Raw genomic sequence first — 139,602 nt, forward strand, 5'->3', positions numbered from 1 at the left:
GTTTCTCCTCCTTATGGGAACGTGATAAGATTGCATTTTCCTTTGCAGTTAGACGTGGCCATGTGATTCCCTTTGCCCAATGAACTATAAGTGAAACCAATGTGTGTCAACTTCAGCACAAGATGAGAGCCAGCAAGCGGTTCACCACTTTCCATCCAGGCTGTTCTGTGCGTGGGAATCTGTTGGGTGAAGTGAAGTTTCCATCAGCCTGAATTCCAGAGTATGTACCTACAGTGACCAGAACCTGATTCTCATCTTCCTTGGATATATAGCATTTAAAATTATCATTTGTTTGATTAAAGCCACTGAGCTTTGGGGTTGTTTGTTACTGCAGCAGAACCTATTGCATCTTGACTGATAAACCTAGGGAGTCTTTTTTCTTCTTCTTTTTCTTTTTTCTTTTGGCTGCATTGGGTCTTTGTTGCTGCAGGTGGGCTTTCTCTAGTTGCATCCAGCGTGGGCTACTCTTCGTTGATGTGCGCAGGCTTCTCATTGTGGTGGCTTCTCTTGTTGTGGAGCACAGGCTCTAGGCGCGAGGGCTCCGTAGTTGTGGTGCGTGAGCTCAGTATTTGTAGCGCATGGGCTTAGTTGCTCAGCGGCATGTGGGATCTTGCCGGACCAGGGATTGAACATGTGTCCCCTGCATTGGCAGGTGGATTCTTAACCACTGTGCCACCAGGGAAGTCCTAGGGAGTCTTTTCTTAATTTTATTTTGAACCATTTCTGTATACAAAAATTATTTGGAATCATATAAATGGCTCCCTATCCTCACTAATAAACTTAGAAGACTATACAACTTTACAGACGCAGTCTAAGCCCTCTGTGTACCCTCCATCCATTTTCCTCCCTCCCTCCCCTAAGGTTATTAGATTTTGCATTTTCTGTTTATCATTCCCACACATGTCTTCCTATTTTGCTACATATCTGATACAATGTGATGCCATAGTACATTTTTTCATTCTCCTGTTGAAGGACATTGGGTTGGTTCCAATTTTTTTCCTTTTTATTGAAGTATAGTTGATTTACAATATTGTGCTAGTTTCAGGTGTACAGCAAAGTGATTCTGATATATATATATATGCATATATACATATATATTGTTTTTTGGATAGAAATATTCCTTTAAACATTTTTTCCATTATAATTTATTACAAGATATTGAATATAGTACCCTGTGCTATACAGTAGGTCCTTGTTGGTTATCTTTTTTTTTTTTTTTTTTTTCGCTGCAGAAAGCTTTCCTGTTTCCCTTTGGCCCAAGGCTTGGAGAGGGCTCCAGGGTGGTTAACAAGCTGCCCAGCGGCTGCAGAGAGAGGCTTCAGGGAGGAGCCCTGACCCCAGAGGGGCTCCTCACAGCCCGCTGGGCTCCGGGGGCTCCTAGTGGTGCTTGAGGCGGAGCCTTTGGGAGAGACGCTCGCCCAGCGCAGCCTGGGGGCCGGGCAGCCTGCGGAGGTTGGGCAGGTGGTCGCCCATCTCCTGGATGAGTTTCACCTGCTCTTCCAGGAAGTCCAGAGGTGGGGTCTGCGCGGGGAGAAGCCCGGGCCTGCGGAGCCGCAGGGCCTGGTGCGGGTTCTTCTCCGTCCGCCGGGCGGCTTCCGTGGCGTCCTGGGCTTCACCCACGGCTGCTGGGACGGCTTCGGCACGTCCTGGAAGCGGGCGCGGCCACTGCGCTGCTTCTGCCTTTCCCGGTGAGCTCGGGCCCTCCGGCTTCTCCTCGGCCAGTTCGCGGAACGCTGTCTCACGCCCTCGCGAGCCGCTGCGTCGGGTGGAAAGAGAAGCGCAGAGACGGGTAGGTGTGGGAGAGCGGCAGATGCTTGGTACCAGGCGGGTGACGGCGGCCTCCACCCGGCGGAGTAATGGTGACGAATGTGGGAGCTCATGCTTGGTCGGCAGTACGGAGCTAAGCTCAGAAAATGGTGTGGGCTGGTCCCGGAGGCCGAGGAGAGCTGGGTGGGTGATTCCAAGGTTGTGACTGGAGAGGAGCTTGGAGGGTGGTCAGAGTCTGGAGGAAGGGGCGCCCCTGGGTCTGTTCCGTCCAAGCGCCGTGGAAGCGAGAGACACATGCGTGGCAGCGCCCAGCGCACTGCTTGGTTCCAGTTCTCATTCTGCTTTTCATAGAACCTGTGTGACCTTGGAGAATCCCGTTCCCTTTCCCGAGACGCTGAAAATGCAAAATGTGTTCCTTCCTTCCAATGTTTATTGAGCAGTTACTATATCCAGACATGAGATTCATTGGTGAAGGTGACCGATTCTTGCCCTGGACTCATGGAGCTCTGATGATGACAGCAGACGATACACATATTTAGACAATAAATAATTTGGGTCTAGTTTCGTTCAGTTGTACAGAAGGAGAAAAACAGTGAGGCACAGTGACAGGTGGAAGCCCAGCAGCCTTGTGATGGGAGCGTGGGGACCTTCTGGCGAAGGAGAGACCCGGGCTGATAGAGGTTAGCGCAGGAGTGGTGAGGGACCGGCACCCTGGGCCGGGAAGAGGGGGAGCTATTCCGAGCCCTGGAGTTCAGGGGGTGCTGGGCCCTGCTCACACAGCGTCTAGTGCACCCTGCAAGCGTGCCTGGGTTTTATCCTTAAGACAAGAGGGTAACTTTCAGGAAAGGAAGGTATGAACACACAGCCGTGCTGAGATGGTCGCCACTCCGCAGGGACTGGACTGTAGCAGGGCTGTGACGGTGATAAATAGTGATGCAGCTCCCGCACCAGTGTGACCACTAGGTGAGGAGTGGATCAGCACCTCCGTGGTTTATGAGGTTTCCTCATGTAACCCTTCCACAACTCCTACAACAGAATACCTTCGCAGTTGAGTGGGATGAATCAGGAAGACTTCTAGGTGGTTTGGAAAGGGGTCTCTGGTTTTCATAATCGGCTCAAAGATGACCCCTTGAGGAGACACAAGTGTGGTGATAACGCAGGTGTGTGTGTCTGGGGAGGGGCGGTGGTTAAGTGGGCTGAGCTTGCTTTGAGGTAGGAGTTAGCTTTGCTGGTCCTGAGAGGTCAGCTCCTTCTGCATCAGCCTCAGGGAGTGTCAGCTGGAGATGCTTGGAATTTACTTGAAGGCAGGTGGAGGCCCCAGAAGAATTATTTTCAGGGGAGGGTCCTGCAGTAGATCAGGTTGGGGCCATGAGAATCGAATTCCTCAGCTGGGAGTGAGGCCCTGGGATGGAAGAGCCGGGAAGGAGGTGCTGGGTTGCACTAGCCAGTCCTCCTGAGTCTGCCGCCGAGCTTGACTGTGGTGCTGGACCGGGGTCCTGGATTTGCGGGGCTCGGGGCCGGGGCTGTGGGATGGGTTCATTGTATGTGAGGTGGAAGCGGGTGAAGCACTGAGGGCTCCTCCACCGTCTGCCTTGCTTGTCTAGCGGAGCCGGTGGGGCTGTCACAGAACGGATGACGCCAGGGGAGAAGGAGGCTCGGGGAGATGCTTCTAATCCTGTCCACTGACACACAGAGAAACCACCACCTCCCCCCTGCACTGGGAATGCGGTTTTGTTTCTCCCAAACCCTTCCTCTCTCTGACTTCCTTGTTTCTATCCACAGCAGCACCTCTGGTCATGCCTCTGCATCCAGACCTCTGAGTCGTTTCCGCTCCTCCCCACCTCTTGTCCCCCAGACAGTAAGCCTCATCTGATGCTGTGGACGGTGTCTCTGTGCTTTGGGTAAAACCCCATTTGGAGACAATAAACAGTTTGTTGTTGTTGTTGTTTATCCGTTTATCAGTGATGGACTTTTGGATTGTTGTCACTTTGTGTCTACTTTGAATAATTCTGTGAACACACTTGCGTAGAAGTTTCTTTGCATACCTTTTTTGCAATTATTTTTCTTTTCTTGTTTTCATCGTGGTAAGAGCACTTAACATGAGATATACACTCCTTACCCATTTCCCTGCACAGTATGATATTGTAAGTGATAGGCGCATAGTGGTACAGCAGATCTTCAGAATTTATTAACCTTGAATAATTGAAACTCCACCTAGAAGTAGAATTTCTGGTTTGACTTTTTAAGGAACTTCCAGTTGCTTTCCACAGTGGCAGAACCATTTCACATTCCATCAGCAATGTATGTTGGTTCAGATTTCTCCACATCCTCAACACCACTTGATTTTTTTTCAAATTTTGGCCAATCTAGATGGTATCGAGTGGTATCTCATTGTGGTTTTGTTTTCATTTTCCTAATGACTAATGAATTGAACATCTTTTCATGTGCTAGCTGTCTATTTGGATCTCTTCTTTGTGTAGAAACGTCTATGCACGCCTTTGACAATTTTTTTAAAATATGGTCATTTCTTGTTGTCGAGTTAAAGGTATCTTTACAGATCAGGAGACTGTCCTCTGATTAGATAGATGATGTGCAAATATTTCTTCAAATTTTGTAGGTTGTCTTTTACACTCTTGATAGTGGTTTTTGATGCACACACTTTAAATTTTGATGAAATTCTCTTCATCTATTTTTTTCTTTTGTTCGGGTCCATTCAGTGTCATATCAAAGGAACTATTGTCAAGTTCGAAATTAAGATGATTTGCTTCATGTTTTTCTCTAAGGGATTTATAATTTTAACTCTTCAACTGATCCATTTTGAGCTAAGTTTTGTATATGGTGTGTGTAAGGGTCCAGCTTCATTCTTCTGCATGTGGATATCCAGCTTTCCCAAGTCCATTTGTTGAAGAGACTGTTCCTTCCCCATTGAATAGTCGTGGCACCCTTGTGAGAAATCAGCTGATCCTATATATGGGTTTATATGTTGGCCTTCACCTTTATTCCAAGCATCGATATATCTGTTCTCATGCCAGCACCACAGTTTTGATGACTGGAACTTTGTAGTAAGTGTTGAAATCAGGAAGTGTGTGGTGTCCAAACTTGTTCTTGTTTTTCAAGATTTCTTAGCTATTGTGGGTCTTTTGCAGTTACCTTGAGTTCAGAGAAATGGCTTTTTTCCTGCAGAAATAGACTTTGGGATTCTGATAGGGGTTGCCTTGAGAGTATTGTCATCTTTACAACATTAATCTTCCAAGCCGTGGTCCTGGGATGTCTTGCCATTAATTTAGGTCTTTTCAAATTTTCCTCATCAGATTAAAAACAACTACAGTGTATAACTATTGCGCCTCCTTTGATAAATTCATTCCTATCTATATTTTTCTTTCGGATGCTGTTATTTTTCACCTCAGTTGCTGTGTTGAAATCACCAGCCCCAGATCCTGTGACTGTGACTTTCTGGAAATGGTCTTTGCCGAGTCATCAAGTGAAGAGAAGATCGTACTGAGATGGGGGGTGGGGGCTTCTCACCCAGTGATTTTGGCATTCTGATCTGATGAAGAGAAGAGGCACATGGAGAGGAATGCCAGGTGACGACAGAGATACGCAAGGAGATGTCAGCCCTGTGGAGCTGGGGGAGAGCGTGGAGTTGTACTGCCACAAACGAGGAGGCACCTTGGCCAGCAGTCACTAGGAAGAGGCAGGAAGGATTCTCCCCCAGAACCTTCAAAGGAACACCCTCATTGTGGAGTTCTCGTCCAGCATTGAAAGACAACACGTGTCTGTTGTTTTAGTCTCCTCATATTGTGGAAATGTTACGACAGGCCTAGGAAACTAATACAAGGAGGAAACACGTAGTATTTGCAAGATGGGGCTCTGCTGTCAGCAGGCTGGGCTCATGTCTGGCTCTTCTCCCCTCTGTAACTCGGAGCCTGCGGCCTGGTCTCTGAACTTACCTTTCTCAAGTGGACACATGGATGATAGTAGTAATGTCTTCCTGAGGCTTATGAGGGGAGCAAATCATCCATTGCCTTTAAAACTCCACACAACTGCATGTCCCCTTGGTATGTGAAGGATGGAACATTGCTATGGGGACACTTCTGTGGGGACACGTGAGACTCAGCAGCAGGGTGACCCAGTGCTGGTCCCTACCGTCCCTTTAGGGGACCTGGTATGGATGGGGTCCCTGGGGGGACACAGGCCCATGTCCAGCCTGAGGACAGGAGCGGAGAGTGGGGGAGTGGGCTATGGACGCCCCTGCCCTGGCCGCGTCCCCTCCAGTGATACTTTCCCTTGGGGGCACTTGCAGTGCCCTCGGTCACTGTACGCCTGCAGCCGTCCTCTGCGGGGATGTCAGGGTGCCTGTTTCTGCTGGAGCTCAGAGCGTCCCTCTTCGCCCAGGCCTGGATGGTCACATGCTCAGGGCTGCATTGCATGTCGTCTGGAGTTGGGCCAAGTGTTCAGAGGCCCAGCTTCTCACCTGGGCAGCAGCTGGTCATGTTGTGTGGAAAACACAAGGCTAGTGTGTAAAGTGTTTGCTGTGACTGATCAACGGCCATTTTGTTATAAATTCGGTCCCTAGTGTAGGGTGTGGCTTTCCCCACCCTGCTTCATCCCCACCTCACTAAATTGTATGCAAATAACGACAGGTCACAGAGCAAAGTGCACCACTTACCAATAATGAGGAGTAGACGTGAGTCGCTACGGGAGAGCCAAGAAGGACGTGGCCCGTGTTCTAGCCCCTGCGCTTTCCACCTGACAGCACGGCCCACCGCACCTGGTGCGTAACGACCGCAGGGATCACATGGGAGTTTTCCTTCCTCTCTTTATAAGACTAAAGTTTTGCCTCCCTAAATAATACATGTTGTCTCCCTTCTAATTAAAGTACAGTTGATTTACAATGTCGTGTTAGGCGTACAGCAAAGTGATTCAGCTATACATATATATATATATTCTTTTTCAGATGCTTTCCATTATAGGTTACTACAAAATATTAATATAGTTCCCTGTGCTATACAGTAGGTCCTTGTTGTTTATTTTATATATAGTAGTGTGTATATGTTAACTCCAAGCTCCTAATTTATCCCTCCCCCTTCTTCCACTTTGTGGAAGTTTGTTTTCTGTGTCTGTCAGTCTCTTTCTGTTTTGTGAATAAGTTCATTTGTATCGTATTTTAGCTTCCACATGTAAGTGATATCATAAGATATTTGTCTGTCTCTTAGTATGATAATCTCTAGGTCCGACCATGTTGCTGCAAATGGTATTATTTCATTTTTTATGGGTAATACTCCATTGTATATGTACACCACAGCTTCTTTATCCATTCCTCTGTCACTGGACATTTAGGCTGCTTCCATGTCTTGGCCATTGTGAATACTGCTGCTCTGAACATTGAGGTGCATGTATCTTTTTTCATAAGAGTTTTCTCCAGATATATACCCTGGAGTGGGGTTGCAGGGTCATATGGTAGCTCTATTTTTAGTTTTTAAAAGAATCTCCATGCTGTTCTCCATAGTGGCTGCACCAATTTACATTCCCACCAGCAGTGTAGGCGGGTTCCCTTCTCTCCACACCCTCTCCAGCATGTATTAATCGTAGACCCTTTGGTGGCCGTTCTGAATGGAGCGAGCTGGTGCCTCACTGTGGTTTTGATTTGTATTTCTCTAACGTTAGTGACGTTGAGCATCTTTTCGTGTGCCTGGTGGCCATCTGTATGTCTTCTTTGGAGAAATGTCTATTTAGGTTTTCTGTCCATTTTTTGACTGGGTAGTTTTTTTGTTTTTGTGTTTTGTTTTTGATATTGAGCTCCATGAGCTGTTTTTTATATTTTGGAAATGAGTCCCTTGTTGATTCCATCGTTTGCAGATATTTTCTCTCAGTTGTAGGTTGTCTTTTCATTTTGTTTATAGTTTCCTTTGCTGTGCAAAAGCTTTTAAGTTTAATTAGACCCCATTTGTTTATTTCTGTTTTTATTTCCATTACTCTAGGAGACGGATCCAAAAAAAAAATATTGCTGCAATTTATGTCAAAGAGTATTCTGCCTATGTTTTCCTCTAGGAGTTTTATCGTATCCAGTCTTACATTTAGGTGTTTAATCAATTTTGAGTTTATCTTTGTATATGGTGTTAGAGAATGTTCTATTTCATTCTTTTATATGGAGCTGTCCGGTTTGCCCAGCACAACTTATTGAAGAGACTGTCTTTTCTCCATTGAATATTCTTGCCTCCTTTGTTGGAGATTAATGGACCATAGGTGTGTGGGTTTATTTCTGGGCTCTCTGTTCTGTTCCATTGATCCATATGTCTGTTTTTGTGGCAGTATCATTCTGTTTTGATTACTGTAGCTTTGTAGTATAGTCTGAAGTCTGGGAGGGTTATGCCCCCAGCTTTTGTTTTTTTCCCTCAGGATTGCTTTGGCCATTCTGGGTCTTTTGTGGTTCCATATAAATTTTTAGGATTTTTTATTCTATTTCTGTGAAAAATGTCATGGGTAGTTTGACATGGGATCACATTAAATCTGTAGGCTGCTTTGGGTAGTATGGCCATTTTAACTATATTAATTCTTCCAATCCAAGAGCATGGGATATCTTTCCATTTCTTTGTATCATCTTCAATTTCCTTTATCAGTGTTTCATAGTTCTCAGTGTATAAGTTTTTCACCTCCTTCATCAGGTTTACTCCTAGGTAGTTTATTTTTGATGCAATTTTAAGAAATTGATTTTATATTTTCTTTTTGGTATTTCATTGTTAGTGTAAAGAAATGCAACAGATTTCCCTGTGTTAATCTTGTATCCTGCTACCTTGCTGAATTCGTTTATCAGTTCTAATAGTTGTTGTGTGGAGTCTTCAGTGTTTTCTCTATGGAGTATCATGTCATCTGCATACAATGACAATTTTACCTCTTCCCTTCCGACTTGAATACTCTTTTTTTTTTTTCTTGTCTGATTGCTGTGGCTAGGACTTCCAATACTATGTCGAACAGAAGTGGTGAGAGTGGGCATCCTTGTCTTGTTCCAGAATTTAGCGGGAAGACTTTCAGCTTTTCACCATTGAGTATTATGTTGGCTGTGGGTTTGTCATAAATAGCATTTATTACGTTGAGATATGTTCCCTCTGTACTCACTTTGGTGAGAGTTTTTATCATGATTGGGTGTTGACTTTTATCAGATGCTGTTTCTGCATCTGTTGAGATGGTCATGTGGTTTTGTCTTTTCTTTTGTTGATGTGGTGTATCACACTGATCGATCTGTGTATGTTGAGCCATCCTTGTGACCCTGGCATGAATCCAACTTGCTTATGGTGTATGGTCTTTTTGATGTGTTGTTGGATTCGGTTTGCTAATATTTTGTGGACCATTTTTGCATCTATATTCATCAACAGTATTGGCCTGTGATTTTCTTTTTTGGTGGTGTATGTGTCTGGTTTTGGGTATCAGAGTGATGGTGGCTTCATACAACGACTTTGGGACTGTTTCCTCCTCTTTAACCTTTTGGACACATTTGAGAAGGATCGGTCTAAGTCCTTCTTTGTATGTTTGGCAGAATTCTCCCGTGAAGTCATCTGCTCCTGGACGTTTGTTTGCAGGGAGTTTTTTTGTTTTTTTAAATTACAGATTCTATTTCACGTCTAGTGATCAGTATGTTCAAAGTTATCTATTTCTTCTTGATTCCATTTTGGTGGACTGTATGTTCCTAAAACGTGTCCATTTCTTCTAGGTTGTCCAATATGTAGGAATAGAATTGTTTATAGTATTAGCTTATGATTTTTTTGTATTTCTTTGGGGTAGATTGTTATTTTTCCTCTTGCATATTCTTATTTGGTTTAGTCGGGTCCCACATTATGTGCTTTTGAATTTGATGTAATGAAATACACTGTTATAGTTTTTCTTCACTTATTCACTGTCATGCTTGAAAATTGATCCATATTATTGTATCAGTTTAACTTTGTGTATTTTTCTGTCATATAAAATTCAGTTGCATACATGAGTATATACACCAAACCATTAATTTTTGGTGAGATTTGTTTCTATCATTTTGTCTGACATGAACGACCCCTCTGTCAAAGTTCTCCTGAATGTATACTCATGGTTATGTACACATGTTCCTCTAGGTTATATAACTGTGGGTCAGAGCTGCGTGTCTCTTCCTTTTAACCGATGATTCTTATTTACTCTCCAAATTGACTGAGGCAAGTAGTACACCTACCAATAATGTACTGGGATTCAAAGTGCTCAGTGTTTCTCCCACAGCTGAGATTTCCATTGTTTTCTCTTTTGCCTCTCATGTGGATGGACTAGGAGTTTGGCATCATAATTTCATGGAAACCAGGGCATAAAACTGATGTGGAAATGATCTAATCATGATGCTCTATATAAAGGACTCATCTGTGTGCATCGGGGCCAACATTGAGCTGTGTTCCAGCTGGATCAGACTCAGTTCTCTGGGAAAGAGAATTCTACTCATTACTTCCCCACTCTGCCTTCAGCACATTCATACAGGTACCATGAGGTTGGCCGCGAAGAGAGTATTTACGCTAAAGAAAGACATGTCATGAATCTGGGCTTTTTACAAAGTGGTATATTCCTAAGCCTGTTTGATATCACAGCAGCTGGCTGTCACTTCAAACGACAGCTTGTTCCTTCACACTGATGGTGTTTCTGGAGAAACTATACCAGGTGTCATCTGACGAGGAGAGAAGGGCTTGAAGGGTCAAGAGAGGGTTTTAGGGAAGACTTTTTGATTTACCTGTTCCAAATTTGGCCCCAATTTCACCCATTCATTCAGCTTTTAAACGATATTCTGTTTCTTTCTTTAAAAATTAATTTAGTTTTATTTATTTATTTTTGGCTGTGTTGGGTCTTCGTTGCTGCACGCGGGCTTTCTCTAGTTGCGACGAGCGGGGTCTGCTCAGTGTTGCGGTGCGTGGGCTTCTCATTGCAGTGGCTTCTCTTGTTGTGGAGCACGGGCTCTAGGCATGTGGGCTTCAGTAGTTGCCGCTCGCGGGCTCTAGAGCGCAGGCTCAGTAGTTGTGGCGCATGGGCTTAGCTGCTCCGTGGCATGTGGGATCTTCCCAGACCAGGGCTCGAACCCATGTCCCCTGCATTGGCAGGCGGATTCTTAACCACTGAGCCACCAGGGAAGTCCGATATTCTGTTTCTGAGTGAAGGGATGGAGGTCAGTAGCACACACCAGCGAAGGTGGAATTTAAAAATAAACAAATGTATTACATGAAAGTGGGCCAGAGCAAGAACGTGCGTAAGGTGTGGACGCAGACCTGCCATGTGGGATGCACCTCACGGCACAGGGGTGAGAGGGGATGGGGCACTCAGCGAGAGTCACCACTGGCGGGGAGGGAAGGCACCACGGTTAACCGAGGCCCAGGCCTCCACAGGGACTCCCAGACCTTCTCCTGCACCCACACCGTGTCTCTCCCTCCCCGGTCAGACAGTTCACACAACACGTGCTGCAGATTCTCTTCCAGAACGTCCTGGGCACAGAAGGTCATGTCCAGGGCTCCACCACTCGGGACGGTGCATGGTTCCCTCTTGTGTTCAGCTCCTGGCTGCATCTTGGGCTCCTCCATGGCCGTGTGGAGCCTGAAAGAGCAGAATCCCGAGGCCCAGCAGGATCAAGCCAGCCACGCCCATCCGGATGAGATTCTCCACTGTGTAGTCTTGGGGGTGTGAGGCTAGGATTTGTGGACAAAGAGGTCACAGAGGTCAGAGCAGATCAGAATCACCCCAGAATCCAGGGTGTCCCAGAATCCAGGGTGTCCACCCAGGGAACGCGCCTCCCCTTGACAGGACATGACCCTCGGAGCCCAGCCCCATATCTGAGTGATTTCGCCTCTCGTGGGATCTGACGTGTTTTGTGATGGGTGGATGGCGTCAGCTGCTCCTGAGAAGCATAAAGTGAGGGTGTGAGTGAGGAACTGGGGAGACACGAGCCCTTCTCCCGGGTTCTGTGTGCTCAATGCCCCCAGTTCTCATATTACAGCTCCTACGCAGTTCCTTAATGAACCCTTCCTCTAATGTGCCAGGTCCCCTCTGCCCTCCTCATTGCATTCTCTCAGCCTCCCTGTGTGCTTTGAACTCAGAACCTGCTTTTGAATCACTTTGGAACCGAGTTGGCTGTGCCCCCGGTGCTCAGGATTAGTGAGAAAAGTGGTCTCTTAATGCAGAAATAATTGAGTGCTGTGTGTCCTGTGTTCGGTCTGAGATTGAAGACCCTGTAATCTTATTCTCCTACTTCTGGGAGTTCCCACTGATTCAACAGCTGAGGACCCAGGATCCAGTGATGAGAGTTTGGAGTCAGGGGCATTGAGTGTCCTCCTCTCTGGAGCCCCCCTGTGTCCCCTCATTCATTACTACCTCAGACATTTCTGGGGACAGCGCCCTGAGCTGACTGAGTCAGCAGGGACAGGGTCAGGGTCCCTCACCTGAGACCGCGAGCTCCAGGGGGGCACTGGCGTGTGACAGCAGGTAGGGGTCACTGCTGAGTGAGCTGTAGCACCTGTAGGTCCCACTGTGGGCTGAGGTCACAGGACTCATGGAGAATTCGGCCTGGATATGCTGACGTCGGTACTTTGATCTAAGACGCAGTGGGGGACGGGCCGCCCCCTCCTTGGACAGAAGGAAAGTTTCCGTCCTGCTCCCTGACTGACACAGCAGGGTCACGTTCTCTCCTGAGGCCACCACGGGGCCCGGCTGCACCGAGAGGGAGGGCGTGTCAGGGAACCATCCTAGAGAGAGGAAGGGGGGTGAGGGGCTGCCCGCCCCCCTGGTTCTGAACTGCGACTCAGCAGGGCCTCCCTGAGGCCCCTCATCGCTGTCTGTCTCTGTTTTCTCTGAGTCTCCCCCTCTCCCTGCCCACCCCCGCCTCTCTCTGTCTCTCTCCCTCCCTGGGGACCCCGCACGCCTGGTCCCAGCATCACCACCTGGGGCCCCCCCGGCAGGGCCTGTGCAGAGTCGGGGTCCCTGACCAACCCGCTGGCTCCTCACCTGCCACCAGGACGTCCAGGGGGTCACTGGGGGCCGACCACTCGGAGGAGAGGTTGTGCCCACCGTAGCATCTGTACCGGCCCCCGTGGGTGCTGGTCACCGGGCCCAGGGGGAAGTCGGCCTGCGAGAGCCCAGCCTGGGGCTGCCGGCCAGGGCGCTGGGGGAGGGCCTGTCCCCCCTCCTGGGACAGAGCGAATCTGTCGTAGCCGACGTCAGAGCGACACTGGAGGGTCAGGCTCTGTCCAGAGGCCACGACAGGGCCCTGCGGGGTCAGGAGGGAGGGCTTCCCAGACACACCTGGGGGAAGACCAGCCCTGGGCTGTAGGGGCTGGTTCCTCCCGTGAAGCCCCTTCTTCCGTCCTGGTCCCCAGGCCTCACTGTCGCTCACACTCTGTGTCTCTGTCCTGTGCGCCCCACTCCCCCCTCACCCCACCCTCTCATCTGGGACAATCCTGGGAGAAAAGCATCTAATAATCTGTCTCGTGCCTCAAAAGTGTGTGAGGCCAGGGTGGGACTTCCTCACCTGGGACCAGGAGCTCCACGGGGTCACTGGGGGCCGACCACACGTGGGGGGTGTCCCTGTTAAAGCCGTGGCATCTGAATGTCCACCTGTGGCTGGGGGTCACGGGACCCACGGGGTGCAGGGCCTGGGTCTGCCCATAGGGGCGTCGCTGTGCATCCAGGGTCCAGGAGGACTTGGGTTCTCCTTCCTTAGTCAGAATGAACCCGTCCCATCCCTGCCATGAGCTACACTGGAGGGTCACGTTCCCTCCCGAGGTCACCACAGGGCTCGGCAGGGCTGAGAAGGTGGGTTTGCTGTGGGCCACTAGGAGAGAAGGAAGGAGCTTGTGAAATGGGGCTCACACCCCTCTTCCCTCCCCCAGGGCTGGGCTGTGAGAGGGACACACCCCTGAGAGCAGACCCCCTTCCTGAGGGCAGAGCCTGAGGCCGGGACCCCCGAGTGTCCTCTCACCTGTCACCACCAGCTCCAGGGGGTCACTGCGCTCTGACCAGCCAGTGGGGCTGAGATAGTAACAGTGGTATCTCCCTGCGTCGGGCTGTGTCATGTGTGGGATGGAGAACTTGCCCTTGTCCCTGGGCTCCAGTGGGGGCTGTCTGTCCCGGGGAGCTGAGCTTCCCTCTTTATCCAAACGGAACTCCCGGGCCCCCAGGGTCCCCTGACAGCAGATGGTCACGGGGCTCCCCCAGGGGATCACAGAGCCTGGCTCAGCCCAGATGGTGGGTTTGGGGAGGGTCCCTGGAAGGACGTCAGAGGCTGGGTCACAAGGCATCCTCACCCCCAGGTCCCCAGCTCTCAGCCCCAAACCTCCCAGACTCCCCCTCCTTCAGCCCAGAACCGCTGTTCCCCATCCCCATTGCCTGGGGGTGGCCCCTTGTCCCCCTGAGCAGGAGGGAGCTGGGACACCTGGGGACAGACTCACCTGCCTGCACGTGGGTCCTCAGGCCCACACGCAGCCCTGGAAGAGAGACCCCTGTGAGAGATTTGCCCTGAGTCCTGAGCAGCGCCTCTCCTCCCCGTGAGCCTCCTGAGTCCTGGGGTCTCCTGACAGAGCAGCCTGGCTGTGGGGGGGGGGTCCCTCCGTGCCTAGGGCTTCCCCTCCCCCTCCTCCATCTCACCGAGGCAGAGCAGGGCCGTGAGGCTGGGGGTCATGGCGTCTCGTCCCTGTGGTCCAGGCGGTGCAGATGGAGGAGACCACGGTGCCCTCAGGACGGAGACCCGAGGGTGTGTCCACTGGGAGGCTGGTCCTCCCCGTCACGGGGCTGTCACGTCAGCAGCCCCACAGGAAGGGGAACTGCCCCTGCTTGACAGCCTGGCTCTCATTCCCATGACAGACCCGGTGTCTTCCTGAGACGCCCCTTCCAGGTGAGGGTGACCCGGGCGCGTCCTTCCCTCTCAGAGCCTCGCCGTGGGGTCTCCTTCATCCTCAGCCCGTCCATCAGCACGTCCCTGTGGGGGCCTCACCATGGACAGGGGTCACCGAGGCCCTGGAGATGCTTCAGGGAGGATGCAGGTTCCTGCTGCCCCGCAGAGCTCAGATCAGCAGAGACGCACGTTTAACATCTACCTACAGCTCTGTGGAGGTCAACGTGGCAATGAGCACAGAGGAGAAGTTCAGGGAAATAAGGAAGGAAACATGCCTTCTCCCCTGGCCCCGCGGTGTGGGTTTGCTTTCTACCTCAGCCCCCTTCAGGGACTTCTCCCTTTTTCTTGAAACAGCGTCCGCCCCACCTTCCTGGGAACAAGCCCCTGAGTCGTTCCTGCCTGCTTGGTGGCCCTTGATCCTTGGACAGGGCTCTCCTCCCCGTCCTGTCATCCTGCCTGGAAGCTTGGGGGACGTTGAGTTGAGTTAGAGGTCTCACTTTGAAGGAAGACATCTCTATTTCAGTCTGTCCCCACTGCTCTTGTAACCTTGAGGGCAGTGCCCTTTCTGAGCCTGAGTTTCCTCCTCTGCATGTTGTCACGAGCCCCACTCCTCGGAGTGGCTGTGAGCTCAGTGTGTCAGGTTCATTGCAGGATCGTCATTGTTAATTTCCAGAGCAGGTGACAACAGGAGTGGGTGGGACAGGAAAGGACCCTGGGCTCAGACTCCACGGCAAAGTGGGTGATTGTGGTGCCCACCCAAGAGCCCTCCTTGCTCCTACCACTGAGAAATGCTATTTTGAATATTTCTGAAACACGTACCTACAGACACATGCAGAAAAAGAGAAAGAAAGTTTCCCAAATGGAGAGAGAACCAGAGCAAAGACGAGGGAACTAGGCTGAGTGGCCCCCGCTGGCCGGGATCATCAGGGGGTCATAGGGAGGAGGTTCCCACCTGTGTGGACAGAGAGAGGGACCCAGGGCCTCACAGGCGGGGAGGGGTCAGGGCTCCAGGTGAAGGCTGAAGCTGCGGCCCCCCTTCCCCGCGTTTCTGGACGGGCACTGGGTTGGCTCTGCTCCCTGCCCCAGGCCCGTGGTCAGCATTGAGCCACCTCCCCTGTGTGGCATGAAACAGACTCAGTCCATGATTGTCAGCCATGGGCGTCCCCTCGTGGGAGTGTGAGGGTCCCATTGGACCATCCCCGAGGGCACGGCCGTGAGCAGGTGCTAAGTCTGAGACGGTGGAGAGCCCGGGGCAGGAGCGGCTGCAGAAGTCTCCCCTGGTCGCCTGACGCCCAGCACAGCCCTGGGAGAAGCCTTCTAGGAAAGATCGGGGGTGTGAGGGGAGCGCCTTTAACAGGAATGGACATCACAGTGACCCAGTAATGATGACAGTGCTACGGACAGCCGTCTGCTGACACGTGGGGGTGTCCTAGGCAAGGAAATAGAGTCAGTAGGAAACCAATAAAGAGGTGAAAAAAAATATAGAACATACTTGATGTGAATATCTTGATTGTATAACAACACAATGAGTGACTTTGCTGAAATAAAAATACGAAAAAAAAAGAATCAGTAGGAAAATACAGCAGTCGATTTAAATTAAGCGTGTTTAAATATCTGAAAAAGAAAGGGAGGCAGCCATATGGATTATTTTATAGAAGAACTGGCAGTTATTGAAAAGAGTTAGAAAAGGTAGAGATGAAAAATCCAGTAGAATCAACACATTAAAAAATGTCATCCCATCAAGGACAAGACAGCTGAGGGACCCATTATGAAACTGAATACAATATTGAGGAAATGTTCCAGAATGAAGGTTAGAGAGACCAGAAATGGAAATTCAAGATACTTGGGAAATAGAATGAGGGCCAACGTCATATCTGTTGTAAGTGTCAGAAGGAAAGGTCATGACATACAACAACAGCCAAAGAAATAAAGAATTGAACATTTTTCAGAGATGAGGACAGGCCAGCTAAGTGCTAGGACGCATGTATTTAAAAGTGACATCTGTATCTTGACCCTTCATGGTCAATTAAGAAAATGAAGGTTCAATTAAAAATAAAAGTATCTCAGACTGAATTGTACACTTCGAAACGGTTAATTCTATTTTGTGTAAATTTCAACTGAAAAAAATCAAGGACGACTGTCCTGGGGCCCTACAAATGTCCTGAAACTACTTCCTGTAGAAAATGCAAATTACCATTAAGAGAATGACACGCTCATTGGGACCAGACTACCCCCTACCAAAAGGCGATGCCAGAAGATATTGGAGAAATCCCTTCAGGGAATTAATTGGGAAGAATTTTACACTGAGCCAAATTATTTTTAAGGGACAAAAGTGAAAGGCTCATCAGAGGGTAAATCCCTAAATGCGAGGAGATTCCAGGCACCACGTCTGACCTGTGGGAGCTGCGTCCATTCCGCTAAGCCCACCACATCAGGCTGCGTCTTCCTGAGAGAGAAGGAGGGTTCTGGGGGGATGGATCCCTTACCCATCACACGTATGTTCCTCTCCTAGTAGTTGAGTCACACACTTAGTTTGCAATAAGAAATGTTTTCAAGTAACTTGATAAAGAGAGAATGAGAGTGAAAGAAGGCATTTCCAGAGACGCAAGTTCTTAGATATTTTACTATTTTCGCACTCAGTGAAAGGAATACTAAGAGATGTAATGGAGAAAGTGAGATGTAACATGAGAAAAAAAGCACCGAAAAATTAACAAACACAACTTGTACACACACCCACAGATGCATCCACACGTGTGCACACAGACACACAGATGTGCACACGCACATACACGTATTGAGAGCACCTATATTTCAGGTAAAGCATAATGAGAACATTGTCTTCTCTAATGGAGGAGGAGAATACATAGTTGTTTAGAAATAAAAATGTAAATACATATGTTAACATGGGAGTAACTGCCTAAAATTAGAAATGGAATAACTACCAATGTGCTTGGTGTAATTAAATGAAAGAAAAAATTTTCGGCTTTATTGAGATATAAGTAACAAAAATTGTATATATTTAAGATGTACAACTTAATGTTTTTATTTTTTTAAAAAACATTCATTCATTTATTTATTTATTTATTTGGCTGCGTTGGGTCTTAGTTGTGGCATGCAGGATCTTCGCTGTGGCAGGCGGGATCTTTCGTTGCGGAGCACAGGCTCCAGAGTGCACGGACTCAGTAGTTGCAGCTCGTGGGCTTAGTTGCCCCGTGGCACGTGGGATCTTAGTTCCCTGACCAGGGATCCAACCTGCGTCCCAAGCATTGGAAGGTGGATTCTTAACCACCGGACCACCAGAGAAGTCCCACTTGATGTTTTTATATACACTTACCTTGTGAAATAATCACCACAATTAAGCTAATTAACATATCCATGACCTCACATACTGAACATTTGTGTGTGAGTGTGTGTGTGGTGAGAACACTTAAGGTCTATCCTGTAAGCAAATTTCAAGTCTACAATGGAATACTGTGAACTCTAGTCACATCACTGTACATCACATCTCCAGAAGTTACTCGACTGCGTAACTGAAACGTTCCCCGTGACCAGCATCTCCCCATTGACCCCTTTCCCAGCCTCTGGCAACTACCATTCTCCTGTGTTTCTATGAGTCTGACTATTTTAGATCCCCCAGGGAAGTGAGCTCGGGCTGTATTTGTCTTTCTGTGTCTGGCCTATTTTACTTCACATAATGTCCTCCAGTTTCATCCACGTTTCCCAAACGGAAGGATTCCCTTCTTTTTAAAGACTGAATAACATTCCAGTGTGTGTGTGTGCGCGCGTGCATGTATCTCACATTTTCTTTATCTCTTCATCTTTCAACAGGCCTTGAGGTTGTATCCATATCCTGGCTAATGTGAATAATGCTGCAGTGAACATAGGAGTGCAGATATCTCTCTGAGGTCCTGGTTTCATCTGCTTTGGATATATACCCGGAAGTGGAATTGCTGGATGTTATGGTAGGTAGTTCTATTTTTAATTTTTTGAGGAAACTGCATACTGTTTTCCACAGTGGCTGCAGCGATTTGCGTTCCCACCAACAATGCATAGGGTTCTCTTTTCTCCACAGTTTTGCCAACACCTGTTATCATTTTTTAAATTAACTTATTTAATTTATTTATTTTTGGCTATGCTGGGTCTTCATTGCTGTGCGCGGGCTTTCTCTAGTTGCGGTGAGCAGGGGCTACTCTTCATTGTGGTGCACGGGCTTCTCATTGCAGTGGCTTCTCTTGTTGTGGAGCACAGGCTCTAGGTGCGTGGGCTTAAGTAGTTGTGGCTCGTGAGCTCAGTAGTTGTGGCTTGCGGGCTCTAGAGCATGGGCTCAGTAGTTGTGGTGAACGGGCTTAGTTGCGCCACGGCATGTGGGATCTTCCCAGACCAGGGCTCGAACCCGTGTCCCCTGTGTTGGCAGGCAGATTCTTAACCACTGCACCACCAGGGAAGCCCTATAGTGTCATGTCTTACATTTAGGTCTTTAAACCATTTTGAGTCTTTTTTGTATATGGTGTGAGGGAGTGTTCTAATTTGATGACTTACATGTAGCTGTCCAGTGAATCCCACCACCTCCTTGACGTGAAAATGAGAGGCCACCTTCACTCTGCCCTTCATATCGTGGGGCTGATTCCATAGGTGCCGTGGTGACTCTAAGGGCTCCTAGAAATCAGCACCCAGACAGAGGCGAGGAGGGCACCTGCTCTTTCCCCCTCTCTCAGCTGGGCATCTTCCCTTCATGCATTTCTCCTCACTATGACCACCCAATAGGCACCAGTGACCTCAGTTATACTTGAGACGAAGCCCCCTTCCTTCATCTCCACTCCCACCCCCAGGTCCGGTGGGAAGCGACCCTTCTGTAAAGGTTTAGTGGGGAAGGGCTAACAGAAGCTCAGCCCAGGACTGGGGAGACGGTGTCTCCTCTAGGCTAAGAGGACACTGTTACCCAGCAGACACGGCGCTCGTGCCTGTGGGTGAGAGTCTGCAGCCCCAGTGCTGCCTGGAACAAGGACAGAGGGAGGGTGTGGCGTGTCTGCATCTTCATGTTCTCAGCTCCGTGTCTTCCCTCAAAGTCCCGAGCTTCCGCCCTCCCGCCTCCCTTGTGCACACACCTAGCACGGCCTGGACCCTGCGGTGGGGTGAGTGGCGTAGAGGGACAGGGGCTCCCCCTGTACTGTCCGTCCCTCCGTGGGGTGGGGCCACCTGTGGCTGGCGTCCCTGTGTCTCTCTTCTCCTCCTCCAGCTCAGAGCCCTCCTGGGACAGGGCTGTGAGCCGAGGGTCTGGCTCCTCAATGGATGTGGGGAGGGGGCTCCTCACCTGAGAGCAGGGGCTCCAGGGGTCGCTGGGCTGTGACATCAGGGAGGGGGAGGTGCTGAGTGAGCTGTAGCACGTGTAGTCCCACTGCGGGCTGAGGTCACAGCACTCAAGGTGAAGCTGGCCTGAAAGGGTGGAGCCGTGTCCTGCAGACGAAGGTTCTGGCGAGGAGTGAGTGACCCCTCCTTGGACAGATGGAGGGGATCGGACCAGATCTCAGAGCCACGCTGCAGGGTCGTGTTCTCTCCCCATGGCACTGAAGGTCCCGGCTGGGCTCAGAGGGAGGGTTTCCTGTACATTCCTGGGGGCGAGGAAGGTCATGATGTGTAGAGAGCCACCCCCAACACACCCTTGACCCTGAGCTGAGGGACCACCATCCTCTCTCCAGGGACCCTGTCTGTGACCCCCTCTCAGCTGCTCTCAGCCCCCCTGTGTGGGTCTCTCTCATCTCCCGGCACCCGCTCCATTTTTCTCACTCACTCTCCCTGGACCACTGCCCATCTCAGTGTCTGCTCTAGGACCCCCTCCCAGCACCCCATCCCCACCAGGGGTGACTCTGGGCCCAGCACGCTGAGCACACAGTCAGGACGTGGGGCAGGACAGGGGCCCCCACCAGCACCAGGCTGTCTCCACGGAGCACGAGCGAGCCCGGCTGGGCTCAGAGGGAGGCCTCCCTGTACGCGCCTGCAGAGAGGGGCAGTGGCACCGAGGGGGACGCTCACCCCACACTGCTCACTGGGGCTGCAGTCAGAGCTCTCCCGGGTCCTGCCAAGCCTCTCGCTAGTGGTTCTGCCCCAGGAGGGCAGTATCACTGACCCCCATCACCCCAGGGCTCACTGGGCACAAGGCTCAGGTCAGGGGTCCAGGAAACGATGGGGCTGGGGGCCCTCACCTGTGACCTGGCGATGCAGAGGGTCACTGGGGTGTGACCACACATGCGGAGGGAGCTGGGAGAATCATAGCATCCGCAGGTCCCCCCACGGGAGGAGTTCACAGGCCCCACAGGGCACATGGCCTGTCCCCTCCCATGGGTCCTCGATGTCCTGTGTCGGGCGGGTCAGCACCTCCCTCCTTCAGCAGGTGCAAAGTGCCCGCTGCAAACTGTGAGCTGCGTGCCAGGGACACGCTCCCTCCTGAGGCCACCACAGGGCGTGGCTGGGCTGAGGGGGGGGCTCTGTGCACCCGTGAGGGAGGGGGAGGGGCTGGGTTAAAGGGGGAGCGTCACCCCGCTCACCCCAGGTGTGGGCTGCGAGGGGAGACGTCCGTCCCCCGGCGCCCACACTCTGCTCCCTCTGCCTGTGAGGACGCCGCCGCAGTGGGAGGGGACCCGGGTCCTCCCTCCCGCCTGTCTCCACCAGGGGCAGGGGGTCACTCCACTCTACCTGTCTTTCCTGCTGCGAGAGACACACTGATACCGCCCTGCAGGGCTTGAGCTCGAGGATTCAAAGGGGAAACTGGCCTTGTTACTGGAGTCCCGTGGGGCCTTAGCCTCCCAGAGTCCAGAGGGCCTCTCTCTATACAGACGGTAGACATCTGCCCTCAGAGACCCCGGACACCCGATGGTCACAGGGCTTCCCTTGGTGACCATGGGGCCTAGGTCAGCCCAGATGGAGGGTTTCAGGTGGATTCCTGGAAAGGAATCAGACCTGAAGTGTCAGGGGTGCCTTTCTCCCCTCAGTTTCCCCAGCTGTCACCCCCAGACCCCTTCCAGACTGGTCACCATCATCCCAGACCTGCTGTGCTCCCCCCAGATGACCAGGGGCTTGTGGGATTGAAGCAGGTCTTGGGGAGGCTCACCTGCCTGGACCTGGTCCCATGGGTCCGGGCACAGCCCTGGGAGAGAGTTCCCTGTGAGCGCCCATCCCCCAGCACACACAGATGCTCCAGGCCTGGTCTGGGCCCTGAGCGCTGGGGTCAGATCTGGGGCTGAGCACATCCTTCCTCCCCCACCAAGTTCTGCCCCCGCTGAGCCTTCTTAGACCTGGGGTCTCTCAGCTTCAGACCTGGGAGGAGAGGGGCCCCTTCCCCCCTCCCTTCCCCAAAGCCCACCGAGGCAGAGAAGGGCAGTGAGGGTCGGGGTCGTGGCTGTGCCTCCCATGGTCCCCAGCCGTGCTGGTGTCTTACAGAGTCCACAGAGGCAGCAGGACAGACAGATGCACGGGGGGTGACAAGGTGCGGGCTCTGTGTTGCACGTTACCGGTCCCTTCCTAGCAGCCGCTCAGAAAGAGGAACAGCCCCCCAGGGCCTCACGCTGCTCTCCCTGCAGGATGGGGCCCAGGAGACAGCAGGCTCTGGGACCTTCCAGACCACATCTGGGTCTCAGCAGACCCCACGCACTCTGCCTCGCCTCGGGCCAAACCCAAAGACAGAGAGTGACACTCGTGCCAGGACAGAAAGTTGAGGTCGCAGGGCGGGGCCTAGGAACAGCCCAGTTTGGGCTCCGATTCTTTTTTTTTTTTTTTTCGCTGCAGAGATCTTTCCTGTTTCCCTTTGGCCCAAGGCTTGGAGAGGGCTCCAGGGTGGTTAACAAGCTGCCCAGCGGCTGCAGAGAGAGGCTTCAGGGAGGAGCCCTGACCCCAGAGGGGCTCCTCACAGCCCGCTGGGCTCCGGGGGCTCCTAGTGGTGCTTGAGGCGGAGCCTTTGGGAGAGACGCTCGCCCAGCGCAGCCTGGGGGCCGGGCAGCCTGCGGAGGTTGGGCAGGTGGTCGCCCATCTCCTGGATGAGTTTCACCTGCTCTTCCAGGAAGTCCAGAGGTGGGGTCTGCGCGGGGAGAAGCCCGGGCCTGCGGAGCCGCAGGGCCTGGTGCGGGTTCTTCTCCGTCCGCCGGGCGGCTTCCGTGGCGTCCTGGGCTTCACCCACGGCTGCTGGGACGGCTTCGGCACGTCCTGGAGGCGGGCGCGGCCACCGCGCTGCTTCTGCCTTTCCCGGTGAGCTCGGGCCCTCCGGCTTCTCCTCGGCCAGTTCGCGGAACGCTGTCTCACGCCCTCGCGAGCCGCTGCGTCGGGTGGAAAGAGAAGCGCGGAGACGGGTAGGTGTGGGAGAGCGGCAGATGCTTGGTACCAGGCGGGTGACGGCGGCCTCCACCCGGCGGAGTAATGGTGACGAATGTGGGAGCTCATGCTTGGTCGGCAGTACGGAGCTAAGCTCAGAAAATGGTGTGGGCTGGTCCCGGAGGCCGAGGAGAGCTGGGTGGGTGATTCCAAGGTTGTGACTGGAGAGGAGCTTGGAGGGTGGTCAGAGTCTGGAGGAAGGGGCGCCCCTGGGTCTGTTCCATCCAAGCGCCGTGGAAGCGAGAGACACATGCGTGGCCAGCGCACTGCCGGTTATCTATTTTATCTATAGTACTGTGCATCTGCTGACCCCATACTCCCAAGTTATCCCTCCTCCCTTTCCTCTATGGTAACCAGAAGTTTGTTTTCTATGTCTGTGAGTCTGTTCCTCTTTTGTAAATAAGTTCATTTGTACTATTTTTAAGATTCCTCACGTAAGTGATACTGTATAATGTTTGTGTTTCTCTGACTTACTTCACTTAATATGATCATCTCTAGGTCCATCCATGTTGCTGCAAATGGCATTATTTCATTCTTTTTTATGGCTGAACAGTATTGCATCATAGATACATGATGGAATATATGATGGATATATGATGGATATATATGTGATGGAATACTACTCAGCCATAAAAAAGAATGAAATATATATATCTCACAACTTTTTTTTTTAAGTTTTCTTTTTTTAAAAAAATTAATTAATTAATTAATTAATTTTTGGCTGTGTTGGGTCTTCGTTTCTGTGCGAGGGCTTTCTCTAGTTGTGGCAAGCGGGGGCCACTCTTCATCGTGGTGCGCGGGCCTCTCACTATCGCAGCCTCTCTTGTTGCGGAGCACAGGCTCCAGACGCGCAGTCTCAGTAGTTGTGGCTCACGGGCGTAGTTGCTCTGTGGCATGTGGGATCTTCCCAGACTAGGGCTCGAACCCGTGTCCCCTGCATTAGCAGGCAGATCCTCAACCACTGTGCCACCAGGAAAGCCCTCTCACAACTTCTTAATCCCATCATCTGTCGATGGACGTTTAGGTTGCTTCCACATCTTGACTATTGTAAATAGTGCTGCTATGAACATAGGGGTGCATACATCTTTTCGAATTTGAGTTTTCTCTGGATATATGCCCAGGAGTGGGATTGCTGGATCATATGGTAATTCTATTTTTAGTGTTTTGAGGATCCTCCATACTGTTCTCCATAGTGGCTGCACCAATTTACATTCCCACCAATAGTGTAGGAGGGTCCCCTTCTCTCCACACCTTCTTCAGCATTTGTTATTTGTAGATTTTTAAAAATTTACTTATTTACTTATTTTTGGCTGTGTTGGCTCTTCATTGCTGCACATGGGCTTTCTCTAGTTGAGGTGAGTGGGGGCTAGTCTTCGTTGCGGTGCACGGGCTTCTCACTGTGGTAGCTTCTCTTATTGCGGAGCATGGGCTCTAGGTGCGTGGGCTTCAGTAGTTGTGACATGGGGGCTAAGTAGTTGTGGCACACGAGCTTAGTTGCTCCGCGGCATGTGGGATCTTCCCGGACCAGGGCTCGATCCCGTGTCCCCTGCATTGGCAGGAGGGTTCTTAACCACTGTGCCACCAGGGAAGTCCTTATTTGTAGATTTTTAATGATGGTCATTCTGACCAGTGTGAGGTGGTACCTGAATGTGGCCAGTTTTTGATTATTACAAATGATACTGCCATGAACATTCTTGCTTACATCTCCTTGAACCCAGATGGGAGTTTTCTCTAAGTTATATACCTGAGAGTTGAGTTGCTGCATCAAAGAACAGGAACATCTTCAACTTCCATCTTCAATTTGGTAGATATCACCCAACTGCTCATCATAATATCTCCACCACCTACTAGCTGGGAAATCTTGGGTAAGTTCTTTTTTTTTTTTTTTTAAAGGAACATTTATTTATTTATTTATTTATTGGCTGCATTGGGTCTTTTTTTTTTTAACATCTTTATTGGAGTATAATTGCTTTACTATGGTGTGTTAGTTTCTGCTTTATAACAAAGTGAATCAGGTATACATATACATATACCTCCATATCTCTTCCCTCTTGCATCTCCCTCCTTCCCACCCTCCCTATCCCACCCCTCTAGGTGGTCACAAAGCACCGAGCTGATCTCCCTGTGCTATGCGGCTGCTTCCCACTAGCTATCTATTTTACGTTTGGTAGTGTATATATGTCAATGCCACTCTCTCACTTTGTCACAGCTTACCCTTCCCCCTCCCCATGTCCTCAATTCCATTCTCTATTAGGTCTGCATCTTTATTCCTGTCCTGCCCCTAGGTTCTTCATGACCTTTTTTTTTTTTTTAGATTCCATATATATGTGTTAGCATATGGTATTTGTTTTTCTCTTTCTGATCTACTTCACTCTGTGTGACAGACTCTAGGTCCATCCACCTCACTACAAATAACTAAATTTCGTCTCTTTTTATGGCTGAGTAATATTCCATTGTATATATGTGCCACATCTTCTTTATCCATTCATCCGATGATGGACACTTAGGTTGCTTCCATGTCCTGGCTATTGTAAGTAGTGCTGCAATGAACATTTTGGTACATGACTCTTTTTGAATTATGGTTTTCTCAGGGTATATGCCCAGTAGTGGGATTGCTGGGTCGTATGGTAATTCTATTTTTAGTTTTTTAAGGAACCTCCATACTGTTCTCCATAGTGGCTGTATCAATTTACATTCCCACCAACAGTGCAAGAGTTTCCCTTTCCTCCACACCCTCTCCAGCATTTATTGTTTGTAGATTTTTTTGATGATGGCCATTTTGACTGGTGTGAGATGATATCTCATTGTAGTTTTGATTTGCATTTCTCTAATGATTAATGATGTTGAGCATTCTTTCATGTGTTTGTTGGCAATCCGTATATCTTCTTTGGAGAAATGTCTATTTAGGTCTTCTGCCCATTTTTGGATAGGGTTGTTTGTTTTTTTGGTATTGAGCTGCATGAGCTGCTTGTAAATTTTGGAGATTAATCCTTTGTCAGTTGCTTCATTTGCAAATATTTTCTCCCATTCTGAGGGTTGTCTTTTTGTCTTGTTTATGGTTTCTTTTGCTGTGCAAAAGCTTTGAAGTTTCATTAGGTCCCATTTGTTTATTTTTGTTTTTATTTCCATTTCTCTAGGAGGTGGGTCAAAAAGGATCTTGCTGTGATTTATGTCATAGAGTGTTCTGCCCATGTTTTCCAAAAATATGGAACGCTTCACGAATTTGCGTGTCATCCTTGTGCAGGGGCCATGCTAATCTTCTCTGTATCATTCCAATTTTAGTATATGTGCTGCCGAAGCGAGCACTGCGTTGGGTCTTTGTTGCTGCGCACGGGCTTTCCCTAGTTGCATCGAGTGGGGGCTACTGTTCGTTGCGATGCGCAGGCTTCTCATTGCAGTGGCTTCTCTTGTTGCGGAGCACGGGCTCTAGGCGTGCAGGCTTCAGTAGTTGTGGCACATGGGCTCAGTAGTTGTGGCTCTTGGATTCTAGAGCATAAGCTCAGTAGTTGTGGCGCACAGGCTTAGTTGCTCCGCAGCATGTGGGATCTTCCCGGACCAGGGATCAAACCCGTGTCCCCTGCGTTGGCAGGTGGATTCTTAACCACTGTGCCACCAGGGAAGTCCCTCTTGGGTAAGTTCTTTAACCACTCACGGTCTCCAGTGCTTTCCTGGGCCCTGGCATTTGTGCCTTTGTGGGCTCCATCATTCCAAAAAGTATATTTAAACTTGTATGTTATATCTGTGTTGGTATAAAGACAAACATAAGCTAGGCTGGATTATATTCTTTTTTCTTCTGATTTCAAAATTAAAATGTTTTTCCTGGGCTCCTAAGAGTGTACTGGGCCTTAGGCATTGTATGTACCTGCTGTGTCTAATAGAAAGTCAGCCTTCTTCTTTGCCTCATCTGCAGAACAAAAATTATAATAGTATTTACTCAACACAGTTAAGTGTTAGGTGCTATGAGGATGAAATGAGTCATTATACGTGAAGTGTTTTATGACACAAAGTAGGCACCATGTATTAGCTACAATTGTTACCAATTTACACATCCACCACCAATGAATGGGCAATCCCCTTACTTGACATCTTTAACAATACTTGTCAAACTTAAATTTTTGCCAGCCTGACTTGTGTGAAATGGTATTCCACTGAGATTCTCTTTATTAAATGAGATCATTCACGGCACAGGGTTTAGCGCATGAAACTCATCCTCTGTTCTCCCTTCTTTGGGGGCAGAGTCAGTTTCATCTCTGCATCCACAGAGAGGAGGCATATAAATACCTCAGTGAATGTTTGGTGAATGAATGAACAGATGAGTGAATGAATAACTGAATTAATGGATATAGGAGATTGAGATATTGGGAATATTAATACTGAGAATATGAAATATTTGAAGAGGAGGGCATAGTTCAGTGGAATGGCCATAAGCTTTGAAGTCAGATGCACCTGGATCCAGATCCGTCTATCCACTTGCTATACAATTTTGGGCAAGTGATGTCCTTTCTCACTTTGAGAGTGCTACAGTCTAGCGTAATTCTGGGAACCAGATGGTGCTCAGTAAATGTGGATTCCTTGCCTTTTCCCCTCTTGTCTGTTACCCTCAGGGGCTGGCACTACACTAACAGTCTGTTGCAAGACCTGAGGCTACAAGTCTGGCTACATGGAACCACTAAAAAAATGGCAGTAAGGGTCTTGAACTTGGAATCAGAAGATGGGGGATGGGGTGGGTGTTAGCCTTACTTCTTTCTGTCCCTGCCTTGAGCACGTCATCTCTCCTCTCTGGACTTGGATCTCCTGTCTTTGAAATGAATTGACTGATAGAGTTACCATATGACCTAGCAATTCCACTCATAGGTGTGTACCCAAGAGACATGAAAATATATGTCCACACAAAACCTTGTAAACAAATGCTTATAGCAGCATTGTTCTTACCAACCCAAATGTCATCAACTGAGGAATGGATAAACAAAATGTGGTATATATCCATAAAATGAAATATTATTTGGCCACAAAAAGGAATGAAGTACTGATACATGCTACAACATGGATGAACCTTGAAAGTATTATGATCAGTGAAGAAGCCCCTCCCCCCTTCCCTTTCCCCACTGGTAAACACTAGCTTGTTTTCTATATCTCTGAGTCTGTTTGTGTTTTGCTATACACATTCATTTGTTTTATTTTTTATATTCCACATATAAGTGATATCATACAGCATTTGTCTTTCTCTGACTTATTTCACTAAGCATAATATTCTCTAGGTCCAGCCATGTTTCTGCAAATGACAGAATTTCATTTTTTTATGGCTGAGTAGTATTCCATTGTACATATATATACCACATCTTCTTTATCCTTTTGTCTGTTGATGGATGCTTAGGTTGCTTCCATGTCTTGGCTATTGTAAATAGTGTTGCTATGAACATTAGGGTGCATGTATCTTTTAGAATTAGTGCTTTTGTTTATTTTCTGGATATATATCCAATAGTGGAATTGCTGGATCATATGGTAGTTCTATTTTTAGTTTTATGAAGAACCTTGGTACTGTTTTCCATAGTGACTGCACCAGTTTACATTCCCACCAACAATGTAGAACGTTTCCTTTTTCTCCACCATTATTACCATACTCATCATTTGTTATTTGTAGATTTTTTTGGTGATAGCCATTCTGACAGGTGGGAGATGATATCTCATCATTTTGATTTGCATTTCTCTAATAATTAGCCATGTTGAACATCTTTTCATGTGCCTGTTATCCATCTGTACGTCTTCTTTGGAAAAATGTCTATTCAGGTCTTCTGCCCATTTTCTGATTGGGTTGTTTAGTTTTTTGATATTGAGTTGTATAAGCTGTTTATATATTTTGGATATTAATGCCTGTTGGCCAAATCATTTGCAAATATTTTCTCCCATTCTATAGGTTGTCTTTTTGTTTTGTTGATGGTTTCCTTTGCTGTGTAAAAGCTTTTAAGTTTATTAAGAGAGGGGCAAGATAAGGGTGTGGGATTAAGAGATACAAACTATTTATAAAATAGATAAGCAACAAGGATATATTGTACAGCACAGGAAAATATAGCCATTATTGTGTAATAACTTAATGGAGTATAATCTGTAAAAATCCTGAATCACCATGCTATACACCTGAAACTGGCATAACATTGTAAATCAACTGTGCTTCAATTTTTTTAAATAGTGAGTGAAGCTGACACAAATGATCACAGTTTATTATCCCATTCATATGAGGTGTCCAGAACAGGGAAATCTATAGAGACAGAAAGTAGATAAGCGGCTCCTTAGATAAGCAGTGGGAGCCGGAGTGGAATTGAGGGAGTAAGAAAGTGACAGCTGAAGGGCACAGGGTTTCCTTCCGAGGGGACGCAACGTTCTAAGGTTGACTGTGGGGACCCTGCACATACCTGCGACGAATTGTACACTTTAAATGGCTGAATTATATGGCATGTGAGTTAGATCTCAGTAAAGCTGTATTGAAAAAAAGAATCAGCTGAGGGGCTTCGCTGGTGGCACAGTGGATAAGAATCCGCCTGCCAATGCAGGGGACGTGGGTTTGAGCCCTGGTCCGGGAAGATCCCACATGCCGCGGAGCAACTAAGCTCGTGCACCACAACTACTGAGCCTGTGCTCTAGAGCCCGCGCGCCACAACTACTGAGCCCACGCTCCACAACTACTGAGCCCACATGCCACAACTACTGAGCCTGTGCGCCACAGCTACTGAGCCCATGTGCCACAACTACTGAGCCCATGTGCCACAACTACTGAGCCTGCGAGCCACAACTACTGAGCCTGTGCACCACAACTACTGAGCCTGTGCTCTAGAGCCCGTGAGCCACAACTACTGAGCCTGCGCACCACAACTACTGAAGCTGTGCGCCTAGAGCCTGTGCTCCGCAACAAGAGAAGCCCCCGCTCGCCGCAACTAGAGAAAAGCCTATGCACAGCAATGAAGACCTAGTGCAGCCAAAAAATAAATAAAATTAAATCTTAAAAAAATAAAAAGAATCAGCTGAACATGATGATCTTTTAGGATCAACCTCTAAGTGATATTTAAAAGTTATAAGCCTATATAATAGGTGTATGCATGTTCACTATGCGATTCTTTCAACTTTTCTCTGTGGTTGAAAACTTCTGAGACTTCCCTGGTGGTCCAGCAGTTAAGACTCCGCACTGCCAATGCAGGGGGCCCGGGGTTCAATTCCCTGGTCAGGGAACTAAGATCCCACATGCTGTGTGGTGTGGCCAAAAGATTAAGAAAGAAAAAGAAAATTTTCATAATAAAATGTGGGGTGGAGAGAGCTTATAGACGATTTTTTAAATCTGATTTTTGAAAACGTCAAATCAATCCCATGGACAATTCTTATCAGACTGTAAGCTCCCTGAAGGCAGAGACCACGTCTGTATAATTTCCTGTTGCGTCTCCAGCACCCACACTCGTGTCTGGGCATTCAGTACTGAATACAGGTATTCAGTAGCCATGTACTGAATTAATGAATCAATACATAAGTGTGTGGATGAATAAGAAGATGGTGACTATGGCTGTCTGAAGTCCTAAGCCAACAGTCATCCTTAAATTGTGATCATCCTCAAGCCTTCCTATTGGGTCTGCAGATTACAATAATACTGACAATAATAACTAGTGTGTGTTTATTTATTTATTTTAAAATGGTATATGTGTTCACTCATTCAATAAACATTTCTTTTTTAAAAAAATTAATTAATTGATTGATTGATTTTTTTGGCTGTGTTGAGTCTCTGTTGCTGTGCACGATCTTTGTTGTGGCCAGCGGGGGCTATTCTTTGTTGAGGTGCGCAGGCTTCTCATTGCAGTGGCTTCTCTTGTTGTGGAGCACAGGCTCTAGGCATGCGGGCTTCAGTAGTTGTGGCTCGCAGGCTCAGTAGTTGTGGCGCACGGGCTTAGTTGCTCCACGACATGTGGAATCTTCCTGGACCAGGGCTCGAACCCATGTCCCCTGAATTGGCAGGCAGATTCTTAACCACTGTGCCACCAGGGAAGTCCCACTGGTGTTTATTGAGAACACACTGAGTGTCAGAGCAGAGTCAGATCTAGGTTTTGTAGGGTGTGAAGCTTGTACAGCTTAGAAATACAAACTTTAAAATACAAAAAAAAGGTATACAAGAGAACATTTATTTAGCATGAGAAAATAAGTTGCAGCCAATTACAAAATTCAAAAGGTGACAATTACCACGCACAACCCCCAAAATTGAAAAGCACGTATCGTATAGATAGCATTTTAATTAGTTTACTACCTGACTCAGCTCTATAATGCTTTCCTTCTATTTTCTTTGATTGGCTTTTTATATGACAACAATATTATAATATCATTTTCTGTAGAGAGAATAGAAAAATTATCTGATCTATCCTATAATGTGATTGATCAAAACATTTCTTTACTATTAACTTAAGAAACTTTAATTTCAGATTCACAGTTATTTTAGTATTGTTGTCAAGTTTGGGAAAATTCTAAGCAAGTTTCCTTCACCTGTGAATTTAAGGTTGCAGAGTGTTGCAAGTTTATTTTTAATATATTATTTAACCTTTAAAAAACTGTTTAAGTTGAAGCATAATTGATTTACAATGTTGTGTTAGTTTCAGTTGTACAGCACAGTGATTTGGAGAGATATATATATGTATTCTTTTTCAGATTCTTTTCCCTTATAGGTTATTACACAATATTGAGTAGAGTTCCCTGTGCTATACAGTAGGTCCTTGTTGGTTATCTATTTTATATATAGTAGTGTGTATATGTTGATCCCAAGCTCCTAATTTATCCCTCCCCACCACACCTTTCCTCTTTGGTAACCATAAGCTTGTTTTCTATGTCTGTGGGGTCTTTTTCTGTTTTGTATATAAGTTCATATGTATCATATTTTAGATTCCACATATAAGTGATATATGATATTTGTCTTTCTCTGTCTAACTGACTTCATTTAATATGATAATCTCTAGGTCCATCTATGTTGCTGCAAATGGCATTATTTCATTCTTTTTTATGGCTGAGTAATATTCCGTTGTATATACATGGCCCATCTTCTTTAGCCATTCATCTGTCGCTGGACATTTAGGTGCAAGTTTTTTGTGTTTTTTTTAAGCAGTGACTAATCTTAAGTACTCTTTGAATTGTCAACACTCACTACCCAGGGAAAGCCTTGTGCAAGTGAGAAGCCTTGGAAGCTTAAGGTTCATTAGCTTCATGGTGAATCCACCTCTGCAGTTATGCTTAATTACTTTTGAAGGAAAGAATTACATCTGCTTTGCTATGTGTTAAGGAGAATCCTTGTAGATCGGGTTGGGAATCAGACTGAAACCTGGATGTGATGGTCCTGCATGCCTCTTTCAGGAGCCTTGCTGTTACTATCTACTTCACCTATTTTAAAACAGAAAAACCACTGAGGTTCTGGGAACTGGGAACCAGGAGACCCTGGCTTGATTCCCATTTGGTTCCTGGTTGACTAGTTTTGAGCCAGTTGCTTCCCCATTCTTGGACTCATTTTCCGCAGTCTGTGTAAGGAGGTGGGCATTTCCCGATTTCCTTGTCTGTCTCTGACACTGTCGGAACAAAAATGAAAGGAGAGACAGGAAACTCCTATAGAGAGTGATCCTTTTGGGATCCCACTTATTAGAGGTGGGCCCAAGCGCATATTGGATCCTTCCTCTCTGGGCCTCGTGTTTCCAGCCAGAGCATTTTCGCAGAGGGCCTGAAATGGGCCGCTTTAGCGCAGGGTCACCCCTTAGAAGTGCGGGGTCCCTCCTTTGCAGGGCCTTCCCTAAAAGCTCTTCCCCATTGACAGCCGTTTCCGCTCGGCCTGACCAGAGAGGCAGCTCAGAGGACGGATCTGATGGGCGCGGGGTGGGGGCGCTGATGGCCGATATGGTGGAGTTTAGAGGAGGAGCAGATGAGTAGACAACTAGGGAGAAGGGGGACCATAGAGAAGTTGGCGGTGGATAGAGGGGCCAGGGTGGGAGGCAAACGAGAGGCAGCGTGTGGGTAGAGGGGTGGGTGGGGGGGAAACCATAGAGAGGCTGGCCGGGGCTAGAAGGGCCACGGTGGGCGGGGCCTGGGGGAGGAAACGGAGGGAGGTGTGTGGAGGGGAATTGGCCTCCGAAGGTGGGAACTAAAGATGCAAAAGGAAAGATCCTCTGGTCGAGGGTTGGGGGTTTTGGCGCGTGGTGTGGGGTGTCGGGCCTCCGCGTCTCGCTTAGTCGCTACCACCGTGCCCTTGAGCAATGAACTGCCTCTCTGCGCCTCAGTTTTCTCACTGAAAACTGAACGGATTAACCTCTTAGAGAAATTAAATAAAATCACGTATGAAGGTACCTAGCATAATAATGTCTTTGCACGGACAGTATGTAACACGTGGGAAGTAATGCTAGTATTATTTTCGCATGTTGCCTCCTTTCTGCAGCTCTGAAATTCTTGAGAGCATTAAAATCAGGCATTTGAGCCTTAACACCAAGATTTTGGAGGGATTTCTCAATCCGCACCGCCCCTTCCGTAGCTCAAACCTCGTTCTTTCTCATGTAGATTTCAGCACCAGACTGTTCCATAGTCCCCCAGCTTCCACTCTCTAGCCCGCCAACATAAGCAAACAGACCTTTCAAAAATTTGGAACTAATCTTGTTCTTTCCCAGCTCAAAATCCTTCCACGGCAAGAGGGCTTACCGCAAGACAGAAATCCCAACGCCTCTGCCTGGAGTTGGAAGCCTTGCATGTTGTAGTGCCCGCCAAGCTCTCCAGCCTCTTCTCTCATCATTTGAGAGACACAACGGGTGTCTCACCCCCATTGAAACACTCACACTTTCATTTCTCCAGGCGCCAGGTCTTAGGCTGGTCTTGCTGCCCAGAGTAACCTTTCCTGGGGGATCCTGGCCATTTTTTCAGGCCTTATTTCCTCCAGAAAGCAACCTCTGACTCCTGCCTACCTCGGGCTCCCAGGCTGGGTGAGGCACCCCTTCAGGCTGCCAGTTCCACCGGAATCCCTGTGACGCCCTCACATGATAGTTCCCTGACTAGCTGCAGACTCTCCTGTGATGCCTGCAGCACAAACTCCACGTTCTTCAGTCTGGTCCTTGTTGTCTCCAGTCAGCATCGCCCCTGGCTGGGCACATGATGCTTAGTCACTCTGAAAGAAGAATAGTTGGGCTGTTTTCTGTCCTGGCTTTTGCCCCTACTTTTCACTCTGCTTGGAACTGCATTCACTGTTCCCAAGGCCTGGCTAACTCTCTTGTCCTCCAAGACTGAACTCAGATGTCACCTCCAGGAAAACTTTCCAATTATTTTTCTTCTATTTTTTTGGCCTTACTGCGCAACTTGCGGGATCTTAGTTCCCCGACCAGCGATGAGCCCATGCCCCTTGCAGTGGAAGCGTGGAGTCCTAACCACTGGACAGCTAGGGAATTCCCAAACCTGCCAATTCTATACTCCTCCCCCAGTTGGGTCATGAGCCCCTTCTGGCCCCCTGGAGTGCCCTGTCATTGCACTTATGACCTTACGTTGTAGCTGCCTGTTTGTTAGTTGGCCTCCTCTAGATTTGTCTGTCCAGTATGGTAGTCACCGGCCATGCATCGGTATTGAGCGCTTGAAATAGGATTAGGCCAAGTTGAGATGTGCTGTAAGGTGGCAGCTGGCCACTACTAGCAAATACTGTTTTGAGAGTGGCTGGTGGTGGCCTTGAGTTGGATGCAGTTCGGAAGATTCAAGTTCTCAGTGATGCAGGAACATGTCTGAAACCACATCTACAATGGCCACCCAGCTCCATTTTGGATGCCTGAACCATGGTGACTCCATTTTGATTTTTTTTCCCCTTTCACTTATTTATTTTTTAAATTAATTTTTATTGGAGTACAGTTGCTTTACAATGTTGTGTTAGTTTCTTGCTGTACAGCAAAGTGAATCAGTCATATGTATACATATATCCACTCTTTTTTAGAGTCTCTTCCCATCTGGGTCACCACAGAGCATTGAGTAGAGTTCCCTGTGCTATACAGTAGGTTCTCATTAGTTATCTATTTTATACATAGTGGTGTATATATGTCAATCCCAATCTCCCAGTTCACCCCCTCCCGCATTTTGATTTTAAATGTGTTCTTTTCTTCAATGGTTAACGCAGCTGTACAGTGTACATTTGACAGGCCATACGACAGGCTGTTCTGGTTAGCGTAAAGTTCAAGTCAAATCATGTATCAGCCAGAAGGACTTCCCCATACCTCAACATATGAAAATTTCTTCCATCATAACTTACGTCTCGATATAGAAAAATAAAATTAAAAGGAAAAACAAAGAATGGTGGCCTCTCCATGACAGATGGGGAAACTGAGTCACCAAGCAGGGGATGGTGTCACACAGTGTTTTTCAGATTTCCCTGGAGAAGGGACTTCCCTGGTGGACCAGTGGTTAGGACTCGGTGCTTTCACTGCCTTGGACCTGGGTTCAATCCCTGGTCGGGGAGCTAAGATCCCACAAGCCTCTCGACCAGAATTGGAATCCAACTGTTTCTAAGCTGCCTCGTGAACATCTGATGTTTGCCATGAAATCCGCATGGAATGCCTAATCCTTCTAGACAGTCTGTACTGAGGCAAGAAGGGGCTCTTCATGACTTTACCGGGCTCCGTGCGGGTGGGAGCTCGGAAGCCCAGCCTTCTGGTTTTTCCTTGCCAGCATCTACAGCTAGCCTTGAGGGCTGTTTCACACTCAGGCAACTCTTTCCCTAAACTTCTTTTAGCTTCAATCCTGTAACTCTCGAGGGCCATAGAACAATTTCCCCATAATGAAGATATTAGAGTTTTTTTGTTTGTTTGTTAGTTTGCACGGTGCAGCAAGCGGGATCTTAGTCCCCCAACCAGGGATCGAACCTGTGCCCCGTGCAGTGGAAGTTCGGAGTCTTAACCACTGGACCGCCAGGGAAGTCCAAAATGAAGATATTGGGATGAGAAAGTGTAAAGACCTCCCCGCTTTAGGATTTAGGATGTAATCCTGGCTCTGGCACCCCCTTGCTGTGGGGCCATCAACGTCTCAGTAACCTCTCTGGGCCTCAGTTGCCTCATCTGCGAAGCACCAGGACTGAATTTGAGACAGCTTCTTGTTTGAAGTCCTCTTCTCGGGCTATGTAAGATTCTTTAGGGACCCTGTCCGTCGTTGAGTTTGTCTCCTGAATGTCATCCCTACCTGCTTCTCCCAGGTGCTAAGGTGAGGGCAGACATTTCAATATTTTGGTCTCTGTCGCCCCCAGGAGGCTTAGGAGAGTTCCTTGTCGCAGCAGGTGTGCAATACAGATAACATTTGTTGCCTCTAAGGTAGAGAAAGTCAGGGACTACCTCGGTCTGGTTGGCTCATGGTTTTACCCCCGGAAGCTGGCGTATGGGAGACACTAAACAAATATTTGTTGAATGAATGACAGGGATTCAGGCCAGCGGAACAGAAGGCACTTGGAACCCTTCCTTTGAGGGTTTGTGTTTCCGGCCGGAAGGCTTTCTCATGAACCCCATCCCTCTCCTGGATGGTCCGAGCCCTATGGCTCCGCTTAGGGCTCGCGGAAGGTTTAATCTCTTCGCCTCTTGCATCCCGGGATCAGACTCTCGGGAGGCCTCTCCTCATAACGCACGGACGGCAAAGGCCATGCATGCCTGGAGGAGGGGTCCAGGAGCACGAGGACGGGTGGGCAGCCGGGTGTGTGTGTGTGTGTGTGTGTGTGTGGTAAAGACCGGACCCGACTGACCCATTGCGGGGACGATTGGGAAGGATCGAGGAGGTTCGTGTCGGAGGACCCCTCGGGAACAGAGAAAAGGCAGAAACCAGGGAGGCCTTGGTGGGCTTCGGAGAGGGATGGTGGGAAGGTGGTGGAGTGGGTCGAACACAGACTCTGGAGGTGAGAGACTTCTTTCTGGGCGGATGGAAACACTTAATTGGTGTCGCAGGACCAGCATGAAAGGAAGAAATCTTGGATCTGGGCAGAAAAAGAAACTCGGGGAGTTTGGGGGAGGTCCTAGAAGAGAAGAGTGATACCCTGATGGGGAGGAATGGAGACAAGGGAAAAGGACACCCTGCCCACCAGGGGTTTGAAAGAGGAGACGGAGGGCAATATGGTAAAGCATGGGTCCCACAGATTCTGGTGGCGTGTAAGACGACTCTGAGTGCACATCATAGGAATCGATTGATAGATGCAAGAGGCCTGTGCAAATCCCGGGAGCATGGAGACGTGGTAAAGAAAGTCTAGGGTTTGGGCACATGGAGAGAGGCCCATGCAAAGTCCCCCAGCCCCTTGGAGAGATGAGGGGCTTAAGGAGTAGGGGGTGGAGGATGACGTAGGTAAGCAAAGATTGGGGGATGCAGAGAGGTCCTCTGGTCATCTCAGCCCTTAGCTTAGCTTTCTGCACCTTCAGTGCAGTTTTTCCTTCCTTTAGCTGCTCCTCTGATTCAAGGATGACCGTGACTGGGACTTCCCCGGCGGTCCAGTGGTCAAGACTCCGCGCTTCCACTGCAGGGGGCGCAGGTTCGATCCCTGGTCAGGGAACTAAGATCCCGAATGCTGCGCAACGCGGCCAAAAAAAAAGGATGACCATGACTTTATTCTCATCAACTGTGGGTTCCCCGGCCCCAGTCAAGTGCTCCTCCCACAAGTTGGCCCTTCCTCCTCCTCCTTTTTCTCTGGGCCTTCAGCCTCTGAGTGGACGGGCATACAATACACCTACACATACACAGTGCGAGTGGAGAAGCCCAGTGACAAGCAGGAAGTTTTGCCCAGCGTCCAGCTGTCCCGAGTGCCTGCAGGGCTTCCAGAATGCTGTCCGTCTCAAGGCCTGTGGCTTCTCACATCCGGTCATCTGGTGCTTCATCTCGGAGACTTGTGGCAAGGCCTGCAGATGACCCAGCAGTCTTTGCCAGCCTCAGCTCATCCGCCGGGCTCCCTGTACCTGTCCCTTCTGCTCCCGGCGGGTCAGGCTTACCAGGGAGCTGGCGCAGCACGTCCTGGTGTGTTAGGGCAGCTGAGTCTGCTCCTAACATGGGCGCAAAACTGATGCCTTTGCGGAGCCACGTGCTGGGAATCTTTCCCAAGTTGCCAGCGTCCAGCTTGAGAGATGACGGTTGCAGAGCTAGACCCTGGCATCTCTAGTGGACAAGGCAACACCCTTTTCTGGGCTGTTCTGGTTAAGACTGAGTGATCTCCAGCCTTGGGGTGTGCTGCAAGTCTGTGGGTGGCAGGGGAAGCAGGAGAAAGTAGCAAGAAAGATGCCCTCACCTCCCAGGGCCATTACTGGTCTCCTTTTCCCCTTTAGCCTTACCCAAGAAGCAGGGACCCTGGGTTTTAACTGAACCGTGTGGGCTTTGTGACTGGTGGGTTCACTCTCTGGCCTTAATAACCCATTAGAAAACTAGGGATGAATTCTCTCCTCCCTGTCAGCGGCCAGATGGTAGCCAAATCTGCTGAGACATCTGTGTTCTTGTCTGGTTCTTCTTTGTTTCTTCCTCTCAGCTTTAAAACTGGAAATGTCGCGGGATGCATCTCAAACTCAGTCACCTATTTTGTCCTCACCTGTGCCCCCAAGCTCAAGCGGTCACTTATTGATCACCACACACATCCTACTGTGGCTTGAGGAAGCAGCTCAGGGTGATGCAGAAAGAGATGGGCCAGCTCCCATCACACTGCTGCCCCGTGTGCTTACAAACCTGTAAGAGCCTGTTTTACCTCGGGTAGCATCGTGTCCTGCACTCGGAACTCTGCCCCTAAGTGTGTGGCCCCTGTGGGAAGGCATTCAAGTGCTCCAGCAACCGCAGCCAGCACCGGCTAACCCACCTGGGGTGGGGGGGGATGACCACTTTCCAGGGGTTGGCCCAATGCATCCCGGTGTATTCATCAGGGCAGGACTTCCTGGCTGGCTGTGGAGACTGACACCAGGAGTTCAGGTGTCCTCCAGACCTGGATATCACTTCCCTCCACCACTTCAGCCCTGTGGAGGGACTGGCATCGTACAAGCCAGCCCCGACTAGCTGTGTGACCCAGGGCCAGTGACTACCCCTCTCTGGCCTTGGTTTTACCACCAACACGGAGAATGATAGCTGACTCCACTTTCTTGCCATGTAACACATTAAATCACAAGGCCTGGGTTTCCTCAGCTGTCCCCCGGGCTGGATAATTCTGGCTCTTTGTCTTTGCTGTGTAGCAGCCGACCAATCACTAGCCTTTCTGGTTTCGGTTCCTATTTGTAGGTAGACGTTCTATTTTCTTTCCTATTGAAGAAAGTCTTTCTTATTTTAGAACGACTAGTTCCTTCTCCAGCCCAGAAGGATAAAGTGACTTGTTTTTTTAAAATGTGGAACATTTTTTTTTAAAGTCTTTATTGAGTTTGTTACAGTATTGCTTCTGTTGTTTATGTTTTGGTTTTTTGGCTGCCGGGCATGTGGGATCCTAGCTCCCAGACCAGGGATCCAACCCGAACCCGCACCCCCTCCATTGGAAGGCGAAGTCTTAACCACTGGACTGCCAGGGAAACCATAGATAAAGTGACTTTTAAAGAAAAGTCACAACTTTTCGGACAAAAAGCCATCCCTTTTGTCTTCCCTCCCTCTGTATCTACCACGTCGCCAATGACTTTATATTGGCTTCCCCCCCCCCTTATTGCAGAGAAGTGAGGCGGGCAGACACCCGGAACCGTTGTTCGCGGGTGTTTGTTTCCCGCCGGGGCGGATTTCTGGGGCCGCGTCTGGCCGAGACGGAGGCAGGAGCGGGAGCCGGCTCCGGGCTCTCCGAGTCCATGACCCCGCGCGGCGGACATCCTGGGGCCGCCCCTCGAGCCGCTTCCCACCGCGCTCGGACCCGAGAGACCTCCGCACCGCGAGCCGGCGCCGGGAGGTAGGCGCTGAGCTCCGGGCGACCGGAGAGGCCCGAGCGGTGCGTCCGCTGGGTCACTCGCTTAAGACTCGCGGGCGCGGGGTGGAGAGGCTTGGAGCTGGTGAATTCCGGAGAAAGAACTTCATCTAATCGCCCGTCTGTCCTCCCCTCAGCCTCCCAAAGTGTACCTTGACCCTCAATCTCTCTGGAGGCCATGGGCCCCTCCCTCCCTAGGGTGGTCCCCGCCCCTAAGCCGGCCCCCTCCTCTTCCTCCACCCCCGCCATCCCCATCCCGCGGCCTCAGCCCGCCTCTCAGGGACCGTCACCTGCTCAGTGACGGGAATGGTGTTACCTATACGTGCACACGGAGGAGGCCCCCTGGCTGCAGCCCAACCCCCACCCCCACCCCCCCCGCAAGGCTTCAGTTGTCCCCAGTGTTTTCAGGTCTTCAAGAGATGCCGGCACCGCAGAACTACAGCATCTCCCACTCAGAACTCCGGCCCTTGGTCTGTGGCAAGGCCTTCAGGCGCCCCGGCGAGGTATCGCTTCATACGCCAGCTCCGGTTGGGTCGGGCTCACACGTGCCCGCTGTGTTGTGGCGTTTTCAGGATGCCGGGCAGCTGGCGCAGCACGTTCTGGACCACTTGGCTGGAAGGAATTTCCTGGACCGTGGAGAGACTGCAGGGGCTCCACAGAATCTCTTGTTTCTGGTACCGAAGGTAGAGGCTGGGGTTTTGGCCTCACTGTTTACTTGCTGTGTGACCTGAAGCTGCCTCTCTGGGCCTCAGTTTCCTCATCCTGAAATAGGGAATGGCTTGTGGTCCCCAGCCATCCTGGCCAGGGGTGGGAAGCAGGAGTCTCTTGCCGAATCCCGGACGCTGCCACAGCCTCTATTTATAGCCTGAGATAGATCACCATCCCATTCTGGAACTCAGTTTCCCAATCTGTAAGATGGGAGAGAATGAAACATCCTTATCAGGTGAGCTGCAAACTAACCTAATACGAAGGTAGCAGCTACTGCTCCATCACTTCTTTATAGCAGCTCGTGGTGCCTGCTGAGACAGGTGCAGATAACGTTCGTTAGCTTTGATTCTTTTTTAATTGCAGGGGTAGGGCTGGAACACAAGTGAGGTGGGAGCCTTTCCTTTGCGGGTGTGAGTTATTGGCTGGAGTGCTTTCTTAGGGGCGCCTCCCTAGGTCCCATTAGGGGGCCGTAAGATGCCATGTGGGGCTGGGATGAGGTGGATTGGCTAGGCCACCTCACGAAGGGCTTCAAATCCCAGGCTGAGGAACCTGGGGACTTGGTCCTGAGGGTCATGGGGGCCGTGACAAGATTTTGTGCAGAGGTTACATATGAGACAGCTGTGAGAAGAGTGTCAAGGAGGGCGGGGGCAGTACTGGGGACCAAGATACCAGGGAGAAGGCTGGTGCAGGGGCCCTGGGCAGGAAGGAGGGGCCAGAGCTGGGGCTTGGGGAGCAGAGGGGGACATTCAGGATGAGGGAGGGACAGAACTTGGTGCCTTCTGGCTTTGGGGAGTGTAGAAGTGGGGGGGCGGGATGAGGACGTTAGAGGTTCCAGACTGGTTGTGGGGCTTCATCATGATCCTGTCCCAGGAGAGAAGCAAGGCTTTTTGTTTTGGTGGGGGGAGATAATGCTTTACCTTTGGACGGGGTGACTGCATTCATTCATTCAACCAACATTGAACCGAGCCCCTACCCTCTCCCCAGACCTTTGCTAGGTTCTGAAGGTAGAATGTTGCCTAGGACAGAGCGGGAAGAGCAGGCAGTAAAGTAGCAAATCCAGAAACGAGCAAGACCCCTACGGACTGCAGTATGAGATGCAGAGGGAATGGCCTGACCAGACGGAGCAGGGCCTCACCTGCTCACCTACTTGAGCTCTGATACAACCAGCAGCGCTTCAGTGACGAAGGATTACTCGAGTTGAGACCTGAATGGCCAGAAAGGGTGTGTGCTTGTGAGGGGCTGGGAGGAATATTCCAGAGGGCAGAACAGCAAACACAAGGCCCTGGAAGTGGGCCAGGTAGGCTGGGCGGCACTGTGGTGATGGCGGCTTCTGAGTTTTATTCCAAGTGCAGCAAGGAGGGTTTTAGGTCAGGTGATGACATGATTCTGTGGGTTAGCGTAATTATACTGCTGCAGTGTTGCCATAGAGAGAAGGAACTGGGGGGTGGGGAGGCTGTCATGGTGAGCTGGGGCGGTGGCGGCAGTGGGTTGGGGAGAAGCATGAGGTGCTTGCAGACAGTGGCCGTGAGCTCTGACTCAGGGGTCAGTTAGAAGCACGTGCTGTCCAGCGGATGTATGAGCTCAGTCCCAATCACGTGGCCTCTCGGAGCTTCTGTTTCCTCATCTATAAAATAGGCATCCGCGTGGCACCTCCCTCCTGGGTCTGCTCTGAGGATCCAGTGCATTTAGCGATGGCTGGCACCATAGGAAGGGCCCAATAAACGTTGGTCCTTGTCATTCTTTCCGGAGTTGGGTGTGGGGCGGGGCGGGGTGGGGTGGGGTGGGCGTGGCTCTCATGGACAAAGCAAGTTTCATGGGTCTGAAACTCAAGAAAGGGATCTGGGTGGGAGATTCCTGTGGTAGTTGTCTGTGTAGCCCAGGATCTGTGTTGCCCCCTGGGGGACATTTGGCCAAGTCTCTCGTCACAGCTGGGTGGGAGTGAGATTGAGGGGTGAGAGGCGGTGCTCCTGGCATCCGAAGCGTGGAGGCCGGGCATGCTACCCCACATCCTACAATGTACAGGGCCGCCCCCCGTCACAAAGCATGATCCAGCCCCGAAATGTCAGTAGTGCCAAAGCTGAGAAGCCTGGTGTAGACAGAAGGTGTGCTTACCCCTTTAAACCGGGCACACCCTCTCAGTTCACCAGTTTCCACTCTCCCTACTGCCCCCCACCCCATAAAATTACAAAAGAGGAAGAACCTCTAGGACAACAGTTTCCAGTAGTGAGTCATGCTTTAAAAAGTGAAGAGGAACAGCTGAAATTAATTTAATAACATACTTAACCCAGTCAGTATACCCAGAGTATCAACATAAAAGTCATTCATGAGATACTTTACACTCTTTTCATACTCAGTCTTCAGAATCTTTTAGATGTCTTGCATTTATGACACATCTCAGTTCAGACCGGACACATGCCAAACGCTTAAGAGCTATGTGTGGCCAGTGGCTGCCCTTTAGGACAGTACAGTTCTGGAGGATCTTTAATCGAAGCCTAAGATCACAGTTGTTGGGTCACTTGGAGGTTTCTTGAAGGTTTTCTGAGAATGCTTTATCAGTTTCAGTTTACTGTTGCCCCATCTAGAGACTTTTTTCTATAGCTGGCAATTTGTGTGTGCATTTTCTGGCTTTTAAAATATTGCCCAGTAAAACATTAAGACATATCTGTGATCCAAACCAAATATAACTGTGCCCTCTCTGGCCCGCGGGTCTCCAGTTTGCAACTGGTTGAGGGTGGTTTAGGAGCTGTACCGGAAAGTGGGCAGTGGTTAGCCACCTGTGGCTATTTAGATTTAAATTAAGAGACATGAAATACCATTTAAAATTCAGGTCCTCAAGCCCTAGCCACATTTCTAATGAGCAATAGCCTCACGCGGCTGGTGGCTGTCCCAGTGGACAACGCGCAGATGGGAGAACTTTTTCATCATCCTAGAAAGTTCTTTTCGGCAGCTTTCTCGGACGCACCTCTGACCAAGCCGGGGTCCTTGGTCTGGGCGCGACCTTAACGCCGGTTCTCTCCCTTCTGTGCCCCCAGCTGCCTCCCCTCCCCAGCTGCAGCGCCGCCCCCCTCTGGTTCCCCCCGCGCCACGACCTGCTCGTGGACACGCGCAGCATTCGCTACTAGTTCACCGCGCAGCTGGAGGACAAGCTGCGGGCGCCCCCCGGCGCTGCACTCGACGTTCTAACCTTACGCGTGCGCCGCCTGCCCCAGGCCTTCCAGCGCTGCGGCCACCTGGCGCGGCCCGGCGCCGACCGCCGCACTAGGTTCCGGATCTGGCCTGGCTGCCCTGCCCCGCTCTGGTCAACGCGCTCCTGCACCAAGACGCGGCCGCCGGACCTCGGTTTCCTCTCTGCGCGCGGGAGCGTCGGGCCCACCGCGCTTTGTGCCGACATCACCCAGACGCTGTCGCTGCTGCTCCTTGCGCCTCAGTCTCCCCCTTCCTCGATGGGAAGAGCCACTCTTGCCCACCTCTGCATCTGTCAGGGTTCGGCCCTCTCGGGCCCTCGGTCTCCCCACCTGCCCGATGGGAAGAGCCATCCTTGCCCACCTCTGCATCTGGCAAGCTTTGGCCCTGTCTGCACCTCGGTCTCCCCATTTGCCCAGCCGACAGAAACTTCCCTCTTCCCGCCCTCTGCCTCGTTTGGAAGGGGATGCAGGCGGGTCGGCCAGTGGGAAGAGGACGGATTGGGCGCGCCCGTTCCTTGTGGGACTTCGGGCAAAGACAGCCTCACCTAGCCTCGTCTACTAATCAATCTCTGTCCCAGAGAACGAACTGTTCCCGTAGGGGATGGGAAGGGAGCGGGGGGCAGGGGGCGGGCTGTGTGGTTCCCGCGCCCTCGGCCCCTCTTCTCTCTCGCGATCCCTAGATACTCAAAAAAAGCGGGCCGTTAGAGCGGCGGGCTCTGGGGCGGCGGAACCTTCCTTGCGGCGCGCGGGTTTCCGGCCGGCGCCCTTTCCCAGGGACGCCGCCGCCCCTCGCGCCCCCGCGCCCCCCGCGCCCGCGTCCCCGGCGCCGCCGGCCCGGAGCTCCCCCAAGCCTCGGTCCCGCCGCCGCCGTCACTCGCGAGGGGAAGCCCGGGCCGCTCGGGACCTCGGCTTGTTCCTCCGGACCCGAGAGGCCACTGCACCGGGTACGGGGGCCGGGATGGAGGGAGGAGCCTGGCTCCGGGACGGCGTGAGGCCGGGCAGGGCTGGGGGAGGGGGCTGGTGATAACGGGGTTGGGGGTGGGGCTGGGGCACGGCTGGGGGAGGGGGCTGGTAATAACGGGGTTGGGGGTGGGGCTGGGGCACGGCGGGGAAGGAGCCGGGGCGCGGGGGACAGGCAGGAGGGAGTGCGGGAGCGGGGGGTTCCTGGGGGCGTAGCGGAAAGGGGGACACAGGGGCCCTGGGGTTACAGAAGGAAGCGGAGCAGAGAAGTGGGGTGGAGGCGCTGTGCTGGGTACAGCAGGGATAGGAATGGGGACATAAAGATGCCAGATGCATGCAGAAGAGAGGGAGAAGGGGGCTTGGGAGAGGGACTCCGGGGCCCTGGTGTGTGTCACGGGGAGTGAGAGGAGGCCCCGAGGGGTATAGAGAGGAACAGCAGAGATGTCAGTGGCTTATACCTACGGGCTGGGGAGAGAGAGGGACCCTTGGGTGGAGATGTAGCAGGTGGCAAAGTTCATGGGCCGTGGGCTACGTAGAAGGCCGGCAGTTGAGGCGTCGGTAGGCATACCTGAAATTTCGAGGACAGGTTAGGTAATGGGAGAGGAAGTTGAAACCTTAAGGTGCTAAATGTAGGAACAGGATAGAGGAGCCCTGGGTGAAAAGTGGGGAATTGGGTTAGTGGGGCTCCGGGGATGTACCTAGAGAGGAAATTAAGAGAGGCTACAGCCGTATCCAGAGATGGGAGGCCTCCCAGGGAATCTAGTAGGGATGGAGATCTAGGAGGGTCTGGAGGCCAAAGAAAGGCTGCTGCGGTGGTCCTGGGGGGAGAGGATGCAACCTGAGCCGGGGCTGGGAAGAAGAGGAAGCGACCCATTAAAGAAATTCTGGAGGCAAGAGCCCTGGCGTGACATGAAAGAGGCTATGAAGATGTAAAGGGGGAAACAGAGTTGGATATTGATTGGCTTTTGGGGTGAAGGAGGAGGGAAGTGGCTGGGTGAAGCTCTCTGGTCCAGCTGGGGGATGAGAGGAGGACCCGGGAGGAAAGGCAGGTCGGGTCGCTGAGATGCTGAGCTTAGTTGTAGAAGCCCCTGAAGCTGCTTGATGCAAGTAGAGCGATCTGACCTAGAAGCAGTTTCTTTTTGTGTAGGGAAGGTAGGTCAGTGGTACAGAGAGGGTAACAAGCAGTGAGAATTGGTACACTCTCCCCAGGAAGTGGCGATTTTAACTTCTCTCCCCTCCGCCGCTCCCAGCTGCCGCTCCAGATGCTGCTGCTGCCGCCGCGGCCACCCCACCCTCGGTCCTCCTCTCCGGAGACCATGGACCCGCCGCCCCCCAAGGCTCCCCCTTTCCCCAAGACGGAAGGTCCTTCCTCCACTCCTTCCTCGGCGGCGGGGCCCCGACCCCCGCGGCTGGGCCGCCACCTGCTCATCGACGCCAACGGGGTCCCCTACACGTACACGGTGCAGTTGGAGGAGGAGCCCCGGGCCCCGCCACAGCGCGAGGCACCGCCGGGAGAGCCAGGCCCTCGCAAGGGCTACAGCTGCCCTGAGTGCGCCCGGGTCTTTGCCAGCCCTCTGCGGCTGCAGAGCCACCGCGTGTCGCACTCGGACCTCAAGCCCTTCACGTGCGGCGCCTGCGGCAAGGCCTTCAAGCGTTCCAGCCACCTGTCGCGGCACCGTGCCACGCACCGTGCCCGCGCCGGCCCACCGCACACCTGCCCGCTCTGCCCACGCCGTTTCCAGGACGCAGCGGAGCTGGCGCAGCACGTGCGCCTCCACTAAGTTCCAGACCCGGCCTGTGCTGCCCGGCCCCTCTCTGGGCCACCACGTCTGACCCACACAGCGTCACTCCCACACACATTCCCTTACTCCGCTGAGGTTACTGCCTTACCCTGTGCCTCAGTTTCCCCAACTATCTAAAGGGAGAAACATTCCTTCCTTCCCTCCCTCTCTAGCTGTGTGTAGACCAAGTCGTTGCCCCTCCCACTGCCTGGGAGCCAGTCGGAGCCCAGTTTCCGCCCAGCTGTGCTGTGTGAGCCTTTGCAAGCGGCGTAACCTCTCTGAGCCCTGGTTGTCTGCTCCGAAGTGGTGAACGGTTGTTGTCTGCGTGGAAGATTTGACAAAAGAGCACGGGCACGGTCTGGCTTATTTCTGTGTTGCCCCATTTCCACCCACCACCCTCACCCTTTACTCAATAAACATTCCGCACTCCATTTTAGGGCTTTTATTTGCGTATGGGGCGATGGGGGCGGACGGGGTGAAGCAGGCAGCGGGGTTGGGGGATGGAAACCGGACCATAAGCACCTGGGAACCTTCATCTCGGCCTGTGTTTCTGGCCGGAGCCGTTTCCCGAAGGCCCAGGCGCCCCGCCCCCACCGCCCTCCCCTTGACCCTCTTCTCTTTACCCTGGTCTTCTCTCCCCTTACCCGGCGCCGCCAGCTCTTGGGGGACACCCTGAGACCACCGACCCGCCGCCATCTGCAACCACGGGAGTAGCCCGGGGCCGTTCCGGAGTCGCCCGGACCCGAGAGGCTGCTGCACCGGGTACGGGGGCCGGGAGGCGGGAGGGAGCCGGAGCGGGCCGTAGGGAGGGGCGGGGCCGGGTGAGCGGGTACCTGTGCGCTGGGCGGGGAGGGGCTGTTCCGATGGCTCGGAGCGGGCGCTGCCGAGAACTTGCGTAGAGAGGCTTGAAGGCCCGGGCCGCGGGTGGAACCCTAGAGAGCGCTGGGACACTGCCAGGACTGGGGGGTGGATGGGCGCGGACTGGAGAGAACCTGCAGGTAGCCGGGCGAGGGGAGGTGGGCGGGTTAGGACATGGGGTTCCCGACGTGGCAGCCCATTTGAGAAGGCCTGAGTGCATATAGAGGGGGTAGGAAATGCTTCTTGGTGGAATATGTAGGATGGACGGACACCCAGACTGGGATCAGTGGCGTAGACAAGGGAGAGGCCTGGAGGTCTATTAGGTGGGGCCTGCGGGCAACCCGTGACCTGAGGGGAGCACAAAGTGGAAAGATAGAGTAAAGAGAGCCTGTGCGTACAGTCGGTGGTGGAACAGAATTGGAGAGGGTTTTCAAGGAGGGGGTGCCTAGGAGCCTTACAGAGGGTCACAGAGTTCAGCGCCGAAGGACTGGAGAGGAGATGGGGGACGGGGGTTGCAGAATTCCTGAGTAGGTTACATAGAGAGGGGAGAACAGAGCCCGTGGGGCTGAGCTTCCCTCCTCTACTGTAACCTTCTCATCCTCTCTCCCCTCCACCAGGCCTCAGTCACCCCTCCGGATGCTGGTGCTGCCGTCCCCCTGCCCCCAGCCCCTGGCGCTTCCCTCCGCTGAGGCCATGGAGGCGCCTCCCCCTCGGACAGGCGGGTCCCCAGAACCCGGACCTTCCTCCTCCACAGGATGTCCCCAGGCTTCGTCCCCTTCGAGGCCCAACCACTACCTGCTCATAGACACCCAGGGCGTCCCGTACACCGTGCTGGTGGACGAGGAGTCTCAGAGAGAGTCCGGGCCCGATGGGGCTTCGGCTCAGAAAAAGTGCTACAGCTGCCCAGTGTGCTCCCGGGTCTTCGAGTACATGTCTTACCTTCAGCGACACAGCATCACCCACTCGGAGGTCAAGCCCTTTGAGTGTGACACCTGCGGGAAGGCATTCAAGCGGGCCAGCCACCTGGCGCGGCACCATTCCATTCACCGGGCGGGCGGCGGGCGGCCCCACGGCTGCCCGCTCTGCCCTCGCCGCTTCCGAGAGGCGGGCGAGCTGGCCCAGCACAGCCGGGTCCACTCCGGGGAGCGCCCCTACCAGTGCCCGCACTGCCCACGCCGATTTATGGAGCAGAACACGCTGCAGAAGCACGCTCGGTGGAAGCATCCCTGAGCCAGGCTGCGGGGTACCTCAGGTACCATGGGATTCTGGGGGGAGCGTGGACTCCCATCGCCCTCAGACAGCCGGGAGCGCCAGAGGCTGGGCTGCGGGGGCCCTGGACACAAACACAGGACCCCCTCCCCCGTGGGGAGGCTGAGCCCTGCCTTGAGGAGTAATCTTCGGGTCCTCAGTGTTTTGGAGATAAGGATGGGAAAAAGACCTCACATGCACAGAGTGGAGTCCTCTAACCTCAGAGACATCAGCGAGTCCACGGCTGAGCCCTGACCGGAGGGGTAGGGAGCAGAGTGCTGTGTGCTGAAATTCTCGGGCCTGAAAGCCCGTGGTTGGGGGCCATCAGGAATCTGCAGCATCTTGCTGAGGCCCCCCTGCGATGCTGGGGGAAGGGGCCCCAGACCTGCTTCCCACTCCCCAGCCAGGGCCTGAGACTGGACACTCAGTAAACACAGGTTCCACTTTGAGCGTGTGAGGTTTGGGGGCACCGTGTCTCTGCCGACTGCCTAGCACGGAGACTGAGCAAGTGCCTGGCCCACTTGGGCCTTGGCTTGCCTGGGAAGGTTGGCCTGCACTGGGGTTCGTCCTAGCTTGGCTCCTGACCACCTGTGTCATATAGGCCGAGTGTTCTTAAATATTTCTTTTTGTTTTAAACCACGATCCATTGTAAGAAACATTTTATATGGCAACCCCATATAGCTACACAATATATGCAAAACAAAGGTTTAACAGTAGTTACCTCTGCCATGTGCAGATCTCTGTTTTTTTCCATCTACTTTTTTTTTTTTTTTTAAGACTGCCAATTCCAGATTTCATTCTACCTTATTATCTGCGCATGAACCTGTAGTTTGAAAAACACTGATCTAGGGCAGGTGCCTCCCCCTGGACGTTTTGACTGAGGCTGCAATTTATCCGTAGTGTGAAGTGGGTAGGAGGGGAGAGTGGCCAGGACTTTCTAGGTGGCGCAGACATTTAGGTTCTCCCGCTGCAGGGTTAAAGCACTGCTCTCATAAGGGCTGGCAAAAATTCCAGAGCATGGAAGCTACCTGAGAATGGGAGGAGAGGCAGGTGGAGCTGGGCCAGAAGCTGAATAAACATCTGCCTTCTCAATGAATTTTCCTTGCGTGTCGGATTTGTGCCAGGCACTGTGCTGGGCCTCATTTCTTCTTCCGACCTCTTTTTGGGTGGAGGAAAAAATCATCTGTCTCTACTTCCCAGAGAGGGAAAGAGCTTCCCACCATCTGACTTCAGATAACAGTAACAGTGCCCTGTCTTGAGCTCTCACTGCGGTCAGGCGCTGAGTTGAGCGTTCTGCGTGTCATATCCTATGTACCCACAACAAACCTAAAAGGGATTATAATCTCCCCACTTTACAGGTAGAATGAGGCTGTGAAGGGGCGGCCAGGACTGGGATCTAGGTCTGAATGTTCCAGAGCCAGCTCTTAACAACACGGGGGTGATGGTGCCGAGGTGGGGAGTGGTTTCTAGGCCTTTATTTTCGGGGAGGAGTAACTGTCCCTACCCCATGATCCTGGGAACCCTGGGGTCTGGCTGTGCTGAAGCCCAGTGGGAGATGAAGGAGCGGAGCGGGTTGCAGGGGTTCACACCGGCCAGTTCCCAGGGTATCTCTTAAGGGGATCCTCCCTGTGCTTCAACTTTCCCGGCTGTTTCCTACATTTCCCCGCCTGTCCCGGGCCGGACTCGGCGCGTCGTCACCCCCTACTCCCCCACCCCTGGGGACCCCCGGAGCTGCCAGCTCTCCAGGAATTGGGAAATTCGTGACGTTCCCTGCCCAGGCTTCGCCAAGGGCGGGGGAGTGCTGCAAGGGGCCATCGCGCAAGTGCGGCCCCGGTCTCCGCCGCAAACGGCCGGCCTCACCTGGGGCCGGGGACTCCAGGAGGAGGCACGCCAATTGGCGCACCGGGCGGTCCTGGCGTCCCTGCCTTTCCCATCGCCCGGCTGCGAGACTCGCCGCCTCTGCCGCCCCGCCCGCAGGTGTGCGGTCGCTTCCCTCCGCTCCCCGTTATTCTTTGCAGACGCTCCCCGGCGCCGGGCATGGGCGCCGCCGCCGCCGCCGCCGTCGGTCCTCGGGCCGGATTCCGTGCGCGGGTGGGTGAGCGTGGGGCCCCGGCCAGTCCGACCCCGGGCACCTGCGGGCCGTGGGGGTGGTGGTGGCCGCGTCGGCACCTGCGGCCAGGTGCATCCCCCGCTGAGACCACTTGCCACCGTCGCTCCCCCTCCCACCCGCGGGACAAAGGGCGGGGGCGGGGGCGCATCCCCACTCACGACCTTCCCCCGCACTGCGCACGCGCCCAGCTCCCCAACGGGTGCCAGGCCTTGATCGCCCACGCGAGTGCGTGGGGTGCCCGGGGGTGGGGAGGCGCCGCTCGTGGCTTGGGCCCCCACCCTGCGCCTGGAAGTTGGGGCACACTCTCCCCCCCCCGCACCTCTCACTTCTTTGGACCCGAGGCGACCTGTGATGAGGGTCTGTCCTATTTCGGCCAGGATGTGCCGGCTCTGTCGACCCCACTGGTCCTTCTTCTTCCGGCACCCTCGTTCTCTAGAGTCCAGGAGTTTGTAACCCCAGGGGTCCTCCCTCAGTCCTGAAGGGTCTGGGTCCCCTCCTCCATCGGACCCAGGAGTCCTGGCCCTCAGCACGCCCTCCCGCAGTCGTGAGCCCCAGCTCCCCCGGGATGTCCCCGAGGAGTCCCTCTGGGTTCCTTCATCTGTGGCTGCTGTTTCTGTCCAGTGCCCCTGAGGCTCTTAGCTGCTGGGGTCCGCGGGAGGCCGCGCCATGAATGAGCGAAACATTAGCCGGAGGAGGACAGGTGAGGAACTGGACCCCGCTCCACCCTCCGCCCCACAGCCGCTGCCCGCCGTCCCTGCCCTTTCCTCTCCAGGGCTGCGTGGTTGGGGGCTGGTCCGAGGCTCCTTGGGACTTCCCTGGGGTGACCCTGGCCTCTTTTTTCCAGTGAAGAAGGACAATGAGGCCTTCGAGATTTCCATCCCCTTCGACGAGACGCCCCACCTAGACCCACAGATCTTTTACAGTCTGAGCCCCTCTCAGGGAAACTTCGAGGGTGAGTTGGTTGAAGGGGGACTTGAGTCAGGTGGGGGTGCAGGGCCCTGAGGCCTGGGGTCGACCAGTGTCCTCTGCTGTCCCTAGAGCCTCCGGAGGCTGCGTCCCCGACTGTGGCCCTGATGAATGGTGTCAGGGCCCAGCTGCACATGGCGCTGGAGAGGAACTCATGGCTGCAGAAGCGCATTGAGGACCTGGAGGAGGAGAGGGACTTCCTGCGGTGTCAGCTGGACAAGTTCATCTCCTCTGCCCGCATGGATGCAGGTGAGGCCGCCGGTGCCCTCCCCATCCCACTCCTGGGCCCCGGCACCCAGCTCGGCCCTCCTCAGGGACACAGGACCCTTCTCACCCACACTCATCCTGTGGTGGCTCGGGGGACCTGTCATTTTTGCCCCTCCTCGCACCTGTGGCCACCTCTGAGATCCAAGCCCAGCTTCCTTCCTGCTCGAGTCCTTCTGCTGATGGCAGGACACTGTGCCCCGCCTGTCCGTGTATTCTGAACACTGCCCCATTCCCTTCCCTTATAGGGCTTTGCTCTGCCAAATCTTTAGCTGTGTTTTGGTGGATCCAGCCTCTCCTCTCCCCTTCCTGCCGTCCAGCCCCTGGCTGGCTCCCTCAGAAGCCTCCGCTTCCCCCTCTGTGAAGTCAGCTGAAAGTCTGGACAAGGGGCCTGTGTTTTTCCAACACCTACTTTACTGGGGACCCCTCTGCTCTTGAGGCGCCTCTAGCCTGGGTTGCTGGGGCCTCCCGCCATCCACCCACGCTGACGGGGACCTACCAAGGATGGTCAGGCCCGAGGGCTTCTGGATTTACTCGGTGGGAACCCCAACACTGGACCTCCAAACGCACCCTTTGGAGGGCCCTGCATCAGAACCCCCGCTGCTTCCTCTGTCTGGGTCAGGGTGGGCGCCTGCCTTTCCCAGCGCACTAGACCCAGAGACTAAGGTTTCCCTCCGGGTCTGAACTCCCACCCCCACCCAGGCCTTGCCTGCCTCCCCGCTTATAGAGGCCTCACTGGGTCCCCAGAACACCCCTCCTCCACCTTGGGAACCCCACAAAGTCACAGACTCTCCCGAGGTCCCCGGGACTGTCTTGGTCCACTGGGCCCCTCCCCACACCTCTTGCCACCAAGTTGAGGCGTGAGCATCCTCAGCCCACGTCCCACCCCACAGAGATCTGGGATCCCTGTCCCCAAATCCCAGATGCTTGTGGAGCTTCAGCATCTATAGTGCACTTCCTGCCTGCCCCCTTCTTGGGGACCCCTTCCTGGGGACCCCTCCTCCCTCCCTCCTGCTCGTGAAGTTCACGCATGCGCGTGTCTCCTCTCACCTCTCCAGAGGACCACTGCCGGCTGAAGTCTGGGCCCCGGCGGGCTGAGGGGGACGGCAGAGGCGGGGCTGGGGGCGAGGCCTCAGACCCCGAGTCGGCGGCCTCCTCACTCAGCGGAGCGTCTGCACAAGGCAGTAACGGGGAGAGGAAGAGGCAGAAGCAGAAAGGGGGCACTGGCCGGAGGCGCTTCGGGAAGCCCAAGGCCCGGGAGAGGCAGCGGGGTAAGCGAGGCACAGGGTGTGCGGGGTCTCTGGGGCTCTGGGCCGGGGACTTGCTGTGTGACCTCCAAGGAGCTCCCCCTTGTCCTCCCAAGCCTTGGTCTCCCCATCAGCAAACAGACCAGACCTGGTTGTCTGTCCCGGCCTCCACGTGTGGTCCTGGTTTACAATCCTTGAATCTGTGTCCACCCTCACCGCCGCCTGGGGCTTGACCTTCCTGAGCCTCGGGCTCCTGTCAGTAACAGGGGAGGGGGCGATGGCCCAGGTGGGCTGGGAACTCCACCCTTGAACCCACTCCCTCCTTCATTTTTCCTCCTCATCCCCCTCCCTGGGCTTGCCTTCTCTGATTTTCCTCTGGTCCGACTTCTGGCTCCATTTCTTCCGCCTCTTGTAACTCTCACTGCTTTTCCTCGTTCTCTGTTTTGTTCTCCTGATCTTCCGGCTTCCCCTTCCCACTTCCTCTCTCTGCCCCCCACCCCCCAAAATGCCTCTCTCTCGCTCTCTTCCCTCGGCCCTGCAGTGAAGGACGCCGACGGTGTGCTCTGCCGCTACAAGAAGATCCTGGGCACCTTCCAAAAGCTGAAGAGCATGTCTCGGGCCTTCGAGCACCACCGAGTGGACCGCAACACGGTGGCGCTGACCACGCCCATCGCGGAGTTGCTCATCGTGGCCCCCGAGAAGCTGGCGGAGGTGGGCGAGTTCGACCCCTCCAAGGAGCGTCTGCTCGAGTACTCGCGCCGCTGCTTCCTGGCCCTGGACGATGAGACCCTCAAGAAGGTGCAGGCCCTCAAGAAGAGCAAGTTGCTGCTTCCCATCACTTACCGCTTCAAGCGGTGATCCCGCCCCACCTGGCCCGGGACAGGCCCCCGGCCCCTCTTTCCCTCCCCCTCCGCCCTCCCGGCACTGGTCAAGCGTGTGTAGGAGTGGTGGACCCTCACGAGGGCATGGGGCGGGTGGGTGGCCTGTTTCTGCGCGTGCCTCTCTCCCTCCCCTCCTGCGGACCGCCACCCCCTCCCCGGGTCCCCTGTATATAGATCTGCCCCTTTGCCTCTCTCATTCCTAGCATCCTCCCCGTCCTCCGCATTCCCTGGGGTGGGGGCGGTCCAAGAACTACTGTCCAGGGACCGGTTTCTGCCCTTTCCTAAACACTGGCACCCCCTCCCACCTGAGCGGCACCGTCCTGCCGTCACCCGGCCCTTGCTCCTGGGAAAACTGCGGGACTGCGGGGCGAGGGCACTGTACATACCCCGTTGCCGCCCCCAGCCCCGAGGAGAAGCTGGCCCACCTGCCCGCCCTGCAAGGAGCTCCCCAACGCGTTCCGGGACCGCCCCGAGTCCACGTGAGACAGAGAATTATTAAGAGAATTTAAATTAAAAAGAGATGATAAAATTTGGAATAAACGAGGCCCCGGCCCTTTCCTGGGAGGGGGTGGCCGTTGCTGCGAAGACGGTGATGGAGGCTCTGAGGGGTTCCGGGGCACGGACGGTCAGGCGGGAAACGGGGAGGTTGGGGAGACAGGGTGTAATTAGCTCCCCGGAGGCAGGGGTGGGATGGGAGAAGGAGCTGTGCCGTGGGGAACTCGGAGGAGCAGAGCTCCGGAAAAAAGGCGTGAACACTACCCGCTGGGCTACTGGGACTAGAGGCACGGCGGCAAGAGGCGGGACTCAATGAAACCTCTCGCGGAGGCGGCCAACGTGGGGAACGGGGACTCTCTGAGCGTACGCTTCCGCCAGGAGGCGGTAAAGCGAGATTATCTGCCTCCCGGAAGTGTCCGCTACGTCGCCTGCTGCGCCTGCGCGGCGGGGGGTGGGGCGCGGGCGCGCTTGTGCGGTTACCACGGCAACCAGGAGAGGGCGGCCTTGCTTAACGGTCGGGAATGCAGTACCTTCCCTGGAGGAAGGGAAAGACTCGCGCACGCGCTCTGGGGGCTCGGGAAGCGGGCCCCCTTCCGGAACAGCCAAGAAGCCTCGCCTCAGACCGGCTTCTACGCAGGCGCAGAAGCCCACCTCGCGCCCCGCCTCTTCACCCTTGCGCAGGCGCACAAAGCCGCTCTGGCAACCTCCGCAGTGGCCGCGCGCACCCTTCACCCCGCTGGCTGATTTTGTCTCGCGCAACCTTCTTAGGCCCTCCGCAAGATCAGCCCTTCTTTTCCTCCCCTTTCCCCACCGGAGAGCCAGGTGCCGAGAGCCGGGACCCTGCCCCTTCTCCGTTTCCCTTCCCCTGACCCACCTCTCCTCTGTCCTCCCTCCCTTTTCGGTTCCCGGAGCCGGAAGGAGCCGAAGTGCCGACGGAAAAAGCCGAAGCTATCTCCCGTGAGTGAAGTCTTCTCGAAGCGGTGGCGGAAGGAGCCGAAGTTGTCCGAGAGGGGAGGAGGGTGCGCCTGGAATCTCCGGAAAGAGCCGAAGTTTGGAAACGAGCTTAATCTCTGGCTGCGTCCGAGGGCGAGCTCCGGAAACCTTCGGAAAGTGACGAAGTCCGGGACGGTTAGAATTGTCGGAAGTAGCCGGTTGCTTGGACAGGGCCGGCGGAGAAGAGCGGGGAGAATCTGCGCAAGCAGTCAAAGACTGGGACAATTTGAATTTTCGGAAAAAGGCGAATTCTTAGAGGGGGCTGGGTGCAGAAGAACGCGAGGATCTACGGAAACATCCGAGCGTTGAAGAGCTAATATCCGAAAAGTTACGAAAACCTGGGAAAGCGGCGAAACCTTCGCTTCGGGTGTTTTCGGAAGCAGCCGTAGCTGCTGCTCCCGACGCTTTTCTTTACGGTCCGGAAATAGCCGACGGGTTTCGGAGCCAGGCCTGCGCGGCGGGGGGAGGGGCACCTCGCGGGCGCGCAGGCGGGGAGAGGGGCGGAGCCGGGGCGGGGCGGGCGGCCCGGGCTTGATTAGGTAGGAGGCGGTGGAGCGCCGGCGGCGGCCGGAAGTAGCCGAAGCAAGCGGCGGAAGTAGCCGAAGCGGCCGGAGCGGGCGCGCGGCAAGGCGAGGCGAGAGCTGCACAGGGCCCTACGCGGCCGCCTCAGCATGTCGGACTTCGACGAGTTCGAGCGGCAGCTCAACGAGAATAAGCAAGGTGAGGGCGCCGGGGGCGCGGGACGGCGGGCGGGGCGTCTCTTGGTTTCCCTCCGTGTCCCCCGCCATTTTCCTTGCTTCCCCCTCCTTTCAGGGCCGCGCGGCGCCCCCCCCACCAAGTCCCGCGGCGCGCGCCTCGCTCACGTGACCTCCCGGCGTGCCGCCGCGCAGGAGGGGAGGGAGCGGCGGGCGCAGGCCCGGACGCATGCGCTTCTTTTTCCGCGCCCCACGTGGTCCCCGGCAGGCAAGGCGAGCTCGCCGAGTGTCCCCTCGCGGACTTAGATTTTTTAATCTGGAAAGGAGATTATATAGATTCGGTCTCGCAACCCCTCCTTTTCTCCCGCTGCCTTGGCACTTCCGCTTCCGGCCGGGCCCGCGGCCCGGGTCTCCACGCCCCCTTTGTTCCAAAATGGCCGTTGTGGGCCCCCTTTCACGTGGGCGCGGGCCGGGCCGCGCGGGGGGGACGCGTGTAGCACCGCCGCCCTTTGCGCCTAGTCCTGCGGACCGGCCGCCGGTGTCACGCCGGGCCGCTGCCGTGGGGCGCCAGGGTCGGCGCTTGTGGAAGAGGTCGCATTGTGCGTGCTCTGTGTTCCTGCCGCACGCCTGTACCCCTTCCTCGGGACTCTGGCTCTCCCGGCGATCACAGTGCGGAATGTTTGCGTCCCATCGCTCCCTAGCTAGAGAGGCAGACCCCACGTCCTGTAGGATCGCAGCTCGGGACTCCTAGACTCAGCCTCGTAAATCTCAGCGTGGAGGGGAGGAGACTGAGGCTGAGCGAGTAGGGGGACCTGGTTCAGTCGGGAGGGTGGGAGGCATGTCCCCCTCGGGTGACGCCGAGTCCAAGCACGGGGCCGTGCTAATGCTGATTACTTTGGGGACCCCAAGAATTTTAGCACTGAGAGAGGCGTTAGATAGTTAACGGGTTTCTCCTGTTTTCTTATTCCGATTTGAGAGTGAAGGAGCTTAGGCCGAGGGAAGGTGGTAGGCTTGAGGCTTAAGCTGCCCGTGTTCGGAGGGCTGAATGAGGGGCGCTGGGATTCCCCTTTCGGCCCAGCCTAGAGTGGGGTAGGGGGTGGCTGGATTAGGAGACAAGAAGTCACGTTTCGGGGTGCCCACGGGGTGTCTGTACGTACATGATGTACCGCTTAACAGCACAGGCTTTGGAGGTGAGCAGACCTGGGTTCTAGTACCTACTTCGTTGCTTAGTAGCTGTGTGCTTATTTTTGTGTGTGTGTGTGGGGTGACCTTTTTTGTTTGTTTTTGTCGTTGGCATGTTGGAATAAACAGGCATGATAGAAATGATAGTTGCAGGTAAACTTTGAGCATGTGTCAGGCATTTTGCCAAGCTCTTCTGCACAGTTTTTCTAAGTGGATCCTATAACAGCCCGATGAGGCTGAAGTGATTTCCTACCCTTTGCAGAGGAGGAAACAGGCTCAGAAAGTAAAAACTTTCCCACGTTTCAGCTGATCAGAGGCAGAGCTGAGATTAAACGGGGCAACATATGTAAAGTGTGTGGCATGGGGGTTGGCATACGTTAAGTGCCCAATTAGTGATATTTTTTATTGTGAAGTAATTCTTAGTGTAATTTCTTACTTAGGAAGTACAGAGGCAGGTTTTCAGCTCACTCAGAGATGGTGTTAGAGATGGGGAAGGGCAGGGAAAGTTGCTTTCCAAACGTCCTTCTGCCAGGTCCCACACCTGGTGGTACGCATGAGTCTCATTTAAAGAAGAGAAAAATGAGGTGTAGAGGTTTGGTTGCTGTTGCTGGTTTTAATGCAGAAAAGCTGAAACCGATCCTGAGTCTGCCTGGCTGCAAAGCCATGTTCTGCCAGGCTGGACAGCCAAGTGGAACTGATGGAGCCTGCCTTGGGGCACTTGCAGGTGTGCTGCCTGTTCTCCCTGGGTGTCCCCGCTGGCACTGGGAGGCCAGGCCCTCAGCCGGGGCGCGTCCCTTGGGTTGGTGGAGTTGTTCCCACAACAAGGTGGCCCCAGCATTTTGAGCAACTGTAGCTCCCTTTTCTGTTCCGATCTGCGCTGTATCAGTGGGTGTGTTGGGGGCGGGTGTTACTCTTGCCTCAGGGGGAAGCTTTGCCCATGTGTTGCTTTGCCCATGGGTCTTCGTGCCTGTGGGTCTTTGTCTCTGCGGTCCGCTTCCTCCAAGTGTCAGTCTGCGTCTCCAGGGAATTAATTTCCTTTTCTGTGTCCCAGGCACCCAGCAGGTGCCACTGCTTCCTCTGTGTTCGTCACTCTCTCCCTGCTTGTCTGTTTTAGAGCCTAAGCCACAGGAAAGGATCTCCTGCTCACAGCCTGCCCATCTCACAAGTGTGGAGCCAGAGGCCCAAAGCCTCTGGCCAGGGCTCCTCCCCGGGCCCAGTGCCATGACTCTGCTTACCTCTGGCTTCACACTGCTTGCCCGTTCCCTCCTGTCCCCTCCAGGTGCCAGTTTTCAGTTTATTTTTTATGTTTAGTCTTTTCATCTTAAAGTAGGCAATCCCATTGTCGTTAGCCGTTCCAGGTCCTAGAGTGTTTTAGGAGTGTTGTCCGCTGCTTAGGTGCCTTAGCTGACATTTCAGGGTTCACATTCAGGCTTCACCATTTCCATGTTTTTTGGCCATGGGCAAGTCACGTGATCTCGCTGCGCCTTAGGTTTCTCATCTTTTAAGTGAGCAAAGGCTCCCTCCCTAGTGTTTTCCCAAAGTAACAGCAAGGATTGAGTGCAAGTAAACCGAGCACAGAATATGGTTTTAGGTGGCATCCCAACGTTTTCTACAACGTTTTTTCCTTTTTAAGGTGCAGGTTTATCCTGTTGTAGTGAAGTCCATGGCATTCTCTTATTATCTCCATCGGCACCCTCCCCCCGCCCCGTCTCCAGACACGTGGTAAAGTTAACATGTGTTTGCGGGGTAGTTGAGGATAGTTGAGGAATCAGTGGCGTCTTTGAACCGAGGAAATAGAGTGCAAACAGCGTGGTGCAGGGGCTGCACCTCCTTCAGAGGGGGAGAGGTCCGCTGGGAGCCGAGGTTTCTGTGCTTTGCTGGCAAGGCTGTGCTCTGTTCCTAGGCGCCGCCCCCAAGGCGAGGGGGGGTGGGTGGGGAGGTTGAAGGCGCCAAGGGGAGCTCTGGAGAAAGCCCCCGCCCCAGCTCTTGCTGTCCTTGGCTCTGAGGGAGTGTGGGGATGGGGGGTAGTGGGCGGGCACCTCCCCCCCCAGATTCTGAAAGACACGCCTTCCTGGAGGAGGGTGTCCTGCATCGTTCAGCTGGTGGGGTGGGGTGGGGGGTGGGTTTCCCTGCTTCTCGGAGAAGCGGGTCCTGCCTGGCACCTGACCCCGGGGCCTGATGGTGGGGCTGTGGGGGCCAGCTGGTTGAGGAGGTCTCCTGAGGGGTTGCTGGGTCCCTTCAGGAAAACATCATTGGGTCTCTTGATTCCCCAGCCTCTAGCCCTGCCCCTCTCAGGGACGACCCTGGGGTCAGGCCCCTCAGCCCTCGAGGGGGACCAGGAGCCAGCCTCCTCTGTCTTCTCTGGCTCCCCAGCTCCTCCTGAGCATCCTCAGGTACCTTACACCCCGGGGGCACTTCCAGGCCCTGTCCCCTCAGGTAACCAGCTCCCGCCCCGGTCCCCAGGGTCTTTGGACTCGCGTGTGGACCCAGGAAGCCTGCTCTCCCTTCCTCCATCGAGCCCCTTCCCCGTGGGGGTGGCCTCCCTGGGGCTGGGGCGAAGCCACCAGTGCGCGGGTGGGCGGGGCCGCGGCCTCCCTCAGCTCATCCTCCCCCCGCCTTGCCCAGAGCGCGACAAGGAGAACCGGCACCGGAAGCGCAGCCACAGCCGCTCTCGAAGCCGGGACCGCAAGCGCCGCAGCCGCAGCCGGGACCGGCGCAACCGGGACCAGCGCAGCGCCTCCCGGGACAGGCGGCGCCGAAGGTACCAGGGCGGGGAGCGGGCGGCTGCGTCCGGGGCTCCGGGGCTCCGGGGCTCCTCTCCGCGCGGACCTGGGGGAGGCGCTGCTGCTCGTCTGTCTGCATCAGTTTCTTCCCTGTTCCTGGGGTTTCCTTCCGTCGCTGGTGCGGCAGGTTCTTTAGCTCCAGGGCGAGTCTGGTGACAGGGAGCCGCTGTCTGTCCCTTGGTGAGGGGCTCCCTCCCCTTCCCGGCCCTCTTGTGCCCACTGTGCGGGTCTCCGGGGTGCTGCCCTGGGAGGGGTCGGCGGTTTCCGCTCTAACGCCTCTTCCCTCCCCAGGCTCCCCTCTGTCCTCTCTGCCCCTTGGGTGAGGAAGGGCGGGATAGGTGGAAGTCCTGCCTCCTCCCACCTCAGTCTCTCCAGCTAGAAAGTGGTCTGTCTGGCCCTTCCTCCCTTCCTCTTGCTTGGGGGTGGGGGGCGTGGGGGAAATGGCAGGGCCGAGGGGGTTTGCTCGCTGCTCGTTCACCTCGGCCCTGCCCCAGCCCTGGGGCTCAGCGACCTTGGGGGGTGTGGTGTGTGGGGAAGACGAGGGTCCCCAGTCACCCCTCCCCACACCTTTCCCTCCCACCCCCCAGCAAACCTTTGACCAGAGGCGCTAAAGAGGAGCACGGTGGATTGATGTGAGCGTCTCTTCCTGCCCCTTCCACCCTGACGTCCGTTCCCTTCGCCTCCCTCCCCGCTGTGCCCCCTGCCCTGTCCTCGTCCAGCCCCGGCCCGAGCACTGGGGAGAGCCCACCTGCCTTGCAATAGCACCCTCCCCGGGCCTGGGCACGGCCCTGAGCCGGATCCTCTCCCTCCTGGAGAGAGCCGAGCTGGGCGGGGGAGCCGAGGGGAACCTTGGGGGACTTGCAGGCCCACCTTTGGTCAGACTGAGGTCGCCCTGCCCCGCTCTCCCCTCCCCCCTCCCCCAGTCGTTCCCCCCGCCACGAGAAGAAGAAGAAGGTCCGTAAATACTGGGACGTGCCACCGCCTGGCTTCGAGCACATCACCCCCATGCAGTACAAGGCCATGCAAGGTAGGCTCTGGCCGCCGCCCCGCACCTGCTGGTCCTCTGGCCCCCTCACCCTCTCGTGAGCTGGAGTGGTTGTATACTGGGGTGGTCAGGAAGCAGAGCCTCGGTGTTGTGGGGGTGGCGGAAGGGGTTTGCACCCTGGGTTTCCTGGCCTCTGCCTCTTGAAGTCCCTTGACGACAGCCCCTACTGTTGAAGTTGACAGCGGGGATGAAGCTGTCAGCAGACCTGGTTTCGCAGAGGCGGTGGGTGCCCGTGGCCGGGAGGGCACTGCTGCTGCGCCGGTCCACGGGCGCCCTGCCGTCCTCTCATCCCCGTCTCTTCCTTTTGAAGCTGCCGGTCAGATTCCAGCCACCGCTCTTCTCCCCACCATGACCCCTGACGGTCTGGCTGTGACCCCGACGCCGGTGCCCGTGGTCGGTAGCCAGATGACCAGACAGGCCCGGCGCCTCTATGTGGGCAACATCCCCTTCGGCATCACTGAGGTACTGCCTTCCCCCTGCCCTCCCCCTGCCCCTACCTCTCCCTGTCCCCCCACCTGTGCCTCCCCTTCCCTCCATTCCGTCCCCCAACCTGCACGGGTGAGACTCTGCTCCTGCAAGACCCCCCGGCCCCCTCCCAGACGGACCGATGGAGTTGAGCCAGCCAGGGGCCGGGCTGGGGGTGGCCCTCTCCCTCCCTCCTTTCCCTCTCCCGTCTCCCTTTCCCGATCTCCTCCAGCAACCCAGAGAGCAGGCACACACGTAACGTACCTACGAATCCACGAATCCGAATCCGTGTGGAGAGAGACAGAGAGGGAGACTCGGACACGCACACATGCACATGCACACGCACACGCACGCTCCCCCTCAGTGTTTCTGACACGCCTCTTGTTCTCTGCCGCCTGTGTCCCCCATCCTCTCCCCACATCCCTCCCATGGTCGCTGTTCTTTTATTTTTGATCGCCCCGACCTCCCCCCACCTTCCCCACCGCTCCTCTCCCCTTCCCCTCTCCCCCACCCCTTCCCGTGGCACCCCCTGAGAATCCCGAGATCAAAGAGTTGTTTCCATTTCTCTTTAAAGTGAAATATTGTGGGGCTGAGATCCCTCGTAGCAACAAAAAGTTTGCTACCGTCGTCGAAGGCAAGTAAGGTCCATTCTGACTTTCTCAACCTGCACTTTGCTACATTTGATAAACCAGCCCCCGGACTCCAGGGCCAGATTCCTCCACATCACTCTTTTCTCCTCCCCTCCCGCCCGCCCTTCCTCCCCGACCCTCTGCCCTGCGCTCCCCTCGTCCCGCCCTCTTTCCTCCATCCCTTTGCTCCTCTCTCTCTCTGTCTCTCTCTCTCTCTCTCTCTCTCTCACTCGGGTTTTCTCTGTGTTCTGCCTGCTGCTGCTTTTCCACTTTCCTGCCATTTCTCTCTTGCTGTCGCCATTGGATGTTTCTTTTTCTCACATGTTCTCTCTCCTTGTTCTCTGTTTCATGTTTTTTTTGCCTCTCCCTGTTGTTTGCCGCATCTTTCTTGAGCAATCTTTCTCTTTCCCCCTGGTTGGGGCCCCATGGCTCTCTCCACACCTCCTGTCCCGCCTCCTGGCCCCTGGCTGTTTCCTGCTGCTGCCTCCCCCCCACTTTCTCTGATCTTTCTCCTGCTTTTGTTCCTACTGTTGATCTCTATGCCCCCACCCATATTCCACTGTTCCCTTCCCTCCCCCCCGCCCCCCCTTCCCTCTCCCCTTACCCCCAAACCCCTCTGTGTCTCCCTCTCTCACCCTTCCCCTCCTCTCTCCACCTCCCTTCCCCTGCCCCCCCCTGTCTCCTCTTCCCTCTGCAGGAGGCCATGATGGATTTCTTCAACGCCCAGATGCGCCTGGGGGGGCTGACGCAGGCCCCCGGCAATCCCGTCTTGGCAGTGCAGATTAACCAGGACAAGAACTTTGCCTTCTTAGAGGTGAGCCGGGCATGTGGTGGGGTCAGGCCCAGCCCGTCTGCAGCAGCCCTTGTTCCCACTGGGCCCTTCTGCAGTCCGTTCTCTACCAGGTTGCTGTCGCAGAGCCCTCGGGGGTTGGGGGGCTGGCTGGCCACTCACCCTGTCCCTCACCACCTCCTTTCCTTTCCTTCAGTTCCGCTCAGTGGACGAGACCACGCAGGCCATGGCCTTTGACGGCATCATCTTCCAGGGCCAGTCACTGAAGATCCGCAGGCCTCACGACTACCAGCCCCTGCCTGGCATGTCGGAGAACCCCTCTGTCTATGTGCCTGGTGAGCGGGGGTCTTGCCCACCTTTCCCTCTGTAGGCCAGCTGGAGCTAACGGGGAAGCAGCGCGAGTGCTTCAGAGGGGATGCATCATCTCATCCGGCCCCTGAACTTTTGGGAGTTGGGCGTCTCCCTGTTTGCAGAGGTGGCGCCCAGCGCCCAGAGAGGGTGAGCTGTGGTCTGCTTGAGGACTCACAGCTTGTAAGTGGCGGAGCCAGGGCCAGACCGAGGGTGTTGCGGGCAGTGAGAGGCCCCTGCCCTGGACCGCGGGGTCAGTACGAGCGTGGGTGAGCCTGTGTGGATGGGCAGGTGGTCAGTAGAGCTCCTGGTGCGGGGTCTGATGTGGATTTTCCGTCGACCCCTGTGCTCCGGGCCAGCCTCCGCAGCCGTGTTCAGCACCATCTCAGGTTGGTAGGTAACATAGCAGACCTGGGGTCGGCAGAACTTTCTTCTGTAAAGGGCCAGAGCGTGACTTTTGCTCTGCAGGCCGCGGGGTGTCTGTTGGAACTACCCTGCAGTTGTAGCAGGAGAGCAGCCACGCGTGCTCCCTAAGCCAGTGGGTGTGCTTGTGTCCCGTAGGCCTTAACATCCGTGGACCCTGATGTTTGGGTGCCGTGTAACGGTCACATGTTGTAAAACAACCTTTCAGAAAGCCTGCGGGCTGTACAGAAACAGGAAGCGGGCTGGACTTGGCCTGCAGACTGCTTGCTGACCCCTGTGGTTGACTGCCGGGTGGAAGTGAGGATTTGGGCCTGTGAGGGGCCCTTTTGGGGGCCGGGAACACTGTGGGGTTGGAGGGGCCGGTGCTGCGGTAGCCGAGCTGGGGGCCCAGCTCTCGGGCAAAGGCGGGGTGAGCAGCGGGTGCTCTGGGTGTGGGGCCGTGAGCCGCACCCTGGGGGGCTGAGAACGTGGGCTTCTGCTGCCTGAGGCTTCACGCTGAAGGACACCTTTTGGAAACTGAGTCGGCTCTTCACTTTGTGAAATGGGGGATGTGGAGTCCAGAGAGGGCGGCACCTTGGGACTCAGGGCTGGGTCCCCGGCTCATCCCCGGTGTTTCCCACCGTACCAGTTGGGGTGAATTCAGCCCATCTCTCTAACTTATAAAAAAAACTTGAGAAGTTGCTGACTTTCTGGCGCTTTGCGTGCACGTATGTCTGTGGGGCCATCTCCCAGATCAAGCCACGGAACGTTCCTTCGTGTCTCTTTCCAGTGAATTCCCTGGGTTTTAACTCATTCCTATTTACACAGGAGCCCACTGCTTCCCCTGCTTCCTGGGCCAGCACAGTCCCAAGTGTGCCCCGTGGATCAGGTGTTCGTCATCGTGACTGTCCTGTAGTACAGGGTCGGCAAGTGACAACTAGGGGCCAGATCTTTAAGATCTGTCGGCACGTAGTCCCTCGCGCCGGCGCGTGGTTTGAGCTGCTTTCGCGCTGCGGTGGCCCTCGACTCCTGCAGTAGGTGTTGGGGCGCCCTCTCACCGAGGAGGGCAGCGAGGCAGGGAGCGAGCAGTGACGTGCGCGGAGGCGTGATTGCTGGGACCCTGCGTGGCGCAGCTTGACCGCAGAGTCTGCCTCGCCGTCTCCCGTGCTGCCCCACCCGTCGCCTCTCGCCTGTGGAACCGGAGGCATCGCAGAGGCGGGGACGGTGCTGCGTCGCAGGCTCTGTTACTACGGCTGACGTCCTCTCTGGGGTTTACCTCCCCAGGGAGGCCGGGGGTCCAGCCGCCGGGGGTCCAGCTGGGCGAGTCTGTTCCTCCCGGGGGTGCCGGGGGTGGCAGGAAAAGTGATGGTGGCTGCAGGTTAAACGTCCTCTGCAGCAGAGGTCATATTTCGATCTCTCGCTCTACTCCAACAAAACAGTCAACTTTATGGTTAAAGGGGAGAGGCATTTGATAAAATTCGACAGACATGCTTGGTTGGAAAAGAAACAATGTAGGAACCTGGAAGGTAACTTTCTTATCTTGGTGAAAGGGGATTGACCTGAAACTGTAAATGTACATTGTCTGCAGCGGTGAGACCTTAACTGCGCTCCCTGACCTCAGGCCTGACTGTGCAGTGGGGCCCTAAAGACGAGATGGAAACTGGGAGCAGGAGGGCACAACATCTTTGAATTTGTGAATTTAGCTTCACCCTGAGCGCCCGCGCTGGGTCAGGCTCACCCCTCGGTTCAGGGGCGCACCTGATTCTGCCTCCGGAGGCCCCTGCCTGTGGGGCTTCCTCCGCTCCCCCAGGAGGCTCCTACGAGGCAGTGCCGGGGGTGCCAGGGGTGCCAGGGGCACAGCGGTGCACGAGGCGGTCACGGTCCTCCCGCCGAGGGGCAGGTGACGCTGCAGGTATGAGAAAGGATTGCTTGGCCTCTGGGGGTCCAGGGCAGCCTTGCGGGGGCTGGTGAGGTTCTGGAGCTGAAGGGGAGAGGGAGCCCCCGTGGAAGAGAACAGGTGCGTGAAGCAGGGCGGCGCCCAGAGCGTGCCGTCAGGAGATGAGCTGCTGGGGGCTTTGACTTCGGGCGTCAGCACTGGCCTGGGTTCCCCGTTTCTATCGGGCTTTCCTGGCCGTGCGACCTGGAACAGGCCCTCCTCCCGGGCAGAGGCGCGCGAGCACGGAGGGGCTGCGGTTGCCGCGGTGCCGGCCCACTGCTCGCTCGTGCTGGCGCGGCCTGGCCTGCGTGGGGCGGCGAGCCCGGCCGCCACCCGCATCCAGTGCTCGTGGGGCTCCGTCGTGCTCATGCACACGCTCGGGGGGGCGCGAGCTCCTCCCCGTTCCACAGAGGAGGCCACTGAGGCCCAGAGGGGCCTCACTCGGTGCCGTTCCCCAGATGGGAGCCCAGGGAGCCCGTCTCCGGTGCCCTCGGTGCCGTGTGCTTCCCTGAGGTGTGTGGTGGGGCAGGTTCCAGCCCCGGCTCTGCCACTCTGGAGTCTTGTATCCGCAGCTCGTGTCCTGTGACGGCACCCTTGCAGAGCCCTTTGCTCCCTGAGAGCTGCCTGTGTAGTTGGGGGCCCCGGAGTGTGTGACCTCAGGTGGTACCTGCTCCCTGTGCCTCAGTCTTCTCCCGTCGTGCTGTGGGTAGGGGTGGGAGAGCGTGAAGCGAATGGCTGGAAGGAGTTTGGCCAGGGGTGCCCGGTGTGGAGGGCTCGGTCCGCGGCCCCCGCTCCCAGACGCTGCTGCGCATCCCTCCTCGCCCAGGCCGGTCTCAGGGGATCGCGTGCCCCACCCCGACGGGGCTGGGCTCTGGCGGCCCTTGGAGCGGAGGGGCCGGACTGGTGGGATGGTGGTGGGAGAGGGAGCCCTTCTGCGGGCACAGAGGCAGTGTCTGAGGCCCTTTCCCATCCCCCGTGTCACCCGCTCCTCCCCAAGGTCAGGAGGAGGTGGAGCGGGGCCACCTGGTGCTGGAATGCGGAGGAAGGCGAGGTGGTGCGTCTGGCAGTAGTGGGCCTTGAACTCAAAGTCAGGAGCAGGTCCGGCCGGGTGGGCGGTGGTCCACATTTCTATCCTCTTTGTGTCCGGCCGGCGTTCTGGAGCTCTGTGTAGCTTACGCCCTGTGGCGAGGCTCCAGGGATTGAAGGACAACGTTTTGGAAGCCTGCGAGACGTTGGGCTGAGTCCCGGCAGGCGCCCGAGTCAGACGCTCAGCGGAGAGGGCAGGACTGGGGTGGACGCACGGTGCTCGTTGAACCCGCTTGGCTGACGTGGCCCCCGCCTTGCCAGGGCGCTGCGTGAGCCGGGCGCGTCCCTGCCCTCACGGACACCGAATGGCAGACTCCTCCGAGGCCATCTGTGACTGAGGCCAGAGAGCGGCTAGGGACACCTGTGGCTGCGCGGAGCGCAGGCCCACGGGGAGAGGGTGTGGAGGCTTCCTGGGGAGGCCTGGTCTCAGCAGAGGCAGGTGGAGGGAGGGCTCTGAGTGAAGGCTCGAGGATGGAGGAGAGGCTGTGTATCCCCACGATGCCTCTCCAGCAGGCCGAGAGCCGAGGGAACCTGCCCAGGTGACGCAGCAGCATGGGGTGTGAGCTCGTGTCTCTGACCCCAGGGCCCCGGCGTGCCGCTGTGCTGGGGTCGCTCTGCGTCCCGAAGAGTGCTGCCGGGGCGCGCCTCTGAGGAGGGGCTGGGGCGGGCGCGTGGGTGGGAGGGACGCGGCCTGACGGGGGCTGCACACGTCCGCCAGGGTCTGTGAAACGACCTGGTGCTGGGACTCACAGTCTGTCTGCTCCCTTCTCCCCCTAGGAGTCGTGTCCACTGTGGTCCCAGACTCTGCCCACAAGCTGTTCATCGGGGGCTTACCCAACTACCTGAATGACGACCAGGTAGACCCTTCGTCTCCTCCCGCCCCTCCCCCGTCACGGCCTTCGTCCACACTCTCATGGCGTCTTGGCCTGCCACAGGTAAAAGAGCTGTTGACATCGTTTGGGCCTCTCAAGGCCTTCAACCTGGTCAAGGACAGTGCCACGGGGCTCTCCAAGGGCTACGCCTTCTGTGAGTACGTGGACATCAACGTCACAGACCAGGTGAGCCCTGGGCCCTGCGCTGGCGTGTCTGTCCCCGCACATGCCCTGCTCTGTACCCACGCTGAGGTCTCCCTCACTCAGGATGGGTGGGAGGAGGCCAGCCCGGAGCAGGACCGGGCGTGGGGGCACCTTTCCCTCGGTTCTAGCCCTTGCCAAGCTCTCACCCCTTTGCCTTGCCCTCTCCCCTACCAGTGCCCGGCTCTGGGGTAGTGGGGCTTGCGGGGAGGTGTCAGGCTCCTGGCCTCTGACCTGTACCTCTCTCCTGCGTGCCCCCATCCCGCGTTCTCCAAACGCAGGCCATCGCGGGGCTGAACGGGATGCAGCTGGGGGATAAGAAGCTGCTTGTCCAGAGGGCAAGCGTGGGAGCCAAGAATGCCACGCTGGTGAGCCCCCCGGCACGTCATCTTCCATTGGCTAGGGGACATCTGGGGGTGGGGGGTGGGAAGGGGCCGGGGGGCGTGCCGGGTGGGCCGTCCTAAGCTCTGCCCCTGGCTTTCCTGGCCAGTGCTGGGAGGGGTGCCTGGGTCTTCAAGGGCAGAGCAGGGTCTTTCCCTGGGATGGCATCGGGGGGGAGGACTTGGGGGAAGTGGGCATGGAGGGGGTGAGGGCGGAGCTGCCCCGTGACGCCCCTGCCCTTGCTGCCCCACAGAGTACCATCAACCAGACCCCCGTGACCTTGCAAGTGCCTGGCCTGATGAGCTCCCAGGTGCAGATGGGTGGTCACCCGACTGAGGTCCTGTGCCTCATGAACATGGTCCTGCCCGAGGAGCTGCTGGACGACGAGGAGTACGAGGAGATCGTGGAGGACGTGCGTGACGAGTGCAGCAAGTACGGGCTCGTCAAGTCCATCGAGATCCCCCGGCCCGTGGACGGCGTGGAGGTGCCCGGCTGCGGAAAGGTGCGTGGGAGCGCGTGTGTGCGCGAGGGTGCTCTCGTGAGCGTCCCCTGTCCCCCCCCCACGTGTGCGGGCACACACGCACACCCACACCCTCCTCTGACCCAGAGAGAGCGGGGCCTCTGGGGGGCCCAGGCCTGCAGCGAGAGGCAGCGGGCGTGCTGTGCCGCTGTGGCTGAGGACTTGCCTCTTGCCTCTGTGTCGAAGCAGCTTTGGTTCAGCACCTGGGTTTCATGTGATCTTAGGCAAGTGGTTTGGCCTTGTCTATGGAGGGGGGAGAAAAGTGCTAAAAATAGTCCCCAAAGCAGCAAACCCACCTGTGTCTCCCGGCTGCCAAGTACTCTGCTGAGCTCACCTGTGTCAATCCTGAGCTCTCACAGCAGCTCCGAGCCCTTCCCCACAGTTAGGTTTCTGATTTTTCTGGGGTCTGATTCTGAGCTCACTGAGTCACGTTGCCTCTGGCACTGTGCCAGGTGCCAGCATCTCACGCCCCGCCTCGGGATGCCTGGAGCGGGTGTGGCTGCTCGCCACGCGGGTCAGCGGGATGCCCACGTTAGGAGACAGCGCGTGTGCTGCCTCCGGTGGTGGCTGGGAGGGGAGCAGCGTCGCCCGGGGCCCTGTGTTCCGGTAGGAAGGTCAGGAGCTGGTGAAGCCCGAGCGACCCCACCCCAGGTGGGGTCCTGGCAAGAGGCAGCGAGGTGGCTGGTGTAGCCGGAGGGGGTGAAGCGGAGAGCAGTGGGGCCACGTGGGTCCTAGGAAGCATGCTGGCTGTTCTTCCGAGTGAGGATGTGGGGAGCCTTCGCAAGGTCTTAAACGTGGGAAACACCTGGCACATAGAGGTGGCCCCTTATAGTTGGGGGGGGGGTGGGCACGGAGTGCAAAGCAGAGCTGGGAATTTGGAGGGGCGGGGGGCGACAGCCGTGTGATGTTTGGAGCTTTGGGAACTAACAGCTTGTGGTCATCTGGGTGAAAGACGGTGACCTGATTTAGAGCAGGGGCAGGAGGATGGAGAGAAGTCAGAGGCGGTGAATGCCGGGACCCTGGTGGCTGATCTGGGTGTGCCCGGGGAGGGGGAGGAGCCAGTGAGATGCTCAGCCTTCTGGCTTTGGTGACCTGGCAGAGATGGCAGGTGAGAAGCAGGGGACATGAGCAGGTCTGGGGGGAGGGGAAGATGGTCAGTGTTGGGGGGCTGGCTTTGAGGTCCTGAGACCCCAGCAGAGATGTTGCGGGGAGCAGTGGGCTGGACAGAGCTGCTTCCAAGTGTGAGGTCTGGTAGGCACCCTGATGCCTGTTCAGGTGTCAGGCTGGACAGACTTGCCAGGGAGCAGTGGAAAAGCATCGCGGGTGGGGGCAGAGGGGGGTGGGGCGGGGGCAGGAGGGCAGGGTGGGCCGCACTGGGCTTGGCCTGCGCTCCTACCTGCCCCTAACTGCTGCGCTGGAGACACCCTGTCCTTGACGGGTCAGTCTCCTTAGTGCGGTCGTGGCTCGAGAGAGGAGAGCCTGGAGGCTGCCTGGGGGCTGAGGACGTGTTTGTGGGGGACTAATTGAAAGACCCAGCCTGGTCTCAGGGATCAGTCTATGTGATTTGTTTTTAAACTTTATTATCGTTCTTTTCAAACATAAGAGTAGAGAGAAACCGTCATAGCGATAGAGTAAGGTTATAGTATAATGTTTTGTTTTGTTTTAAATCAATCAATTAATTAATTAATTTTTGGCTGTGTTGGGTCTCCGTTTCTGTGCGAGGGCTTTCTCTAGTTGCGGCAAGCGGGGGCCGCTCTTCATCGCAGTGTGCGGGCCTCTCTTGTAGCGGAGCACAGGCTCCAGACGCGCAGGCTCAGTAATTGTGGCTCACGGGCCCAGTTGCTCCGCGGCATGTGGGATCTTCCCAGACCAGGGCTCGAACCCGTGTCCCCTGCATTGGCAGGCAGATTCTCAACCACTGCGCCACCAGGGAAGCCCTAGTATAATGTTTTTAAAGTCGTATTCTAGTATGTGTAGCAGTGTCTTAGTGGCCCGTCGCCCAGCTTCAGGTTACCAATATCTTAACCATTCTTGATTTCTATATTCAGCTTCCCATCCCCTTTTTTTCTTTTTTTTTTTCGCTGAAACAAGATGTATCTCATATATCACTTAAGTACAGTTCTCCATCTGAACTCCTGATGTCTTGGGCCTGGTCACTCTTGCTTTGGGGCCTGTGCTGTGTGCTGTGGGATGTTTAGCCCCATCCCAGCTTCCACCCACTAGATGCCAGTAGTGTTACTCATGCCTTTGTGACAATGAAAATCATCTCTCGACATTGCCAGATGTCCCCTGGGGACACATTCACCTTGGTTGAGAACTACTGCTATAAACAGATGACTTCAAAAAATTATTTTAACGAAACCATACAGTACCATTAGTACGTTAGCAAAATTACCATTAGTATCTGTCTACCCAAGCCATGTTCCGATTGCCCTTACTGTCTCAAAAATGTCTTTTTACAGTTGCTTTGATCAAAATAAGGAACCCTGCAGTTTGGTTTCAAACTTCCTTAAAATTTATCGATTTTGTCACTTCTTCTTGTTTTGTTTTGTTTTGCTTTGCAAGCCGTTTTGCTTGTTGAGGCATTAGGGGGCATGTTTTATAGAACTCCGCATGTCCTGAATTAGGCTGGTTATAGCCACCCCTCCCTCCACTTCTGTAACTGGTGGTTCAAGCAAGATGAGAAGCTTGAGCAGAACAAGGTTCAGGTTTTTTTTTTTTTTTTGAATCAACCTGGGTTTGAATACTAATTTGTCAGCTTTCCTTATTTCATCCCTTGTCTGGGGGAGACACCCATGGCCCTTGGGGTGGCTGGGGGAGCACCCAGCATGGTGCCTGGTGCAGGGGAGACACTCAGCACAAGTGACCAGTCTCCTTGAGCTCACCCCTGTCCCCTGCCCTTTGGGGCTGTTGACTTGAGCTTCCTCTGCTCTCATTCTCCATGCCTCTGCATGTTTCTGTCTTCTGTCATTCTTTGATCCTGGGGTGCTGGAGGATGTTTGGTAAACCTCTCTCCCTAAGCTCTCTCCCTCTCTCTCCCTCCCGCGGAGTTCTGGGTTTGGGTAGATGCTGCTGGTTGCTGTGAGTGAACCGGCGCATCCTTGGAGGCCGGGAGGCCTTGGTCTTCACAACCTGCGTCTTGTTCCCACAGATCTTCGTGGAGTTCACCTCTGTGTTTGACTGCCAGAAAGCCATGCAGGGCCTGACGGGTCGCAAGTTCGCCAACAGAGTGGTTGTCACAAAATACTGTGACCCCGACTCTTACCACCGCCGGGACTTCTGGTAGAGGCGGCGGGGGAGGGCAGGGGCAGGGCTGGCTGGGGCTTCTCCCCTCCAGCTCCCCCTCTTTTCCCCCTCTGAAGACGATGGGCAGAGGAGTGACAGCCGAATGACAGCCGGCAGCAACTGGAATGGCAGCGATTAAGGGTCGGGGGGTGGGGATTTGGGGCGGGGAGGGGACGGGGGAAGTGCGCACACAGACCCACACAGATACATGCACCCACAGACACAGAGGGAAGGGGTGGGGAGGGGGTGCACAGCAGGGCGGGGTCAGACCCCCACTGCCCCTCCCCGGAAGTCTCTCCTCCCTGATGCCCCCTTTATCTCCCCTTTCCCACCGTAGAAACATAGCGTGTTTATATTTTATGGCCAAACTATTTTGAATTTTGTTGTCCGGCCCCGATACCCTGCCCTCTCCCCTTTCAGGACCACAGCTCCTGTCCTTTTGGCCTCTGGTCCTCTCCCCGGTGTTCTCCCTGGTTTCTTACATAGTTGATTCTCTACTCTTTAGTCTCCCCAGACCTGCCCCCCACCCCGTGGCCCCTGGCCCTCTCCTACTCTCTGTGGCAGTTTCATATTTGCTAAGACGAATTTGCTCATTAAACATTTTGTTGTATTTTACTTTATGGAGCTGCTCTGTGTCCGGTGTGTGTAACCCCCTCCTCTCCAGTTCTCAGGGGTTCCCTTGGCCCCAGGCTGAAGCTCGGCCCTGGGAGGCCCAGCTGTCCACACTGTCGACCTGGCACGGGCACCCGTGCCCTTGGCACACCCGAGGTGGCACACCCCGCCTGCGTGGCCTGCTGCTCTAGGACGGGCGTAGGGCGTGGCCCCCGCATGAAGTGGGGAGGGGGGGGCATCCGGCTGGCCTTGTGGGCCCAGGAGTTCAGATCATCCCAAGGCACCGCGGTGGGGCGTGGCCTAGCGGGCCTGGGGCTACCGCGCGGGGGTCGGTCTGGGGACGACGACGCGGTTTTTTCGCCTTCGGCTGAGCTCGCTGGCCGACCCCTCGGTGCGCCCCGCCTCTCCGTGCGCGTCCCCGGGGTTTCGCGGAGGCGGGCGGAAATGAGGCAAGTGCCTCCTGGCGACGGCTCCCGCGCGCCGGAAGTGACGGCACGCGGGAGAGCGTCTCCTCGGAAGTAGCCACTGCGCAGGCTCGCCGCAGACGGGGCGACCGGGCGGGTCGCGCGGTCGCTTCCGCTTCCGGTCCGTCGCCTCCTTTGGTTGCTTCCCGTCCGCTCGGCGGCTCCCTTCCCCCGCCCGGCTCTCCGCGCCCCTCCCGGGCGCCGGGGCGGCGGGGCCGTCGGCGTGCGGCCCTCCGTGCGTCCGCGCGTGCGCCCGAACGCGGCTCCGCGTCCGCCGCCCGCGGCTCGGCGCGCGCCCCGCGACACCGAGGCCGAGCGGGGGCAGGGGGCTGCCCGCCATGACCCCCTGGAGCGCGGTGTGAGGGGGCCGAGGTGAGCGCGGGCCGGGGCGCGGCGGGCGGGCGCGCTCGGGCGTCTCCGCGGCCTTTGTGTGTCTGCTCCCGGCCGGCCTGGGCCGCCCGCGGCTCTCCGTCTCTCCCGCGTCTGCCTGTGTGTCAGCGTCTCTGCCTCTCGCGGGCCTCGCTTGTGCTCGTGTCCGTGTCTGTTTCGCCGTTTTTGCAAAGCATTTTTCTCCGTGTGTCTGTCCCGGTCTCGTTCTGCCTTTCTGTCACGTTTCGGCGTCTGAGGGTCAGAATTAATGTTGGTGTCTCCGTTCGCCAGGTGTCTCTAGCCTCTGTGCGTCTCTCCCCGTCGTCTTGCCATCTCATTTTTGTCCTGGTACCCGTGTTCTCCAACCCCGAGTCCCTCTCCGCGAGTCTGTCGCTTGGTCTAGGGTCTGCCCCTTCCCCCAGGTTCTTGAGTTAGTTGTGGTGAAGAACCCGGCTCTAGAATCAGAGGCCCACTTTTTGCGAGCCTGTAATATATTTCAGGTGATTTATCACCAAACTTTAGTTTCCTAGTCTTTAAAATTAGAGTGTTTATGTTTCCTGCGTAATAGGGCAGCTTTGCCTAATAACGGAGGTGATGCTTTTAAGTGCCTAACTCTGGCGCGTAGTAAGTGTGTAGTTAACTGCTGGGAGCTCTGGTTTCCATTATTATTTGTAGATTTTTTGTTTCACACAGATGACGTTTGATATCGTTTGATATCTGAGTATCCCTTGGAGAATTTTGCCGTATGATTTGTCTTTTATTCGATCTAGTAATTCTTTTTGGGTTAAGCAATTTTGAAAAACGTAGTCTTGTTTTAAGCAGTATCTGTGAAGTTTTAGTTTTGCTGTGACGGTTGAATATATCTTCTAATGCCCGTTAATATAAACACACGGTGTTAAGATAGCACATCTTCTGATGGCCACCCTTTTGGAAATAGTTCTGTTTTTTCTCTGACAATAATAGTAGCCAACGTTATTGAACTACTACCCACGGGGCACAGCGCCAAGAACTTTATGTATCCATTGTATTTAATCAACAGTTCTGCCGGGTGGAATCTTTTCCTTCATTTCAGAGTTGAGCAAACTGAATCTCAGGGAGGCCAGAATTTGGACCCAGATTTCGTGTTCTTCTCCATTTTTCTTGTCTCTTATTTCCCTGTCCCAGGTTACTGCCTCTTTTCGTTTCAGGGTCTCCGTCTTTTCTCGTTGCCCGCCTGCCTCACTCTCTTCCCATGTTTCTTTATCTGTTTCTCGTGTCTTTATCTGCCTAGCTTTCTCTGCCTCTCTTTCTCCTCCTCTGTCTTTCCCTTTCCTTTCAGTCTCCTACTCTGTTAGTTGTCAGATCAGCTCTTCGTATTAGTGTGTCTGGCTGGGCCTTTCTTGGCACCCTGGCCATGTCTTCTCAGCTGTTCACATCTGTCTCCAAGTGCCTGCTCTCCTGTGTTCAAGGCAGGGGCCAGCCGCCTCCCCCGGGACTCAGGTTGTAGGCGGTCTCCGTAGGTCTCTGCCTGTGGCTGACGTGCTGGAAAGGCTGTGGACGGCGTGGTCCGCCTGCTCTGCCGCCAGGCTGCTCCGGAGGTGAGGCCTGGGCCTTGGCTTCCTCCCCTGGGAGGTGTGTGTGAATCACGGCGCCACGGGCATGACCGGAGTTAACGTGTGTAAGGCACCCAAGAGCACGCCTGGAACCGGGCAAGGGCTGTGTGAGTGCTTGCTGTGACGGGCCTCCCTGGCCTGAGCCCCTTCTCCTCTCTTCTGTTTCTTTCCCATCACTCTCCTCTCGGCACAGGTTAACGTAAAAGTGTATGTTCTGGAGCCCAAGGTGGCCCGGGGTGGAGTCTGCGCCGCCACGCCTAGTGTGTGACCTTGGCTGGGTTATTTCACCTGCGTGAGCCCCTGCTCCCTCAGCTGTTAGAACCCCGCCCGCAGTGTTAAATGAGATAATGGATGTCTCGTGCTCCAGCAGTGCCTGGCACGAAGCTGGGGCCCAGCCAGCGGGCTTGTTCCTTATCTCTCCTCCCCGAGCCTCCCTGTTGGGACACCTCGTCCCCCTGGCATACCCCCTCCTGTCTATCTCTGCTCCCGTTGTCGGCCTCCTCCCTGTGTGTCCTTGTTTGTGCAGGGGATTCTGCCCCCCTCACCCCTGCTCCAGAGGTCTTTCCTGCCCTCCCTCCTTCCCTTCCTTCCTGCACGGTTTATTGAATGGCTCTTCCGGGTCAGCTCCTCTGATGGGAAAAGCCACATCCAGACAAACGTGGTCTCTGCCCCCCATGGGGCTCTCAGGGCGGCCTCAGCCACAGAGTCAGACAAACGAGTAGAAAATCACCAGGGCGAGTGAGCCTACCGACGAGGCCCCCTGGGGAATGGCGGCTGTGGGGTGGGGTGGGGTGTTCCAGCGGAGCCCCGGGTGAGTGCGGGGGTGAGTGCGGGGGCCTCTGCGGGGGAGGAAGAGCAGGGGGACTGTCTCACGCCGCCGCCACGTGGATAGCGCGCTTCCTGCGCACCAGGCTCCCTCCAGTTGTCTGGACTCCGCGTGAAGCCCCATCTCACAGAGGAGAAGACTGCAGTGCGGGAAGTGCCAGGCTAGGAAGTGTTGACTGGGGCGTGCCCCCTTCAGGCCTGTGGCCTGCCACCACACGCTCTGCCTCGCTGAGCCGGGCCCTGGCAGGAAGGAGCTGGGCACGACTGAGGAACTGAAAGGTGGATGGGGTGGCTAAGGCAGAGGTTAACCAGGGCCACAGTGGGGACCTGGTCCTCCGCCCCGCAGGCAGCGGGGAGCCGGGTGGCCACAGGTCCCACTTGTGTTCCCAAAGGTCCTCTCCTTTCCCCAGATGCGGTGACCTGCCAGTCCCTGCCGCGGCCTCCCTCCTCCCGCCGCCCGGTCTCTGCACGCCCCGGGGGGCCCGCCCCCCTCCCGCCGCCAGCCACCATGTCGACCTCCTCGCTGCGGCGCCAGATGAAGAACATCGTGCACAACTACTCGGAGGCCGAGATCAAGGTTCGGGAGGCCACGAGCAACGACCCCTGGGGCCCGTCCAGCTCCCTCATGTCTGAGATCGCTGACCTCACCTACAACGTGGTCGCCTTCTCGGAGATCATGAGCATGATCTGGAAGCGGCTCAATGACCACGGCAAGAACTGGCGGCACGTGTACAAGGTGAGCGCGGGGCGGAGCCGGATGGGGCGTGCCCACCAGGGGGTGCCCGGACTCCGGCCGCCTGCCCAGTTCCAGGAGGAGCTGGAGTCCTGTGTCTTTACGTAATTCGTGTCAATCTCTCTCTTGTTCAGTGAAGGCAACAAAGAATTTTTGGCCTTGTGGTTTTTGAAGAAGGGGCACATTCTCAAGGCTGATCCACTTAGAAGGCCTAAGTGGGTGCCCAGTGTCCGCCCCTCCCTCAGAGGCGGCCGTGTCCCCAGCTTCTGTCCTCTATGGTGATCTGTGCGTGGAGGTCCAGGCAGGTGGGCAGCTCCGGGGAGATTTGGGGGCCACGGGCTGGTTCTGTATCTTCGTTGCAGCGGTGGTCCTGTGGCCGTTACCAGAACGCAAAGCAACATGTAAGGAAGAGTGAATTTTACCGTGTGTAAGTCATATTCTACTTTTAAAAAGGAAAACAAGCATACATGTTAGGGATCATTTCTCATCAGGACCACAGAGACTTGTCATTCTTTCTTTTTAAACAATTTTCTGTTTACTGTCTGGGTTGATCATAATTGACATAGCCAGCTACCTGGTGCTGGATTTTTAAGTTGTTTGCAATGTTCTGCTTTTACAAACAAGACAGCCATGAATGTCCGTGTACGTTTGCCATTTTCCAGAACTGGAATTTCTGGGCATACGCCTGTGCCATTTTGAAATGTGGCTAAAGTGCCCCCAGTGATACAGGCACACGCCCCGATCCAGTGAAGAAGAGACAGAAGGACAGACCACAGACTTTGGGTAAAGGGAACTCAGTTGCAGGCAGTGCTCAGTGGGTGGGTTTCTCGTTTGACTGCTGTTCTGGGGACCTGGGGCCTGGCGTCCCAAGGTGGGTCAAGAAGTGGTAAAGCGCCGGGGCTGGGGCAGGTGGTGAGGCCCCACCCCCAGCAATGCGGCCTCAGGCCAGTCCCGGGAGCTCCCTCTGTGGGAGAGTCCGACTCCTGGGGCCCAGGGGTGTTGGTGAGTCCTTTTGTCGTTGTTCCTTCGGCAAAATGGCAGTTGAGGGCCTGCTTTGTATGTGGCGGTGGGCAAGATGGGTGAGGCCCCTGGTCTCGGACGCGGACTGGAGCATGTGCCGGCTGGGCTGTCTGTCCCCCGGAGGCTGGGTTCCAGGACGAGGAGCCTGAGGCCTGGAGAGGTGGCGCCGCTTACGTTCCAGCCGGGATAGGCCCGTTTGCTCTGGCTCCTTTCCATGCCCCTCCCTACAAGCCACGCTTGGGTCTTGGATTCGATTGAGTCATTTCTTGTGAAGGGAAAGGGCGGGGGAGTTGGGGAGCCTTTTTGTGAGGTCAGGGGGAGGGACAGAAGCTGGGTGGGGAGGGGGCCCGACCGGGCGTGTGAGGGGAGGTGAGTCCTGAGAGGCCACAGGCAGCAGGTTCTTTGTGACCGGTGCCTGTGGGCGGAGAGCAGCGGAGGTACTTCTTCCAAGTGAGGGAACTGAGGCGCAGAGGTTCAGGGCCGCCCTCGCTGTGGTGGGGCTGAGAGGGGCGCCCCCGAGCCCACCCTCTTGACTCTGGGCTGCATCACCTGACTTCGCTGAGGAGTGCAGGGGCTCAGTCTTTATTTTCGAAAATAGGGGTCAGCAAACTAGAGCCCATGCGTCAAACCTGGTCCTCTGCCTATGTTTGTAAGTAAAGCTTTGTCACACGTGGCCTGGTGCAGGGCTGAGCTCTCAGGACTGGAAGTGCAGGGCCTGAAATGCTGGCGGGTTTATCAGCTGGCCCTTTACAGAGAAAGCTTGCTGGCCCCTGTTGAAGCTGATGCTCGCATTCTGATGGCCCGGGACATCCTGGACCAGGCTGTTTTGAAAACCCGTGATGTTTTCCATCGAGGCGCGTGTTCTGAGCGCACAGCCCGGCTGGCTCGTAGGTGTGTGCCCCCCTCTGTAGCCACTGCCCAGGTGGAGGTAGAGGATGTGTCCCCAGGAGGCACCGTGCCCGGCCTCCCGTCTGCCGAGATAGTTCCAGGCGCGGAGTCCTGTGGCCTGTGGTCCTTGGTCCTGCTCTCGTTTGTCTTTGTTCGCCGTCACGTCTGGGGGGTTGACGTGTGGAGCAGCCGCTCGTTCGCGTACGTGGCTGTGTGTGTGGGGCTCCTGTCATGTGAACACGCCACGGCTCGTACGTGTGTATTTCCCCCCTGTGGGGTGTTTGGGTTATTTCCATGTTCACAGTCTTTAAACTGCAGTTCCAAAGTTCCCAGAGCTCTGAAAACGAAAGTTTTCAAAAGTCATTTGGCACCAAGGCCCCATCTGGACTGGGGTGAGGTTGTTTATCCGGCATTTTGAGGGTCCCACAGAGTGCAACCGTTGGTGTCACCCTCCTCTGGGGGACTTCTCTTACACGTGGTGTGTGCAGTCTTTATGGCGCGAACTCGGGAAAATTCTGAATTCCAAAACACCGCTGGCCCAGGAGTTCTGGAGCCTGCCTTCCACACGCGGATGTGGTTTTACTTCTTTCCGTTCTCCTCTAAGGCGTAAACATATCTGGGTCAGTTAAAGACTAATCTCTAATTACAGAGGTGAATAGTGTCAACACACCTTCAGGACCCATGCCAGATCCAGGTCGGGCTCCCTGGGGAGGCTGGGGAGATGTGACCCTGGCGGATTCCACTGCGGTTCAGACAGCTTCCCCGGGGTGGCCTGTCCCTCCCTCTCTGTTTCGTTCTGCTCTAGACTTAGGAGCCCTGGGTGGGTCTGGGAACTCTGGGAGGCCCCTGGTGTCACCTGCAAAATCTAAGGTGTGCCCTTTTCCTGAGGACAGTGGCCGTGGTCTCCCACAGAGCCTGAAAGGGGCCAGGACCCCTCGCCTCACTCCCCAGACCGCCTGGAGTCCAGGCTCTGCAGACCACGAAGGCCTTGCCTGGGGTGGGGAGTGGGGGGCGGTATTTCCCATTAAACCTTGCTGAAAAGGGAATTTGTTCCCATGTCATAAAATGCAGAAGATCCCAAAGGGTGTTCCCTCATCCCTGCCCGCGTGGTGCTCCCTTGGAGCACCCAGGCCTGGACGGGCCCTGCCGGCACGGCGTCTCCCTCCTCCGCCGTTGTCTTCAGATTGTGCCGGGGCGGTGTGAGACTTTATGCTTGGGATGACACTTTGCAGACTCACAGGGTGCTAGAGAAAGCGGGCGGATGTGTCGTGCACTGGGCACCCCGAAAGGGACCTAACAAGCCGCCTTCCAGCCGTGCGACCTTAGGTCTTCGTTTTAATGAACAGAGCAGGGTCTGCACCACTCGCTTGGGGATCCCCACGCGGGCTGCGGTGATGCACCGGCCGTCTCCCCTTTCCCGGTGTTTATTGAGATACGTGTAGGTCACGTGACATATGAATCACCCTTTTAAAGTGCACAGCTTGGTGGCGTTAAGCACATTCACGGTGTTGTGCAGCCATCGCCCCACCTAGTTCCAGAATATTTTCGTCCCCCTAGACAGAAGGGGGGGATCTCCCGATCCCACTGAGAGTCACCCCCAAGTCCCCGGGCCCACTTTGTGGGTTTGCCCGCCCGGACATCTCCTGTGAGTGGACTCTCGCACACTCTGCTCTTTGGGGCCCGGCTTCGGCCACCCCGCGTGGTGTTTTCAAGGTCCATCCCGGTGGCAGCTCGTGCCGCGGAGGGCGTGGGTGGGCTGGGCCTCGGGTGATGGTGCGGCCCCCCCCCCCCCGCCACGCCCCCGCAGGCCATGACGCTGATGGAGTACCTCATCAAGACGGGCTCGGAGCGCGTGTCACAGCAGTGCAAGGAGAACATGTACGCCGTGCAGACGCTGAAGGACTTCCAGTACGTGGACCGCGACGGCAAGGACCAGGGTGTGAATGTGCGCGAGAAGGCCAAGCAGCTGGTGGCCCTGCTGCGCGACGAGGACCGGCTGCGGGAGGAGCGTGCCCACGCACTCAAGACCAAGGAGAAGCTGGCGCAGACCGCCACGGGTGAGCCAGGGGGCCCGGGCCCGGCCCCCGCCTGTGCCCTTCACCTGCGCGCTCCCTCCGGGCTGTCTGAGGGCGGCCCGTGCCGAGAGGGAGAGCGCCGCCCGGAGGAGGTTGCTGCCCCCGTGGGAGCTGTGCTCAGGCGGAGGGCAGGGGGCTGAGGCCCTGGGTGGCGCACAGGACAGAGGAGGGCCAGAGCGGTGGCGAGGGGACTCGGCTGGAGTTGGAGGAAGTGTAGGTGCCGGGTGGCGACCAGCGATTGGGAGAATGAGGTGACGTAGAGGAGACAGAAGGGGCGTCCCCCACGTTGGGAGGTCCAGCTGTGTCGGGAAGCTTTCAGTTTCATACATGGGTGTGCAGATCCTGAGTGCTGCTGGGAAAGGCCTTTTATGCTGGAACGGGTGGGTGTCGCAGGTCGAAACATTCCCCAAGTGGTGTCGTGAGCACAGGTGGCAGCGTCTGCGCGTTTGAAGCGGGAAGGGTAGAGATGGGAGTAATGCCGAGAGGTGGGCCTGGGAGCTCTCGGACGAGGGGGCTGGGGAGGCGGGACCGCGTAGGAGGCCCGAGCAGTTTCCCGGTGATGGAGGTGGTGTCTTGGCAGGTGGTCAGGATGGAGAGGCGACGTGCGATGGTGAGCGCTCCCTGGCCAGCAGGAGCGAGCCTGGCCCGTTGAGGGAAGGCTGGGCGCTCCCTCCTGTCTGGGCCCATGTCTTCTCTCCATCCTTTCCTTATTCTCCCCTTGTCCCGGGACGGGGCGGGGCCAGGTGTGCAGGCCGCTCCTCCCCCAGCATCCAGCCGAAGGCCCCAGGCTCCCCACTGGGGGCTGTTGGAAGCTTTCCCGCCTGGGCACCAGGGAGGAAGGCCCTCCGTCCCCCTGGGGCCTGAGATGGGGCCCGAGACAGGCCACAAGGCACGTCTGACCCGGTGCAGGAACTTAGCTCACGGGCTCAGAGGTTCCCCAGGGCCGTCCCTCTTTATTAGCAGACTTTTGTCCTGGGCCACCAGGGCTCTCCTTCTTTGACCCTGTCCTTCCTGCAGGTGGGGCCGCCGCACCCCTCCGTGTGTTTGCATGCACACCACACCCCCTCCCTGACCATGGAGCCTGGGGTCTGGGTCCCACTGGGGATCTTGGGGGAGGGAGGCCAGGCCCGAGGGCAGTCGGGGGGTTTCAGACTCTGCCAGCCTGGCTGCCTGGGCCGTGGGGTCCCCTCTTCCGTCTGGGTCTCAGCGTCTGTGTCCCCTCAGCCTCCTCCGCAGCCGTGGGCTCTGGGCCCCCGCCCGAGGCAGAGCAAGCCTGGCCGCAGAGCAGCGGGGAGGAGGAGCTGCAGCTCCAGCTGGCCCTGGCCATGAGCAAGGAGGAGGCCGACCAGGTACGGCCGGGCCGCGGGGGCGCGGGGCATGGCGGGGTCGACTTCCGTTCTGCCATCCATCTCCACGCCTCGCCGTCAGCCCCTGCCCGCCCCTCCTCTCCCGGTCTCTCTCCTCTGCTCGCCCTCTGCCCTCCGCCCTCTGCCCCGTCTTTCCCTGCTCCCTTTCCTCTCTGGGTGCTTGGCCTTCCTGGCCCTGCCCAGCCCGGCTCCCACCCACACCCCAAGCTTATCTCTTTGCTGTTCTTCACCAGTTCGGGGAGTGTGTTGGTGTGTCTCTTGCTCTGTCCGAGCCTGGCTCTCTGTCTCCATCCTTGTGTGTGCACGTCTCTCTCCCCACCTCTGGGCCCCTCCTGTCTCCCCCAGCCCCTCACGCTGTCTCTCCCCCAGCCCCCGTCCTGCGGCCCCGAGGATGACGTCCAGCTCCAGCTGGCCCTTAGTTTGAGCCGTGAGGAGCACGATAAGGTCAGAGCAGCTTCCCCACCCCGAGGCTCCCCTGAGACCCTCCCCAGGTCCCTGCCTCCTCTCACCTTGAAGGGCCCCACCCCCACACATTCGTGCTGCAGCGTTTTCAGTGGGACCTTGTGTCTAATGGGTCCCCGGAAGGATACCCGGCACGTGAAGCAGATGCCTTGTGGCTGCTCCGGGTGGTGAGGGTGCCCTCCTCTCTCTCCGTCACAGCCCAGGGTTCCACCACCTTCACCCCGCGCAGAAAACACCCGGAGTCAGGCGCCCCGTGCTTTCCCAGCCCGTTAGAGCAGCCCGGCCCGGCCCGTCCTGTCCCCTGCACGGCACCCTCCCGTCGTCGTCCCCCCGCCCCGGCCTGAGACCCCGTGTCCCACCCCATCCCACACATCGTCCGCATCCCATTTTAATTTTCAGTCGCCGTTGTCTGGGTGGGAGGGCTCGGGGCTGTCCATCTGGGGGCGGGGAGTGCAGTGTCAGCCCCGTCAATCAGAGTCTGACCCCTCCCCTGCCTGCTGCTTCCGGCCGGAACAGGAGGAGCGGATCCGCCGTGGGGACGACCTGCGGCTGCAGATGGCCATAGAGGAGAGCAGGAGGGAGACCGTGGGCCAGGAGGAGGTGAGTGGGCGCCGGGCCTGGCTGGGCGGGCGGAGTGGCGGGAGAGCGTGTCCAGGCCGGCCTCGGCCAGAGGCCTCATCAGTGTCCGGCGCAGCCCAGGAGGGTCTCGGCCCTGCTCCGCCTGCCCCCCTGCCCCTGGGAAGGGAGGGGCGTGCAGGGTCTGCGGGGGCACCTCCCATCCAGAGCGTGTGGGCAGCTGCGGGTGCGGGGCCGAGGGCGGCGGCTGAGTCTGAGACCCCGAGTCTGTGTGGTGTCGGGGGCTCCCCGTCGGGGGCTGGTCAGCGGCCTGGCCTGGGTGGGAAGCGGGCGTGTGGTGTTGCAGGGCCAGCCGACTGCCGTGCGGAGAGTGGACGGAGGGGCTAGGGTAGGAGGAGGGCCGGGGCGGGTGGGGAGGTGGCCGGGGGAGCGTGTCAGAGGAACAAGTAGCTGGGCGTCTGCTCCCGCGCCCGTCCTCTCTGGGCGCTCGGGGGTCCCCTGGCGGTAGGTCAGCCTCCCCTTGACGCCCGGCTCCTTCTGCCCCTCCTGCTGTTTGGCCGTCCTGTCTCCCCCGCGTCCTCTCTCTGGGGCGGGGTCCGCCCCACTGCCCCTTCTCTCACCTCCTTCCCTGCAGTCGTCCCTCATGGATCTTGCTGACGTCTTCACGGCCCCGGCTGCTCCGCAGGCTGCGGATCCCTGGGGGGGCCCAGTGCCCATCGCTGCTGCCCTGCCCGCGGCGGCCCCCACCTCGGACCCTTGGGGGGGACCCCCTGTGCCTCCCGCTGCTGACCCCTGGGGTGGTCCAGCTCCTACGCCGGCCTCCGGGGACCCCTGGAGGCCTGCTGCCCCTGCGGGGCCCCCGGTTGACCCTTGGGGTGGGACTGCGGCCCCTGCGGCTGGAGAAGGACCTACCCCCGACCCGTGGGGGGGCTCAGACGGTGAGTGCCCACGGCCTCCCTGACCCTGCGCAGGTGTGGCGTGCAGTCCTGGGGTGCCCTGGGGGTGGGTGCCCGTTGGCTGTGGGGGCTGCAGGAGGAGGCGGGGGAGGGGCTGGGTGAGGCACGCGCGAGGCTCCTCACCTCACCCTGGCCGGGGGCCTCTCGGGGGCCTTCTGGAGGCCTCCTGGAGGCCTCAAGGCTGAGGAGGGCTTTGCCAGAAGGGGGCGCCTGGCAGTGTGAGCGCGCAGGGCTGGAGGGTGGGGACGCGGTGGGAGGGGCCAGCGGGGAATGGGCCTGAAGCCTCGGGGCTGCCTGGCTTTGGGGGGCGGGGTGGGCTGCCAGCCCCTCACCTGCTTTTTTCCTCACGCAGGCGGGGCCCCGGTCGGCGGACCCCCAGCCTCCGATCCCTGGGCCCCGGCCCCGGCCTTCTCAGACCCCTGGGGGGCGTCCCGTACCAAGCCCAGTGCCAATGGCACCGCAGGTACTGGGGGGGTGGCCCGGGGGGGGGGCGGGCCTCGAGTGTGGGAGGAGTCGCGTCGCCTGGGCCCCTGGGGAAGCTGAGGGCACACCCTGACCCCACAGCGGTCGGGGGGTTTGACACGGAGCCCGACGAGTTCTCCGACTTCGAGCGACTGCGCACAGCCCTGCCGGCCTCTGGGAGCAGCACGGGTGAGTGTCCCCCGCAAGCCCAGGAGGCCTGTCCTGCAGGCTGGGCGGCCGCTTGAGGGTTGAGACGCAGCAGGATGGCTGTAGCCCCCAGGTGGGCCCGGCCCCCAGGGCTCTTGTAACAGCGTGACTGGGGTGGAGCTGGCCGTCCACCCATCGTGAGGAGGAACTTCTTACTTTGTTTTCAAATAACTTTAGACTTAGAGAAGAGGTGCAAAAATCATGCAGAGAATTCCCTTTCTCCAGTTTACCCAAATGCTGCCCTCTGTCACCCTGGCATATTTCTGGAGTGCAGCGCAGGCTCTCCGGGGGCTTCCGGGCGGTGTGGCGCCCGGACTGGCCCGATGGCTGCTGCCCCTCCCTCCGGGAGCCGCGCCCCTTTCCTCAGCTGCCCGCTGGCGTCTGTGCGCCCCTCTTCCGGGAGCTCCGAGCGCCTGTCCTCCAGCCGGAGTCCGGGCTGGCCCTTGTGTCTGCAGGTTGTCCCTGGGCCTGTCCTCGAGCTGAGGCCCCGAGTCTGTGTGGTGTTGGGGGCTCTCTTCGCGGTGCCCGCCTCCCCGCCCTGGGTAACGTTCCCTCTGGTCCCTCGGTTTTCCTGCGTCTCCGAGTGCAGCAGGCTTTGTGGAGGGAGCAGGGCAGGCACCAGTGCCTCCCCCGCCCCAGGCTGACCGTGGGTTCCCGTCCAGTCTGCAGGTCTCACTCTTGCAGGCTGCGCTTCAGCTACGCGTGTGCGCGTCCTTCAATATCAGACGGGGTTCTTAAACCTTAAAGAGACGAAAAATCAGGCCTCGCGCTAACGGCATATCGCCCCGTCTCCTGGGACGGGGGGCGCCTGCCCCTGTCCCCCCACGCGTCCCCTCCGGGCAGTCATGACCCGTCGTGTGAGCTTCCGAAAGCGGTGCTGTTCTGCTGTCACCCGCTGGGGCCGGTCCCTGACCTGGAGGCTGTCAGAGGGTGGTCCTCCCGGCCTTGCCTCTTGGCCTCACACCTGCCTGGTTTGGCTCCGGGGCCGCCTCCCCCTGACCCCCCTCTGTGGCCCCTTCCAGGGGAGCTGGAGCTGCTCGCCGGAGAGGTGCCCGCGCGCAGTCCCGGTGCCTTCGACATGAGCGGGGTCGGGGGCTCTCTGGCCGAGGCTGTGGGGAGTCCCCCGCCTGCAGCCGCCCCGACGCCCACGCCGCCCACGCGGAAGACGCCGGAGTCGTTCCTGGGGCCCAATGCCGCCCTGGTGGACCTGGACTCGCTGGTGAGCCGGCCAGGCCCCACGCCGCCAGGAGCCAAGGCCTCCAACCCCTTCCTGCCGAGCGGTGAGTGCGGCCCGGGAGCAGGGGTGCTGGCCCGCCCGGCAGGCCCCTGACTCGACTCCTCTCCCTGCAGGAGGCCCGGCCACCGGCCCCTCCGTCACCAACCCCTTCCAGCCCGCGCCCCCCGCGACACTCACCCTGAACCAGCTCCGGCTCAGCCCCGTGCCCCCGGTCGCTGGAGCGCCGCCGACGTACATCTCTCCCCTTGGCGGGGGCCCTGGCCTGCCCCCCATGATGCCCCAGGGACCCCCGGCCCCCAACACTAATCCCTTCCTCCTATAATCCAGGGCGGGAGGGGGCTTCCCCCACTCCTGCTCCCTGGGCGACCAGTGTTGTGAGTGCATGTGAAGCGGGGGACCCCTGCCCCCACCCCAGCATCCTTCCCCCTCCTGGGGCCCACTCACACTACACCGTCTCCCCACATCCCCGACCCTGCCTCCCCAGAGAGAAACGACCTGGGGATGGGGAGGGGTGCGGCCGGAGGAGGACCCCTGCCCACGGCATTAGAAGGGGGAGGGACAGTGGGGGGGGGTCCCCCCACCCATCTCCCTCCCTCCCAACTCCTGACTGGCCCCTCAATCAGTGTTTGAGCCTCCTTGTCCCCTCACGCACCCCTTGGTGAATCCTTGGTGATGATTTTGGCAACTTCGGGAATAAATGGCAATTCTTACGGGCGCGGTGCCCCCAAGTTCCCATTCATGGTTCCTGTGACCCCTTCACCTGGGGCACCCAGGACTCCGAACCCATTGGCCTCCTGGGGGCAGTTGGGAGCCGGCCCCTCGTGGAAGCCTGGATTTCCCTGACCCTCTGGGTGCCGTTCGGTTCTGTGCTGGGGGTGGGAGGGGGCACTGAGTCCGCGTGGAGCTGTGGTCCACTCAGGGCCAGACGGTCGCCCTTACGAGGGTCAGGAGTCCCCTGGAGAGCTGACGGGGCGCTGGGCTGTGGCAGCGGACACCACGTTGAGGTTGGGGTCCAGGGCTCGGGTTGTCGGGGAGGACGGGGTTCTTGCTGAGGTGGCACACGCTCGACACACCTCAGACACGCCCCGGCCATCCTCCTGTGCCCAGCGTGGCACCGCTGGAGGCCCGCATCGGCTGCTGCTGGCTGAGCTTGGCGACCACAGGAGCCTCCTGCCTGCTGTTTGTGCTGCGGGCTGGGCCCCAGGGGGTCTGCAGGCCAGCCGGCAAGGTGAAGCCACGGTCGCCCCCAGGAACGGCGAGCGTCTGCTGGTCCAGCCCTGCAGCCCTGCGGCCCCGGCTGGATGGTGGGGCTCCACGGGGGCTCCCGCCACGCTCGCGGGGGTCAGGTCCCCGCCCTGGTTTGTTCCCGAAGTGGTTCTTTTCAACAGCTGGCTCAGGGTTACGGGGGGACTCATCCCATGGGCCGGGCACCCCGAGACCAACTGGCCTTTGTTCTTTCCCAGGAGGTACCCTGGCATGGGGCGAGCGAGGGCACAGGTACATGCAGACCACCAGAGGGCGCGCCCAGGCTGGCCTGCACTGACCTGCCTCCAGTGGCGCCCACTTCCCACGGTGGGGGGGGGGTGTGACTGGGGAGCCTCAGACACGGCTGTGGCACGGTGGCCCCGATGGGTCCCAGAACAGGAGCGCCTGTGCAGGTCAGGGGCGGGGGTTAGACTCACTGGTCCTGGACTGGTCAGGCCAGGCTCCCTCCTCGTACCCGCGGTGATGGGAGCTTTGTGGGGTCTGGATAGACGGAAGAGGGGGCCACCACCCTTCCGCAAGGAGGACGGGGCTCACGGAGCTCAGTCCAGTCGGTTGGTTCAGGACTCGAGGTGCTGTAAGAGTGTCTCTTGGGCTTACGGGGGGTGGGGGGTGGGCTCCTGGCCTCCTGGACTGTGGGAGTGGGCAGGGGGCCGGGGGGGGGGCGGTGGGGCAGTTGCCAAGGGCAGGGGTACCATCCTCGGGGGCCGTCCTGATCCCTGCTCCTGACTCTCGGGCCCCTGAGCCCTCCTGTTCCAGCCCCTGGGGTCCCCGAGGACCCTCCCCCTCCAGATGCGAGCCAGACCCTCTGTTTCACTGGACGTGATGCCGCAGAGCCTGCCTGCCACCTCTTAAAAAATGCAGAGGAAGGCGATGACGGGAATGTGGGACTGCGGTTTACGCTAGTGGAAGGGTTAAAGGTTAGAGACTGCAATCTTTCTGGCGGTTTCCGTATTTGTCAAAACGGAAGAGGAGAAACCACCACAACCCTGGCAGCCACGTGCCTATGAGGTGAGGCTGCATCACCTCCCGGGCGTCCTCCTTTTCATTCCTTACAGCGTGAAGTACACAGGAGCTCCAGAACCTTGGGTCTCCTCGTGTACCACGCTTTCCAGAGTTCTCCGGCCACCATCTCAGTGGGAGCTGCAGCCTGAGGGCGCCCGCCCCGTAGGCCCGAGCGCTTGGTCTGTAGTGACCCATCCCTTCTTGGTGGTTCACGCCCGCTGCCTGGGCCATTGTGCGTGCGCCTCTGACCGGGCGTCTGTGTCCAGGGGGCCTAAGGGACAAGGCCCTGCCCAGGGCTGCTCTGAACGGCCGGGCCGGCTCTGGTTCTGAATGGGTTTAGGGTCGGGGAGCGGCCTGTGGGCCTGTGGCCAGCAGGTGGCGCCGGAGACCGAGGGCGGCGGGGGCGACGCGGGGCGGCTGGGCGCCAGCGCTGGACACGCTTCCCCTCCCAGGCCCCCTGGTCCCTTGGCCTGCCTGCTCGTACGTCCTCAGCACGTCCGCACACTCACCTGCACCCTCCCTCTGACCTGCCCCTGCACATGCCCCCTTCTCACGCATGTGCACGTCCGTACTGACCGCCCCGCGCCGCACAAGCTCACAGGGTTTCAGTCTCACCCCGTCTTAATTTTTCTCACACGGAAACTCCAATTCAGGCCCAGACTCGGCCTCAGCCAGACTCTGCCTTTGCCCCACGTTTCCTTTAAAGCAGAAATGCTTTCCTTCAGAATGGTCTGCTCTCTGCAGAACGCCCGTCCGTCTCCTGCCACACTGGAACCAACGCCCTCATTCCTGCTTTCAGTCGGTGTAACCAGCCCTTTACTGTGCGGGAGTGAAACCCACACACGTCAGCTGATGCCCCAACTCAGGGGTCAGCGCCCTGTGGTGGGAGGGTGGGAAGGGACACTCACTGTGTAAATGAAGTTTTACTGGCATGCAGGCACACCCGTCGTCTAGAGCAGCTTCTACATACAAAGGCAGCGTTAAATAGGCGTCACAGAGACCCTTCGGCCTGAAGTATTTACTACCTGACTCTTTGAGAAAAAGCTCGCTCGCAGCAACTCCCTGTACTTTGCGGGAATCCTAGTGCCCGCCACCCATACCAGCTGAAAGCCCACAGGGTCCCCAACCCCCGGGACAACCATAGGTTTCCCAAGAGCTTTTCAGCAAGTTCTTTTTGCTGTCTTTTGTTTCCTATTGAGTGTGTCTTCCTGCTCTTATTCTACTAGGGCGAATTCTTTGTTTCATCCACATCAGTTTACTTCTGTTTGAACACTTATAATTTCCAAGAGTACTATTTAACGTTTGCTCCTTAAAATACGATTTTAATGGACGTTTTCAAGCGCACGAAACTGTAGATGAACAGGGTCATCACTCGCCCACCCAAGGCTGGGGAACTCCTGTCTACCCTCAACCATCGTTTACATCCAGGAGATCTAGTTTCATCTACACACCCCCTCGCAGCCCCTTCCCCTGGAGAATTTTAAAATGATAATTGTACCCTGGCTAGGAACAGTTTGGTGTTAGTGCATATATAGGGCGGGGGGGGGGGGGGACCCTGTAGCAGTTAACCCGACACATTTAAAGGGGAATAAACAATGGGGGGAGAGGTTCACGCTAGGACTATGGCAGAATTGCTTCTGTGTTGCCTTTCGGAATGTTGCAACTGATGACTTCAAATCACCTCACTTCAATCAAGCAGGCAAACCTAATTAAGCCTCATTAACTTCAGTCATTATAAAGGCAAATAACGATTATTTGAGAATGGGAATTAAACAGAAGACAAATACTAAAAATGGTACCATGACGGATGTAGTTGAATCTCCACTCACATCCGCTTTCCCTGGATGGTACACCTGCAGCGACAGACTCGCCAGTCTCTAAAGAACTGCCCCACCCCGCCCCCGACAGCAGCAAACTACAGACTGGTAGAAAATAGTTGTGACTCTTATACTGAAAAGGATTCAATATCCAAAATATATAAAATACTCTGAAAAGCTAACAACAAAACCAGCCCCAGGGTTGGGACTTCCCTGGTGGTGCAGTGGTTAAGAATCCACCTGCCAATGTAGGGGACACAGGTTTGAACCCTGGTCTGGGAAGATCCCATACACCGTGGCGCAACTAAGCCCGTGCCACAACTACTGAAGCCCAGGTGCCTAGAGCCCGTGCTCCACAACAAGAGAAGCCACTGCAATGAGAAGCCTGCGCACTGCAACAAAGAGTAGCCCCCGCTCGCCGCAACTAGAGAAAGCCCGCGCGCATCAACGAAGACCCAACACAGCCAAAAATAAAATTTAAAAAACCAACCCCATACAAAAACGTGCAAGGACTTGAATAGACATTTCTCCAGAGATATACAAACTGCCCGTAAATACTTGAAAAGATGCTCAACATCATTAGCCATTGGGGAAATGCAAATCAAAACACAGTGAGACAATGTTCATTGCACCACTATTTACAATAGCCAGGACATGGAAGCAACCCAAGTGTCCACCGACAGATGAATGGATAAAGAAGATGTGGCACACATATACAATGGAATATTAGCCATAAAAAGAAACAAAATTGAGTTATTTGTAGTGAGGTGGATGGACCTAGAGTCTGTCATAGAGTGAAGTCAGTCAGAGAGAAACAAATACCGTATGCTAACACATATGTGGAATCTAAAAACAAAAGGTTCTGAAGAACCTAGGGGCAGGACAGGAATAAAGATGCAGACACAGAGAATGGACTTGAGGATGTGGGGAGGGGGAAGGGTAAGCTGGGACGAAGTGAGAGAGTGGCACTGACATACATACACTACCAAATGTAAAATAGATAGCTAGTGGGAAGCAGCCACATAGCACAGGGAGATCAGCTCGGTGCTTTGTGACCACCTAGAGGGGTGGGATAGGGAGGGTGGGAGGGAGACTCAAGAGGGAGGGGATATGGGGATATATATATACACATATAGCTGATTCACTTTGTTATACAGCAGAAACTAACACAACAATGTAAAGCAATTATACTCCAGTAAAGATGTTAAAAAAAAAGATACCACCTCACACCTGCTAGGATGGATATAGTCAAGAAATGGAAAATAACAAGTATTGCAGAAGATGTGGAGAAACTGGAATGCTTGTGCATTGCTGGTGGGAATATAAAATATTGCAGCAGCTGTGGAAAAGTTTGGCGATTCCTCAAAAGGTTATACATAGACATACCATATGACACAGCAATTTCTCCTAGGTATATATCCAACAAAACTGAAAGCAGGGACTTGACAGATACGTGTACACCCATGTTCATACCAGCACTATTCACAATAGCCAAAAGATGAAAACAACGCAAGTATCCATCAGCGACTGAATGAATAAATGAAATCTTGTATGTACATAGAATGGACTAGATTTCAGCCATAAAAGCGAAAGTTTGATATCTGCCACAAGGTGGGACAACTTTGAAAACATTTCACTTAGAGAGACAAGGCAGATGCAGAAGGACAAATACCATGTGACTTCACTTACATGAAGTACCTGGAACAGGCAATCCATAGAGACAGTGAGTAGAATAGAGGGCCCTTTGGGCTGAGAGAAGGGCGAGTGATTCTTTTAATGATACCAAGTCTTGGGTATAGCAAGTGGTGATGGCTGTACGCATTGTGAATGTGTTTAATGTCACTGCATTATATACTTAAGGATGGTTAAAATCATAAGTATGAAGTTATGCATGTTTTATAACAAAGTTTATAAAAATGGGTAACTGGTAAATGTGACTAAATATAGTAATCATGGATGGTATAGAAGCTGACATATACATTTAACATTTCAACCGTGATTTCAACAATTCCCAAGCAGACCCTAGGAGTTCTAGGATCCCTAAGGATCAACAGGAAGGGGCTAAAAGTGGGGAAACATAAAGCCAAAATATGAGTGGCCTGCATTAACCACAAACGAGAATCTAAAAAAGCAGTGGTATAAAAAGCAAAAATGGAATTTAGTATGTAAAAGTTGACAAAGGTGACCACCAGCATTAGGATGGTGTGGGTGGCTCTGGTCTCCGGGGGACATTTGTGGTAGCCAGCGGGGGTGTGAATATACTGCACTCTCTTGTGGTGTCTGTGCAGGAGAAGCACCATGTAGCCATTGGACCAGATCATGAGGCCAATAAACATGGCATCAGAGGTGGACCACAGGATGACAATGTCTGCAAAGGGACTTGAAGATGAACAGAACCACTTCCCTTGGTTGTCAGTTTCATTTCCCATGTACTGTGGACCAGTGACTGTCACAGAAACAAAGATATTCATTAAGACCCTAAGCATCCAGCAGGTGCACCAGGAAGGACCAATGACCTTGGGGGCTCTTCTTCCCAGCATCGTCCAGTCCACTCCCCTGGGGATGAGGGTGAAGGACGGATAGGTGCTCAGGACACAGGTGGAACACAGGGTGGTGCTGTGAGCCACTCTCTGTATATAATACACAAGTTTACACCCAAGACTGGACAGGGGGTTCCTTGAAACAAAAGCTGCCACTTTGTGGGGAATCCCAGAGGAGAGAAGAACCAGGAAATTAGCCACAGCCATGTGGGTGGGCCTCTGCTTGTGGCCAAGCAAGATTGGAGAGATGTTGTGGAAGAAAAGGATGACATTGGCCAGAGACCCAACTGCTATCTGTATAAGATACATGTTTTTTTAGAGCTGCCTGGTTTGCAGTTCTTAGGACATCTTTCTGAAAAGACATGGAGAGGGCTTCAGAGTGGCCTGAAGCAGAAAGGAGGCTGTGCTGGCATTGACATCAGCAGCCTTCTTACATAACCAACACTGGGAAGGGATTCTCACTCTTTACTTCTCCCGAGGAAAAAAGACACCATCATACTCCAGAGAAACAGCTTTACCTGGAGAACATACACCTGACATCAGTTATAACTTTCACCATTATTATTTTGTATTTACTTCTCTTTACCTGTATCAATATGTCCTGTTCTCCACCTGCATGTAAGGTCCATGAACTTAGGAACCATGTCTGTCTTGTTCAACAACACTGTCGACACATAATAGGTGTTAAATAACATGTACTGAGTACATGAGTAATTGACAGGAGACAAAGAACGTACTCTACCCCTTTTAGAATTCATGATCATCCCGAATATTTCAAGAATGTATCGAGATTCAATATGGAAGAGGAGTAGGTGGACATGGAGTTCATCTCTCTCTACAGATGCAGCAGGAATACATCTATAGATGCAACAGTTCTCACAGAACACTGGCTGAAAACTAGCAGAAGACCCTGGACTCCAGAAAGGACTATAAAGATCCCTTCATAACTGGAAGGGAAGCATTTGAGGCTGTCAGAAGAGGGTGAAGCAGCCGATCTGTGGCAGACAGGACAGAGTGAGAACTACACAGACGGTCCATACCACGGCCCTACATGCCCCCGGACTGGGACGTGTGTTCACAGGCTGCCCCTCCAAGAGCAGAGGCAGCGAGAGGACGTGTGTGCACCAGTCTGTATGGGGAAGCAGTAGGGACAGAGCCCAGCACCACCTCCTGGTTCTCCCTCCAGGTGAACCAGGAAAACAAGAACTAGCAAGAGCTTGACAAACGCCTGGCTTTGAATTGGAGACCATTCACCTGCCTATTGCTTCATTCCTGGAAATTTCACTGCAACTAAGTAAGAAAAAAAAACATACCTGAAAGAAAGAAAACAAAGAACAAAATACCCCAGAATTCCTAAAGAACAGGTCTTGGTGCTCTGGCCGGGTGTCAGGCCTGAGCCTCTGAGGTGGGAGAGCCGAATTCCAGACATTGGTCCACCAGAGACCTCCCGGCCCCATGTAATATCAAATGGTGAAAGCTCTCCCAGAGATCTCCATCTCAACGCTAAGACCCAGCTCCACTCAATGACCAGCAAGCTCCAGTGCTGGACACTCCATGCCACACAACTAGCAAGACAGGAACACAACCCTACCCATTAGCAGAGAGGCTGCCTAAAATCATAATAAGGTCACAGACACCCCAAAACACACAACCGGACATGGTCCTGCCCACCAGAAAGACAAGATCCAGCCTCATCCACCAGAACACAGGCACCAGTCCCCTCCACCAGGAAGCCTACACAACCCACTGAACCAAGCTTACCCACTGGGGGCAGACATCAAAAACAATGGGAACTACGAACCTGCAGCCTGTGAAATGGAGACCCCAAGCACAGTAAGTTAAGCAAAATGAGAAGACAGAGAAATACACAGCAGATGAAGGAGCAAGGTAAAAACCCGTCAGACCAAACAAATGAAGAGGAAATAGGCAGTCTACCTGAAAAAGAATTCAGAGTAATGAGAGTAGAGATGATCCAAAATCTTGGAACTAGAATGGAGAAAATACAAGAAACGTTTAACAAGGACCTGGAAGAACTAAAGAGCAAACAAACAATGATAAACAACACAATAAATGAAATTAAAAATTCTCCAGAAGGAACCACCAGAGGGCAGACAGCAGAAGCAAGAAAAACTACAATCCTGCAGCCTGTGGCACAAAAACCACATTCACAGAAAGATAGACAAGATGAAAAGGCAGAGGGCTATATACCAGATGAAGGAACAAGATAAAACCCCAGAAAAACAACTAAATGAAGTAGAGATAGGCAACCTTCCAGAAAAAGAATTCAGAATAATGATAGTGAAGATGATCCAGGACCTTGGAATAAGAGTGGAGGCAAAGATCGAGAAGATGTAAGAAATGTTTAACAAAGACCTAAGAAGAATTAAAGAACAAACAAACAGAGATGAACAATACAATAACTGAAATGAAAGCTACACTAGAAGGAATCAATAGCACAATAACTGAGGCAGAAGAACGGATAAGTGACCTGGAAGACAGAATGGTGGAATTCACTGCTGCGGAACAGACTAAATAAAAAAGAATGAAAAGAAATGAAGACAGCCTAAGAGACCTCTGGGACAACATTAAACGCAACAACATTCGCATTATAGGGGTCCCAGAAGGAGAAGAGAGAGAGAAAGGACCAGAGAAAATATTTGAAGAGATTATAGTCGAAAACTTCCCTAACATGGGAAAGGAAATAGCCACCCAAGTCCAGGAAGCGCAGAGAGTGCCATACAGGATAAACCCAAGGAGAAACACGCCGAGACACATAGTAATCAAAGTGGCAAAAATTAAAGACAAAGAAAAATTATTGAAAGCAGCAAGGGAAAAATGACAAATAACATACAAGGGAACTCCCATAAGGTTAACAGCTGATTTCTCAGCAGAAACTCTGCAAGCCAGAAGGGAGTGGCATGATATACTTAAAGCGATGAAAGGGAAGAACCTACAACCAAGATTACTCTACCCGGCAAAGATCTCATTTAGATTTGATGGAGAAATCAAAAGCTTTACGGACAAGCAAAAGCTAAGAGAATTCAGCACCACCAAACCAGCTCTACAACAAATGCTAAAGGAACTTCTCTAAGTGGGAAACACAAGAGAAGAAAAGTACCTACAAAAACAAACCCAAAACAATTAAGAAAATGGTCATAGGAACATACATATCGATAATTACCTTAAACGTGAATGGATTAAATGCTCCAACCAAAAGACACAGGCTTGCTGAATGGATACAAAAACAAGACCCATAAATATGTTGTCTACAAGAGACCCACTTCAGACCTAGGGACACATACAGACTGAAAGTTAGGGGATGGAAAAAGATATTCCATGCAAATGGAAATCAAAAGAAAGCTGGAGTAGCTATACTCATATCAGATAAAATAGACTTTAAAATAAAGAATGTTACAAGAGACAAGGAAGGACACTACATAATGATCAAGGGATCAATCCAAGAAGAAGATATTACAATTATAAATATATATGCACCCAACATAGGAGCACCTCAATACATAAGGCAACTGCTAACAGCTATAAAAGAGGAAATCGACAGTAACACAATAATAGTGGGGGACTTTAACACCTCACTTACACCAATGGACAGATCATCCAAAATGAAGATAAATAAGGAAACAGAAGCCTTAAATGACACAATAGACCAGATAGAGTTAATTGATATTTATAGGACATTCCATCCAAAAACAGCAGATTACACTTTCTTCTCAAGTGCACATAGAACATTCTCCAGGATGGATCACATCTTGGGTCACAAGTCAAGCCTCAGTAAATTTAAGAAAATTGAAATCATATCAAGCATCTTTTCTGAACACAACTCTATGAGATTAGAAACGAATTACAGGGAAAAAAACGTAAAAAACACAAACACATGGAGGCTAAACAATATGTTACTAAATAACCAAGAGATCACTGAAGAAATCAAAGAGGAAATCAAAAAATACCTAGAGACAAATGACAATGAAAACACGATGATCCAAAACCTATGGGATGCAGCAAAAGCAGCTCTAAGAGGGAAGTTTATAGCTATACAAGCCTACCTAAAGAAACAAGAAAAATCTCAAGTAAACAATCTAACCTTACACCTAAAGGAACTAGAGAAAGAAGAACAAACAAAACCCAAAGTTAGCAGAAGGAAAGAAATCATAAAGATCAGAACAGAAATAAATGAAATAGAAACAAAGAAAACAATAGCAAAGATCAATAAAACTAAAAGCTGGTTCTTTGAGAAGATAAACAAAATTGATAAACCATTAGCCAGACTCAAAAAAAAAAAAAAAAGGGAGAAGACTCAAGTCAACAGAATTAGAAATGAAAAAGGAGAAGTAACAACTGACACTGCAGAAATACTAAGGATCATGAGAGATTACTACAAGCAACTATATGCCAATAAAATAGACAATCTGGAAGAAATGGACAAATTCTTAGAAAAGCACAACCTTCCGAGACTGAACCAGGAAGAAACAGAAAATATAAACAGACCAATCACAAGCACTGAAATTGAAACTGTGATCAAAAATCTTCCAACAAACAAAAGCCCAGGACCAGATGGCTTCACAGGCACATTCTATCAAACATTTAGAGAAGAGCTAATACCTATCCTTCTCAAATTCTTCCAAAATATAGCAGAGGGAGGAATACTCCCAAACTCATTCTACGTGGCCACCATCACCCTGATACCAAAACCAGACAAAGATGCCACAGAAAAAGAAAACTACAGGCCAATATCAGTGATGAACATAGATGCAAAAATCCTCAACAAAATACTAACAAACAGAATCTAACAGCACGTTAAAAGGATCATATACCATGATCAAGTGGGGTTTATCTCAGGAATGCAAAGATTCTTCAATATACACAAATCAATGTGATAAACCATGTTAACAAATTGAAAGAGAAAAACCATATGATCATCTCAATAGATGCAGAAGAAGTTTTCGACAAAATTCAACACCCATTTATGATAAAAACCCTCCAGAAAGTAGGCATAGAGGGAACTTACCTCAACATAATAAAGGCCATATATGACAAACCCACAGCCAACGTCGTTCTCAATGGTGAAAACTGAAACCATTTCAACTAAGACCAGGAAGAAGACAAGGTTGCCCACTCTCACCACTATTATTCAACATAGTTTTGGAAGTTTTAGCCACAGCAATCAGAGAAGAACAAGAAATAAAAGGAATCCAAATCGGAAAAGAATAAGTAAAACTGTCACTGTTTGCAGATGACATGATATTATACATAGAGAATCCTAAAGATGCTACCAGAAAACTACTAGAGCTAATCAATGAATCTGGTAAAGTAGCAGGATACAAAATTAATGCACAGAAATCTCTTGCATTCCTATACACTAATGATGAAAAATCTGAAAGAGAAATTAAGGAAACACTCCCATTTACCATTGCAACAAAAAGAATAAAATACCCTAGGAATAAACCTACCTAAGGAGACCTGTATGCAGGAAACTATAAGACACTGATGAAAGAAATTAAAGATGATACAAAGAGATGGAGAGATATACCATGTTCTTGGACTGGAAGAATCAACATTGCGAAAATGACTATACTACCCAAAGCAATCTACAGATTCAATGCAATCCCTATCAAACAACCACTGGCATTTTTCACCGAACTAGGACAAAAAATTTCACAATTTGTATGGAAACACAAAAGACCCCTAATAGCCAAAACAATCTTGAGAAAGAAAAACGGAAGAAAAGAAAGTACGGTACTGGCACAAAAACAAATATAGATCAATGGAACAGGATAGAAAGCCCAGATATAAACTCACACACATATGATCACCTTATCTTTGATAAAGGAGGCAAGAATATACAATGAAGAAAAGACGGCCTCTTCAGTAAGTGGTGCTGGGAAAACTGGACAGCTACATGTAAAAGAATGAAATGAGAACACTGCATAACACCATACACAAAAATAAACTCAAAATGGTTAAAAGACCTAAATGTAAGGCCAGACACTATAAAACTCTTAGAGGAAAACATAGGCAGAACACTCTATGACATAAATCACAGCAAGATCCTTTTTGACCCACCTCCTAGAGAAATGGAAATTGAAACAAAAATAAACAAATGGGACCTAATGAAACTTCAAAGCGTTTGCACAGCAAAGAAAACCATAAACAGGACGAAAAGACAACCCTCAGAATGGGAGAAAATATTTGCAAACGAAGCAACTGACAAAGGATTAATCTCCAAAATATACAAGCAGCTCATGCAGCTCAATATCAAAAAAACAAACAACCTAATCCAAAAATGGGCAGAAAACCTAAATAGACCTTTCTCCAAAGAAGATATACAGACTGCCAACAAACACCTGAAAGGATGCTCAACATCACTAATCATTAGAGAAATGCAAATCAAGACTACAGTGAGGTATCACTTCACACCGGTCAGAATGGCCATCATCAAAAAATCTACAAACAATAAATGCTGGAGAGGGTGTGGAGAAAAGGGAACCCTCCTGCACTGTTGGTGGGAATGTAAATTGATACAGCCACTATGGAGAACAGTATGGAGGTTCCTCAAAAGACTAAAAATAGAACTACCATGTGACCCAGCAATCCCACTACTGGGCATATACCCTGAGAAAACCATAATTCAAATAGAGTCATGGGGACATCCCTGGTGGCGCAGTGGTTAAGAATCTGCCTGCCAACGCAGGGGACATGGGTTCGAGCTCTGGTCCGGGAAGATCCCACATGCCACGGAGCAACTAAGCCTGTCTGCCACAACTACTGAGCCTGAGTGCCTAGAGCCCATGCTCTGCAAGAAGAGAAGCCACTGCAATGAGAAGCCAGTGCACCACAATGAAGAGTAGCCCCCGCTCACCACAACTAGAAAAAGGCTGCAAGAAGCAATGAAGACCCAATGCAGCCAAAAATAAATTAAAAAAAAAAAAGAGTCATGTACCACAATGTTCATTGCAGCACTATTTACAATAGCCAGGGCATGGAAGCAACCTAAGTGTCCATCATCAGATGAATGGATAAAGAAGATGTGGCGCATATATACAATGGAATATTACTCAGCCATAAAAAGCAATGAAATTGAGTTATTTGTAGTGAGGTGGATAGACCTAGAGTCTGTCATACAGAGTGAAGTAAGTGAGAAAGAGAAAAACAAATACCATATGCTAACATATATATATGGAATCTAAAAAAAAAAATGGTTCTGATGAACCTAGGGGCAGGACAAGAATAAAGACGCAGATGTAGAGAATGGACTTGAGGATGTGGGGAGGGGGAAGGGTAAGCTGGGACGAAGTGAGAGAGTGGCATGGACATATATACACTACCAGATGTAAAATAGCTAGCTAGTGGGAAGCAGCCGCATAGCACAGGGAGATCAGCTCGGTGCTTTGTGACCTCCTAGAGGGGTGGGATAGGGAGGGTGGGAGGGAGACACAAGAGGGAGGGGATATGGGGATACACGTATACGTATAGCTCATTCACTTTGTTATACAGCAGAAACTAACACAACACTGTAAAGCAATTATGCTCCAATAAAGATGTTAAAAAAAAAGAATGTATCGGGTGATGTCACCATGACGGCAACACAGGAGGCTCCCTCCTCCCATGGACACACTGAATACACTTACACACAGATTACTTCCTTCTGAGAGAAATGCAGAAACACATCAGACGACTGAGAAAATACCCACATCAATGAGTGGAAGGAAAGGAAGAGAAACGAAAATGAGGACGCCAGGCACCTCTAGGTGATGGTGTTCTGGATCTAGGAAATAGGAGAATCTGAAATAGGAGGCTGCCTTTTAAAAATTAATGAAACAAGGAAGTTTTATAAAAATATAAAACTTTAGGTTAAATGAACAATATGTAAAGGAAATTAAGAATTCCATTTGCAATACCATCAAAAGATTAAATTCTGAGGAATAAACCTAACCAAGGAAGAGAAAGACTTGTACACTGAAAATTTTAAAACATTGATGGAAAACACTAAAGAAAACACAAATACATGGAAAGACATCCTGTATTCATGGATTGGAGGACTTACTATTGTTTTTTTTTTTTAATTAAAAAAAATTTATTTATTTTTATTTTTGGCTGCTTTGGGTCTTCTCTGCTGTGTGCGGGCTTTCTCTAGTTGTGGCGAGCGGGGGCTACTCTTTGTCGCGGTGCGCGGGCTTCTCACTGCAGTGGCTTCTCTTTGTTGCGGAGCACGGGCTCTAGGTGTGCGGGCTTCAGTAGTTGTGGCACGAGTGCTCAGTAGTTGTGGTGTGCAGGCTCTAGAGCGCAGGCTCAGTAGTTGTAGCGCAGGGGCTTAGTTGCTCTGCGGCATGTGGGATCTTCCCAGACCAGGGCTCGAACCTGTGACTCCTGAACTGGCAGGCGAATTCTTAACAACTGCGCCACCAGGGAAGCCCTTAGTATTGTTAAGATGTCAATAATGTCTAAAGCTATTTACAGATTCTGTGCAAATCCTATTAAAATCCCAACAGTTTTTTTTCAGAAACAGAAAAATCTACCTTAAAATTCATAAGGAATTTCAAGGGACCCTTGAATGTTCAAAGCAATCTTACAAAAGAACAAAGTTTGTGGTCTCACAATTCCTGATTTCAAAACTTACCGCAAAAAAATATTAATGAAAACAATGTGGTATACAGATATACAGGGCAATGGAGAAGTCTAGGGACCCCAGACATACCCCACTGCATTTATACGATCAAATGATTTTCGACAAGGGTGCCCATATCTCTCAGTGGTGAAATAGAGTCTCTTCAACAAATAATGCTGGGCCAGTTGGATATCCACATACAAAATGAAGAAGCTGGACACTTACACCATATACAAAATTAATTCAAAATATATCAAAAGTCTAAACACACAGCGCCAAACTATCAAACCCCTATAGGAAAATAATAGCTGAAAAATTCTTGATGTTGGATTTAGAATCGATTTCTTGGATATGACATGAAAAGCACAGGCAGCAAAACCAAAAATAGACAAATGAGACTACATCAAACTCAAAACTGCTATGAATCAAAGGACACAACCGAGTGAAATATAACTTATCACATATCTGCTAAGGTGTTAATATCTAAAATATGTAAAGAACTCCTGCAACTTAACTAAAAACAAACAATCTGATTAACAAATGAGCAAATGACTTTAAATAGACACGTCTCTAAAGATGTTATACAAATGGCCAACCAGAATATGAGAAGGTGCTTAAGATTACTAATCTTTAGAGAAATGCAAAAGGGAACCAAAATAAGATATCATCTTACCCAAATTAACATTATTACTCTTGAAAAAAAACAGAAAATAACAACCGTTTTTGAGGATGAGGAGAAATTCAAACACTTGTGCGCTGTTGCTAAGTTTATAAAATGCAGCAACCACTACAGGAAACATATGGCAGATCCTCAAAAAATCGAAACTAGAACTACCATACGACCAAGTCATCCAAATACTAGGTACATATCCAAAATAATAGAAAGCAAAGACTTGAAGAGACATTTGCAAACGCATGTTCACAACAGCACTATTTCCAATAGTGAAGAGGCAGAAACAACCCAAATGTTGATCTTGAGATGAATGGGTAAATAAAATATGGTGTAAACCCTCAATGAAATATTATTCAGCCTTTAAAGGGAACTCCTGTCACATGAAACAACATGGATTAAACTTGAGGAAAATATGCCAGTGAAATAAGCCCATCACACACACAAATGCTTTAGAATTCCACACACATGTGGTACCTAAGGTCGTCAAATATATATATAGAATATCAAGGTAAAATGGTGGATACCAGTGGCTGGGGAGAGAGAAAAATAACAACTTGTTTTTTAAAGGATATAGAGATCAGCTTTGTAAAGATGGAAAAGTTCTGGAGACCTACAGCATAACAAAAATATACTGGACACAACTGAGCAGTACAGTAATAGCTGGGATTATTTTCAACTACGAACATTTTTTTGAAATGTAGTTTTTCAGCATAACACGAATTAATCAGTATAATACAAAACATTCTTCAAGGGAATTAATCAGTTTTCTGAAAAGAATTCCAGAAAGAAAAAAGTCACAGTAATGCTAACTTTTCTAAATAAGATTAAGGTTCTGTGGGTAGCAGTATAACATCATATTACATGCATTGTCTCTAATTACTGAAATAAGTAATTTCTAATTACTGATAATGAGAAGAATTTCCCTAAAATTTAAAAATAAAAGCAACAATTTCTTAAAAAAAAAAAGAGAAAAAATGAAAGCTCTCAAACTTTATACATCACAAAACTAAAAAGAACAAACAGCCCAAAGTTGGCAGAAGGAAGTAAGTAACAAAGACCAGAGCATAAGTAAATGAAATAGAAACCAGAAGAACAGCAGAAAAGATCAACGAAACCAAGAGTTGGTTTTCTGAAAAGAAAACATTCATTTCATTACTTACCACTGGCAGGAATGTGAGGGATGATAATAATATTCACGGTCAGGAAACTAAGTGCATTTCGCACATATACGGTCCTCTCCTCCTTTTTCTCACTAAGTCCAGCTGAATTTATTTCCCTTAAAAAAGCAAGAATCACGTTTTACTTTCATCACAGCACTTCACATTCTCCCCCCTTCCTGGAGTTCGCCTCTCCCTTCACTTCAATTGCCTCACTCCTCCTTGGACTCCAGCCCAGCTGATTTCACCTGCTCATAGACACCTGAGAGCCATCCTCAATCACTGTGGCCAAGTCACTCTTTTAGTCTCAAAACAAAACTCATACTTTTGTTGTTTTTTTTTTAATACTCTTTTTTCCTCTGTCTTCCTAATACATTGAGAGCTAGGTGAAGACAAGTAGTATTCTCCTTATTGGCTAATAGATATTCAGCCCACAGTGTCTGGACACAGGGAGCTTCCTGTGATCATCACCTACTGCTATCCCACATCATCTCCAACAACTGAGGGAGGAAATACAGAAATTTATTTTTCCTGAGCTCTCCTCTGAATTATAATTACCAGCAAATTATCTGGCACTCGAGGATGCTAGGTTTTACTGTAGCCCCAGTGAATCTCATTTTAAAACTTTTCTTAGCAAAAGTCCTGACTTGAAGTTCACGTCCAGTGAATCCTCATATGACCCCACTAGAAACCCCACCCTATGCTCCCGAGATCACAGCTCCATCCAACCAGATCATGGGTTTGGGTGCTCAGAGTGAGGCAGGGTCAGCATGTGTCCCGCCCAATGTTTGTGCACAAACACAGCTCCAAGGTCCTCTCCTGTTGGAGACTTCCTCTCTCCTGTTTGTTTTCTCCCGGAGACTGAAAATAAGGAAGCACTCACCTCCCTGGTCTCTGCTGCAAAGCTCTGTGCAGGGAAGTGTCGATCAGGATGGGTCAGAGGCTCTTGAGTCTACAGTTACAGGGACACGGTCCACAGACCTGCTCTCCCTGCAGAGACACCACCATCCCGTCATCTGCTGTCTCGGCCACACCGTCTGCATGGAGAGTGCAGGGCGTCTCCCGTGAGGAGCCAGTTTTATCCCCAGCACTAATCATCGTCATCCTCCTCAGCTGATTAAGCAGTTAAAGAAGATCCTAATGAGCAGCCAGACGGCAGGTGAAAAAAGTTTTCTGCGTTCCCTGCGGAAAATCAAAGGTTCAGAAACAAAGTTGTCCTCAGGCATTAAAGGGACATGCAAAGGTGCATCAGTGACTTTTACTATATTTTCAGTTGGGTGTGTTCTTCAAAGCTTTTCATCTCCTCACAATACTGAGGACCATCTTGGTCAGGAGTCTGGTTCCAATGAGTTTACATTCCATGGTTCTTCCTATTTAGGGCCTTAGGTCTTTTTTTAAATCTGGAAAATACCCCATTTTGAAGTCAGCTTTCCCACCTCAAAATACTGTGTATCCCTCATGCCCACGTGATTCCATGGGAAGATGACACCTATTATTGGAACAATTATTGGAGTGCTTTATTGGAACCTAGTCACACCCATCTTTATATTATCTATGGCAGCTTCCACCTACAAAGGCAGCATTAAGTAGGTGTGCCAGAGACCACATGGCCCATGAGCCTAAAATATTTATCATCTGATGCCGTAATAAAAATTTCCCTCGTGCAACTCCTTGTACTTTGTAGGACTTCTACTGCCCACTACCCACCCCATCTGAAGGTCCATAGTGCTCCCAATACCTGGGACAACCACACATCCCCATGGGTTTCCAACAGGGTTTTCACTGAGAAATTACTTTTCCTGTCTTGTTTCTGAGTATGTCTTCATGTTTTTATTCTTCTTTTAAGGCTAATTCAAAGGCTTCTCAAGTCATCATTTATGATGAGGACGTCATCGGCTGTGTCAACATCCAAGGTCATACGCACTGTGGAAAGAAAAATAGGTCAAGCAGCAAAAACCCACACTACAGACATCCTCTTCACTTTTATTGCAAAGGCACAAATAGCTCATTCACTTTTACCTCTGTGATTCCACTTCTTCCCTAAATCAGAATTTTCTTGGGGAAACTTACCTGGTCCCTAACTAGGTGAAGTTTTATATGCAGAACGAATGGCTATAACTGGAACAAAATCCTCCTATTCCCAGTAGCTTTTCTCCTTACATGAAGGTATTAGATTATTTGATTAAATATTTTTCTCTTCAGTATGTAATATACATGAAAAAGACAGGCAAAGTGGTTATGGATTGGGATATTAAGCATGTAAGCCATCTTTGAGCAGATAATACATATATTGGGGTGAATATGGTCCAGGTTTCTCACTGTTGGTTGGAATATTTATTTATTTTTATTTTTTATGCTTCTAAAAGCTCCTTTTATTATTTTTTTTATTGGTTGGGATATTTATAAGCATAGAAGAGGGAAAGGGTAGGATGAATCCTAAGGACTGGTTTTGAATTGGAGGAATCACAAATAACTCATAGTTCGTTATAAACATGTGTGTGTGTGTTCATGAAAATGAAACAACTATGAGCTCTTTTTCCTGTAAGGTACCAGAAGAAATGACATGCTGGTAGCAACATGCTAATAGGGCTAATAGCAGATCTTGCTTCCTAAACATTCATCTTGATTTGAAGGAATCAGTATTTTCTAATAAAATAACTGATTACAGGACTGCATCAGGACCAGTACAAGATGAGCCTACAACAATGTTTTTTGGCTGTTTTAGCTTTATTGATCTTACACTGCTCAAATCTGGGGCAAAATGAGCATTAAAATAGACAATGTTGCATCAGAATGCATCCCTTTGAAACATATAGGAATTTAGGAGTATATTTGATATGAATAAAAGTGAATAAATGAAAAAATGAATGATTAAATAAACACACGGGTGAAGGGAAACCTCTTCCTTCAATAGACTCCTACCAATAAATGTTGAAGGCTGAAATAAGACAATCATCATATTTGGATTCGGGCAAAAAAAGTTGTGATTGGGAGCTAATGTGTGTGAGTGTAGAGGTGATGAGCAAGAGCATACTGGGACAATCTCAGGATACCTTCTAGTAGAGAACTAACCAACTGCAAAGACCACATGGTCAATGTAACATGGAGAGACCTGGCAGGTGCCCATCACCACTATTGGGATAGGTAGACATGCTGTGTCCCCTGGTGTGAAGCACTGAGAATATCACAGCATCTTTACTCTTTAAAAAAGTTTTACTGAGATATTATTGACATATAACGTAGGTAGTTTTAAGGTGTGCAACATGATATTTTGACATACATATATATACTGTGAAATGCAATAAGCTTTATACCTCCATCCCCCGACATAATTAACTTTTTTCCACTTCGTGGTGAGAACATTGAAGATCTACTTTCTTAAGAACTTTCTAGTATATAATACAGTATTGTTAATTATAGTCACCATGCTGTACATTAGATCCTTAAAACTTATTTATTTTTCAGTTGATATTTACTACCCTTCAGCCAACAGCTCCCATTTCCCCCACCCCAGCCCCTGGAAACCACTATTCCACTCTCTGTTTCATGAGATTGGCTCTTTCATACCCCACATATAAGAGATATCACACAGTATTTTTCTTTCTTTGTGTAACTTATCTCACTTAGAATAATACTCTTAAAGTCCATCCATGTTGTTAGAAGGTAGGATCTTTTTCTTATTTATGGCAGATTAATATTTCATTATATATATATACACACACACACACAACCTTTCTTTTCTTTATCCATTCACTTATTTTTTTTTTTTAATTGGCCACGCTGTGCGGCTTGCAGGATCTCAGTTCCCCGACACGGGTGGAACCAGCGTCCCCTGCAGTGGAAGCATAGAGTACTAACCACTGGACCACCAGGGAATTCCCTACCCATTCATCTTTTGATGGTCATTTATGTTGTTCCATGTCTTATTCTCAGCATTAAAAAAAATAAATTTATTTATTTATGGCTGCATTGGGTCTTCATTGCTGCACGTGGGCTTTCTCTAGTTGCCGCGAGCAGGGGCTACTCTTCGTTGCAGTGCGCAGGCTTCTCATTGCGGTGGCTTCTCTTTTGTGGAGCACGGGCTCTAGGTGCGTGGGCTTCAGTAGTTGTGGCAGGTGGGCTCAGTAGTTGTGGCTTGTGGGCTCCAGAGTACAGGCTTAGTAGTTGTGGCACACAGGCTTTGTTGCTCCGTGGCATGTGGGACCTTCCTGGACGAGGGCTCCAACCCGTGTCCCCTGCATTGGCAGGCAGATTCTTAACCACTGCGCCACCAGGGAAGCCCGTCAACAATACTTCTAACTACAATATAATACTATTGGAACCTGTTTGTGATAGCTAAAACCATCAATAAAAATTGTTATACCTTAACTCTATCAATCTAAAAAATGGAATATTATAAACACCAGACTGTCCCAAAAGAAGGCAAAAGAAAAAACAAAGAGAGAAAGAAGCAGATAGGACAAATAGAAAAATAAGACCCAAGTCTCTGTTCTTCAGTGATGAAAACCAGACGTTCAAGTGAGAAATATGAAACAGGCAGCTTCTTCTCCCTCCCTCACATTACTTTATCCATCTAATCAATCATATTTACTAGGGTCAACCATGTAAAGAAGATTCAGGTTTAAAGGTGAATCAGCACATTGAACAACACTGATTTCCTGTGTAACATTACAGTATGTTGGAGAAATATGAGTGAAAAAAAGATACATACTAAAATAGAAAAATACCTCCTTCATTTCCCAGGATTCTTATCTTCACCTATGAAATAAAATCTCCACCCACTCTGGAGTAACATTTATCTGGAGCAATACTGGATTATGTGCAAAAGTATACCATGGGGCTTCCCTGGTGGCGCAGTGGCTGAGAATCTGCCTGCCAATGCAGGTGACAGGGGTTCGAGCCCTGGTCTGGGAAGATCCCACATGCCACGGAGCAACTAGGCCCGTGAGCCACAACTACTGAGCCTGCGCATCTGGAGCCTGAGCTCTGCAACAAGAGAGGCCGCGATAGTGAGAAGCCCGCGCACCGCGATGAAGAGTGGCCCCCACTTGCCGCAACTAGAGAAAGTCCTCGCACAGAAACGAAGACCCAACACAGCCAAAAAATAAATAAATTAATTAATTAAAAAAAAAAAGAAATGAAGGATACCTTTGATGGGTTTGTTAGTAGATTGGCGGACACTGATGTGGAGGGAATCCCTGAGCTTGAGGATCTATCAATAGAAACAAACCTGAAAACTGAAAAGCCAGGTGAACAGAGACTGAAAAAAAAAAAAAAAAAAAAACACCACAAACAGAATATCCAAGCACTATGGGAGAACTACAAAGGGTGTAACAGATGCATAATGGGATTACCAGAAGGCAAGATAAAGAGAAAGAAACAGAAGAAATATTTGAAAGAACAGTGACTGATAATTTGCCCAAACTGATGACAACACCAAACCGCGGGTCCAGTAAGCTCAGAGAACCCCAAGGAGGATAAATGCACTTTGCCGCTCCCCCCAAACCCCCCTTTACCTAGGCATATCATATTGAAACTACTGTATTTTCAAACATAAAGAAAAATTCCAGAAGGAAGCCATAGGGAAGAAACCTTACCTCACCTATAGAGGAACAGAGTTAACAATGACTTCCAACTTCTCAGAAACTAAGCAAGCAAGGAAGAGAGTGGAGTGAAATATCTACAAGAGAAAAAAATCCAACCTAGAATTCTTTATCCTGTAAAAATATTTTTCAAAAATTAAGGAGAAATAAAGACATTTTTCAGAGGACGTAAAATTGAGGGATTTGTTGTCAGTAGACCTGCTTTGCAAGAAGTGTTAAAATAGGTTTTTTACAGAGAAGGGAAATGATACAGATCAGAAATTTGGATCTACATGAAGAAAGAGCATTGCAGAGGAGTAAGTGAAGGTAAAATAAAAACATTTTTCTTGTTCTTAATCTTAGAGTTAAGTTTGTTCAAAATAATAGCAAAAATGTATTGATATATATATTTTAATGTATCCTTATATATAATCCCACTCTACCCTTGATTCATTAACTACAGAGCAATCCCTTCCCTGCAGTTTCTTTGATAAACCTGTATTATACAAGCCTCTAATCAGAAATTTTAATTATACAGAAATCTCCTTTGACTAACAATTACTTGTACAATTCCATATTTCTATAGTTTGTTAAACTTTAGTCTCAATGAATCCGACCAAACATTGTTTGTTGGCAAAAGATCTGACTTGAATCTCATGCCCAGTAAATCCTCATTGACCTTCCCTGAAACCCCACTCATTTCTCCCTACATCACACCTCCCAGCGACTCCTAAGTGCATGCAGGTCCCCTCATCCCCTTGCACCTCTCCTCCCACAATCCTGGCCCATGGCCTCCTTCCCATGGGGCTGAGAGTTTACTGGGGTGAGTGATGTGGTCAAACCTCCTGGCTGTACATTTCCTGGGACACACAGAGACCTACCCCACAGAGGGGGTGCCTCCCTGACACCGTCAATCATGAACCAGAACTGCAGAAGGACACACCTGCCCCCACACAATCCAGGACCCCCAGCCCCACACAGTCACACATGCGGGCACCGCCACAGCCAGAGTCAAATAAACCCACAGGAGGCGCCCTTGTGCTGTGACAGGAACGCACACCCCAGTGCTTGCCGCCCCCCACCCCGAGCCTCTCTTCACCCACAGGTGTGGGGGGACCAGCGTGGGCAGGTCAGTTTCCATGTGATAAGAGAAGCAGGTGCAAACCATTCAAAAGAGACAAAGGGAGTGACTCGGAAGCCCTATTTTCCAACAACATTTCTGATGACACAGCTCTGCTTTCACTGAAACAAAATTTAAGGGGTTGTTTCTCTCTCTGGTGCCTGAGCACTTCTTGCTCCAGTTGCTTCCTCGTAACTTCTGGGTTTTATATCTGCTGTGACTAAAAATGCACACAATACAGTGGAAACAGCAGGAATTAATATGATGCTGAACAAGCAGAGGAGTGTGTAACTCACCTCATCCCAGGTCAGCACAGAAATCAGAGCTGGATTGTGAAGACCTCCTAAGAGAACGAGAAAGACCTGCTAAGAGAGCTCATCGTGTGCCCAGGACAATGGACAAAGGAGTCAGGAACACAGCCCTGGAGAGAGGGACACAGGGAGAGTTGGGTTGGGTGGGGGCACACGTTGCTTCCAGGAAAGAATCTCTCAACCTCTTCTCAGACATTGTCTCTCTGTCTTAGCCGTGACGACCACCTGCAGTCCTTTGCAATATTGGCCTTAGCCTGTCTGAGCTGCTATAACGAAATATCACCCACTGGGTGGGTTATAAACAACAGAAATTTATTGCTCACAGTTGTGGAGGGTGGCAGTCCAAATCAAGGCACCAGCATTGTCCCCTTCTGGAGAGAGTTCCCTTCCTGATTCATGGCTTGCACCTTCTCGCTGTGCCTTTACATGATGGAAAGGGCTATGGAGCTCTCTGAGGACTCTTTTATAAGGGCACTTATACAGTTCATGAGGTCTCCACCCTCATGACCTAATCACCTCCCAAAAGCCCCACATCCTAATACTGTCATCTTTGGGGGTTACATATCAATATACTAATTCAGGGGGACAGAAACATTCAGACAACACCATGGCCCAAGGTACATTCCACTGTACTTCAAAATATAAAAATGCAGTGTTGAATTACCACAGACAGCATTATTCTAATCCTATTTCTAATTTTTAACAATGGGCATACATTGGTTATTTTCCAACATTCACACCATTTTGGCAGACTTGACAATTAACTGGATTTCATCTCACTACAAATTCTTTTTTCTTCCTCCTCTTGCTCCAGGTTCAAGTAGGACAATGAGGCATTTCCCCATTCAATTCAATAAAAATATGAGCAACACCTACACACACAACTTAAGAACACCCAGAATGGTGACAGTATATCTTGGCAGAAATTGTACACCCAACCCTCATATGTTAGGTCCTAGAAAATCAGCAGACCCTTTTTTACATGATTGAGAAGCTCAGTGACTCTGGCCATAAAAGGCTCATCACAGATTCCACAGTGACCCCATCCCTCTTTCCCTCATTGTCAGGGACTCCAGGGCACAGGGATTTGCAGTGAACCTCATGGCTCTGGTTCCACTCAGATACACACCCCAGCACATTCCCACCTTCTACCTGCCCAGCCAGGGCATGAATGGGGCACCTCAGGACAAGGCAGGGTGAACACCTGTCCTGCCTAATGGTGCTAACAATACAGCTCTGAGTCCCTCTCCTGTTGGAGAGCCCTTCTCTCCTGTTTTCTGCCCTGAGATTGAACACAAGGAAGCACTCATCTGCCTGGACCTGGTTCCAGGGAAGTGTCAATCAGGACGGGCCATAGTTATAGGGACGGGGTGCCTGGACCCGATCTCCCCACAGAGGTGCCAGTATCATGTCATCTGTAGTAGAGGTGACACTGTCTGCATGGAGAGTCTGGGGCGCCTCCAGTGAGGAGCAAATCTTATCCTCAGGGCTCATCACCCTCATCCACGTCTGGGGATTAGTGACAACTCCTGGTAATTACTGAGAAGATCTACATGAGCAGCCGAGCAGAGAGCAGAGGAAGTTTTCTATGTTCCCTTTGGAAGAATCCAAGTTTAGAATGTAGGTCATAAATGGGGAGGAGGGGATACTCAAAGTGCACCAGGGGCCCCCTTCACTATGTTTCCCGTTGGGCATTTTCCTTCATGGTCTCAGATTTCCAAACTGTTCCAAAGTCTGTTCACCATGATCATCAGCATATGATCTGAAGGCTGGACTTTCCCCTGAGCTTAAGTTCCACAACCCTTGATATTTATGGTCTCAGGTCTGTTTAATCTGGAAAATACCTCCTTTGAAGCCAGTGTTTCCCTCCTCAAAGTCCTCAGGTCTCTGTTGTGTCCACATGACTCTGCAAGGAGACTGTAATTTGTTCTAAGACACACATGGATCTCTCTCCTTGAGCCTCTCGTTGAACCGCCAGCCTCTCCCTGTGTTCTGGGCAATTATTGCCAAACAGAACCATTTCTGGACATGCAGAGAGGGATTAAGAAAAAGCATTTATTAGAAAATATAGAGAGATAACATTAGAATGCCTTAAATTGATCACTGGAATTATCAATTGATAGTTGGAAATTTCAGTTGATAATTGGTTCTTGGGTACCAGTTCTCTCAGCTGGGAAATAGATCTGATTTCATTCTTCTGAGAGACCACACAGCACAAGGGGCACAATTAATCCTCCCCATTGGCTCCTTCTGCAGTGAATTGATGCACTGGGGCCAGCAGACATGTCCACATTTCAGGTACATGGATTTTAAAAGATAAGTCAGGCAGATAGGACAGCTACTGCTTCTTTAAAGTGTTCAGCCCTAGCACTGGGTAATGAAGATACAAACAGAAATACTCCTGGTGCTGGTTTTGATATCTTAAATGCTGATTAGTTGAAAGACATGATTCCTCATAAGACTTTTCACTGAGCTGGTGAAAGGATCTAGATTTTGGCTGTCCAGTTCGGTAGCTTCAGACCCATGTGGCTACTGAGCACTTGAAATGCATTCATCTGAGAGATGCTTTGATTATAAAATACACTGGATTTCAAACATGTGCTAATATAGAGAGATAGTAAACTATCTTGTCAAGAACTTTTCAGAATTGATTATAGTTTGAAATGACAATGTTTATAATGTTAAAATAATTGACACAGTTTCTTTTCACTTTTGTTAATGTGGCTATACGTAAATTTTGAACCAGGAAAATATATAGGTCCAGAAGAAAAACTCATTAATTATAAAACTCGTATAATATACACATTCTCTATACATGTTCTCTAATGGCGACAGAATTAAATTAGATATCAGAAACAGAAAGAAATCTGGAAAATCTCCACATGTGTGACAGTGAAACAACACACTTCTAAATAGAGAGCAAAGATGAAATTACAAGAGAATTAGAAAATATCATGAACTGAATGAAAATAAAAGCACAACTTATCAAAATATGTAGATGCACATGTTAGAGGTAAATATAGAACACTAAATACTTGTATTAGCAAGGATGAAAGTACCATGATCAGTTATAGAAGCGTCTACTTTAAGTTAGTACACTAAGAGCAATTCACCTTCAGAAGATATAGAAGTAAAGAAGTAATAAAAACCATGATGGCGGGGCTTTCCTGGTGGCTCAGTGGTTGAGAATCCGCCTGTCAATGCAGGGGACACGGGTTCGATCCCTGGTTCCGGAAGATCCCACATGCCACGGAGCAACAAAGTCCATGTGCCACAACTACTGAGCCTGTGCTCTAGAGCCCACGAGCCACAACTACTGAGCTTGCATGCCACAACTACTGAAGCCTGAGTGCCTATAGCCCGTGTTCCTCAACAAGAGAAGCCACCACAATGAGAAGCCTGCGCACCTAAACAAAGAGTAGCCCACGCTGGATGCAACTAGAGAAAGCCCACGTGCAGCAGCAAAAACCCAACACAGCCAAAAATAAATAAATTAAATAAATAAATTAAAAAACAAAAAACAAAAAACCATGATGGCAATCAATAAAATAGGAAATTGAGAAATATGAGGTGAAATCAAGACAATGTTGGATTCCACAAGATCAAGGAAATGGATAAACTTTTATTTGCAGTAAGAAAGAGGTGGGGGAGAGAGAGAACACATTACCTGTAGTAGAAGGAATGAAGAAGAGACATCACTACAGACGCTGTAGATGTTAACAGGTGAATAAGAGAAAATAAGAGGGTAGAGCCCAGAAACCTTGCAAAATAACATAAAAGGCACTGGCCAGCTCTCATCACAAAAAGTATTCTAGCTCAAAATGTCAATTTTGGTAGTTTTAGAGATGCAACCTTATAAATATGTCATCATTCTCTTGCAACATTTAAGATTTTCTCTTTACCTTTGGCCTTTATTGGTTTGAGTATGGTAATGTCTAGGTATGGTTTTCTTTGCTTTTGTACTTAGGGTTTCTTGAGCTTCTTGGAGTAGTAGGTTGATATTTTTTTTGGCCAAAATTGGGAAGTTTTCAGCAGGTACTTCTCTGTCCTTTTCTCTTTCACTACAACTTCCATGACTCCAATTACACGTAGGTTGAAATGCTTCATATTGTTGCACACACCACTATTAATTTTATTCAGTTTTTTTAATATTTTTAAAGAATCATAGCAAAATACACAAAACATGAAATTTATCACCTTAACCATTTTAAGTGTACAATCCAATGGTATTAACTACGTTCATGTTGTGGTGTAATCATCACTATACTCTACCTCCAGAATTCTTTTTGTTTGCAAAACTGAAACTCTGTACCCATTAAACAATAACTGTTTTAGCACCAATTCCCAGGCCCTGACAACCACCACTCTTTGTCTTTATAAATTGGACTCCTTAAGTGTCTTATAAATGGAATCATAGTGTATTTTTCTTTTTAGATGGGCTCCATTTCACTTAGCATAATATCTTCAAGGCTCACCCATTTTGTAGCAGGTGTCAAAATTTCCTTCCTTGTCCAAATGTCATCAACAGTCATAATAGTCCAGATCTATCTCAGAATGAGAGTAAAACAATATTTCATCTATATGGTTAAAAATGATTAAAGGAAGTATTTTAGGTTATAAGCTTTAACATTTTTGAAACAGTCCCTATTCGAAGAATCGCAAAATAGGGCAGAAGTAGCAGGAGGCTTTAATAGTATAAAGAATAAAAAACAAGGAAGTAAAAAATAGAAAATATTTGATTGGCTGGGGCCACATACAAAAGGTTGTTTGGGCGAAAAGAAGCAAGGAAATAAGTACAGCATCCAGAGGCGGCTTGGCTATTAGAGATTGGCTGACTGGATATATTCTGTTTATGATCCAGCGAAGCACTTACAGGGAAACAAGAATTACATTAGATTCAGTTTGCTGACCTGGTACCGCTAAGTAGGAGCAGCTCCATCTAAGACCTAGAAAGTTACTTCAACACTATTAACAAAAATAAAATGACTCTCAGGATAAATTGTTTTCCTTTGTTTGTGGTCACCTCCCTATCTTCAATAAACTCTCACGTATTCCCGAAATTAATCAAAATTTGACTGGATTAAAGGAGGGGAGGTGGAATGTGAATAAGGAGGAAATGGGAACCATCTCCAATAAAAGCCCCTGCAGGGGAATGTCACTCCAGAGCTGAGCAGTCAGTGGAAGCAGGTGGGGACCACAGGAGAACCCAGTGGACTTGATGTGAGGCCACTCGGATGGAATTTCTTCTTCACGTCTCAGATTTCTCCAAAAGGCATATTTGAGAGACAAGGTCTGTAGAATGGAGACGTTTATTAATTCAGCAAGTGTTGCCTGAGGCCATCTCTGCACCAGGCGGTGTGTGTGCATTTAGGGGCAATGGACTGAATACTCTGTCCTGAGAGAAGTAAACTGACTTCGATTTTTACACAAAAGCTGGAGAAATGACAGGGTTTCATTTTCTTTATCGTCATGGTTTCACATGTTGCATAAGATGGTGAATGTCCCCTGTTGACTAAATCAACTTCTCAGGTTCTGCAAGGCCTCCTGCCACAGCCAGATGGGTCCAGCTGGGGTTGAAGGGTCGGAGCATGACCGGCAATGTCCAACAGAAATGGAATACGGCCTATAGAGTTCAAGGTGCACTTGAAATGAATGTGTGTTTTTCAGTTGTTGAGTGAAACCGAATAGGTGCACACTTTTTTTTTTTTTTACTGTTGAAACATGTCTTATTTCCACAATATGTAGAAAAATGCATCTGTAGAGTCACAAATGAACTTTATTTAGTTTATAATCTCCATCATGCACTAAGTTAAGCTTACAGAAAATTAAAAGAAAACATTTGGAAATTGATCTGAAAGAACATAATAATTGGAACAGAAATAAACAAGTCCTGAAACCATAACACTAATTCTGGAAATGTAATTTTCCCTAATACAATTTGTGTTAATGATTCATGAATTGTTCCATAATTTTCTGCTACACTTTTGTACCATATGCGTAGAAACAGGAACATTCCCATCCACAGCTATGTTGTACACAAGAATTTTCCATCCATGTTTCCGTAGTCAGAGTTTCATGTACTTTGCCCTGGATTCCACAGGGAGCCATCAGTGCCTAGACTCATCAAAGGACAGATTCTCAGGAAGCTTTGATCATCCTCAGTCGGATATGCAGGAGAAAAAAATGGACGCAGTGACTCCCCAGCAGAAACTTTAGTGAATGTAAAAATATGGGATCCATCACCAACGTGATAAAAGGAAACAATCCCAATATTCATATCCAGGAAAATCCCCACTCGATGTAACCTGGGGCTGACCTTGAGAACAGTGGAAGGCACAGTGTGGGCGGAGAAGGCATCTCCATTTCTCAAACACACAGTCCAGAAGCCAAGATCTGGAGCCAGTTGAGTCTTCCCTCGTCGACGCACAGATTCTTTGCAAACGCCCACATCCCATTCGTGGCTGGACCCCAAGTCCACCTCCCAGTAATGGCGGCCAGAGGTGAACAGAGGGAATCCCAGGACACAAGTTGTACGGCTGAATCTCTCAGGTCGGGACCTCTTCTTCTGCTTGAAAAACCCACAACGGACAGTTTTCAGGTCCTCGGAAATGATGAGGTACTTGTTGGCTGTGTCAACATCCAAGGTCACATCCACTGTGGAAAGAAAAATAAGCAAGTACATACACTAGGCACTATAATCCATGGCTTCTGAAAAGTCCCAAATGTCTCATTCACTTTCACTTCTTTAACTCTACACTTCTTTCCTAAGCAGAAAGTTCCTGGGGAAGATTCCCTGACCTGGATTAGATCCAGTTCCATGTATAGAATGAATGATTAAAATGGAACTAGTCTTTCTGATTCATACTGGTGTTTTCTTTACATTAATTGGATTATTTGATTAAAATATTATTTCTTCTCTTCAGTACATGATATACATGAAAAACAGAGTCCATGGGTGTTGATTTTTCTCAAAAATTTCCAGTTGACACAGACTCTGTCAAAATATAGACATCAAATACACATTTGAATGATGGTGATTTTACATATTGCAGAATAATTTTGAAATAGTAAGGTATTTTTTTCTTTTTTCTTCTTTTTGCATCTATTTTCTTTGTTTAGAGTTGTCGAATAGGCAATTGCATTCCAGTCCTTTTTCATTCTCTGGAGCTATAGAAAAATATAAAGAAAACATGCTAGGGGTCTTTGGATGAGATAGGTTAACTCTGGAAGTCAAGATAGAGGAAGGGATTCCCATAGACATGGGTAAGGATGTACTGGGATCTTGTAGCAACTTAGACCCAGAACTGGATGGGGCAGTGCTCATGGGCCAGGTAAACTGGAGAAGTACTATGTGTTTTGGCAACATCTCCAACTAACCCTGTGATGAGGATGGGTGCATAGACCTGCCTGTCCGAATGTGACCATGTGCATAGAGCCACAGGAACCTCAGAAATAAACCCTCTGGACCAAAGACCAATGACTTCACTTGGCCCCCTTATAACATGGTTATTTGGGAGGTGCTCAGACTTCTTGACCATTGGAGAGGACTTGTGAAGGCTTGTCAAGTTTCTGTGACAGGTTTCACCATCATAAATACAGGTTTGCATGGAGCAAAACGGAAACTCACTCAAGAAGTAAAACAAGTGGTTACTTTCCCAATGACACTGCTGGCTGGAATGTGTATCATCGCCCAACCATCACACCCCATTCACACCCAAGGACCCATCATAGGAGGCAGGGAATGGGTGACAGAATGAGACTGTGGCACTCTCCAATGAGCCTGGGCGGTCTGTCCTAGCATTCCGAATTAGACACGCAGCTAAGCTGTGATAATTCCCCTTTGCTCAGAATTCTGAGCCTGAATCAGGCATCTTAGGTCCAGGTCAGGGATTGAAGCGCATGCTGCAGTGCTCAGGTCCAGACTCGGCAACAGGACTGAAACCTACAGTCACGACCACATGCACTTTTACCATCCTTTTCCCCGGGGGGCTTGTGCTCTAAGTATTCCTTGTCCACACTCACTGCGCATAGAATCACCTGGGGCTTTTAAACAGTGCATATCTCTGGGCCTCGCTGCCTGAAGGGTTCAGATTCACTAGATGCAGGGGCCTGTTACCCAAAGTGTGGGCCATGAACCTTCACTACCAGCACCACTGGAGCTCAAGTCAGAAATCCAGATTCACAGGTCGGCCCAGAGCTCAAGAAGAAGAACCTGCATTTAAACTGGATGGTCAGGGAATTTATACATCCTCAAAGTTGAAAAACCAGATTGTGTCGCAGTGCCACCCAAAGAAATGCAACGAGAGCCCCGTGTGGATTTTAAATTTTCTTACGTGTTTAAAAATAACAATCAGGTATAATTGATTTTAATAATACAGTCCATATCCTCCAATATACCCACATCTGATTTCTACTTGTGGCAATCGCCACATTTCAAGTGATCAGGAGCTGCCAGTGGCCATTGGAAATATTCCAATGTATCTAATATTGGATAGCACAGGACTAGGGCATGGCCTAAATATTATCTTTTCTTAAAAATCTACAGATATGGGGAAGCGGGGGAGGGATAAATTGGGAGATTGGAATTGACACATATACACTACTATATATAAAACAGATAACTAATAAGGACCTACTGTATAGCACAGGGAACTCTACTCAATACTCTGTAATGACCTATGTGAGAAAAGAATCTAAAAGAGAGTGGATATATGTATATGTATAACTGATTCACTTTGCTGTACACCTGAAACTAACACAACATTGTAAATCAACTATACCCCAATAAAAATTTTTAAAAAGTCAACAGATAGTTCTTATCTATACTTACAGGCAAGAACAATGGTTTCTTGGAAAGAATAGAAATTTCAGGTGCCAGAATTCAGCTAGTGCCCTTATTTAGCGGAGAGCTTTTGAAAAGGTGCTTTTTCCTGGGCCCTTTATGGGTTGAGGGCAGTTTGTCTTACCGTGGAACTTCCGCATCCTTGGGTTCATCTGGAGAACAGCTCTCAGCTGGGGCTCTAACTCCTTAACCTTTGAAACCAGAGCTCCGAGCTTGAGAGCGCGCCTGAGGTCATCCTTCTGTGAGACCACAGAGCAGTTGGGGCACAATAAACCTTCCCCATCAGCCTCCTTCTGCAGTGAATCGAGGCACTGGAAGCAGCAGACATATCCACATTTCAGGTACATGGGGTTTTCAAGATAATTCAGGCAAACCATACATCTACTTGCTTCCTTAAAGTGTTCAGCCATGGGTCCTTTATGGGAAAAATGCGCAAGAGATTGGAATTTCCATGAGTTGAATCGATACTATTCCCTGGGTCACTTTTATCTTTACATGCATAGCAATTTGAAATCATTATCACTACATAATGAAGACATAACATAAGTACAAATATAAATGACTCATAGCCCCAGAGTCCTGATTTTTGAAATGCTGTTTGGAATGAAGGACATGATTCATCCCTGGGGTATAATTTAGGTGGTGAGAGGGTTTATACTACACCTGAGCTGTCAGATATGGTGTCCACCAGCCATGCATGGCTACAGAGCACCTGAGGTGGGGCTCATCCGTATTGAAAGGTGTTGTAAGTGTCAGATGCACACTCAGTTTGGAAGACATGATTAGAAAAAGACAACATAAACGATCTCCTTGAGAACTTTCAAAAGTTGATTATAAGGAAGATAAAAATCACATGATCATCTCAATAGATGCAGAAAAAGCATTTCACAAAATTCAACATCCATTCCTGATAAAAACCCTCATCAAGAGGCTATAGAGGGAACATATCTCACAAAATAAAGCTCATTTACAACCAATCTACACCCAACATAATACTCAGTGGTGAAAAGCTGAAAGCCTTTCCTCTAAATTCAGGAACAAGACAAGGATGCCTGCTCTTACCACTCTATTTATCATAGTATTGGTAGTCCTAGCCATAGCAATTAAACAGGAAAAAGAAATAAGAGGCATCCAAATTGGCAGGAAAGTAGTTAAACTGTCACAATTTGAGATGACATGATACTCTGTATAAAGAAACAAAGTCTCCACCTCGAAACTAATATGAATTCAGCAAGGTTGTAGGATACAAGATTAATATACAGGAATCTGTTGTGTGTTTATACACTAATAATGAACTATCAGGAAGAAGAAGTAAAAAAACAATCCCATTTAAAATCCATCAAAAAAAATACTTGGGGGAAAAATAGTATAAATGAACTTATGTACAAAATAGAAATAGACCCACAGACATAGAAAACAAACTTATGGTTATCAAAGGGGAAAGGGGGGACGGATAAATTAGGAATTTGGGATTAACATATACACACTACTATATATAAAATAGATAACCAACAAGGACCAACTGCATAGCACAGGGAACTATACTCAATATTCTGTAATAACCTATAAGGGAAAAGAATCTGAAAAAAATAGATATATATGTATGTATAACTGAACCACTTTGCTGCACATCTGAAACTAACACAACATTGTAAATCAACTATACTTCAATTTAAAAAAAAGAAAGAAAAAAAGAGTTATTAACAGCAAAACAAAACAAAATACCTGGAAATAATCTTAACCAAGGAGGTGAAAGACCTATACTCTGAAACCTATAAAACACTGATGAAGGAAATTGAAGGTGATTCAAAGGAATGGCAAGATATCCAAAGCTCTTGTACTGCAAGAATTAATATTATTAAAATGGCCATATTACTAAATGCAACCTACAGATTTAATGAAATCTTTATAAAATACCCTTGATACTTTTCACAGAACTAGAACATATAATTCTAAAATTTTATGGAACCATAAAAGACCTGAAATTGCCAAAACAATCTTGAGAAAAAAGATAAAGTTGGGGGCATAACCCTCCCAGACTTCAGACTACACTACAAAGCTACAGTAATCAAAGCACCATGGTACTGGCACAAAAACAGATACAGAGATCAATGGAGCAAAATAGAGAGCCCAGAAAAAGACCTACACACCCCTGGCCAGTTAATCTACTACAAAGGAGGAAGGAATATACAATAGAGAAAAGACAGTCTCTTCAACAAGTGGTGCTGGGAAAACTAGACAGCTGCACCTAAAACAATGAGATTAGAATATTCCCTCACACCATACACAAAAATAAACTCAAAACGCTTTAAAGACTTGAATATAAGACCTGAAACCATAAAACTCCTAGACTTGAACATAGGCAGAATATTCTTTGACATAAATTGTAGCAACATTTTCTTGGATCAGTTTCCCACGGCAAAAGAAATAAAAGCAAAAATAAAGAAATGGGACCTAATTAAACTTAAAAGCTTTTGTACAGCAAAGGAAACCATCAACAAAATGAAAAGACAACATAAGGAATGGGAGAAAATGTTTGTAACTGATGCAACTGACAAGGGGTTAATATCCAAAATATACAACAGGTTATATAACGCAATATCAAAACCCAAAAAAACCCAATCAAAAATGGGCAGATGATCTGAATAGATACTTTCCAAAGAAGATATACAGATGGCCATCCAGAACATGAAAAGATGCTCAACATTGCTAATCAGAGAAATGAAAATCAAAACTGCAACAAGATATCACCTTACACCAGTCAGAATGGCCATAACCAAAAAGTCTACAAATAACAAATGTTGGAGAGGATGTGGAGAAAAGACAATACTTGTACACTGTTAGTGGGAATGTAAATTGGTGCAGCCACTGTGGAGAACAGTATGGAGGTTCCTTAAAAAACTAAAAATAGAGCTACCATATGATGCAGCAACCCCACTCCTGGATATATATCCAGAAAAAATGAAAACTCTAATTTGAAAAGATACATGCACACCAGTGTTAATAGCAGCATTATTTAAAATAGCCAAGACATGGGTGCAACCTAAGTGCCCATCAGCAGATGATTGAATTAAGAAGATGTGAATATATCTAATATAATGGAATCCACTCAACCATAAAAGAGAAAAATACTGCCATTTGCATAAATGTCAATGGACCTAGAGATTATTATGCATAGTGAAATACGTCAGACAGAGAAAGACATATACTGTATAGCACTTATATGTGGAATGTAAAAAATAATACAAATGAATGTTTATGCAAAATAGAAACAGGCTTGCAGATATAGAAAACAATTGTGTGGTAACCAAAGGGGAGAGGGCACGGTGGAGGGCAGTGCTATGCGATTAACAGATAGAAATTACTATACGTAAAATTTATAAAACAACAAGGATATATTGTATAGCACAGCGATATACACCCATTATCTTGTAATAACCTATAATGGAGAATAATCTGCAAAAATACTGAATCACTATGCTGTACCTCAAAGTAACACAATATTGAAAATCAACTATTCTTCAATAAAAAAAACTGTAATGAGGATGTTAGTATCAATGCAAGTAAATAAAGATTAGTTTGTCTTTTAAAATAAGAAAGCTGATGTTGCAATGATTACATTTTGCCTTTTAAAATTGATTAGTTTGATTCTCCTTTGTTTATGTGGATACTAGGAAATGAATTTATAATCACATTTGTGGGTCACCTCGTATTTCTCCTGGACAGCACTGGTCTAGACCCACACGCCCTCCAACTCCCCACCTGTCCAACCTGCATGTGGCAAAAACTCACAGCAGAACTTGAGAGGTGGAATAAGTCTGTGGCTGAAACTTCATTCATCTCTCACAGAGTCTGCCAAGCCCTGATTAGACTCAGGATAATGAAGATGTTATTATTTCTCCAACCCGAGTATTGACCATCTAAGTTTTGCCTATTCTCCCATCAGAGGTCCTTGTGTCTCCAGGTGCACATGCTGTGCTTGGGTTGAGTTGGCCTCAGATAACACTTGCTGAATTAATAAATCACTCCATTCCCGATACCTTGCTTTCTTATATTTGCCTTTTGTAGAAAATTGAGAAGTTAAAAACAAAATCCCATAAGACAGGCTCACCTCTGCTCAAGTAGGTCCAGCTGCTTCCCCTGACAGCTCAGTTCTGGAGTGAGATCCACCGAAAGGGGCTTTTTCTAGAGGCGGCCCCTCCCATCTCACTCCCATCCTGCCTCTCTTCATTAATCCAATCAGGTTGTGATTTATTTTTTATTTTTTATTTTTTTTCCACACACACACACTGTATTTTATTTTTACAAGAGATAAATAGACTGACACCAAGCATTGTACATGGATGACCACAACAAAAGCAACAATGATTGCAATTACCAAACATGAAACACACTCATACTATGTCATAATAGGTTGTGATTTAATTCTGGCATTAGTGAGATTTTTTTCCCCCTCCAGTCATAAAGAGATTAACACACACACAAGAGATAATTGTATCTTTTTTTTTTTTTGAGATAATTGTATCTTGAAAGTGTTATTTTTAAACTAATTTTGCCATATTATCATCTAGTTTAGATCTCGAGTATTCTGTCTGTTGATGATAAGAATTGGAATTAGGGTTGAAATTAATAGAACATTGCCATCATGATTAATCCTAAAACAAATGAACTAGTTTTAATTTATTTTTTTTAAATTTTTATTGGAGTAGAGTTGCTTTACAATGGTGTGTTAGCTTCTGCTGTACTGCAAAGTGAATCAGCTTTACGTATACATATATCCCCTCCTTGATCTTTGAAGTAAAAGCTCCCGTTTTGATTAAGATAATTAATTAAACTACATAGGAATCGTCCCTAAAATCGAACTCCCTAGACCACAGTCATTTCTTCGAAAGAGTGTTTTCTCCATTAGTGTGAAGATGCTTGCTTAGAAGTTTGGTAAACAAACCTCAAAACTGTTCCCTGACAATTAGAATAGGACCTTCATGGCTGGCTATGTTACAAAATAAAAAAGAACAGTTGCAAGTTACTATATAATATTACTGTTTTTGTTACTTCACAATATATATGAACTGAGATAAATTTCTTTTCAAAAATATTCAGGGGACTTCATCGGCGGTCCAGTGGTTAGGACTCTGTGCTTCCACTTCAGGGGGCACGGGTTCGATCCCTGGTCGGGGAACTAAGATTCTGCATGCTGCGTGGCTAGGCCAAAAAAAAAAAAATTTCAAAAACTGTTCCCTGAGATTTTGGGTGACTCATTAGTGATGACGGTTTAAGCGGTAGAATGTAAAATTGGGAGACTGTGGGATGGGTGTCAGGGTGGAAGGGTTTAGATTAGATTGAGGTGATTACATTACCATGGCTTTCATTTCATTTCCACATTAGTCATTTGACGGAATTTTCTGGATCCTCTCATCATTTCACATCCAAAGCAGAGGCACTCTCGCTATCCATTGTTTCCCATCGAGTGCTGTCCCATCCCCTCCGGGTTCTCAATTGCTGCCCCATCACCGTTCTCCCTTCCCCGTGCCCAAGCCTGAAGGTTCATTTTTGCAGACAGGAGGACGGACTTCTGTGTCTGTTCTTGATTTGCTCACGAGGTACCTAACACAATCTCCATTTTTTCTTAGATTCATAAATATAAAGCAAAAATCCTTGTAATTCTAATTGATGGCTATGTGGTTGATTTGGGAAATGGTGATTGGGCAGTACAGAGGGGGAAAATAAGTTCAATATTTCAAAAATAATTCTGTCACATACTTTGTATTGCTTCCTGTCTTCTGTCAAAATGTTTACTAATTAATTAGTTAACTATGATGAAGCAGGATCTGTGTTCATGTGAGTCATTAATTTAATCCTAGTTGGGAAGTTTAGGAAGATTTGTGTGTGAAAGTTTTAATGTCTGCAGAAAGAGCAGTAATAAACCAACTAAAATGAAAAAGGGCTATTTGGGCCATGTGGTCTGTCCATTTGTGAAAGGACTTACTTCTTCTCCACCATGGATGTGACCTTGAATGTGGCACGGCCAATGCTCACCTCATCATTTCTGATGACCCGAGGAGCTTGTGATGTGAACGTATCAAGCAGATTCAGAAAAAGCATGATGAGAGGTTCAGCTTTGAATTATGTGCCCTTGGCTTCCCTTCATTTACCTTTGGCTCCATCACAGGGAGTTGGATATGGAACAAGCCATGACTGGCTGTCGGCGGCAACGTGGACCCAGGACTTGAATGGGGGTAGTCCTCAAAGGAAGGGTGAAACTTGAATATGAAAGGTTTTCTGGATGCCACCACCTCCAGCTATCTTGACTATCAGGTCAGGGGACAGTCTGCTTGTCCTAAAGTGACCCTGAGGGTGGAGCCAATAGGAGCCTCAGAAGGGAACCCTCTGATACAAGAACCAATTAATTCACCAAACCTCCCTCATGACTCAGCTCAATGGAAGATGCTGGGTTGTGTCTGACAATCTAAGAGGGGTTGCCGATTACAAAAACATCTAGATCACATTTCACAATCCCAAGCCCAGGTTGGCATGGAGGAAATTCTAATATCACAAGAGACATTGTGGATTGGATTATGTGCCAAAACATACATTGTACTCATCCCAGCAGGGCCACCACTGATTCTATTACCTATTAGAAGAGGCACAGAGAAGAGAGAGAGAACAAGGGGGACTTGGTGCATCCAGGGAGACTGGTCTGGGAATCTGGTAGGCTCTGGTCTGGAATCTTGATTTTAGTGCATTACAGATGCAGCTGTGCTCACATAATGCACATTAACTGTGGACCTTTCTTAAAGCCCCATCACAAACTTAATACAGAGTTAACATGTGCCTTTGAATTAGGAATGATTTCCTGTTGTAAAGGTCAGCCAGTGAGGGAAGCATATGCTGCAGTGCTGAGGTCCGGAGTCCATAACTGGACCTAAGCTCACAGCAATGGCGACCAATGCACTTAGACCACCCTTTGCCTGGGGGCCCGGGCACTGGAGTAGATCATTCATGTAGTGACTGCCCACACTCGCTGTGGATTACCATCACCTGGATGCGCTTGTGGATGAGAACCAACAAAATTTAAGGAAGATAGTTGCTGCACTATCTTCCTCATACCTGCTGGGATTTTATAACTGTGTTCTACACAGTGCAGTGGAAGCAGCAGGGTGTGTACCTCATCCTAGGTGAGCACAGAAATCAGGGCTGGTGTGTAGACCTTTCAAGAGAGGTCGTCGTGAGACCTAGAGATTGTCATACAGAGTGAAGTTAAGTCAGAGAGAGAAAGACAAATACTGTATAATATCGCTTATATGTGGAATCTAGAAAAATGGTACAAATGAACTTGTTTGCAAAGCAGAAATAGAGACACAGATGTAGGAAACAAACTTATGGTTACCAAGGGGGGAAGGGGAGTTGGGATGAATTGGGAGGTGGGGATTGACATATATACACTACTATGTATAAAATAGATAACTAATGAGAACCTACTGTAGAGCACAGGGAACTCTACTCAGTGCTCTGTGGTGACCTAAATGGGAAGGAAATCCAAAAAAGAGGGGGTATATGTATACATATAGCTGATTCACTCTGCTGTACAGCAGAAACTAACACAACACTGTAAAGCAACTATACTCCAATAAAAATTAATTTCAAAAATTGAATTAAAAAAAAAAGAGAGGATGAGAAAGTCCCACTAAGAGAGCTCGTCATGTGCCTAGAGCAATGGACAAAGGGGTTGGAAACAAGGCCCTGGATAGAGGGACACAGGGAAAGTTGGGGAGGATGCAAGTCCTTTGCTTCCAGTGTAGAATCACTGAAACCTTCCTCTGCTGGTGTCTTGGTCTTAGCCATCAGTACCACCTGGAGTTCTTTTCAATATTGTCCTTAGTGTTCAGGCTGCTATAACAAAATATCGCCCACTGGCAGGCTTATAAACAACAGAAACTTACAGCTCACAGTTCTGGAGGTTGCAAGTCCAAGTTCAAGGCTGCAGCATGGTCCGCATTTGGTGAGAGCCTTCTTCCTGGTTCCTGGCCAGCGCCTAGTCCCTGCTGTTGGCAGAGGTCATGGAGAGGATGTGACCACTGGTTGACACAAGATCTTGACCTGGGCAATCGGAGGCTCCTCACCCAGCCCCCCGTCCTTGGAAGATACATTCTACCCACATTTCCCATTGCTGGAGCTGTTTTCAAGGGCACAGCCTTGAGAGAGTAAGGTGTTGAAACCATCTTCACTGATTAGAAGACTGAACCCTCACCTCCTTTACCATCATCTTTAGGAGTTATGATTTCAATATATGAAGGCCAGAGGGACACAGACCTTTAGATCATAGCACGGTGCAAGGTACATTCCACTGTATTTCCAAGTATAAAATGCAAAGGTGTATACCACAGAGAGTATTGTTTTAATTCCTAACTCCAATTTTAAAAAATCATGCATTTTTAACTTTGTCAAGAGTAACAGGATTTCGCAGATCTGAAAAATTAACTGTGTTTCAACTTACTACACATTATTTTTTCTTCCCCCTGTTGACTAAGGTTAAGGAAGGATGGAGGAGCATTTTCCATAAAGAGATAAAAATAGTAGGAACACTTTCATATACAAACACAGCAAACACACAGAAGAATGACACAGAAGATCTGGACAGAAATTACAACTGAAATCTACTGAAGTAGATTATCAGAAAGTAAAAGTGTATGTCATTATAGGGCAGTGTATTTCTCCCTGTGTATTTCTCTTTCTACGTGTATGGTATATGTCTGTCACTGGATCTTAATTCATGTTTCAGGACTTTTAAGTCCCAACCCAAACTCTGCACATCCATGTGTCCTTTTATATTCACACGTAAAGCTAATCTGTTAGGTCTGAGAAAATCAGTGGACCCTTTTATACATGGTTGAGGATCTCAGTGGCTTTGAATGGCTTGGCACAAATTCCAAAGTGACCCCATCCCTCTTTCCCTCATCATTAGGGGCTCCAGGGCACAAGGACTTTCAGGGAACCTCATGACTCTGGTACCACTCTGAAACATACACAATATATTTTCAACTTCTACCTGCCCAGCCAGGGCATGAATGGGGCAGCTCAGGACAAGGCAGGGTGAGCACCTGCCCTGCCCAATTGTGCTGACAGCACAGCTCTGAGTTCCTCTCCTGAGCCCTTCTCTCCTGTTTTCTGCCCTGAGATTGAACACAAGGAAGCACTCATCTGCCTGGACCTGGCTCCAGGGAAGTGTCAATCAGGACGGGCCATAGTTATAGGGACAGGGTGCCTGGACCCGATCTCCCCACAGAGGTGCCAGTATCATGTCATCTGTCGTAGAGGTGACACTGTCTGCATGGAGAGTCTGGGGCGCCTCCAGTGAGGAGCAAATCTTATCCTCAGGGCTCCTCACCCTCATCCACGTCTGCGGATTAGTGACAACTCCTGGTAAGTACTGAGAAGATCTACATGAGCAGCTGAGCAGAGAGCAGAGGAAGTTTTCTATGTTCCCTGTGGGAGAATCCAAGTCTAGAATGAAAGTCATAAATGGGGAGGTGGGGACACTCAAAGTGCACCAGGGGTCCCCTTCACTATGTTTCCCGTTGGGCATTTTCCTTCACGGTCTCACTTTTCCAAACTGTTCCAAAGTTTGTTCACACTGATCATCAGCTACGATCTGGAGGCTGATCTTTTCCATGAGTTTAAGTTTCACAACTCTTGCTATTGATTGCCTCAGATCAGTTTAAAATGAAAAATATCCTATTTAAAAACAGTGTTTCCAAAAATAAACTCAAAATGGATTAAAGACCTAAATGTAAGGCCAGACACTATCAAACTCTTAGAGGAAAACATAGGCAGAACACTCTATGACATATATCACAGCAAGATCCTTTTTGACCCACCTCCTAGAGAAATGGAAATAAAAACAAAAATAAACAAATGGGACCTAATGAAACTTAAAAGCTTTTGCACAGCAAAGGAAACCATAAACAAGACGAAAAGACAACCTTCAGAATGGGAGAAAATGTTTGCAAATGAAGCAACTGAAAAAGGATTAATCTCCAAAATTTACAAGCAGCTCATGCAGCTCAATATCAAAAAACATACAACCCAATCCAAAAATGGACAGAAGACCTAAATAGACCTTTCTCCAAAGAAGATATACAGATTGCCAACAAACACATGAAAGGATGCTCAACATCACTAATCATTAGAGAAATGCAAATCAAAACTACAGTGAGGTATCGCCTCACACCAGTCAGAACGGGCATCATCAAAAACATCTACAAACAATAAATGCTGGAGAGGGTGTGGAGAAAAGGGAACCCTCCTGCACTGTTAGTGGGAATGTAAATTGATACAGCCACTATGGAGAACAGTATGGAGTTTCCTCAAAAAACTAAAAATAGAACTACCATACGACCCAGCAATCCCACTACTGGGCATATACCCTGAGAAAACCATAATTCAAAAAGTGTCATGTACCACAATGTTCATCGCAGCTCTATTTACAATAACCAGGACATGGAAGCAACCTAAGTGTCCATCGACAGATGAATGGATAAAGAAGATGTGGCGCATATATACAATGGAATATTACTCAGCCATAAAAAGAAACGAAATTGAGTTATTTGTAGTGAGGTGGATGGACCTAGAGTCTGTCATACAGAGTGAAGTAAGTCAGAAAGAGAAAAACAAATACCGTATGCTAACACATATATATGGAATGTAAAAAAAAAATGGTTCTGAAGAACCTAGGGGCAGGACAGGAATAAAGACGCAGATGTAGAGAATGGACTTGAGGATACGGGGAGGGGGAAGGGTAAGCTGGGACGAAGTGAGAGAGTGGCATTGACATATATACACTACCAAATGTAAAATAGATAGCTAGTGGGAAGCAGCCGCATAGCACAGGGAGATCAGCTCATGCTTTGTGACCACCTAGAGGGGTGGGATAGGGAGGGTGGGAGGGAGACGCAAGAGGGAGGAGATATGGGGATATATGTATACGTATAGCTGATTCACTTTGTTATAAAGCAGAAATTAACACACCATTGTAAAGCAATTATACTCCAATAAAGATGTTTAAAAAAAATTAAATAAATAAAAATAAAAACAGTGTTTCCCTCCTCAGAATCTGCAGGTTTTCCTCATGTCCATGTTACTCTGCTAAGAGATTGTAATTTGCTCTAAGTCAGCCATGAAGTCCTCTTCTTCAGTATCTCACTGGACCACCAGGCTGTCCCTGTGTTTTGGGCAATTAGTGTTGGAAAGAAGCATTTCTGGACATATAGACATGAATTAGGAAAAAGCATTGATTAGTAAATATAGAGAGATAATATTGGAATTTTTGTATTTGAGCATTAGAATTATCAGTTGACAGTTGGAAATTTCAAATGAATATTGGATCTTGGAAAACCAGTTTCATCAGCTGGGAAATAGGCCTGATGTCGTTTGTTCGAAAGACCATGGGGCAGAAAGGGACACAATAAACCGTTCCCATTGGCTCCTTCTGCAGTGAATTGATGCCCTGGGGGCAGCAGACATGTCCACATTTCAAGTACCTGGGTTTTTCAAGATAAGCCAAACATATAGGATAGCTACTGCTTCTATAAAGTGTAAAACATAGCCCCTGACTGGGAAAAATGTGAGTGACAATGGTTTTATTGTGTTGAATGATTATTCATGATGGGGCTCTGTCCCCTCATGTTTAAACATAGGGATACGGTGGACCTACTGTGTGCCGTCCCCAGCACTAAGCAATGAAGATACAAATGGAAGTACTCACATCCCTGGTTCTGATGTTTGAAATGCTGGTTAGTTGAAAGACATGATTCATCAAAAGTCTTTTAGCTGAGCTGGTGAAAGGGTCCAGATCGTGACTGTCCAGTGTGGAAGCCTCCAGCCCCATGTGGCTATTGAGCTCCTGCAATGGGCTCATCTGAACTGAGAGATGCTGTGAGTGTAACATACACACTGGATTTCAAAGATGTATTAAGATGGAGAGAATATAAACTATCTTAAGATCTTTTCAGAATCGATTATGGCTTGAAATGACAATATTTAAGCTATTAAAATAATTTAGAGTTTCTTTTTACTTTCTTTAATGTGCAGCAAGGGACATGTAATTAATGGGTCATGTTCTACCTCTCCTGGACATTGCTGGCCTAAACTCAGAAATACATCAACCAGGGCTTCCCTGGTGGCGCAGTGGTTGAGAATCTGCCTGCCGGTGAGGGGGACGCGGGTTCGAGCCCTGGTCTGGGAGGATCCCACATGCCGCGGAGCAGCTGGGCCCGTGAGCCACAACTACTGAGCCTGCGCGTCTGGAGCCTGTGCTCCGCAACAAGAGAGGCCGCGATAGTGAGAGGCCCGCGCACCGCGATGGAGAGTGGCCCCCGCTTGCCGCAACTGGAGAAAGCCCTCGCACAGAAACGAAGACCCAACACAGCCAAAGATGAATAAATAAATAAATAAAATTTTAAAAAAAAACGTAAAAAAAAAAAAAAAAGAAATACATCAACCCCCCAGCTGGACCCACCTGTGGCAAAAACTTTGCAGAACCTGAGAGTTTGAATAAGTCACAGGGGGGTATTCACCATCTTATGCAGACTGTCAAACCATGATGACTGAAGAAAATGAAGACACTGTCATTTCTCTAGCCTGTGTATAAAAAAATCAAAGCCAGCCCATGGCTCCCAGGGCATAGAATACTAAGTGCACACACTTAGCTTGGCACTGAGTTGACCTCAGACAACACTTGCTGAATTAATAAAGGACTACGTTCTGCAGACCTTGCTCTCTCGTATCTACCTTTTGTAGAATTCTGAGATAGAAAAAAGAAATTCCATAAACTGGACGCACCTCAAGTCCACTAGGCTCTCCTGTGGCCTCCATGAGCTACCGACCACACAGCTCTGGAGTGAGATTCCCCGGCAGGGGCTTTTATTGGAGATGGTCTCTCCTCCCTCCTTATTCACATTCCCACCTCTCCTCCTTAATTCCATCAGATTTTGATTTATTTTTTGAATGAGTGAAATTTTATTGAGGACATAGGGAGCTTACCACAAACAAAAGAGAACAATTTATCCTTAAAGTAGTTTTATTTTTATTAGTATTGTTAATTTTCTAGGTCTAAGGTGAAGGCTGTCCTACCTAGAGTGCTACCTTGGCAAACTGAAATTTAAGTAACTTTCATGTCCCTGTAAATGCTCCAACTGACTATAAATGCAGTGTATCAGTCAGCCAATTCCCCAATGCCAAGCCAGCTCTGGACACTAATTTCCTTGTTTCTTCTCACCCCAAACAAGCTTGACTATGTGGCCCCAACCAGTCAGATATTTTCTTGTTTTTACTTCCTTGTTTTTTACTCTTTATTCTATAAAACCTTCCTCTCCTTCTGCCCTATTTTGCAGTTCTCCGAATTGAGGCTGTCCGTTTCACTAAGTGTTAAAGTTTACCATCTAAAGTGCCTCCTTTAATTATTTTTAACAATATGGACGAAATATTGTTTCATTATCATTCTATGTTAGATCTGGAATATTATGACTGTTGTTGAAGATTTGAATTTTGGACAGAAAAAAATTTTTAACCTGAAATGTTTGCAATCAATATTAATCTTCATGAAATAAATGGAGCTAATTTCCAATACTTTCTGCTCACTTATGTAGAATCTCTTTATGTTTAGATCACGAAATTAATTAAACCTGCTCAGAAGTATTTCCTAATATCATACTCAGTGGTTCACAATCACTTCTTCAAAATGCCTTTTTCTTTATGGCTGGCAAGATTTGTAACAGAGAATAACAAACCTGAATCCATATTGGATCTCTTCCTTTAGCTCTAACCCTCGTTCTCTGTTGCCTGTGCTTAGCCCTGCGGGCTCTGCATCTTTGTAACAGAATGTTGCCTAGAGCCTGAAATCTACATAAAAGCCCTTTCTCACAGCTCTGCTTCCCAGGCTTGACCTTTAAAGATATAACACTTCCCATTCATACAGAGATAAAAAGTTGCAGAACAGAGAGTAACATTTATCTTGCTGGAGGTTTATGGGAACATATGACCTGACCTACATGGACAGCTGCGAAAACAAAGGATTATAACACTCCCTCCTGGGTCTAGCTGGCACCAAGAAGTTTGCACCAAGCAGACACACCCCCTCCCCTTTTAGTATAAAAGAAGCCTGAATTCCTTTTCTTTTTTTTTTTAAGTTTCCAGTTCTTTTTAAAAAATATTTTATTTATTTATTTATTTATTTGGCTGTGCTGGCTCTTAGTTGCGGCATGCAGGATCTCCGTTGCAGCATGTGGGATTTTTTTGTTTTTGTTTTTTTTAGTTATGGCCATCTGTAGATTGCCTTGGGTAGTATGGTCATGTGACAATACTGATTCTTCCAATCCAAGAACACGGTTTATCTTTCCATCTGTTTGTGTCATCTTCAGTTTCTTTCAAGGTGTCTTATAGTTTTCAGAATACAGGTCTTTTACCTTCTTAGGTAGGTTTCCCCTAGGTAGTTTATTCTTTTTGTTGGGATTCTTCCCTGAAGTTTCAATATGACTTTAACTATTTTTGTTTCTTTAACTTGATCCTGTCACTTATCTTAGCTTTTACTGAATGCATGGAAGAAATAAATGTTGAATAATCCACCTGATGGTGTGGTGGAGTAAATGATAGGAGCACAGGACCCCATAGCCCAGAGATGAATATGCAGGCTCTAATAAAAAGCATAAACAACTGGGTCATTTGTTAAGACCACAATAATGAGAATAATTTTCCCCACAGTCCTGGTCCTGTGCTTATCTTGGTTAATAGTAATTATTTCAATTCTATAGATGTTGGAATTTTGCTACGGTAACAGTTGATGCTCTCAGGCCCTCAGCCTCCTTCTTTTCCTGCCTTCTACTCTGCTAGCCTCATCACATTTTCTTCTTCCAAGCTGAACATTTTAGGAGATATTTTCTGTTAGTTGCAGATATTCATTATCCCTTTTATTTCTATGTCCCTCAGATATGGTGATCTCTCTGTAAGCTTTCCTCTAAGGGCTCATCGGTGTGTAAATTTTTAAGAACTCTCAAGATACAATACTGTGAGAATCTGATATCAACAAAGAGGAACTTCAATGTTTCTGTTTCCAGTAAAATTGTGTGTGGAACCAAGAGAGACCCTGCCTGTCACAGCCCCATGAAAATGCTGCAGAACTATGACCTGTCCTTAGATGCATCAAAGGGACACACTCTCTAGAGATGGGAAAGTGCAGGACACAGGAGTGAATCATGTCAGAGCAGAAACTGTCATGGCCTTTGGATGGCCTGATGTCAGGACTGAAATGAACTGCCACCAAAAATAATTTTGGGGCTGAAGTAGAGTGGATCCTTTGGATTCAGTGACAAGAAAATGTGGGGAGATTTTTTTTTAAATAAGAATTTTTAAAAATTAATTGGGGCTTCCCTGGTGGCGCAGTGGTTGAGAATCTGCCTGCTAATGCAGGGGACACGGGTTCGAGCCCTGGTCTGGGAAGATCCCACATGCCACGGAGCAGCTGGGCCCGTGAGCCACAATTGCTGAGCCTGCGTGTCTGGAGCCTGTGCCCCGCGACGGGAGGGGCCGCGATAGAGAAAGGCCCGCGCACCGCGATGAAGAGCGGTCCCCGCACCGCGATGAAGAGTGGCCCCCGCTTGCCGCAACTGGAGAAAGCCCTCGCACGAACCGAAGACCCAACACAGCCAAAAATAAATAAATAAATAAATAAATAAATAAGAAAATCCTTAAAAAAAAAAAAAAAAATTAATTGTATTGGAGTATAGTTGCTTTACAGTGTTGTGTTAGTTTCTGCTGTACCACAAAGTGAATCAGTTGTGATCAACTGATATGCCCTCTTTTCTAGACTTCTTTCCCATTTAGGTCACCACAGAGCACTGAATAGTTGCCAAACAACAATGTTGTACTTCCATCAATCATTTTCCATTTACTATTTCCTCTTAGATCTCTCTATTTTTTAAAAAAATTTTTATTTATTTATTTATTTATGGCTGTGTTGGGTCTTCGTTTCTGTGCGAGGGCTTCCTCTAGTTGTGGCAAGCGGGGGCCACTCTTCATCGCGGTGCGTGGGCCTCTCACTATCGCGGCCTCTCTTGTAGCGGAGCACAGGCTCCAGACGCGCAGGCTCAGTAATTGTGGCTCACGGGCTTAGTTGCTCCGCAGCATGTGGGATCTTCCCAGACCAGGGCTCGAACCCGTGTCCCCTGCATTGGCAGGCAGACTCTCAACCACTGCGCCACCAGGGAAGCCCAGATCTCTCTATTTTTGAAACCTTACTCTGCCACTCTAGCTGTCAATCTTGAGGAAATGAAAAGAATGAAACCAAGGGTTGGCCGGGAATTTTGCACCACTGAGAACAACCTTCAGAATTTAGGGTGGCACCTCCTTCTCTGTATTTCTGTTTATCCACTTCATCCCTTTCTGGCCATTTCCTTCCCCCTCTCAGGCCACAGTGGGGTTAGTGTAGCTGCAGAAGCACATTCAGCGGGATGGGAGCCCCCCCGAGTGCAGGTCCGTGAGGGAGGAAGCTGGCAAAGCAGCAGTATTGTTGTGTGTTTCAGTCACCAGCAATCCAGGGATGAAAGTGGTACCTAGGGAGGGTATCCTTGTGAAAGGACAAATAAGCATTACATGAAGGTACTGAGGGGATGTAGAATGGAGGGAGATGAGACAGACAGTGTGGTTATGAGACTGGGTTCCTTAAACATGTGAGGAAAAGACTGAGCCAATAATATATATACGTTGAGGCAGGTGTCGTCCAGGCTTTCCACTGTTGCAGGATTATTTGTAAGCATAAAAGAGGGAAAGGCTAGAATGAGTCCTAGGGGTTGGTTTTGATTTAGAACATTTGTGAATAACTCATAGATCATTATAAAAATACACATGCGTATATGTGTATGTCTGTGTATTTTCACCTGTGTTCGCCCATGTGTATGCAACCTAAATATTAAAAGATCTTTTTGCTGAGAGGCCTCAGAATCAATGACATATTGGTAGCAATTTGCAAAGATAATAGCAGATCTTGGTTTCTAAAACCTGATTTCCATTTGAAGGAATCAGTATTCTTTAGAAGAAACAAAACAACAGCGTAAAGATTTACAAGATATGTGGAATTATACTATTGTAAGATTCTTACATATTTTGTGAAATGGTCAAAAGAAGTTCTAACTAGAATCTAATACTTTGGGAATCACAACCAATGGAAAATAGTTATACCCTAACGGTATCAAAGTTTAATGGTGTATTAAAAATACCAGTGTTCCCCTGGTGGTGCAGTGGTTAAGAATCGGCCTGCCAATGCAGAGGACACGGGTTTGAGCCCTGGTCCGAGAAGATCCCACATGCCTCGGAGCAACTAAGGCCATGCGCCACAACTACGGAGCTTGTGCTCTAGAGCCCACATGCCACAACTACTGAAGCCCGCATGCCTAGAGCCCGTGCTCTACAACAAGAGAAGCTACCGCAATGAGAAGCCTGTGCACCACAACGAAGAGTAGCCCCTGCTCGCCGCAACTAGAGAAAGCAGCGCACAGCAACGAAGACCCAACTCAGGCAAAAGTAAAAACAAATAAATAAATAAATTTATTTTAAAAAAATACCAAACTGTCCTAAAAGGAGGCAGAAGAAAAAAAAAAACAAAAAGAAAAAACAGGACAATGGAAATCTAAGACAAACATTTTTGTTTTTTGATGATGGAAAGTGAACATTTAAGTGACAAATATAAAGAGGGCAGTTTCATACACACACTCCTATATATGATAGATAACCAGCAAAGTCCTACTGTATAGCACAGGGAACTCTATATTCTGTGATAACCTATATGAGAAAAGAATCTGAAAAAGAATGAATATATGCATATGTAAAACTGAATCACTTTGCTGTACACCTGAAACTAACACAATATTGTAAATCAGCTATACTTCAATATAATTAAAAAAATATAAAGAGGGGAGTTTCTCCTCCTGCTTTCATATTACTTCATCCTTCCAATCAACCAAAATCACCATCAAGGTCAACCATGTACAGAAAATCCAGGTTCAAAGGTGAAGCAACCCATCGAAGAACATTGATTTTCTGTGTAACAGTCAGCTTATTGGAAAAGAAGGGTGAAATAAAGATACAAAATAATATAAAAAACACATTCTCCATTTTACAGTTTTCTTCATCTGTAAAATAAAATCTACACACACCCTGGAGTAATATTTATCTGGACCAGTTTTGGAGTATGGGCCAATGTATTTCAGGTTTTAGCCACATAGAGATAAAACTTGCGGAAACCCTTCAAATATTCCTGAATAAAGGAGATTTCTTTCAGACACTGCAATGATCAAGAGGGAAACTGGTTTTTTCAGTAGTTTGCTGTATCTTTTTCCAGGTGATAATTTGATGGATTAACTTTCAGATATCCCAGTGTAGCACTGTTATTAAATTGACTAAGTTCATTGGATTTTATGTAAAAATTTGGTACTGAGGACAAACATCAAAATATTCCAATGTTCAGTTGTAAAATAGGGATGTAATGTACAACATGGTGACTACACTGAATACTGTATTTCACCTTTAAAAGTTTCTAAGAGAGTAAAATTGAAGGCCTCATCACAAGAAAAAGAATTTTTGTATCTGTGTACGAAGATGGCAGTTTATACTTATTGTGGTGATATTTTGAAATATATACAATACAGAATCTTTATGTAGTACAACTGAAACTACTATAATGTTGTATGTTAATATATCTAATACTGAGTAAAAAGTCACAAATCAGCAATGGTTATTAGTGAAGCTGTCTTCTACTGGGTTTGCCAAAAAGTTCGTCCAGTTTTTCCTTAAGATCGGAAAATGCAAATGAAATTTTTGGCCAAACCAATACATATTCATCACTTCAACCATGATTCCTAACAACTCAAGAGCAGAACCTAGGAGATCTCGATCACGAAGGATAAGCAAGAAGGGGCTAAAAGTGGGGAAACATGAAACCAGAACGCGAGAGGTCTGTATCAACCACAGAGGAGAATCTACAAAGGCAGAAATAGAAAAATCAAAAATGGAATTCAGCACATAGAAGATGGCAAAGGTGACCACCAGCATCAGGATGGTGTGGGCAGCTCTGGTCTCTGTGGGGCATCTGTGGCAGCCAGCGGGGGTGTGAATACACTGCGCTCTCCGGTGGTGTCTGCGCAGGAGAAACATCGTGGAGCCACTGGACCAGATCACGAGGCCAATAAACATGGCATCAGAGATGGACCACGGGATGACCCAGGTGGCACTGGGACTTGTGGATGAAGAGAACCACTTCCCCTGAGTGTCAGTACCATTTTGTCATGTCCTGTGGACAAGTGACTGTCACAGAAACATAGATATTCATTAAGAAACTGACCATCCAGCAGGTGCACCAGGAAGGACCAATGACCTTGGGGGCTCTTCTTCCAAGCGTCATCCACTCCGCTCTCCTGGGGATGAGGGTGAAGGACTGAGGGGTGCTCAGGACACAGGTGGGGCACCGGCTGGTGCTACGAGCCACTCTCTGTGTATAATATACAAATTTATTCCCAAGTCTGGAGAGGGTTTTTTGTTTTTTTTGTTTTTTAAATAAAGGTTGCCACTGTGTGGGGAATTCCAGAGCAGAGGACAACCAGGAGATTGGCCATGGCCATGTGTGTAAGAATCATGTCTGTGGGTCTCTGCTTGTGGCTAGGCAAGATTGGATAGATGCTGTGGAAGAAAAGGATGACGTTACCCAGAGACTCAACCACCACCTGTGACAGAAAGATGGTTTTCACAGCCACCTCCTCTTGGTTTCTCAGGGCATCTTCGTGAAAAGACCTGGAGAGGACTTCAGAGGGTCCTGGGGCAGAAAGGAAGCTGTGCCGCTAATGACATCAGCAGTCTCTGTACATAACCAACATTGTAAAGGGACTCCCACTCTTTTCTTCTCTTGAGCAGGGAGACACTATCATACTCCACAGGAGGGGCTCAATCTGGAGAACATACACATGACACAGGAGGGGCTCAATCTGGAGAACATACACATGACACAGGAGGGGCTCAATCTGGAGAACATACACATGACACAGGAGGGGCTCAATCTGGAGAACATACACATGACACAGGAGGGGCTCAATCTGGAGAACATACACATGACACAGGAGGGGCTCAATCTGGAGAACATACACATGACACCAGTTACACTGTTCACATTATACTGTATGTATTTCTATTTACTTGTAGATTCAGAACCTCCCACAGCACGTAAGGTCCATGAATTGGGAACCATGTCTGTCTTGTTTGTCAATAGCGTTGATTCATGATAGGTGTTAAATAATATGTACTGAGCATATGAATATGACAGGAAAAAAGACAAGGAAATAGTCTACCACCCATAGAATTCATGGTTATCCTGTCTATTGTAAGAATGTATTAACTGAAGAAAATAAAATGGAAATGCAAAAATATCACTGAGATTATAAAGTGTCTAACTAATTTTAATACAGTTGCAAGTGAATCAGTTGTTCACACTGGAGAACTCATAATTCATCAGAGTTACCAGATACAGAATACTTTAAAAAATTGGCAGGACTTCTGCCTTCTGGTTCCTCATATAATGAACTTGA

At 50.6% G+C, this 139,602-nt stretch overlaps 6 protein-coding genes, 1 non-coding gene and 1 pseudogene across 28 annotated transcripts; 5 read left to right on the top strand and 3 right to left on the bottom strand.

The window, feature by feature from the left end:
* Positions 1 to 11,009: 11,009 nt before the first annotated feature.
* Positions 11,010 to 14,507, bottom strand: LOC103013070 (leukocyte immunoglobulin-like receptor subfamily A member 6; annotated as a pseudogene).
* A 7,972-nt stretch (positions 14,508 to 22,479) lies between these two features.
* ZNF580 (zinc finger protein 580) lies at positions 22,480 to 46,958 on the top strand. Of its 11 annotated transcripts, none has more exons than XM_057534506.1 (4): positions 36,569 to 36,685; positions 39,651 to 39,878; positions 40,466 to 40,576; positions 43,634 to 44,730. In XM_057534506.1, the coding sequence occupies exons 1-4, from the start codon at positions 36,647 to 36,649 to the stop codon at positions 43,721 to 43,723; spliced, it is 468 nt and encodes a 155-aa protein (XP_057390489.1). In that variant the 5' UTR covers positions 36,569 to 36,646; the 3' UTR covers positions 43,724 to 44,730. The 11 variants fall into 11 exon arrangements, with proteins under 11 accessions (XP_057390479.1, XP_057390489.1, XP_057390478.1 ...); XM_057534502.1 differs by lacking the exons at positions 36,569 to 36,685; positions 39,651 to 39,878 and adding exons at positions 41,586 to 41,822; positions 45,997 to 46,958 and having other exon boundaries at positions 40,461 to 40,576; XM_057534495.1 differs by lacking the exons at positions 36,569 to 36,685; positions 43,634 to 44,730 and adding an exon at positions 45,997 to 46,958 and having other exon boundaries at positions 39,708 to 39,878.
* Positions 22,961 to 54,635, top strand: CCDC106 (coiled-coil domain containing 106). 5 transcript variants are annotated; one of them, XM_007175484.3, is made up of 6 exons: positions 22,961 to 22,980; positions 51,365 to 51,443; positions 51,588 to 51,695; positions 51,782 to 51,958; positions 53,032 to 53,244; positions 53,762 to 54,635. In XM_007175484.3, exons 2-6 carry the CDS (start codon positions 51,410 to 51,412, stop codon positions 54,076 to 54,078), a joined length of 849 nt encoding a protein of 282 aa, XP_007175546.1. In that variant the 5' UTR covers positions 22,961 to 22,980; positions 51,365 to 51,409; the 3' UTR covers positions 54,079 to 54,635. The 5 variants fall into 5 exon arrangements, with proteins under 5 accessions (XP_007175546.1, XP_007175547.1, XP_007175545.1 ...); XM_007175485.3 differs by lacking the exon at positions 22,961 to 22,980 and adding an exon at positions 50,497 to 50,610 and having other exon boundaries at positions 51,593 to 51,695; XM_007175483.3 differs by lacking the exon at positions 22,961 to 22,980 and adding an exon at positions 50,499 to 50,610.
* LOC114238754 (U6 spliceosomal RNA) lies at positions 26,202 to 26,308 on the bottom strand. Its single transcript, XR_003624039.1, has one exon. It is a non-coding gene; the product is annotated as a U6 spliceosomal RNA (small nuclear RNA).
* ZNF581 (zinc finger protein 581) lies at positions 48,022 to 48,615 on the top strand. The gene has a single exon (XM_057534510.1). It carries the CDS (start codon positions 48,022 to 48,024, stop codon positions 48,613 to 48,615), a length of 594 nt encoding a protein of 197 aa, XP_057390493.1.
* A 629-nt stretch (positions 54,636 to 55,264) lies between the features above and the next one.
* U2AF2 (U2 small nuclear RNA auxiliary factor 2) lies at positions 55,265 to 72,824 on the top strand. Of its 4 annotated transcripts, none has more exons than XM_057534492.1 (12): positions 55,266 to 56,309; positions 60,092 to 60,227; positions 60,837 to 60,881; positions 61,173 to 61,276; positions 61,605 to 61,756; positions 63,086 to 63,202; positions 63,375 to 63,513; positions 67,728 to 67,807; positions 67,886 to 68,008; positions 68,305 to 68,403; positions 68,658 to 68,906; positions 72,076 to 72,824. In XM_057534492.1, exons 1-12 carry the CDS (start codon positions 56,261 to 56,263, stop codon positions 72,208 to 72,210), a joined length of 1,428 nt encoding a protein of 475 aa, XP_057390475.1. In that variant the 5' UTR covers positions 55,266 to 56,260; the 3' UTR covers positions 72,211 to 72,824. The 4 variants fall into 4 exon arrangements, with proteins under 4 accessions (XP_057390474.1, XP_057390475.1, XP_057390477.1 ...); XM_057534493.1 differs by having other exon boundaries at positions 55,267 to 56,309; positions 68,305 to 68,391; XM_057534494.1 differs by lacking the exon at positions 60,837 to 60,881 and having other exon boundaries at positions 68,305 to 68,391.
* A 549-nt stretch (positions 72,825 to 73,373) lies between these two features.
* EPN1 (epsin 1) lies at positions 73,374 to 86,769 on the top strand. 5 transcript variants are annotated; one of them, XM_057534339.1, is made up of 12 exons: positions 73,375 to 73,657; positions 75,154 to 75,231; positions 76,482 to 76,807; positions 80,520 to 80,769; positions 82,012 to 82,136; positions 82,524 to 82,598; positions 83,133 to 83,216; positions 83,827 to 84,130; positions 84,501 to 84,611; positions 84,713 to 84,799; positions 85,840 to 86,097; positions 86,168 to 86,769. In XM_057534339.1, exons 3-12 carry the CDS (start codon positions 76,580 to 76,582, stop codon positions 86,374 to 86,376), a joined length of 1,731 nt encoding a protein of 576 aa, XP_057390322.1. In that variant the 5' UTR covers positions 73,375 to 73,657; positions 75,154 to 75,231; positions 76,482 to 76,579; the 3' UTR covers positions 86,377 to 86,769. The 5 variants fall into 5 exon arrangements, with proteins under 5 accessions (XP_057390323.1, XP_057390322.1, XP_057390321.1 ...); XM_057534338.1 differs by lacking the exon at positions 75,154 to 75,231; XM_007175480.3 differs by lacking the exon at positions 73,375 to 73,657 and having other exon boundaries at positions 75,151 to 75,231.
* A 29,306-nt stretch (positions 86,770 to 116,075) lies between these two features.
* Positions 116,076 to 123,123, bottom strand: RFPL4A (ret finger protein like 4A). The gene is made up of 3 exons (XM_007175510.2): positions 123,096 to 123,123; positions 119,109 to 119,399; positions 116,076 to 116,796 (listed from the first exon to the last, which is right to left on the bottom strand). The coding sequence occupies exons 2-3, from the start codon at positions 119,392 to 119,394 to the stop codon at positions 116,216 to 116,218; spliced, it is 867 nt and encodes a 288-aa protein (XP_007175572.1). The 5' UTR covers positions 119,395 to 119,399; positions 123,096 to 123,123; the 3' UTR covers positions 116,076 to 116,215.
* Between the last annotated feature and the right edge of the window lie 16,479 nt (positions 123,124 to 139,602).

The sequence above is a fragment of the Balaenoptera acutorostrata genome, chromosome 19, assembly GCF_949987535.1.
Source record: "Balaenoptera acutorostrata chromosome 19, mBalAcu1.1, whole genome shotgun sequence".
Lineage (NCBI taxonomy): Eukaryota > Metazoa > Chordata > Mammalia > Artiodactyla > Balaenopteridae > Balaenoptera > Balaenoptera acutorostrata.

What these genes read in the sequence shown, in the direction of transcription:
- ZNF580 (XM_057534496.1), top strand. Translation starts at nt 22,672, where the DNA reads ATGAGTTTCACCTGCTCTTCCAGGAAGTCCAGAGGTGGGGTCTGCGCG. An exon ending in AAAGAGAAGCGCGGAGACGG is followed by an intron (nt 22,981 to 45,996) that starts GTAGGTGTGGGA and finishes CGCCGCTCCCAG; the next exon opens with CTGCCGCTCCAGATGCTGCT.
- ZNF581 (XM_057534510.1), top strand. Translation starts at nt 48,022, where the DNA reads ATGCTGGTGCTGCCGTCCCCCTGCCCCCAGCCCCTGGCGCTTCCCTCC.
- CCDC106 (XM_007175484.3), top strand. Translation starts at nt 51,410, where the DNA reads ATGAATGAGCGAAACATTAGCCGGAGGAGGACAG. An exon ending in CATTAGCCGGAGGAGGACAG is followed by an intron (nt 51,444 to 51,587) that starts GTGAGGAACTGG and finishes TCTTTTTTCCAG; the next exon opens with TGAAGAAGGACAATGAGGCC. An exon ending in GGCCCGGGAGAGGCAGCGGG is followed by an intron (nt 53,245 to 53,761) that starts GTAAGCGAGGCA and finishes TCGGCCCTGCAG; the next exon opens with TGAAGGACGCCGACGGTGTG.
- U2AF2 (XM_057534491.1), top strand. Translation starts at nt 56,261, where the DNA reads ATGTCGGACTTCGACGAGTTCGAGCGGCAGCTCAACGAGAATAAGCAA. An exon ending in CGGGACAGGCGGCGCCGAAG is followed by an intron (nt 60,228 to 61,172) that starts GTACCAGGGCGG and finishes CCCCTCCCCCAG; the next exon opens with TCGTTCCCCCCGCCACGAGA. An exon ending in ACATCAACGTCACAGACCAG is followed by an intron (nt 68,009 to 68,304) that starts GTGAGCCCTGGG and finishes CTCCAAACGCAG; the next exon opens with GCCATCGCGGGGCTGAACGG.
- EPN1 (XM_057534339.1), top strand. Translation starts at nt 76,580, where the DNA reads ATGTCGACCTCCTCGCTGCGGCGCCAGATGAAGAACATCGTGCACAAC. An exon ending in GCCGTGAGGAGCACGATAAG is followed by an intron (nt 82,599 to 83,132) that starts GTCAGAGCAGCT and finishes CGGCCGGAACAG; the next exon opens with GAGGAGCGGATCCGCCGTGG. An exon ending in CAGTGCCAATGGCACCGCAG is followed by an intron (nt 84,612 to 84,712) that starts GTACTGGGGGGG and finishes CTGACCCCACAG; the next exon opens with CGGTCGGGGGGTTTGACACG.
- RFPL4A (XM_007175510.2), bottom strand. Translation starts at nt 119,394, where the DNA reads ATGGCTGAACACTTTAAGGAAGCAAGTAGATGTATGGTTTGCCTGAAT. An exon ending in AAGGATGCGGAAGTTCCACG is followed by an intron (nt 116,797 to 119,108) that starts GTAAGACAAACT and finishes TTCTTTCCACAG; the next exon opens with TGGATGTGACCTTGGATGTT.